The 112779-nt window shown below is 37.8% G+C and overlaps 4 protein-coding genes and 1 long non-coding RNA gene across 10 annotated transcripts in view; 1 reads left to right on the top strand and 4 right to left on the bottom strand.

The window, feature by feature from the left end:
• The window catches only part of LOC115423024 (low-density lipoprotein receptor-related protein 1-like), a 137234-nt gene extending 129748 nt beyond the window's left edge, over nt 1–7486 (top strand). The window contains exons 78-90 of one of the 2 annotated variants that reach the window (XM_030139712.1): nt 267–373; nt 492–611; nt 699–875; nt 972–1112; nt 2197–2370; nt 2504–2665; nt 2852–3023; nt 4023–4124; nt 4246–4319; nt 4403–4496; nt 4636–4674; nt 5337–5481; nt 7349–7486. In XM_030139712.1, the coding sequence (XP_029995572.1) occupies nt 267–373; nt 492–611; nt 699–875; nt 972–1112; nt 2197–2370; nt 2504–2665; nt 2852–3023; nt 4023–4124; nt 4246–4319; nt 4403–4496; nt 4636–4674; nt 5337–5481; nt 7349–7486 (1645 nt within the window). The remainder of the gene's footprint in view (nt 1–266; nt 374–491; nt 612–698; nt 876–971; nt 1113–2196; nt 2371–2503; nt 2666–2851; nt 3024–4022; nt 4125–4245; nt 4320–4402; nt 4497–4635; nt 4675–5336; nt 5482–7348) is intronic. The other variant, XM_030139713.1, reaches the window with a different exon arrangement.
• A 798-nt stretch (nt 7487–8284) lies between these two features.
• Nucleotides 8285–48640, bottom strand: fmnl3 (formin-like 3). Of its 5 annotated transcripts, none has more exons than XM_030139714.1 (26): nt 48118–48640; nt 28158–28241; nt 27933–28013; nt 27072–27148; nt 24531–24614; nt 23930–24076; nt 22955–23063; nt 22734–22810; nt 22162–22255; nt 21195–21269; nt 21000–21110; nt 19794–19943; nt 19104–19205; nt 18546–18891; nt 18134–18226; nt 17451–17575; nt 17170–17372; nt 16794–17097; nt 16632–16712; nt 16384–16513; nt 15468–15628; nt 15177–15278; nt 14467–14559; nt 14216–14339; nt 12957–13069; nt 8285–10915 (listed from the first exon to the last, which is right to left on the bottom strand). In XM_030139714.1, exons 1-25 carry the CDS (start codon nt 48229–48231, stop codon nt 12978–12980), a joined length of 3159 nt encoding a protein of 1052 aa, XP_029995574.1. In that variant the 5' UTR covers nt 48232–48640; the 3' UTR covers nt 8285–10915; nt 12957–12977. The 5 variants fall into 5 exon arrangements, with proteins under 5 accessions (XP_029995574.1, XP_029995577.1, XP_029995575.1 ...); XM_030139717.1 differs by lacking the exon at nt 12957–13069 and adding an exon at nt 12416–12459 and having other exon boundaries at nt 48118–48231; XM_030139715.1 differs by having other exon boundaries at nt 12948–13069; nt 48118–48231.
• Nucleotides 48641–52328: 3688 nt separating this feature from the next.
• On the bottom strand, nt 52329–78921 carry esyt1a (extended synaptotagmin-like protein 1a). Its single transcript, XM_030139320.1, has 31 exons — nt 78114–78921; nt 76423–76464; nt 73757–73891; nt 73470–73543; nt 73215–73287; nt 73033–73122; nt 71661–71716; nt 69820–69940; nt 69445–69621; nt 68863–68945; nt 68639–68687; nt 68232–68321; nt 65198–65293; nt 65054–65125; nt 64882–64968; nt 61928–62077; nt 60580–60762; nt 60296–60472; nt 60124–60206; nt 59990–60038; nt 59810–59899; nt 57960–58055; nt 57651–57722; nt 57481–57567; nt 57173–57319; nt 55727–55839; nt 55458–55553; nt 55230–55361; nt 54352–54457; nt 53486–53535; nt 52329–53374 (listed from the first exon to the last, which is right to left on the bottom strand). The coding sequence occupies exons 1-31, from the start codon at nt 78411–78413 to the stop codon at nt 53347–53349; spliced, it is 3204 nt and encodes a 1067-aa protein (XP_029995180.1). The 5' UTR covers nt 78414–78921; the 3' UTR covers nt 52329–53346.
• Nucleotides 78922–87519: 8598 nt separating this feature from the next.
• On the bottom strand, nt 87520–89525 carry LOC115423196 (uncharacterized). The gene is made up of 4 exons (XR_003935924.1): nt 89466–89525; nt 89340–89366; nt 89079–89101; nt 87520–87840 (listed from the first exon to the last, which is right to left on the bottom strand). It is a non-coding gene; the product is annotated as an uncharacterized LOC115423196 (long non-coding RNA).
• A 3205-nt stretch (nt 89526–92730) lies between these two features.
• Nucleotides 92731–98996, bottom strand: pa2g4b (proliferation-associated 2G4, b). Its single transcript, XM_030139489.1, has 13 exons — nt 98783–98996; nt 97350–97478; nt 97169–97274; nt 96985–97054; nt 96740–96832; nt 96591–96654; nt 96403–96481; nt 96243–96321; nt 96013–96146; nt 95811–95905; nt 94038–94165; nt 93802–93855; nt 92731–93717 (listed from the first exon to the last, which is right to left on the bottom strand). The coding sequence occupies exons 1-13, from the start codon at nt 98868–98870 to the stop codon at nt 93658–93660; spliced, it is 1179 nt and encodes a 392-aa protein (XP_029995349.1). The 5' UTR covers nt 98871–98996; the 3' UTR covers nt 92731–93657.
• Between the last annotated feature and the right edge of the window lie 13783 nt (nt 98997–112779).

The raw sequence follows: 112779 nt of genomic DNA on the forward strand, positions 1-112779 counted from the left end.
TAGATTTTTGCAGCAAAGACACCATGAAAAATGTCTTAATATGTCATAAATTCAGCTCTCCTCAAACCTGCAGATACCCTGTGAATAGCACTAAGGCTTTTGCTGAAAGGAATATAGTTCAGGGTTCATCAATAGGTCAGCAAGACGTGAAATGGGTTTTCACTGCATAACAAAACACCTTAAATTTAACTTTTTTTTCTCCACGTATATATACATATAATGTTATTATGTCTAATGATTATTTCACCTTCTTTATTCCTTTTCAGTACCATGTATTGGGCAGACTGGGGAAACCACCCCAAAATTGAGACCGCTGCCATGGACGGTACTCTGAGACAAACACTGATTCATGACAACATCCAGTGGCCCACAGGTCAGGACTGTATTAGTGCTGTTAATCCAGAGCAGGATCTTCAATTTGCTACGCCTGTCTGTTTCATATTCTGCAGTAATAACAGGGCAGTCTGCCCTCTTCTGTCGTCCTTATACAGGTTTGGCTGTGGATTACTTCAATGAGCGTCTTTACTGGGCCGATGCTAAACTCTCAGTCATTGGTAGCGTTCGTCTGGACGGCTCTGATCCTGTTATTGCCGTGTCTGGCATCAAAAACAGTTGAGTTCTCATCACACATCTCATGTCAGATTTGTCTTGTAAACATCATTTTGGAAGCTAACATGTCTCTGGTGTCTTTCTTCCAGACTTGCTCCATCCTTTCAGCATTGATATATTTGAGGACTACATATACGGGGTCACGTACATCAATAACTTTGTCTTCCGGGTCAACAAGTTTGGCAAAGGCCCCATGGAGAATCTCACCACCGGCATCAACCACGCTACCGACATAGTCCTGTACCACCGCTACAAGCAGCCAGAGAGTGAGTGTCAAACATCCAACAACACTGTCCTAGTTTCTGTGTCAACACAATGAAGCGGTTATGTGACTGGATGTCTGGTCTCTGTCTCTGCACCAGTGACCAACCCCTGTGACAGGAAGAAGTGTGGCTGGCTGTGTCTGCTCAGTCCCAGTGGACCGGTGTGTACCTGTCCTAATAACTATGTGGCCAACAATGGCACATGTGTGGAGAGACCCAGTCCCACCCAGTCGCCATTCTGTAAGTATACACACACTAAAACACATCAGTTTAGTGTAGATCTAGGTACTTTATTTCAGGTTTGTCAGTTTTTGTATTCCATTCATTCATCTTGAAGTTAATTTCCATGTTATGTTACAATAATTGTATCCCTGATTTATATTCCTTCTATGTCTACTAGTAGTATTAGTAGCGGTAGTCATCATCATCATTATTATTATTATTATTATTATTATTATTATTATTATTATTATTATTATTATTATTATTATTATTATTATTATTACCCCACCCTCTGAAGGGGAGGCAAGGGGGATTGTTTTTGGTTTGTTTGTTTCTTTGTTTGTTTGTTAACACTAGCAGCAAAACTATTGGTTGAATTCATACCAGATTTGGTTTATAGATTGCCAGTGATGAGATGATGTCATTACATTTTGGGAAAGTAGGTCAAAGTAAAAAAAATTAGGAATTTTTAAGTCTTTTTTTCTTTTCCCATTTACTTATAACCTATAAAAACATCAATTTTGTTTCAATTTACTTCAAACTTGGCACATATATAGAGGCAATTGATTTGCTGACATCATCACACGCATAGACATGATGACATCAGCTGGATCGATGCCAAAATAAGTTACAATATGTGTGAGAGGTGGGGTTTGTTGTGCCTGGCTCTTCTTCTTCTTCTTCTTCTTCTTCTTCTTCTTCTTCTTCTTCTTCTTCTTCTTCTTCTTCTTCTTCTTCTTCTTCTTCTCTTCTTCTTCTTCTTCTTCTTCTTCTTCTTCTTCTTCTTCTTCTTCTTCTTCTTCTTCTTCTTCTTCTTCTTCTTCTTCTTCTTCTTCTTCTTCTTCTTCTCCTCCTCCTTCTCCTCCTCCTCCTCCTCCTTCTTCTTCTTCTCCTTCTCCTCCTCCTTCTTCTTCTTCTCCTTCTCCTCCTTCTTCTTCTTCTTCTTCTTAGTAGTAGTAGTAGTAGTAGTAGTAGGTTAGTCTGCCAAACTGATTTTCATTGTTCCTGTAACAGTGACAATAATGATATATTCTATTCTACATTATTCTACTGTACATTATTCTACACATTATGACATTTGTTGTTTGTCTTCTTTCTGCAGCTCCTCCCTCAGGTACCTGTGACATTCAGTGTCAGAACGGTGGCAGCTGCTTCCTCAACGCCCGTCAAGTGGCCAAGTGTCGCTGCCAGCCCAGTTACACTGGTGAGAGATGTGAAATCAACCAGTGCAGGGACTACTGCAAGAACGGAGGCACTTGTACTGCGTCTCACACAGGTATGAACAGGAGGAACATCGTTTGATCTGCCCTAGTATTTAGTGTTAAATTGAGCAGAATTCTGTGATGGTCTTTCTTACATTACACCGAAGCAGTTGGGTTGAATTGTGCTTCCTCGTCCCTGTGCTATAGGCGCTCCAACCTGCAGATGCCAGAAGGGTTTCACAGGCCCGACCTGCAGCCGTCACACCTGTCAGGACTACTGTCTCAACGGAGGGAACTGTTCAGTCAACATGGGTAACCAGCCAACCTGCAGCTGCCCGCCAGATTACCAGGGAGACCAGTGCCAGTACAGTAAGGACCAGCATGATTTATTACCATTTATCGAAGTCCAAATGAGTACACCCTGTATGGTAGTCTGAAGGCTTCTATTTTATCTTACATATAGATCTTCTAAATTCTCAAACTTTATCCTTTTTAAAACTATAGTTAAGGAAACACTATGGAACACTGACTGTATCTCTTCTTTCACCTTCTCAGTTAAATGTGAAGGGTACTGTCAGAACAGTGGAACTTGCCTGCAAACTTCCAACGGCACAAAACTGTGTCGCTGCTCCAGTCAGTACATTGGACACCAGTGTGAGCTGGACAAATGTCTGTTCTGTGGAACTGGGAAATGTTTGACATCCCCCTCAGGAGAGGTTTCCTGCAGGTATGTACAATAAATGCATTTTGTTTTAGCACTGGTCTGTTTGGCAGCGAGCAGAAAGAGTTGGAAAGGATTGTGCTTTTAACACTTTGTTTAATGGAAGTATTTGGCAGCACTAAAAATAGTAGTAAAAGAGCAATCAGTAAAGCGGCTTATACTGAAGTACAAACCAAATCAATAAATGCACACCTAAAACTGATACGTTACAAATGCAGATGTATGTTACACCCGTAGAACTAAATAAATATAATAAAAACATACCAGACATATGCACAAAATGTATGGAAAGTAAAAGAATGGTTTTTCATTGCTAATGGCAATGTAGGAGAGGTGGGAGTAACAATTGAAAAAATTCATTTCAAAACAAATTATAGTGAATCCTCAGCTCTTCTTGTTGGGTTTGTATCCAGAAAAACATAACTTCAACAAACCTTGGCTTGCTTAATGCCAAAAAATGTATTGCACTAATGTGGAAAAGGACTCACAGACCAGATGTGACTCAGTGGATGAGACAAATGTTAATAAACCTTCCACTTCAATGAATCACATACGTTTTGAAATCTAAAAAACATATGTTTGAGAATATATGGGAACCTTTTATTAAATATGTTGAGAATGCAAATATATCACCCAAAGAAGAAGATTAATAACATGGGTGGACCATGTAGTTTTCATCTCTATCGAATTTTTTGTTGCTATGATCTGATATGATTTTTTTTTTTTTTTTTTTTACATTAGGTGTTATGCTTCTTTTTCCTTTTGTATATAATGAACATAATATGCTGTACCATGTGTAGATTACCCAGTTTAAACAGAGGAGCACTGGTATTTGTTTTATCCTCTTGCTAGCTGTGAGGATTGTTTGTCCCTGTGTTTTGTTCAAAATTTGAATAAAATCATTTGGGGAAAAAAAAAACAGCAATCAGTAGGTTCAGAATGTGATTATATGGGATTTAGGATTATGTAGGGGAAGATAATTAATATGTTTATCTATGTGTGTAGCTGTCCCAATGGTCAGATCCAGCCCAGCTGCTACTCCTGTTTGGACTACTGTGCAAATGGACAGTGTTCAGTCGACGCTCGCACACTTCTGCCTCAGTGCAGGTGAGATTTGACACCTAACTGATCACACAACCACACACACACACACACACACACACACACACACACATATATATATATATATATATATACGCTGTTTAACTGTGGCTCGTTGTGTGTCCAGGTGTCCTGTAGGATGGAAGGGATATAGATGTGAAGTTATAGCCGCTCCTGTAGATTCTTCTCCTTCTAGTGGAAGTAAGTCACACATTTCCTAACAGACTATGGTCAGAAAACTTAGACTCTGGTTCTGTTTGTTAAAGTTATTCGCTCTGCTGCAGGTACTACCTCCATCGTCATCCCAGTGCTCCTTCTGCTAGTACTGGCAATGCTGGTTGTTGGTGCCATCTTGTGGTACAAACGGAGAATGCGAGGGTGAGTCCTGTCGCTGGAGGCCTCCTTCTCTTCGCTCAAACTCCATTTTTCATCAGTTCCTCACACCTTTTCTACCAAGCTTCTCTTTCTCTCTTACCTTTAATCTCCAGTGGATAACCATCTATTTCCTGTCTCCCAGGTCTCTATGGCCGGGCAAATCTCGTTCTCAGTGCTCGCGGTAACTTCATAGGGTTACATAATTCACCTGTTGGGTCACAAATCCTGTCCCCCTCCCCTCCCTAAAATATCCGATGCTGTATGTCAGTCCATTTGTCCACCCTGTTGGTCAGTGTATACAGCTGTACGTCTGTCGTTGCCTGCCATCTCCTGTTTGCCTCCAAATGGGGTTTCCCACCTAGCAACACAGGGACCTATCTTATCTGAACTAGCTTTGCTGGTGGTGCACAAACAACCAAAGTGTTTCGTCCGTTTCACGTCTCCATACCTTCCTGTGTTTACATGTGTAAATGTTAGGCTTATGCAATGTGCTTGCATAATCTCTGAATTATCCTGATGTGCTTGCAAACAGCCAGATATTTGCAATGTGGAAAATTGCATTCTCAACAATGTGCCGCAGTGTATTTGCTGGGTTTGATCAAATGGCCTTTGGAGAAAAGCTCATTTGACAACCACATTACATGTCGTCTTGGTTGTGTGGATTATATGTTACTGAATGAGGGCCTGGTTGATGCCAGGTTTTGATAATAATCTTATGATTTAGCTCCTCTGATTTGTTTGAATCATGGTTTCTCCTGATTTTTAAAAAAAATACCTTTAGTCTATTAACTCAGATCCATTACAGAGATGGTAAATCATTGCGTTTATATCATCTGTCTACAGTGCAAAGGGCTTCCAGCACCACAGAATGACCAACGGAGCCATGAATGTTGAGATTGGGAACCCTGCTTATAAAATCTACGAGGGAGACCCTGATGATGATGCAGGGGAGCTCCTGGATTCAGACTTTGCTTTGGACCCAGACAAGGTAACCTGACACAAAGTTCAGTTCAGAATGCCTCTACTGGTGTCTGTGTTGGCAGTATTAATTTTATCAGCTCATAATTCATCAGTTATTTTTGCTGCAAAATATGTGATAATAGGTAAGTGAGGGGTAAAACGTCTGTTCAAATGCAAACACAGTTGATTATCCATAGTAAGTAAAGAAGACAGTGACTAATCTGTGGCTCGGAGACGGTGGTGAGAAAGAAAAGGTTCTGTTAGGATTTAGTTTAGGTGAAACTGGTATCGAGAAGAAAATAATGATATTCGCCCAGTTTGGCAAGTTGTCACTTGTTACGGTAAAATGATCACATACTTTTACTGAATTAAACCTTTAAAATTATGTCATATTTTCATCTTAACATATCTGAAATAACAAGTTTTTATATATTTGTTCAACTGAGAGAGATCAATTTAGCTGCTTGTTAATAATGTGTTATTCTTCCTAATATTAAATTTGGCTGTTTCTTTACAATAATTTACATAACATGAATATACACTCACCGGCCACTTTATTAGGTACACCTTACCTCATACCTTCAACACTGTATAAAATGTAATAAATGAAGGACTGCTTCATACACCTTACCTCATGCCTAATAAAGTGATCAGTGAGTGTATATGCTGCTGCTGTGGCTCATGTCCTTTAAGTGCAACTTATTGTTCATTCAGACACAACTATCTGCATACTTCTGTTGTAACCAGAGGTTATTTGAGTTACTGTTGCCTTTCCATCAACTCCAACCAGTCAGAGCATTCTCCTCTGACCTCTGGCACCAACAGGACATGTTCACTGTGCCGAGAACTGCCAACCACTGGTTATTTTCTCTTTTTAGGACCAAACCCTATATATGGTTGTTAGTGGAAACCCCAGTGGAACAGCAGTTTCTAAAATACTCAGACCATCCTCTCTGGTGCCAACAGTCAAGCAACATTCAAAGTCACTTAAATCACCTTTCTTCCTCATTTTAATGCTTGGTTTAACTCATAAAGACCCAAATATCGACCGTCGACCGAAAGTATCTACTGATCTAAACTGTTGATCCTCTAATCCTATCAATACACGTAAATAATTGGTGTGAAATGCAGTTTGTCATCTTTTCATGGGCATCAGATACGACCCATTTGGATGTTCAGAGGCTCTGTAGTTACTGTGGAAACACTGTCATCTTCTACAACATTGATTCACCAGTAAAACAACAGTGGATGGAGACACTTGGTTTATGTTCAGTTAATGATAGATTTTACTGAAAAACTGACTTTTTCATCAGTTTTTTCTGTTTTGATATAATAACCTTTCAATTAACTCCGAGCTTTTATGAACATCTACACAATCAGTCAATTAAACATAGGAAAATAGATGGTTTTCAATGATAAAAATGCAAAATTCAGAGGATAATATTAGAATAAATGGTGATAAATCACTTGGGAAATGTTAAATAGAGAGAAAAATTGCTACAAAACTGCCACAGAAGTCATGCTGGGTCCTTATGGGTTAAGTGAACCAACTTAACCATGTCTACTTACTTTAATGCATTGAGTTACTGCCATGTGATTGGTCTATCTGTATTAACATGCAGTTGGCTAGAAGTACCTAATATAATGGCCAGTGAAAGTACATAACTATAAGTGGAATGTAAATATAGTTAGATACATATAGTTTCTGCCTGACTCATGTCTGATACAGTAGACAGTGGTGAAAATGGCCGCCATGATATTTCAGACATCTTATTTTATTGTTCCATACTGTTAATTTAAGTCACAAAATACAGTATAAGCTGCTTCATAATTAAAAAGCTCATCTGACTTTCACGTGCCCTTTGACTCACAATATAATTTTCTTTGCACCACAGCCCACCAACTTCACCAACCCGGTGTATGCCACCCTGTACATGGGAGCCCACAACAGCCGCAACTCTCTGGCCAGCACAGATGAAAAGAAGGAGCTTCTCTCCCAAGGCGACGAGGACATGAGTGACCCGCTAGCATAGAGCTCGGCCCGGATTGAACTCTGCCGACATTTGCCCTGCCCAGCCCAACCCAGTGCTGAGCCAACAAGCCCTCTCATCTTATGCCTTTTACCAACTGAAAAGAAAAGCAACAAAAAAAAAGCGAGAACACTGTATAAAATGTATAAAATGAAGGACTACTTTTTTAAGTAACTGCAGTATTATATTTTGTTCTTTGACAAAAAAAGTCCTCTGGTGACGAAAAGGAACCATTTTATAGACATTTATTCAGTTCTTTTTAAATTTTGCTCACTCTCCTCCTCACAGCTCTCCCTCCCTTCTCACGCATATAGCCACTACCTCTGTGCAAATGTAAAAGATAGAGAGATACCAATGGCAGTGGAACAATTTTAATTTTTTATTTTTGTATGAATTGTATAGGGAAAAAAAGAATATTGTTCCATCCTAGAAAACATTGCCAAGTCTTTGTTGTTCATGAAAGAGAGAAGTGTCAGTGCTCACTATGAATGCTTCCTGGATACTGATTGGGCGCAGTCTTTTACTTGGTGTGTATATGTTTGTTTGCTGCTGGAGGTCTGAAAGGAGGCAATGAGGAGAGTTGTTTAACTGCACATGTACACATGGAGGACTCCGCATCGCAGGCAGTGTCTGTTCTGTTGTCTCGAAGAACTACATTCAAGTGATTGTCTTTTACCTCCTTGCACAGACTAAAGTTATATATATATATTTGCATATATATAAACCTATTAACAAAGTGTCTTGAAAATATACCCAGGAATACAAACATCAGTAACAAATAGCAGTCTGTACTTTTTAACATTTTTTTTTTTTTAGTCATTGTATAATTGACATACTTTGCGTCAGCAATGAATGAGTCAATGGCGGTGTGTGTGCGTGCTGGATGAAGATGATTGTAATAAAGTCCACATTCCAGGATGAAAAGTCTGGGATGGATATCTGTGGCCTTGGTTTAGCCTACTGCAGGACACTCTCGACAGAGCCGGATTCTGCTCTGAAACTGATCTAGAAAGTTTTATTTGGGAGTGGAAACAAGCTTCTGTGAATTTCCGGTCATCACTGAAAAGCAATCTGTGGCAAATAATTAGCTGAGAATGGTTGCATTTAGCTTTTGTTCCTTGTCTTTGATTGTAAATGTACTTTCAGGAAAGGCCAGGGAGACCGTTTGATGGTACGTACTTCTGTGGGAGATTGAACATTTTTCTTTTCTTAAATTGTATGTAATTACATGGACATGTAATTTAGGTTAAAGCTCATTGTTAAGCCAAGTCCCCAGGAAGGGGACTGATCAGCTTCCTGATAAGCATTCCTTTGTTAATTCCTTTGCCTTGCTGCTAATGCTAACCATCTGTCTTTCTGTCGGCCTGGATTTTAGTCTTTTAAGTGTTGCTCTCTGTGGCACCACGCAGCTTTTAACACTGCTTTTAACCTTGGTTATCAGCCATACCTACCATATCACTCTGCATGGTGCTTACACACACCCATCCTAGAGGAAACACTCTTGCTTTTCCCTACACTTGTTAACAGTATTCATCAATTTATTGGGATTTTTTTTTTTTTTTTGTTTTGTGTTTTTTTTTTGTTTTTTACATCTTGCTCTGTTGATTTTCACCAGAACATGGGAACTAGAACAATCATTTTTCAGTTGGAGAAATTCTTTTGGTGGCGAAAAACCCACATGGATACTTGTGGTTCTGATTGTTTTGTTATGATTATATTTCTTTTTGATATAAGAAATTAAATGGATTTTTATAGTAGAAATGTGCAGTGGCTCTGTCAGTCATTTGGAGAGATGGTGAGGAAAGGTAAGCGCTCATTACTTCGTGCTGGAGATCATCAGTAATTAACATAAACTATCCACAAAAGTGCAAAATAAAACATGAACATGTAGAAATTGCTTGTTTGGATGTTGCTTCATCAAGGAAAGACCACTTTTACCCATAGAGGAATAACAGGCTTGTAGTTACATAATTCATCTTATTTATTAAACAAAGTGTCATCTCCGAGTCAATAGAATCATATGAATCAGTTTTCTAAAAAGTAAATTTCTTGCTTGGAATGTACATTAATATAAATGTCCGCATTAACAATAGTGTCTCATACAATGTTAAGCCAAATGAAGTAGTGTAAAGTCGCTCCCTTTGTGTCTTCGGGCACAGTCTGTAAGTCTCAACACATGTTAGGAGGGAAAAGATCGCCTGTACTAGGACAGAGGCTAAAAAGCTTAAAACAAAAGGAAACATCCTTCATCCACCACCAGACCTATTGTATGGAAGTTTAACCCAACATTATCTGAGCCCTTCAACAGCAGTCCATATGGATTCTTCTTCATACATACATTTGTCACTTCCAAAGTGCCACTGAAGACGTGACAGAAAGTGTTGTCATGGTTTATCACATTCATTCTTCAACAACTTCTTGGACAAGGCACAAAGACGTAAAGACTCATGTCAGTTACGAGCTTAGAAACACCAAAAGGAAAAGTCATCTTACACATTTTCCTTTTTGCTTCAGTCCCCTAACCCTGTAGCTGCTGTGTGCCTTTAAAAGCTTGAAAATGAATTTTCAGTCTTTGCATATTTTCAGAACAGTAAAGATAATGTTATAGTACAAGGCAATAAAAATACAATCTTTTAACAAATGAAGGATTATGGCTGACTCACATGAAATAACACTGTTTACACACAAGGCACTTTTGACACAAAACATGAGACATTTGAGATATTTTGGTTTGTCTAGCTCGTCCAAAAGATGAACAGAAGGGTCCGCTCGAAGCAAAGTTTGAATTGTCATAAAGTCTTGATTCAATGCGGCTTCATGTTACGAAACAGTCCCCGAATGTCTCTTTATAATCTTGAAGCTTCTCTGTTATTTAGATGAAGTTTTCTGAGTGTTTTCAAGACAAACATCCCAGCAGCAGAGTTGGCATCTTCCCTTGGCTGCCTCCCAGCTGAAGTCCTGCAATGAACTGCATAATCTGAGGAAATTAATGGTGTTGGGAATGAGATCCACATGTTGGCAGGCCTTTGTCAGTGGAAGTGGCTTCCTGCTGCTTCATGGTCCAAAAAGCCATCCCTCATCTCGGCTCACCTGTATGAAGTCGTCCTCTGACTCCAGTTTAGCTCTCAACAGAGCAGGGAGTAAGAGACGAGTAACCCCATTGTGCTTGATGCCTTCTCGCTTAAAGTGGCTTTAAAGGGCCTCCATAAATAAATAAATTACCCGGCTAAAACAAGGGCTCTGTCCTGTCCCCTTTTTCAGTCCCCCTTTGTGATCTGCAGCCTCAGGGTTGAGATGGACCATCAGGACACAGGGAGGAGGGTTATAATCGGGGGGGAGGGGGGAGTATAAGTGACGAATAAGTGGTTTAGGGTCTCTTCCAACCGCTCCGGATCAACGCGTCAGCTCGCAGGAAAGGCTGGTTTCGGAGATCTGTGAGTAGGCATGGAGACAGGGGGACACACATGTTAGATGACCCAGAGGACAAACGTTCTCACTGTTTTTCTTCTTTTACAGAGCTAAGTATTTTAGGCCTCACTATATGTACTGAAAAATACGTTCTATATCTTTATTTTAACTATAAAGGTTAGAAAATCTGCAAGTAAACTTTGTTAATTCTGTATTAGAAATATAACACTATATTGAGGCACTCATATTGCATTGACTAGTTGCTTATTTGCATACACATTAGAGGTGTATTGGCTCTTTTTGTCAGTATAATTAACATTTTCCCCTCAATAACATCCTAAATACTGCTTATGGATAGTAAGGAATTAGAATTATTAACATGCTTTGTTCAGTACAAGCCATAGAAAGTGGAGAATAATCAATCTGTCCTAATAGTACTTAATAAATATGGTCTATTTTTTATAAAACTATCCATTTTAAAGTGAGCTCATAACTAACTCAATAGTAGTGAGAGTTATATGGACACTATAACTCTTGTATTTTTGTTACATAAGGAAAGTCCACATATATTAGGTGCTATTAAGGGAGAGATTATTCTCCAAATTATGAGGCTCATACAAAAATAAATATTAAGTAATTATTAAGATATTGAGGGAACAATTAATGACCCTGTAGTTGTTGAAGATAGCCGTGCAGAATAAAGCTTTCTAATTCCCAATAAAGAGTCAATAGGCTACTAATATGTATGCTAATAAGTAACAAGTCATAGGTAAATATGTGTACCTTAATATAAAGAGTTACCAAAATAAAGAGACACTGACACCTTCCCATAACCTTGTATTTCCACCTACAGTGCTGATGCTCAAAACTGTGAAATACAAGATTTTGGGAATTTAAAAAAATAAAAATAAAAAAAGCATCATTATTACAGTTACAAAATGGTCAACAAGCTCTAATATAGAAAGAATCGGAGGAACCTTTCAGCTCTGGAACTATATGAAAAGACACACTGTGCAATAATTCTACATATGTCTGATTGAGTGTTTCTTTTAGAGCCTGTTGACCACACAGCTGTTCAGCACACTGCAGACAACAGTTAGCAGAGACAGCACATGGCAGACACTGTTGACAGGTGAGAGGTAAATAAACAATGGACAACATGCAACATATAGGACGGGGTGGGGATGATGATGATGATGATGATGAACATAAAAGTTGCACCCTAAAACCAACGAAACCAGGTGAGTTTTTTTTTCTTAAGCAAAGGTTTTATGGAAATTTACATAAAATACATCATGTTCTGATAAAACCATCCATATAAATTATTTCTTCTTAAATAAACTGCAGTAAATTCTTTAATAATCTCTCTTTCTTATATATAGTGAAGCAGCCCTATCTTATTGCTTTTTTGTGGTTGCTTTTGTTGCATCCCAAGCGCTAGCTGAAGCAGCTGACATCACTGTAGCAGCACACAGGAGCTGGAGGGCCAAGCGGGCCGGGTTTGAGCCAGGCTACCTTCCTTACCCTGTCTTAGGAGTGGGAAATACTGTCATTAATCTTCTTTTCAGCTGGAGGGTAGAATAAACAGTGGTGGGTGAGGAAAGAACAGTCACATGTTAGCAGGAAAACCAACACCAAACAAGTTAGTCTCATGGAACAAGGCACTGCTGATGAAACTAGTAAATTAGCCAAACCTCTTCATGTTATGACTGTGGAACAAAAAGACAAGGCTGTCAAGAATTCTGCCTTTAAAATGAGTCATGCATGATGTTTCCACTTCATAATTTGATCACAGTCATGTTTGGTCATACTCTACATATTTTCCACACGTAAAAATATGTTGAGATTCCGAACATCTTTCTTGTTTTTCAGGCAAAAGAGGTTTGGCTGACTCCTATCTCCAGATGTCTGATAGGAGGATTCTGAAGTAAAAACACAAATAACCAATGACGGCCCAAGTTAGTTCAGAGTAAGTTGTTGGATGAGGGTGGGGTAAGGTGGGGTGACAGGGATCATGCTGCATGCACAGTGGGGTCAGGAAGCATACGGGTGACACCTGGACAACCTTGGCATTAAGGGGGGAGGGCTAGCAGTTGGCGTCGTCACAGAGGTTGGCTTCACAGAAGAACCGTGAGCCGCGTTTAGCAGTGCGGGCTGTGAAGGGCACGCTCTTCAGTACTGGGGGAGGAGGGGGAGGGAGAGAAAACATGTCACACTGGAAACACTGCATTTATGGGGGGATGAGGGGGGACACTGCTCCACCTTCATATTTCACTCACAAGACTGAGATGAACCTGAGAAAACTGTTCCAACTACCTGAATAACCTGTTAAATACGCTGTGTTGGGAAGGTAACTTATGCTATGTAATAGGTTACCCTATTAAATACATAACAAATAACTATTTAAATTAATGTAAGTCTTTACCTACTGAACATTTTACTATCAAAGGGACTAAACTGGTCAGTTCAGCTGAAATCACCTAAAAAGATCCATTTAAACCAGGCAATGACATTGTTGATTCATGTTGTAACATGACTAAAGAAGCTAAAGATACAATGCAACACAGTGAACATTTACAGCTGTTATACGTAACTATAACTCCCCAACACTGTAAATCCATCAGAGTAACTTTTTTTGCTCTAATGTCTAAATCTACACAAGAGCTGAATTAAATTCTAACTCAACTCTCTGCAGAAATAGTATTTTGTGTAAATCAACCCCGTAGTACACATGAGCCTTGCTCTTAATGCAGTCTGTTAATTAGATGTTACAACACTGTCAACGGATGCACAGAAGCATTATTAACATTTCTATAAATGACACTGATGCAACATTTAGATTATTGACATTTGAAGCACTAAGTCAGAACCATTAATAACACCAGTTAGACTGTGTGTTATCCTGAGACTGGAGATACCTCTTCATCTCCCATTAAAGCCCCTTCATGCAAGAATTTCAGTATTTTTACCTGTTTAGCTGTGGATAAAAAAAAGACTAAAAATTCCCATTCTGTTGTTTTTTCTTCAAGTGAACAGGTTTTCAACAGAAAGTGGCTTTAAATAATCTAAACCTTCTGAATTACAGTGAGATCAAACTGTTTAGCTGTTTGAGACGGTACAGCTGTAGTTGCGTACTTTAACCAGACAGCACGTCATGGAATAACTAATGACTGCTGTGCTCCAGATGTGCTGGTGTCTGGACCACATAGCACAAGGTGCACTTCAGTGGAGCCGAGCAGTGAATGACTACAGTCATCCTCGGCCGGCGGCGACCAGGGCTGGTGGGACCCCCGCGGGGTCTGTGTACGGCGCTGTCCAGCCCACCTGTGATGATGTCCTCAATTGTGCCGTCTTTTCCCTCGTACACGGGCCGGTGGTCCTTGGCTTGCCGCCTGCGCAGCTCTGCGATCAGCTCCTGTTGCTGCTGCCTCTTCTTCTGAGCCTGGACCTGAACCAACAGACGAGACATTTGTACTGTTTATTGCACTTTTGGCACAGTAGAGAGTACTTTATTTAGCACCGAGTAAACATGTGATAAATTTCATTCAGCTCAGTTGCTTGCTCTTGGCTTGTACCTTGGGGTCATGTTGTTTAGCCTCCTGAGCCAGTAACTTTTCTCTCATTGCTTCTTCCTGCTTTTTCCTCTGTTCATTTTCTTCCACTGCATCCTGTTGAGAAGAGAAAAGGTGAAGAGTCAGCAACGAGAAACTGCAACACATGTAAATCATAGATAGTGTCATTTTAAGGTTAAAGAAAACAACTCAGAAGGTGAGCTCAGACATACTTTGATTGTCATAACCTTTATTAGAAACCATTTATCCTCCTGTGTACCCCTTTCACCCTCACACACAATACCTCTGTAATAGACTAGTTTTTTAAATCACACATACACACTCAAATAGACAGACACAGAAATCCTTGTTCTGCACATTTCCTTGAGCAGATCCCATAAATCCAGTCTGAGAACAATCTCAGGAAGTGTGCTGTGTGGTGGGGCAGGGCGAGGCTGTCCGAGGGTAACGGAGAGGAGGGGAGGAGTGGGGTTGAAACCAGTCTAAACACCACAGCTGCTCCTCTAGAGTCAGACCCAGCTGGCCTTTCCTGTTATTTGGCCTCGGACTACACGCCACGTCCTGTGGCACGGAGGCAGCCAAAGCTCTGCCCCGGCTCTGCTCTGAGCAAATGACAACATCCACGTCTCAAACCCAGAGAACTTCCCCATGGAGCAGGGGAGAAAAAGAAGAGGAAAACAGACACATACTAGTTCAACCCAGGGTGTCCTCACCTTGTAAGCCTTGATAAAGCGCACAAACACTGGGAAAAACACAGAGGGTGGAGTCGTCTTGGCACTCTCTCCGAAGTAGTTCACCACATTGTTGAAGGCTTCCTAGAATTGGAAAGAAGACAGTGCCAGAGTGGAAGCAATGTTTGTAAACACTGTCAGGTTTGAAGCCATGAATGGTTCAATATTAGAGCACAGTGAGCTGCAGCTGGGGTCAAGGTTTTGATTCATGTCTATTTTCACTTTTTCCAGCGGGTTCTTTGAGGTTTCAGAGGTGAGGACAGTGTTGGATACCTCTGCTGTCTTGGCGTCCTTCTGCAGCTTGTCCAACTGTGTGTCACTCGCTTGGACGAAACCTTTGAGGACTGAATGATCATGCAGACTGCACTCTCTCCGTATCAGGTCCATGCCTTTTCCCAACTCCCGCACATCCAGCAGCACATTTTCCAAAGACACTGTGAACATAATATTATATCATATTCATGGAATTGCTAACTATAAATTACATATATCTAACAAATCATTGGGGCAGACATGGCCTAGACGGTTGGAGAGTCAGCTTGTGACTGAAAGAAGAAAGAAATTGTTGGCTTATGTGCCCATGAGCAAGGCATTTAACCCTCAATTTGCTCCCCGGGTGTCTGACGTGGCAGCCCACCACTCCTAGTCTGCAGTGGGTGGTGTGTTCCTTTATGTTCAGCTAGTGATGGCTTAAAGTTAATTTGAGTGTGTGTTGCATGTAAAATATATACAAGATGTATAAGATTCTTAATTCTCTTTAAACATATGTTTTAAGTTTCCCTTTTTTTTTTTAGAAAAAAGAGAAAAGGACCCTCCCTCAATCTCCTTGATGATAAAAACTGTCAATCATATCTATTTAATGGAAATGATGACCTACAATCTCTGCTTACAACAACACAATGGTGTAAAGTATTGGAAAAAATGGGACTTTTTCATTCAATCTGTGAACAGCAAACAGTAAGTGTGTAAATGTCTGAATGTGCCTATGATCATTTCTGTTTGTTTTGTACCTTATACTAATTTTTTTTTTTTTTTTTTTTAAAGTACACACAAAAAAAAAAGAGAGAACAGAGTACTTTGTATCCATGATGTCCTGTGTAATATGTTGTGAGACTGTTCTGAATAAAAATTTTAATAAACCCCTCCCCCCAAAAAAACATATGTTTTAAGACACTTTATCCATGCTCACCTGCTGCAGCTTTATCCACAAAGTGCAGTTCATTGTAAAAATTGGCCAGCTCTGGGTACTTCTCCTTCACAATGAGGGCTATGTAGTGGAGCAGGGTCATCTTCCTGTCTGTAGACTTCGTGTCCAGCAGCTGCAGCACAAAAACAATCAGATGCAATATCCATGAAAGTACTGCAAAGATGAAGTGTGGAGCGTATTTTTGTACTGAGTCATTAAAAGTCATGAAAAATGACCAAGCAATTACTCACCAGATCAAGACTTTGTAACTTGAAACCATACACACAGCCTCTTTTGCTGCTGTTCATGTAGTTTCCCAAGGCTAGAATTATCTAAAATAAACAGGAAGGTTTAATGAATATGCACAAAGGACACTGATAATATTAGCATCCTGTGGAATAAACATCTCTTACCTCAAGCATTCTTTTCAGCTTTGGGGATGATTTCACCGAGCCAGAGGCGGCGATGATTGCATTCAACTGTGGCGTGAGCATGTTGACATTGTCTGCGAAGTTCCCAACAAAGGTGATAATGTTCATCCTCTGAGTGAGCCTCTCAATCTTGCTGAATAAAAGCATAAAACGGTCCTCCTCTGCTAGTTGGTCCAGTGGACGCCGCTCGCGCTCGTACTGACGCAGCACTTTGACTTCTGCCTCCGTGGGCAGGAAGCGCATCAGACACTCCACGAAGTCCACTGGTAAAGCCTTTAGGTCAAACCTAAGCAGACACAACCAATGTTAGGAATCTGCTCCCAGAATATGATAGGTCTGGGCTTCACAATGCACATACTTCTCTATCGCTTTGCAGATCTCTTCTGTGGTCTTGTTTGCCTTTCGTAAGGTGATGGCCAGGTTTTTGGAGCGGTTTGCATCCAGCAGAGTGACTTTGTTTACTGCCTTCTGGGCGACTTTGCTCTTTGTGCAGGAAAGATCCACAACTGGACCCTGAGCTCTGGTCTTAAACATGTCCTCAAACTTCTCCAGATCCAGCTCCTGCACAGAAATGATGACTTGGTATGAATTTTTTTGGTGAATACATTAGAAATAGGAAGATTTATGTGCTGGATGTACCTCTAGGATGCGTTCATCATCTATCTCATTGAAGACTGTGCCGTTGATCTGGTTGGGCTTCAACGCCGTCCAGTTAAACACAGGCAGACGGAACTTAGTCTTGATGGGCTTCTTTATCCTGATAGCTGTTGAACACAAAATAAATACATATTTGTTGAGTTTTTCTCTACATTAGCATCTGACTATGTGCAGAAAGATGCTTATGAGACATTTACATCTACTCTGACAGAATAGCTTTTCATATTATCATCTATTTATCACTTGAATAATTTAAACTACTACAAAAAATATGGGAGATTTGTACTTTGGCTAATTAAAGCTACTTACAGAAACTACTTTTATGGTTAGAGAATTGTATGGTTATGGTTCTCCCTCAGGCTTTATATGAACACACTGAGCAGTACTTTCCCTTTTGCACATGAGGTTAACTGAGTGGTGGCTGCTTGACGCTCAAGATAAAATACAGTAGAGAAGTGACAGTTAAAAATAAATATGCACATACAAAATGCAGCACTGTTTTTGACAGTTTTGTGTTGTAAACTACTTGAATCACTTTGCAAAAACAGCATGAATGTGGTTGAACTAGAAACACACTACAGCAAAATGTAGTTAAACTACATTTTACCCACATATATCCCCTTACTCCCTAACACTGGATGCTTGTTAAACTTGTAACTTCTTACCTGACAGACCCAGACTCAGGATAACTGAGGGAGAGGCTTCTGGTAGAGGTGGAGCGAGAGGCGGGGGTGGAGGTGGGACTGGTGCACTTGGCCCTGTAATTAAATTAAAAGGCAGCCTTGAAACATTTCTGACTGAGATACAAAAACAGCAGAGCTCTGAAAGTTGTCACTTTTTTCTCCTATGCTACAGTCTATGTGCATGCAAAGATGCACACACATAGGAAACACGCTTTGCGTTTCCTTTTCCTGTCTGGGTAGGAGAACGCTGCTGTGACCTGTCACCTGGCTTGACACGAATGAACAAAGAAGAGGAACTGAAAATAGAAGTCCAGTGAGGGTCTGTTGTTGTGTATGCTCAACTTTCACATATATGCGTCACCAGACATAATCACTCTGAGTCATGGTCTTTCACCTGCAGCAGAGGGGAGAGGAGGTGGAGGCGGCGGCGGTGGAGGAGGTGGGGGGGGTGCTTCACTGGCTGGTGGTAGACTGGTGTCTGGACCTCCTATTTCTGTTAGTGCGGCTGTAGAACCTAAAGACAGTTGTCCGATGTCTCCCAGAGGGATTCCGACAGCACCTACACCCAAAGGCTCAATGGAAATGTCTCCATCAGGCTTTTTGTGCAAACGGATCGTTCCTTGCTGTTCAAGCTCCAGCAGCCGCCTCTCAATGTTGAAGTGTCTCTGGAAGGCGGCATCCTTCTCCTTGATCATCCTCCTCAGGGTGTTGACCTGGGTGTTGGTCGACTCGTACGTCTCCTGGACAGTCACCAGGGGGTGATAAAGAGCACAACACAATGACTACACAAGCTAAAGAAACATCCTGTTTCCTGCTGACCTAATTTGCCATCACAGCAATTTAGCTAAGCATCTGAAACTGATCTTTGCTAACAACCAGGGTAAGTGAAGCCTTTCTTATGCAAGCCAGACAGGCAATATGACTCCAACACTCAACAGGATTGCCAGCTTACCCGTATTGCGTGTAGGTCCTTATCTTTCTGAAGGACCACCTTCTCCAAATCTGCTACCTTCATCATTGTTTCATTTTCGACCTCCAGCAGCTTCTCCGTCACCTGGAAGAGGAGTCAGAGAAAATAAGATGAGAGGATTGATCCACAGCATGGGCATCTTTCCTAGGTCCACTCCCTCTCTCCTATACACTGCATCATCAAAAAGAAATATGATCTTCTCGTCAGCATGACACAGCATCAGGATGATACAGCTTTTACTTTTGCATTTGGATTTTTACACAGATGGCACATGCTGCATAGGAATTCACTTGGAATTCCAAACCTCCTCCTCCTCCATCATTCCCGAACCCTGAGAGAAAAGTTTGTTATGAAATTCCTCAAATGATGTCAGGGCTGCCTACGACCTTTCCATGTGAAGAAGGCCTTTGCAAAGCAGCGTGGGATACAAAGGCAACTGCCCAGAAAGAATGAGGCAACATGAGAACAATATTAAGATTGTAACACACACATTATTTTCCAACAGTTCCCACCCTGTTATTATCCCATACCACTTGTGAAATGCAAACAGAGAGTAGAATTTAACTACCACTTTGAAACAGCTATGTAAAGCACATAGCTGGTGAACCAAAACAATCTCATCATTAAGCTCCATGAGCAGCGCAGGTGGTCCAGACAGGGTGGTGCACTTACATGAGACAGGTGCTCCTCTAGTTCCTCCACCTTCTCCAGCGCTGCATTCTTTGTCTCTGCATCCTCCAACAGACCACCCACGTCAAATACATTATCCAGGTAGGCCTGGATCTGCACTGACAGCTTGTCACTCTCCGTATGTTTAGATTTCTATAACAAAAGAATCAGAATTAGTGATACTGTACTCTTAGAGAAAATCTGCACTTGAGGATGATTTTTGAATTTGTTAAAATTGTCCTCCACTCAGAACACTTAGTGGGCTCTCATCTTTTTATTCTTCTAATCTAATCTGAGCTTCACTGTGAATAGATGCAGAATGAATTTGATGCTCCTTTCACATGTAGAGAAGGTTTAAGGCATTTACTTAGAGGCAGGAGACATCATAGTTAGGGGTGTAAGAAAATATCGGTTGTGCAATATATCGCGATATTTCATTTCACAATACAGTATCGATATTTAAAAGTACTGTATCAATATTTTTAGGTATTTATTCAAATACAGATATTGCGGAGGTTCATTTTTGTTTTTTGTTTTTCTTTATTGTTTATATTTCATTTATTATTATTTAACACTGTTTTATTAAATAATGGTTATTTGAAGCATCCTAAAAACACTTTTTACTGTCTGAGAGGCAGATGTTAGTTCCTTTGTTGGGATTGCACAAAAACAATGTTATGATGTTAGTTACGAACTAATAGAATATGAACATTTGAACAGGATTTTAAACTGTAATGTCTGTGAAACATAATTTAAGTTTTAACAAAGGAAAATTTTGTGATGTAGCATCAGATCCTGTTGTGATCAAATAAAAATAAAGAAGTATTTGTGCATATTTCGGGTGTAATTCAATTCTTGAAGGAAATTATCATTTTAAAAAAAGAAACAAACAAAAAAATTGCCTTTTTAATAATATCATGATATATCGTGATATATCGTATCGTGATCCTAGAATTGTGATTTGTATCGTATCACCAGATTCTTGCCAATACACACCCCTAATCATAGTACTTAACTTCTAACTTCTACAAATGGATTGTGGAAACCCAAAGAAAAACAAAAAGATCCTGTCATTTTATTGAACTCATTTGCTTTAAAATCAACATATCAGAATCATATTATGGTTTTATGAAGAGCATTTGTAGGACCTCTGATGACAATGACTGGAGAGGATCTTTAACTTTCACTTTTACCACGTTGCTCCCATACCTCCAGATAGTCATCCAGCCCCAGCTTGGTGAATTCATACTGCAGATGGACTCTGAAGTTCATGTCCTCAACTGAGTGAACCACAATGTTGATGAACTGCATGCAAGCCACCTGAGCCACAGACGCAGAGAAGTATGCATGAAATACATAGCACAACAAATACCAAGACGCAGCCAGACCTCGCACGTCTCTTACCATGAAGTCAATGTTCCCCTCTTCACCACGGAAGTACTCCATCAGTCTCTCAAAACGATGCTTCTCCTTACACACCTACAATGTAGAAGATTCATATACACACAGGATCTTAACCAAATAATACAGTGTAATTACAAAGTTAGTTACAAATCCTACAGCTTACCCTGATATTGTATTTTGTTATGATCAAATACATTCAAAGGTCAAGTATTATCCACATGAGTTAGAATTAGACCCAAACAGAACATTTTACGTACAATATTTCAACCACTTCTTTCTATGGTTATTCATGGGAAAAGAAACCAGACGAATACTAAGATAAAATATGGGGCAACAGAGGGAAAACAAAACAAATACTGTTTGTATACTACATTCTCAACATTTTTCAGCACTGTTAAAAAAAAAACATCTCCTCTAATCTTAACTGTAGATGGAAATGTGAACCTTAATTCATGGCATTAAATACAGCCGGCAGCCTTCTTTAACATTCCAGAAAACTGTCATTGTGTATTAAATACAGTTTTAAGGAATACCACAACAGAAACACCATCTTATTTTGACTAGTGGGTTGATTAGCTCTGTGTCTCTGGAGCTTTAGACTGCTGGGTAATTGTCTTGTTCCGGTGTTTAGATGACTGTGTCGGCAGAAACAGAGAGGCTAAGCAAATCTTTGTGGTCCACTGGTTCCCATCAGGGAGTTGATCCTTATCATTGTTCAAGGTTGGCTCACATCTGGTGTCTTAATGAGACTAATAACCTCAGACAGGCCACCGTAGAGTTTCACTTACACCCCCAGTGGACATGAAAAGGTCCAGATCTCCTCAACTTTCATCTCTATGCATGGGCTTTACTTTTACACATCCCACTGATGAAGGGAGTGATTGTAATATTGTAATATATATGAGTGTCTGAGTTGGGGGATTGCCTTTTTGATGGAGATTGTGAATGAAAAAGTTGCTTAAAGCACCTCTTTGAAATTGTCAAATGCTGAAAGGATGATTTCGTGACCTCCTCGGACCAGACAGACGGCAGCCAACAGTTCTAGGACCAAAGCTTTTGTCCTGGAAGTACAGGAAACCCTCATCAGAACAACACACATGGATAAAGTTCAACTGTTAAAACTAAATTTCTTGGAAAATCACTACAATTACACAAAATGTAGGTATCATGTTTCTCTCCTTTTACTGGGAATAAGTATGATTACACAGGCAATGCTTAAAAAACTAGCACAAATATCAACAATCAGGAGATGAAATCTTTAATCCAAGGTGAAATCTAAAGCATGGGCAGGTTTTTACAGCTTTTGAGGTGCTTACACTCCTAGCATTCATTATGAAGTGATCAGCCCCTGCGGTTTACCACTAATCTCCCTTTAGTAAACATTCCTTTAACAGCCTGTATATACGCCTCTGATCCCCAACTTCAGAGAGAGGCACAGCCCCATGGAGAATGGAAAGCATATCATATGAACTGGCTGCAGGGTTTCTCCTATTGTTTAACCCGGCCTAGCGTCGATGGAGAGGGGGCCTCAGTTCTTACCGTGAGTTCTTATTGTTCAAGCTGAGAGCAATTTCATTGACTGCATGTGCGTGAGACATGACCATATTGAAGCCATACTGCACAGGACAGGAGAGAGAGAACAGGATGTGGTTATAAAGACCTGTATGTAGAACCAGTAGAAAATGTATAATCCCCACATTTATAACTATGTCAAATCGTGCATTATAGAGTGTGATACTGTTGGTGTTACTGTTTGATACCTGGTAGTTCATGATGGCTCTCAGACACATGATGCACACGTGCACATCATCTTTTTGGCTCACGAGGCGGGAATTCTTGATGGTTTTGCTGTTTGTAACTGAGCCATAGCTGCAGCAGATGGAAAAGATTAATATCTGGTCGAGATGCAGTAACTACATTTAGTCTTTTATTTCCAATTAGCTACTTAATCACTGCTAATTCACTGCTTTCTGTAATTCTCTTTTCCAGCGTTCTCAGTCTAGCTGCCATTTATTTGACAGTCACACAGAAGAGCAAGAGAAAATGAGAGCACATGAGGTCTGACAGAAAAAACTCTGATGGCTTTTGAGGTTACAGATGCATCATGGGAGATGCCTGGTTTCCTTGCTGCTGTCAACAGACCGAGGCTGCTATTGTGTAACAGTATTGCAGTCATCATGTGCTTATAATGCTACAGTTTAAAAGGGTTTTAGAGTGCCCGAATTTCTGATTTGCACACATATTTCTTTTGATACCCAGTACATTACAATAAACTCATTTAGACTCAAACTCAAAACTAAGCACCTCTATTTTTCCTGCTATTCCATTCTATTTAATTTGCTCATATGAGACTTCATATCTGGTGTCTCTTGTCTGTGTGTGTCTGTGATGAAGAGAATCACAATAGCTCTGCATATGCTGCTGGTCACAGCTGGCTCTCATCTTGCACATCTGGAGGAGTATTTACCATAAGAGACACATTGTGTAAAAGGTCAAAGACTTCAGTTTCTATCTGTGATGCAGTTCAACATCTGATTGAATTTGTAAAGAGCCAAGGCTTGAGGTCAGGGGAGAGGTCATCACTGCCATCATTTATAAATTATTCCTGAAGCAAAACAGCACCAAGACAGTTGGCTTGCATGCTAGTACATGTTTGTAGCGCTCAAGCTTAGCAGAGCTAGGCGATAACGGGAAAGGACAGGTAATGGCAGCAAAGCTTGTTTAGCAATACATACCGGAGGACAGACTGGCGAGCAGAACGCACCAGTGTGTTGCAGAAGGGTTGGGTGCCCATACTGTGCAGATCCTCTATTGACCTGCTCCAAGATTTAGCCTTGTCCAAGTAGCCATCATCCCCATTCTCCAGCCCCTCAAAATCCAACCTGGACCGCAGACATAGAAGCCAACACAGAGGCAAAGGGGTACAGATGAGAGGCAAGGGGGGGGGGGGGGGGGGGGGGGGGTTAGACCAGCGAGGCAGCTTGGTAGAGAGCCAGGGGTTATCACAAGAAATATCCTTGAGCTGCATGATGAAGCTCAGCACCACTTAAAAGCACAGAGAACCAGTCTCATTCAGGAAACATATGGATCAGCACTACACCACACACTGTAGCATCTGTCTTGAACCACATTCAGTTTGCCACATATGCAGCGGGCCATACAAACACATCCAAAATGCCAGGAGCACATTTTTAGATGCACAAGCAGCCCATTAGCCTCCACAGGACACAATGTGTTAACTCAGCAGCTGGATACACTGCACAACCCAGTTCCCTAGGAAAGGTTTTGGCTGCAGTCATGAGGTGTGTGTGTGTGTATTTGTGCAGGAGTACTCACATGACAGCACACTGGGCAAAGGAGAGGTACTCCACCAGAACGTCAAGGCCTCTGTTCTCATCATTGAGGAACTCCCTGACCCACCTGTGACGCACGAGAACAGGGAGAGGAGTTAGCAGGTTACCACATCCACAACACACCCACATCCTTTAGGCCTGGACTGAACATATCACAGAAAACTGAGAGAAAATAGAATAAACAAGAATTATAAGGCAAGATTGGAGATCCCCATGCAAACAAGATGCCTTTTTATTATAATTATCATTTTAAAGGGAAAAGAAAGGGGAACTGTAAAGATCGTATCTAATGTAATGAAGCAAGAGACACGTGTAGTAAGGGATTATTATTTATATTTATCTCAACAGTTTCACTTTTAGTTTAAGAAAAACAGCCTATAGGGAACTGTTCTGTTGTTTACAATCCATCTGAATGTCTTGTCACCTCTGAGATTGTTACAGTGCTGTTTTGGTCAGGAAGTATTAATTATATGTTAAAAAAAAATAAATAAATTAAATTATAGTTCCTCCACTGACACTTAAAAGGTGTATATGTGGCATGAGGTTATGCTTTAATACCAATGTGAGAACATAAATTGCAGTAAAAAGCATGGGCTTTTGAATTGTCTTTATTATATAATTAACTATACACTTTACTAATTTATCTATGTCTATGTATTTATTTTTTGTTTTATTTTTCTTTTTATATGTATTGTTAATTTTACCCCCTTTTTATTGTTTTAATTTTTTTTTTTTTTTACTTTGTTTTGTTTATGTTGAAAACTCAATAAACATGCTGTTGGAAAACAAATTAAAAACTAGCTTGTATGTATAATATATCATCTGCCCATATGAAGGCAGGCCACCATGCTGCTTAATAAGAATGCTTTTCAGGGCTACAAATTCAATAGTATTTTCCATGTGAAGTCAGAAACAGCTCTGACATTAGTGTAACGGCTTGGTTCCGTCTTTATTGCCTGGTTTCAAGCATTTGTTAGAAATGCAATAAAAAAAACTATATATAATAACTCTCACTTTTTTGATTAAGTAATTAAAGTGCATTAATTATTACATTTCTACCAAGCTAATCATGGTGACTTGTAATCTTTCATGCATTATATTTTTAAAGTAAACTTTCCAATACTATTACAGTGTTTCTAAAGTTTCACTTTTGTGAGATTATTTTCAGAATCACACATGATCACAGCCACAAAAATAGAACGGTAATAAGCTGAAATTATCTTTCACTGCACAGATGGGGGTCTGAGGAAAGAAACTTGGCAAAGCTGCAGTGGAAAGTAAACTAGAGCAAAGCTTCAGATCCTATCCCTGTTTAACTCGATTTCTTTGGTGAGAGAAACATCTCCAAACAAAGGAATTCCCATTGTGATGAGAGAAAGAATGCAGAGGGCATATGGTTAGGAGAGCAGGGCTCAGGTTGAAGCCCCTGATGGTCGACAGTATTTAGTCTGCCTCCCCCACAGAGCCCCTTCACCTCCTCCCTCCCCCCGTTTTCTGGAGATCTTGGGGAAGAACAGGATCGGGGTAAAAGGTTCTTAAAATAGTCTTTTAGTGACAGACTGCATGTTAGCAAATCGGGCAGGAAAGCAATCAAGGGCCTCAAAGTGGCGGAGGGAAGAAGGGGCGGAGAGGTGAGCAGAGGAAAGCGAACAAAGCACTGGAGTTTAGTGCAGAAGGAAAGGGGGGGGTGAGGAGGCGGGCTTGATCATCAGTTTCCTGTCTACCAGCTCCCCTCCCCTCTCCTTTCTCCCTCCTTGCCTGTGACCCCTCACTCCTTCTCCTTCCCTCTGCTTCTCTCCAACCAGTTGCTATTTCAGATTTCTTGGCAATCTCAGGAATAACACATCAGAAAGGACCCAGGATTCAGATGCATACAATAAACCAGCATCTGCTCCACTTAATCCCACCCCAAAGACGCCCTCTGAAAATAGCGATCCTTTTTACTGTGGCAATGCATTGAAACCAGTCTTTATTGATGAGCCCTGTGAGTTATTTTTGGAGCTCCATGAACAGTATAGAGTCGTTTTAGATGGGATTTTGGTGACCTGCCTCATTTTTTGTGTTAGAGTATCTGTAAAGAATCAAATGTGGCAAAGTGTACAATGTGTCAAGCCAAAACAAAATGCTACAAAAACTTTTTATACTTCAGAAATGTGTAAACATAAAAGTGTCCTTGTGTGTGCTTTTCTCTGGGTTCAGCACTGGTCAGCCAGGCTTCCTGTCCCTCTGGCATACACAACAAAGCTTCCTGCTCAACACTATGGGGGAGTGGACGAGGCAGCACAATGGCTACCATCTGGGCATTATGAGGACCAGCCCTGTGAAGGGGAGCTGCAGAGCCTGGCAAGTTAGGACAATGGGAAGAGATCTGGGCACCCAAAAACTCTTTGGGTCCCTGCAGCAGTGAGAGCAGCAGCAGAAAAGACTATTCTTTTACATGTGAAAACAATCATGTGGTTTCCTTTAGATTCGTGCTCCAATCAAAAGATCTGCAGGAAAAATGGGAGAGATAAGAATTGAATACCCGATGTGGTTTGTCCTCAGTGAGATCTCCAGCTCCCTTAAGACCTTTGTAGACTCCTGCACTCGCCTACGAAATTTCTGGAAAATAAAAACGAGGAAAGTCAGACTGCAGAGTTCCTCTGAGTCATGAGTGTCAAACATAAGGCCCGTGGGCCAAAACCAGCCCACCAAAGTGTCCAATCCGGCCCCCGGGGTGAAGTTGAGAAACGCAAAAATTACACTGAAATATTAACATTTTAGTTCAGGTTCCTCATTCAGACCAATTCAATCTCAAGAGGGTCAGACCAGTAAAATATGATCATAATAACCTATATATACTGACAACTACACATTTTTCTCTTTCTTTAGTGTAAAAAAAGTTGCATTAAAACTTTTACAAATTATCCTTTCACAAAAAATGTGAATAACTTGAACAAATACAAACAACCTGAAACGTCTTAAGAGAAGTAAGTGCAATTTTACCAATACTCTACCTGTCACTAAATGTTTTGTGTATTTGCAGTTTCACTGGGATCTGTAAGTTGTGATGTACATGTGTAAATGAGAAGCAGAGGTATAAAATTGTTAAAATTGCCCTTATTTTTCTTAATACATTTCAGTTTGTTCATAGTTGTTCATATTATTCACATTTTTAAAGGATAATTTCTAGATGTAAATATTTTCATCATGTAATTTTACTTTTTTCACTCTAAAACATAGAGAAAAGTTTGGAGTTAGCATTATTTATATATTATATGTTATTACTTTACTAGTGTGGCCTGCTTCATATCATATTAGGATGAATGTGGCCCCTGAACTAAAATGAATTTGACACCCCTGGTCTAAGTGAAGGTTACGTCTGTAAATAAATGCACTGTCCCACCTTTCGCGTGACTCCAGGATCCAAGTATCCCCGCAGCTTTTGGATGTAAGTGTGAGGAGGATTCTTCACCTGAAACCTCTCCTAAAACCAGGAAAAGATATAAAACACTTTAATTTCACTTCACCTTGTGCAGTTTTTTTTATATGGCAGGTAATGATGAAGGCAGATGAGTGCATGCTCTCAGTACAGCTTCTGTAATTTATTAGTAAGGGACTCTGAACGCACCTGGTCACAGATGAGGTCCCACTTTTTCTCATTATCGTACTGTCGGAGGAGCCGGGCTTTGTCTGGAGGCAGGTTCATAGAATTCTGGAAATGTGAAACAGATACATTAGTTTCAATTACAGCCATATAATAACCTCTGCCTTCGAGACCTGTTAGAGTTATTACATAATCGCCTTATCACAGTCATTCAAGCTTACCACAATTATTTTGCATAATTGTCATAATCCTCTCTTTCAGTTGCATGAAAACAGGTGATGAAACCACATGAAATGCCATCCTGCATCCCTGTTCCCACATCATTTCCTACCATTTGAGATATTACTGGGATTCTTTTCATGGCATATAATTTCAATTTCACTTCAGTTGTCACTTCTTTGTATATTTCAGTTCAAAGTTCAATGTTAAATCAATGGCTTTTCTTCTTCATTACATTTTCTGTAGCTGTAAAATTAAACTATTATTAGGCTTATCCTGTTCTAGCGGTATTAAAATGAACAGAAAAAGAAAATTAATTAGCATAGAGAAAAAAATTAATATTAATATTTTCATTAAACTTGCTATAAAGGTACAATTTAGAGCAGATACACAAAAGGGGGCAGATGATGGAATTATTTTTGTCTGTGTGGAGACACTGAGAAGACCCAGGTTAACTTATTTTGTCACTGAAGTTTTTATTCATTTCCATTAAATATTGTCCACATGTAGAGTGACACAACAAGAACACAAACCCACACAATAATTAATTAACCAGACAAACATAAATAAAAGGCAATGAGGGAAAAAGATTCAAAAACAAGTGGTGCCAGGCACAACAAACTCCACCCCTCGCACGTACTGTAGCTTATTTTGGCATCGATCCAGCTGATGTCATCATGTATATGTGTGTGGTGATGTCACCATATCAATTGCCTCTATATATGTGGCAAGTTTGAAGTAAATTGAAAAAAAGTTGAAAAGTTTTTATAGACGTGAAATTTCACCCATTATAAGTAAATGGGGAAAAAAAAGGATTTAAGAAATTTAGAAAAATTTTTAACTTTGACTCACTTTTCCCAAAATGTAATGACATCTCTTCTGGGTCACTGGCAATCTGTAAACCCAATTTGGTATGAATTCAACCAATAGTTCTGCCGCTACAGACATGTGAAATTTCGCCCATTAAAAGTAAATGGGAAAAAAGTAAAGAAATTCATAAAAACTTTGAACTTTGTCCTATTGTTCCCAAAATGTACTCAGATCTATTCTGGGTCAGTAGCAATTTATAAACAGAATTTGGTGTGAACTGAACCAATAGTTTTGCTACTGGAGTGTTAACAAACAAACAAACAAACCGAACCAAATGCAATACCCCTTGCCTCCCCTTTGAGGGGCAGGTAAAAATTGAAAAATAAATAAAAAATGAAGATAAAAATAAAAGTTCTTAATCCAGGCTACCTTAGAATTAAGGATGTTAATGGTTATGCAAAAAAGAAAAAATCCCTAACTGACAAAAAGAAGGAGACCATAGGTCAGAATTTGTGATTAATCATTATCATTTGACTATTCTTGTAAATGACTAAGTATCTGTAACTGGTCCCTTTCAGTCCTCTGGCGCCAACCACATAGCACAGACCAAATTTTGGGGACTTACAGTATGACCTCATTTCCTGTGTTGACTTTCAACATCCTGCTGCAGGACATGATCCGCATCTCCTTTCAAGTCTCACTATCATTTCAGTAACAGTTTGCTTTTAACCACAAAAGTCAGTATCAGAGTACAGACCTATTATCAGACCTGTCATCTAACTCAACCATAAAAACACTTGAACACCACACGAGATGTCCTGAGGCAGTCGGTTTACTGTGGCTCAAATTAAACCCTAAATGCTCTAATTTGTGTTTAGAGACCGAATCACTTAAGGGTTTTATGTCCTCATGACGACCATAAAACATAACACAAACTATATGACACAAGCTTTGACTAATTACTTCCTTGTCTGAGCTGAGAGCGTGTAAACAGAGGCGGACGTGGAAATCTGTAAAAATGAGGAAGCATAATAATGTGAGGAGCTCCCTGAAACTGATCACCCCAACGTTTGTCTTTGAAGAGACATGAGGGATTGTTTGCAGCGGGAGCCCTCATTTACACCCGAATCAACAGCACCTCAGCCCGGCCACGAACGGCCCGTCAGCTTGACTTTTAACCTGCAGCTATAACTCAGCCTTCAGTCTAAAACATTACACCATTACCCTGTTAACCCCTCGCAGCCCAGACATGATCTGCGTACCGGCTGGCATTTTGCCCCTGGTGGAGTCGATATGGGTGTGATGGATGGACATCTGTTCCCATGACAACCACAAAGTGATTTGTAAGGGAGGAATTGCACATGTGAGTGTGTTTTTAAAGTTTTCCATACTGAAGCCACATTTCTCACTCCGTCAGCACATCGTGAATCATGTTTGTCTGGAGAGGATAGAGGCGATGGCATAGCGCTTCTGTACTTTTTCAACACACACTGTACAGAGTCAAATACTTTCACACACATTTTTATTTATCAAAAATCAACATTAAGATCAAGTGTCAGCGAGAGAACGAACAGTTCTTGGAGAATACAGCCACTTCATTTGTCATTTCCTAGTTTTCTTTTTTCACTGTTTACATTCTCATGTCTCAAATTAAAGATTCGTACACTGTCCACTTCTAATGAGAACGTGTCATCAGTGATTGTCAACCATGGTTCCATTGTCCTGCAGCAATAGAACAACGTTTCATTGATTAGTTACAACTCAAGTAATGGGTTTGGGTCTTTTTTCCATCAGAAAAAAACACTCTGATTTCAGCCTCTGTGTTCTGCTTTGTTTCCTCCTCTGACAGTTAACTGGATATTTTAAGGCTGTGGACCAAACAAGACACTTGAGGATATTATAATGCACTTTGGGAAACACTGATTTTTCACCATTTTCTAACACTTTATCAACTACTTTACCAGCAAACAGCCCACAATGAAAATATTTGCTAGTTTCTTCCTTGTAACAAATTTTTACTTATAACCAATGGTGTTTTAACCAGATAACTGTTCTAATGCTGTGTTCTTTCTTGCATGAACTGATTATACAGTTTTATTCATTTTATTCTTACTGTAGAAAAAAACAGTGTCAAAACACTGACAGTGGAGCCTTTGGTATAAGTTGCTGTATAAACCTCCCACAAGGGGAGAACAGAGAAGCAACATGCATACCAGATGTCCAGAATTAGAGGAGGAATGTGTCCTGTTTAAAGTAGTGGTTTATAGTAATAAATTTTCTCTGGTTTGACCTGAGCTGCTCCTCCTCAGTATCTCCTCCTCAGGGAGAACTTTTACCTTCAACATAGACTTTGGAAAGGTCAAACTAGGAAGTGGGTTAAAGAGAAACATCTCCCATCTATATCTGTCTCTAATATATTAACCTCTGAGTCTGAGAATTTTAAGGATGATTTAAAACTAGCTCCCAAATAGGAAACATCCCATTAATAATCCAGAGTTAAGCTATTCATCAATGAACCAAGTAAGAGATTCAGTTGTTGATTATGAAAAAAAAATAGATGTTGGTTTAAAATGATTATCTATGGTTGAATCAAGACAAATATTCAGAAATCTAAAACATTTAAAACATTTACAATGACTTAAAAAAAACTTAAACACTGAGTAAAATAAAGTAAAAATAAACTGAACCATTATATGAGCATTTTAGTTACTATTATTGTTATTATTATTATTATTATTATTGTTATTAATATAATGCTTGAGATCTACACAATTAATGGATTACTGCATTAATGTAACACTTAATGTGCATTTCAATTTATTCACTGCATTTTTAATTGAAATAGTCGCTCACAAATCAGTGTTAAACTGGTGGATCAACCCTTTACATTCACCCTCAGAAATGTAAACAGCTACTGTCGACCAAAAGCATCTACTGACGTAAAATGTTTAATACCTATTAATCCTCTAATCCTATCAATACATGTAAACAATTCAAGTAAAATACAGTTTTTCAGCTTTTCAGCTGCATCAGATGCGTCTCATTTGGATGTTCAGAGACTTAATAGTGAACATAGAAACACTGTCATCTTCTGCAACATTGATGCACCCATAAAACACATGTAGTTTGATAAACTAACACTTGTTTTTATCTTCAGTTAATGGAAAGCGGCTGAAAAAAATCTCATTTGTTTCAGTTTTCTCTCTTGATATAATAATCTTTGAGTTTACGCTGAGCTTTAATGAACAATTGGGATTGAATATAGGAAAATACATGATTTTCAGTGAAGAATGCAAAGGATAATAATAAAATAAATGATGCTAAATAGATTTGTAAAGGTTAAATGCAGAGAAAAATTAATTTTGAAGTAAAGTAAATCACAAAAATAGGTTTAGGACTTAAAAATTTTATGATGATAATTTCATAAAATATAAATACCAAATGCACAAAGTTGAAGACTTTAATGCAGTCTAGTGTTACAGGCAGTTTTCTAGACAAACACCAAGAGAGTACAAGAAATACGGTCCACTGATCTGCTGCAGCATGTGGTCAGGCCCAAACCCCAGTCTCCTTTGTTTTCTTATTCACTCATGCATACTAAAGTACAACTGTGGAACAAATAGGCTTTCAGCAAAGTCCCTTTTGTTAGTAATTTAATTCTGAATTATTGGGAAACATGCAGACCAGACATTAACACAGATGTTCATTGATTTAGGAAAGCCAAAAGAGCTACACAAAGTAAAAACCTGTCTGCTGTAATCAGATTTTTATATGATTTCAGTTTTAAAAGCATTCATTAGAGCTAAAATAAAGTAAAGAAAAATCTAGTCCTGCCTCATAACGGTGTCATTGTGGAGACTGAAAACACACTTTGATGTTTGATGCTCTCTCTGCTCTTTGTCAGTTACCGCCTCAGGTTTTGTAAATAAATATAGGAGTGTCTGTTTGCAGATGTGTGTGAGGCTATAACCCCTAAATGTATTGGTATAAATAGGACAAAGAATAGGGCTTTACTGCAGTAACGCATAAAGCAGAGGGGATGTTTTCTTTCTGACTAGATTTGGGTAATTTGAGCCAAGTAACCCAATTTAGCTAATTTCATTTCACTTTCTCCCACAGTGATATAATCTTGCACTTCCTGTGTTTATAGGAAGCCCATAAGATGGTGTTTTATGGAGGAGAAGGAGCAGAGAGATTTTGTAGATTCAGCTCCAGTGGCTGATTTTAGGGGTGACAAACTACAGAAATGCCGAAAATGATTACTGCTTTGTTGTGTAGCCCACGTTCTGTCTCCTCGGTGAGGCCTCTTCTTGTCTGACCTGAGACTGGTTCCACAAAGGATTCAATGTGCAGCTTTGTTTTGATCTGGTACTGTGCCATTCCCATCCTTTGACATTTGAGCTATTTTTTTTCCTCATAGAAAATCGCTAACAATGGCTGGTGGGCAGGGTCACTGTGTATGCCTCCTGGTGCTGCGAAGAGCGAACTCCGGCTAAAACACAACACCAGTACACGCTCAACCAGACAAACTGGTTCTACTATCGCCACCATCTCTGTAATCATTAGCCCCCTGCCGTCAACCAGACAGTCGAGAGAGTCAGTTTCCAAGTTTCACTGAAGGGACACTGTGACAAATCCAGTGTTTTTAAAGCCTAAACCTTTCTTAAGCACAGATCTCTTAACTCTTAAACCCTTAAACCTATTTTTGTGGCGACTTCAAAAAGAATTTGACTTTTGCTAAGTGATTTATGACCATTTATTCTAATACTATCCTCTGCATTTTGTATTTTTCCAGTAAAAATCAGGTGTTTTCCTGTATTTAATTTACTGATCGTGTAGATGTTTATAGAAGCTCGGCGTAAATTCAAAGGTTATTGTATCAAAACAGTAAAAAACTGAGGAAAATTTAGATTTTTTCAGCAAAATACATCATCATAAAAGTCTACAAGGGTTTTACTTGTGAATCAATGTTGCAGAAGATGATGGTGGTTTCACTTTCAATACAGAGCCTATGAATGTCCAAAAAAGATGTATCTAATGCCCCTAAAAAGCTGACAAACTGCATTTTACCTGAAATATTACAATTTTATGTTCTCTCTGTAGCACTTTGAGATTCTGCTGAATGAAAAGTATTTTATAAATGTAATTTATTATTATTATTATTATTATTATTATTATTATTATTATTATTATTATTATACCAATCCAATAGTGGTTCAGAAGTTTTTAAACATCTTAGATCAGTTGATGCTTTTGTTCCCTGGAAGCTGCTCATGTCTTCAAAGGTTAAAGCAGGAAATCAATCAATCAACCAATCAATCAATCAATCAAATCAATCAAATCAATTAATCAATCCACTGAAAAGCACAAGAAGTCATGTACTTTAACAGCTGTTCAAAGACAAATGGCAAAATGTTGATAATCACTTGTCTGTTCAGGTCGTCAGTCAAGAAAAAAAACACTGAAATGCCTGCTAGTTTCACCTTCTAAAATCTTTTCAGCCGTCTAAATTGTTTATTTTTTGCACTGTTGCTTTCTTGGACAGACAAATGGTTGTATAAATTTACCTCTAAGAAACTATAATCAAACTTTTTCAACTATTTCCTGCCAAGATTTGATTGAAATTTATGCTAAAATAACCTTCAGGATACAAAAAAAATTCTGTACGTAAATAAGCTTTTAGACTAAAAATGACATTTCTGGGCCAAACTAAGCATAGATGGTACAGACGCTAAAGCAGACAGAGTCATCTGAGCCTGACAAAGGAACATGGATGTTTTTAAATACTCAACAGTTAAAGTACTTGAGGGGGTCAGGTTGCCGGTTAAGGAGGCCAGGGAAGTCCAGGGAAGCAATCAAGGACTGCAGAAAGCACTCAAGTCACGCACAGACCCCCACAACCAGAGGTGGATACCGAAGACCCCATGGTCACTTCAGGCATCAGGGTGAACGGGGCAACTCCATCTGCCCTCAACCCGACAGCTTCCTAATCCGACCTGATTTACAATTAGCCCTGAGCCGAATTTATGACCTGTAACTCTGCGGCTTGAGGTTCCCAGAGAGACAAATGGAAAAGAGCGACAGGATGTTTCCCCCTGATCTTTCTTACAGCTTCGCACTTTCAGTCAGGATAAGATATCACACCACCACACACTAAACTTTGGCTGTTAGTTTTTATAGAGGCCGCCCTGGCTGAGGTGTTAGTTTATTCAGATATGAATATTTCTGCTAAATCTCATCACTTGGTCATTTTGTGGAATCAAATCTTAGTGGATGAAAAGAAACTAAATCCTGTTTCCTGTTGGATTCAACTTTTGCTTTCTTTATATTTACAAGAGTTTCAACAACGACTAGTGAATAAACAAACTCAATGATAAAGCTCTGACATTTTTGACTAATTCGTGAAGCTTAAATGCCAAATATTTGCGAGACCAAATGTCAAGTTCTGTGCTTTTGGATTGGAAAATTACCAGGGCTGTAGAAGCACCAACTCAACCCTATTTCATTACTCACCAGCACATGAAAATATTGTTTTATAAGGAAAATACAAAGATCGATTTAACAGCTCAGGTTGTAATCATCAATCACATGTTCAGACCTGAGATGAGTCTCCCAGCTTCACTAAATGAATGTCTGTTCTGTGCTCTATCAGTGAGTCAGAACAGCCAGACTATGGACTTTATCTGCTTTGATATGTTTACGCAGGCCAGACTTGGTTGTCATCAGCTCACGGTTAGAAAAGGGAAAGGAGTGGGTGTCTGAAGAGTTTAACATGCTGGTCAGAGCCTGCTGCAGTGCAGACGTGGGGCCCCAGACAGCCCTTTACACCCCCGAAAACTGGGACTGTCTGCTCATCAGGGTGTGGCCCAGTTAGGAAAGACCTACTACACAACATAGACTGGAAGGTGTTCATTGGCAGAGCTTCACAACAATACACAAAACGTATGCACATTACATATAAATAGAACAAATATAACTGCAGCTATTTATTATTTTTGGGATTGACTGATCTGTCAATTATTTTCTTTGATTCAATTTGATAAACGATTACTTGAATAGGTGAAAAAAAAAAAATTGAAAATGACAAAAAACTTGTCTTTTTATTCCAGAGCCAGCTGAAACAACCAAAAACTATGAAAGTAAAAGGATATATAAAAATATCAATACAGAAATAACAACATACATATAAACAGCAAGTCAAATGACTATAAACTATATGTGCACAGCAGTCTTAAACAAATTTGTATTCAACTTACTAACTAGCGAACAATTTAAGATAACTAACAAACATACGTCTTATAAAAATAAAGCCACATTTTTAAAATGTTTTTGTGAAAGCTTAGAAGTTTAAAGAAGTAAGTCATGGTTACAATGAATAAATGTGAGCATATACACATATTTGCCTTTTTTGTTGTTGTTTCTTCTGAGCTACGCTCCATGTTGTTTGCAGTGATCTTGGCATCATGTGAAACACAACAGTGGAACCAATGTTTAGCAGCAGCGAAATGAAGCTTCGATTCTAGAAAATTGTAATTTAATATGTTTTTTTTTTTTTAATTCAAGTTGATTAATCAATTTCAGGTCTAATTCCAATACAACATGATTTGTCACAAATAGTCATTTAAGGTGCTTTATAGATGACGAAAAGGTGTAAATCTGAGTAACACAGACACAATATAAAAACCAACACTAGAATACAACAGTTCAGTTGGAATATTAAAATATTAGTACTATAAGTAATAGAACAAAACACTAAAACACACAATAATAGTATGACAACCTGTGTTTTTAGGTGGTGTAAAATAAACTCCCTGCCTTATCATCAACTGTCTCAATAGTTTAGATCTATAAAAAACTGTTACAACCTGTTGGATCACTTTTGCAGATCCTGTTTCCTTTAGCGTTCAACTCTCACTACTCTCTTCACACGATAAAATACAGCTACAGATACAGATACAGATAAACTTTATTGATCCCCAGGGGGAAATTCACTGAAATGTTACCTCTTTGGGATTTTTTAATGCTAAAATTTCAATCTTAAGAACAGGAAACACAATGGTTCTGCTATGGTTGCAGCTGATAGTGCTTAGAGCTGTCTTTTATTCATGTAAAATAAATAAAATCCTCTGTATTGTTGCAAGGGAACTAAGAAAAAGAACAACCAAAAAATGTTAAATCATCTGGTAAGAAAGGACAACACTTGGCCGACCAGTGAAGCTGTATATAAAAGCTGTAGGTGCTGTCTTAAGCGTGGAGAAGAAGCCAGATCACTGATCCCCATCATGAAGCAGAGCCAGAAAGGAGGCAAAGAAAACAAAATGAATATGGGACCTGGAATCACCATGTTTTCTTTAAGCATATTAACTGAGCATAGTTTAGGTTCTTACAATGACAACAGAACAGGATGCTCCAGTGCCCAAGCCAACAGTGTCTGGATACAGCTCAATATAAATGTTAACATAAGAAAATAGGAAAAAGGAGGAATAAATAGCTAACTGTACTATGGTAAATTCTATGACAGATCAGGCAATGTGACTTCTGGGCGTCTGTGTGCATATGAGGATATGAGGTGGGGTTGACAAAGCCAGATGACCTGATGAAATGACTTAATTCGGGTGTCCGTCAACGTGAATCACATTGTGACGGCATCTGTGATATGTTTATCCCACTAGCTTTTTATTAATGAAATGTCAGCGAGCGCTATTGTTTGGTTTTCTCCTGTTCCGATGTATTGAAACACAATAGAAGGAGACAGGATGAGAGGCTGCCGTTGTCGTCACAGAGCTGCAGGGACTTCCTCGACTCTTCAGGAAATCAAAGAGCGCCAGAGCAATGTCAGGTTTGTTATACAGCGATATCAGCGTGTGTTACTGCACATCCACCCCGACAATGCCTGTTCTGCATGAATGAAAACTAGGTGTTTTTCCAGCTTGCAGGTAAGCCCCACAGAATTGAAAGTGTGAGAGCAGAGTGTGAGAAAACACTGCCCTTCTTTCTCCAAGCAGACATCTGATCAGCCTATCACTCTTTTGCGAGGTAACCCAAACCTGGCAATCACAACAAAGCATGAGTCCTGCACAAAGATGCTAGGGGGGGCAACAAAGCAGATGCTACCACCTCTCCCAAACACAGAAAGCAGAGGAGTTGTTTTTCTAGCAGGCAGAGAAGTAAAGGGTTCATGTAGCTTTATACCCCACCCTCTACACCCACTGATGCAGGACCTTGTTTACAAAGCAGATAAAACTACCTCTGTGAACCATCTGTTTATTGAGATATTAACATAACAGGTAAGAGCATGCAGCTCTTTTATATGTAAACCACTTATCAGACACCAAACAACATTCTCATCATGTTTACAGTCAAGATATGTATTAAGTAAAACCAGTGGGACACAGTTGATTCTTAAAGGTTAAACTAAAATTCTGTTATCTATTAGAAAGTTTTGCAAACTATTGAATAGGGCTGGGCAACTTATCAAATTAAAGTTGTGCTCTCTTAAAGTTCTGCAAAATGCTCAAATTACTAAAGTGACGTGAAGTTATATATATGAATTATTAGTGTGTTTCTCCAGTCATATATGGTAGATAGTTGTAGTGAGGACAGAGTATTGTTGAATCATGTTTTGTTTTCAGTTCATGTAGCCAGTAAATCATCCATAAAATATATATAGATTTTTTTTTTTTTTTTTAAATTTGCATTACTATTAATCTACTATAAATTCACCATTAACAACCATCTTATAACAGCTTGTTTTGTCTAAGTCTATCAAAATGAGATGAAAGAATGACTAATGTTATATTTTAAAGAATGGCTCAGAATTAATGATTTTAACACATAGTGTTGATTTTTCACCATTTATTTGATCACTTGCTTAATTCATCAGTTGTTTTAGCATTAAGATAAATAACACAGAACAAAAGTCAAAACTAAAAGCTATTTCTGTGATAGATGAAGCAGTTTAAAACTCAATAATGAAGCATTAAATCCACAACATTGCTGTGGTGTGAAGTTCTCAGCCATCTTAAGCAGTTTTCATCCTAATCGAAAGTGAAAGAAACAAATATACACAGAGCGGCTACTCTGGTCTAAATGGGTGTTGAAACCTTTTCTCTTCTCCCATGAACTCAAATTTTGTAATTTTTGACCTCTGAGTCACTTTGTTGACAGAAGAAACTTTCCCTCCAATCTATGTTTGGCAACGCAAAACCAAATGAGCGTTCTACTTCCACTTAAAGCGCCATCCTAGGAGAAATGGGATTTTGGGTCAATAAATCAAGAAGCACCTCCCACAACCTATTTGCTAATCCAGCACTGAGAGACAGCAGTGATAGCAGCAGCCGTGGTGCGTTTAAGGTACAGACCATTATCTTCACAGGCGTCTTTGAAGCCTAACTAACAGTCACAGCTTGAGATAAAGAGGAAAACATCTCCAACTCAAGGTCTTTCCAAAGCCCGATGTTGAAGCTTCAAAAGTTAGCAACACTGAACTTGTTTATATTACATTTTTTGAACTGATACAGACAACTACAACAGTGACGTAAAACCTTTTGTAGCCTTTAGGAGTCTGAATGTATATTGGCCATTTTTGAATACTTTTGATTTTGCCTTTTACATTTCTCATTAAAAAACTGTTTACCTCGCCTTGTTTGGTATCATTTTTTCAGCACAATATCCTGTGTGACTTGTTACATTCTTCACTGTTTTTCACCAAAAACATGTAGAATTAACCATTTTTATAACTTAGAATGAACATATAAATTGCAAACATCAAAAAAAATTTAAAAATTTTGTAAATAACACAGTTATATACAACTATTTAAATGAAAATGCAGGCAATACCTCAGGCATTTTCTAGGAAAACAATATACAGCTATTTACAAAACAATCTGGTGTCACTTGATGCCATCCAAATGTTCAATTAACTATTTCTACAACACAAAAAACTTTTCCAATTGTTCATAAAAATGATCAGATGTCACAAGATGCCACACATCTGATTAGTTGATGGCGTGCACTTTTCCAAACTTTTTTTTTTTTCACAAAAATACTTCCCCTAGGGTTAAAAAAATCAAACCTAAACCAACCAAACAAAGATATAGGAAAAGGCCTGGGGTGAGTTATAAATAAATACTACAATTGGTCATGAATCATAGTATTCATTCCAATGTGACGAACATCCTGTTTGTTCTCCTCTTTGCGTCCATGCAGGGCCGAGGGAAGCCCCAGCCAACAGACGATATTCACAGGGAATGTCAGGAATGCAGGTACATGAATGCCTCAGTAACTCATGCTGGCCAGGCCTTTTGACACACTGCCCAGTTAAAAAGATGAAGGTCAAGTAAGAGTAATGGCAACAATTTGGGCTGGAGCGGTGCAGAAATAAATGTTTTGAGGAGTTTTTCTCATAAGACACAGCTGCTAGTATTGAAATGACAAAAAAAATTGAGGAAGAAGAATCAAAACCAAAAGGTCAAGATGTAGAGCACACATGTGAACCACGGTCATATTACTAGTCATATGGTTCCAAAAGTTTCCCTTTGCTTCATTATGTGTCAGTCATCTGAGGTGTGAGGCAGAAGCAGAAGCTGTTGTAGCGTTTAAATGTGAAGACATTTGAGAAAAACCTAAGAAATAATTACATCACACCACTATATCAGAAATGAGAATGAGCATCAAGTCATAATCTGCTGGCTCTTTAAACAGCAGTTCCTCTGAGCATCCACGTAAAAGGAATGGAGCTGCACAAAAGGCACCAGGGGATGAGGCCCCCTTTCTAAAACAACACTGACTGACAGAGTCCCCATTGTATTGGGGAGGAAACCACTTCTCCAACCTACAGCCTTGCTGCAGCTGCATTAGTGCAGCACGCAAGCCCCCACTGAGACGCACAAATGCACACAGATACTAAAAACACTTACATATGTATAAATAAAAATGACTAACATATGCAATTCATTCATATAAAGGCATGCTAACACATAAACACTGAGGTCAAATCACAAAAAAATAATATATTTAACTACTTACATGGGCTACTTGATAGGTTTTTTGGATTTTAAGATTGATAAAACATTTGTGAATGAATGTTATCTAAATATACTGTCATCTTTGGTTAGCTTAACTTAACTTTTAATGTTAAGTTCTGCTGTAATACTTTCAATTTTGTAGCCTGTGTTATGACAACAAGATACATAATTAAAATTAGTTAACTTTTACAGAGGCAGATGGGACTTTTTTTCAGTGAAGGTGATTTAGGTAGTTTAAACTTTTAGTGCTATGTTAGCTTAGCCTAGCTTAAAAAATGTAACCAGCTTGCGTCGCTTCAAACAACTTCTCATCTTTACACTTTGCTTTTTATATTAAAAGCCACATGAAATACTGAGTGGTTGAATTTTTATAGAAATATTTTGATGAATATTTTTGTTTTCTTTTTTAGTTTTTACTTTCAGAGTGAAGTTGACTTAAGCTGCTTCACTCTCATCAAAGTGTTTATGCTAACATATGCTGGATAGCCGCTTCTTATTCAACATTCATGTCTGAAAGAACCATAACATCTCATTTAACTTGTAGTAAGAAAATAAATGGGTATATTTCTCAAAATACTCAGGAATACATCAGGAAAAAGTCTCAAATACAATAAGTGAGCATGACACATCTGCTCAGTCATGGTGTTTAACTTGACCTTTGCTTTCCAAAATAACTGCATGCAGGGAAAGAGACAGGCACTAAAACTCTCCATAAAGCCAGGTCCAGATTGTAGCCCGAGGGTGGAGAGAGCCAGGTGGACAGCCTTGTGCTGAACTGCCTCAGCCTGCACACTGCCCTGCTGCTTTAAAACCAAGTTAACTGTGTGCACTCAACTCCCATAATCCCCTTCTTCCTGGGACATGATGGTGGGTGGCTGAGCCAGATGTACACTCTCTGCCAACTTAAGTGACGTAACAAACACATTTTCTCTTTTTAGCAGAAAGGGAATGGGGAGATGATGTGTGTGTGGGAAAGGGAGGGGTAGACAAGCTCATAAATAAAGTGCAACCATTAAACAAATAAAAATGATTTAAGTTCATGTCCAATATATAAACAAATCTCCCAGCTTGACTCCATTAGTTCCACTTGACTGGCATCTATCAGACTCTGCAGCTTTCTTTAGACCTCAGCCATCAAGGAACAGTGATGTCAGACCTGCCGATAGAGCTCTTTGTCAGCATGTCTGATTAACTAACTTAATGCTAACTCCTCCGTCTGCAATTTTCCCAACATTTGCAGAGACTTGATAGTGAGACTTTGTTCTTGAACAATTAAACCTCAAAAGAAAAGCTCATGATGCAACAAAATGTCAGAGCATAAAAGATGTGGTGAGCTGAGTAGAGCCGGACAAATTGGTTAGGATGGTTTCCAGCGCAATCAAGTGGTGAAAAATAATCCCATGCTGCTCCTGTAACAGCTCTTAAATATGTGTGCACTGTTTAAAAATGTTGGTAAAGTCATTACAACCAAGAACAGTGGCAGGCAGCCAGTTCAAAGGGAATTTTCCTTCTCTGAGTTCTCATGTGGCCTCAGCCTAGACCAGACCGCAGGAATCCAGCGGTGGATTGGTTGGATCGGGCACTTTGAAAGAAGATCCCGGGCCAGACGTACACCTTTGAAAGTGCCACTAGCATCTCACATCATTTTCATAAAGGCAGAGTCATATGGAGAAGGTTAGCTCGTAGGCCACATCCACACTGAGCCCGATTTCAGGGAATAGAGGAAACACTGACTGTGTGACTGAATTAGAGGTTCCATCTGGAGTTGCACAGAAGCATATGGTCCAAAGGATAAGTAAGAGTTACCACAGACATGGAGGCAAAAGGAGTCAAAACTATGAATGCTTTTCAGTGGTGCCAACATATGTATATATTTAGGCTTCTCCTTGCATCTGCATCTGCCTAAATGTGAGGTCTAGGTAGATCTATATCACACGCTGAACTAATGACATGGCATGCATTGGTAACATCTTGCAGAAACACAGTTCTTATTGTAAGGGGAACCAACCACAGCAAGCGTTGGCTACAATGCAATTTCCCCTGTAAAACGAAGAAAGGAAAATGCCAGGCAGCTGTTTCCAGCCACAAAAGACAGAGCTGAAGCTGTGTCTGAGGACGCTGGACAAAGGAATCGAGAAAGAAGACGATGCCTTTAGCACATGCTGCCGGTTAGACCTGACACAGGCATTTTATTAGCAAACCGCATGAAGTAGCCTAAGCCCCTGGGGTCTCACCCCCTCCTCCACTGCCCTCGACCATCTACAGTAGAGCGATGCTGTTAAAGTCATTAGCCCTAGGATATTACTACACTGGCGAAGCCTGCTGCTGCACCCATGACATCATTATGGGCTGCTGTCAGTCCACGGGGACGTCTGGGCAGTCCCACCACGCAGATGCAGACACGTCCATTTACACCAGCATGCCATCATGGAACAGGAAACACAGTTGTCCAGAAAAGGGGAAACTACCCATCTCAAAATGTCCATTTATGGAAACTATTTTATTTGTTGAGGCTGCTACAATGCCAGTTATGCCTCATTAGACACTGAGGAAAGATTTAGCGATGAAAAATGCGGTCTAACATCTCTGCGTCAACGGTTGAATATAACTATGTACTCTGACTTAAATTCTGCTCTTGAGTACAAATTTGAGGTGCTTACTCTTTATGTAATTGCACTTTTCACTTTTTTAATACTTGCAGTCAACTACAAATACAATATAGTTTTTCAGATTACAGTCCTTCTTACTCTTCCTGCCCAGTGACACCAATATATCTCCAAATGTGTTAACTGTGAATGTTTGTGGCCAACTGAAGGATTAAGTGTTTTTCAACGGGCTCAGAAAATTATGCTACTTCTTACGCATGAGAGCATAAGCTACAGGAACCCTTTAAAACCCTATTTGTTCATTAAACTTTTGACTTTTTACAAATGTTTCACATATGTGATGATCCGACAGAAGACAATGCATCACTGTGGATTGAACGACCCGACAGTGTACACTAGAGCTGAAACAATTAATCAATTCAAATCGATTAAAAAAAATTACAAGTTATCTGAATCGAAGCTGTTTCCTTAACTTTGCTGCCTCTAAACATTGGTGCCACTGTTGTGTTTCAGACAGACGCTTTCTGTGATGCACATGATTCCAGGATCACCACAAAGTTTGTATATTAGTTACATCTTATGTTGTTAGTAAATTAGTAAGCTGGACAAATTTGCAACAATGTAATTTGTTGTTTACATGTATAGAGATATTTTTATATATATTTTTATACTGTTATAGTTATTTCTATTTATAATCTTTTACTTTTATCATTTTTGTGGTTGTTGATTCAGCTGGTTCTTGAATAAAAGAATAAATGTTTGTCATTTTCAGACATTTTTACTATTTTTTCCACCTATTCAAATTTTTGTTTAATCAGATCGAAGAAAATAATCAATAGTTTAATCAATTACAAAAATAATCAATAGCTGCAGCTCTAGTATACAGTAGTTAAAATGAGCTCAGCAGTAAATATATGTATATTTTGATCATATGTTTACTTAAGTAAGGTTTGGAATGAGAAATCTTACAATTAGTAGTGTGCTTCAGTATCTGAATACCTCTTTTACTCTGTCTGATATTTTGCAGGAACATCACATCTACAGACAACTAAGTCACGGCCTTTGCTTCCTGAAGAGCTCCAATCACAAATACAGATGCTTTTGATGTACTTTTATCTCACCAGAAGAGCCAAAAGGGGCAAAGTGACGACCATTGTCTGATAAGAAGACTAAAATATACAAGCATGTTGTTCTTTCCCACAAAGTAAAGGAAATCTGGAGCTACCATGGGGTAGGGCTGGGTGGGGTAAGTGAGCTTGAAAAACTTTTCCCAGTAAGAAACACAAATGAAATGTTGAGTCTATGGCCTCTTGCATAGAAGTCATCTGCTCTGCACGGCTGAACATAATAACAGGGATTGACTTTGTGTTGCAGGCCAGTCAAACAAATGCAAACTGTTTTAGTCTCTAGGCAGCATGTACAGTACGTTGACGTGAAATATTTCCACTTTTAAATCATTCTGAGATGGCGTACTCATCTGTCATGTGGAAAAACCTTAGATTCAGCTAAAATGTCTTTTTTTACAATCGCCCACTTATCCAAGCAATGAGTCATCTGCATGAAAAAGACACAACTTGAGCTGTCATAGGAGGGCTTACAGTGTAGTGCACTGTATAATTGTCATAATAGCAGCGACTTAGCGCAGCAGTCAACAAGCAGACCATGAATGGCCTCTTGCTGTGCTAGTCTCTTCATATGAGGGTTTTACTCTGGAGTTGCTGATAGTTCTGGCAAGTAAGTAATGGCTTCATTCCAGAAACATGGAGGGTCCATAAGTATTTAAGAATGAGTCTAAGTAAAGCTGTGGAGATCCCAGCTCCTTGGTGCTTGATACTGTAATTAAGATCTTAAACAGCTGAGAATCTAAGCTGGGTGTGGTTATGCTTGAAATTTTGGAGTGAGGAGCACAAAATAAGGGCCTGTGAATAAGCCTCATAACCATCCAGGTATCTGAGTCGTATGTATTATGACACTGTGACATCAGAGGCTGAATTAACTACAAACAAGGAGCAATGAAGTTATTAATCCAAGTCTGGAAGGTGAGCAGAGTACACAAATATGTCACATAAATACAATGAGAGAGGCAGAATTTCTCTTCAAAAGGACAAATACAATGGACCATATCAATTAAATACACTTTAGCGATAAATTCTCCCCTTCAGTGCAGTATTCCCTTTATCTATTAGTGATGGAACAACGTATTTTTGTACAATTACTGTTTTAATCAGTCCACTACATTTGTCTGACAACTTTAGCTCAGAATACAGTTTTTCAAGGATGAAAACCATGCATATAAAACTGAGGGAAGGAGGGAGGGATGATGTAAAAGTTATTCTCTTTCTTAAGGTAAATAACCTGTTAAAAATTTGGATTAAATTAAGTAAGGGAAAAGCAGGTAAATGCATTAGTCCTAAAACAGGTTTTTCATGAGCTCAGAGATGTTATTAACATATGATGATCTTATTGAATATTATGCACCGCTGCAGATTAAACAATAGTATGTTGAGTGGTTAAAATGACCTCAACCTTCAACATCTGCAACGGTCAAATGCAGCATATGAGGGATGGATGTTTGAATTTCTTTATGAAGTTGAATAATCTGTCCAATATAAGTCACCTAGTCATAACATGTACCCTTATAATAGCCTACTACTACTATTACTACTACTACTACTAATAATAATAATAATGATAATAACAATAAACTGACCATTCACTGAGGACGGTAAATGGCTTTTTCAAACTTCTCTTAACGTAGGCAGCCGTCAGTCAAAAACACTACCATTGCCTAAATAAAAATGAAGAAAAGCTGACTATACTTGACATTTAAATTATACTCTACTTGACATTCCTTAAAACATATACGTGAATGCAGCAGTAAAGTAAACAGAAAAAAAAAATAACTGTACATATACAATAAATAACTGTACATATACTTTTACTACAGGATATGAGTTCATCCATCACTGTGGTCTGATTCTATGGTTTTGACTGATGAGAAGTAAAAACAGAGAATCTACATTGACCTCCTACGACTTCAGTGTTGTAAGTTTTCTTTCTGTTTGTTCATACTTGTTTGAGGCAACAATTGCAACAGGTCGAGAACTCAACCAGCACGTCACATAGAGTTCATTTATAGAGTTAGACCATGATGAAGGCCAACCTTAGAGTTAAATCAACTTTAAAACAACTTTATTTAAAATTAGACCTTGATGAAGGCCAATTTCAGAGTTAAACCAACTTTATTTAGCTCTACAGTTAGACCCTGGTGAAGCCCCACTTAAGAGTTAAAATAACTTCAGAACAATTTTATTTAACTCTTGAGTTAGATCCTGATAACGTCCAATTTTAGAGTTAAACCAAGTTGTTTTATCAGACCAGTGCTGGAGTTCTTGACCTGTTGCAAGTTATTCTTCATCTCCATGCGCCTTGGAAGAAGGTGAAGTTGTGCTAGATCTGTCTATTTTGAGGAAACAACACCAAAAAAATACATATTAGTTCATCCCTACTAATTCTAAATCACCCACGTCTTTCTCAGCACTGTTTCATACTGTTCCTAAAAAAGAACATTTGTATTTTCCCTTCTTGTGGTGCACCGAAAATGAAATGTCTCCATGATGTAGGATGACAGCTAGAGTCACTTCTCTGAGTTGATAGATGGTAGAAGTGGGTGTTGACTGTGTGCTCATTATTACAAAGAGCTCAGACAGCTCAGCTCCTGCCTGATGTGGAGTGTACAGGAGGAGGGGGGTTGGACTTTACGGGTGTGGGAGTTTTGGGGGAATTCAGAAAATGTTGTTTTCAGATGGTTCGCCTGCAGCAAGAAAACTTTAAATAAACCCAGACGGAGAATGTAGTGATGTGCTCTGTCATGGATTTACAGTAATGTCTCCTGTAGAAGAAAAAAAAAAAAAAAAAAATCATGCCCCCCCCCCCTCCTCTTCTTCTTCCTCTGTCTCTCTTTCACCATGCTGCGCTTGTAGCCTTTACCACCTCAGCCAAACGCTGAGTTGTCTGACTTTTCACAGAGACAAAAGAACCACAGGAGAGGGGGAACAGCAGGCAAAATGAGCCGCAAACACAGATGCGCACAAAAACAAACACACAGATCAGTTACCACACAATAAATGGGCAAAAACAAACAATCTAACTCACTTTAATTGGTGTAAATGATTAGTTTGGGAAGCATTTTAGCTGGGGAACTCAAAAGAACTACAGAAAAATCAGAATTAAACACAACATGAGGTTTTTTTTTTTTTTTTTTTAAACACTTAACTCATCTAAACAGTGATGTGATATCTATGTGAGTTCATTCCCACTTACCAAAACTATTGCGAATTTCTCCTCCAGCTCCGTGGGGTCAGGCATGGGCACCTTCAGAGGCATGATGTGATGCTTCATCTCCGACTGGCCGTCCACACTTTCAATATTACCCATTTTAACCCAGTAGTGCCTCTAGTAGTTCACTTTGAAACGCTTACTTTTACTGGTTATCCAAGTTATAATACGAATAAAAGAACTCCTGTGTAATTCCAACCACTTCATCCAAATAATCCACTTCTTCTCCACAGTGGGACACAGAGCTGACAGCGCAGGAGTGTTGTGTTACTGTCCCAAAATGCCATTCACGCCTGGGTTTACAGTGTTTTCCACTGTAGCTTCCATCCAAACTTCACTTTCAGAAGAAACAATAAAAGCGCAGATGAGTTCTCTTCCATAAAGCACTTCCTGATCTGCCCGGCCAATCCATTACTTTTCAGAAAAATTCCTTTTACAGATACCTTCAAATGCCCACGGTCACTGCTGAACTTTCTTGGCTACGACGTGTTTCCATTCATTATTGTTGTGTGATCCTGATTAAGCCTTTTGCTGATGCCTCCACTCAGAGGGCAGGGTTTTCCCCAGTGGCCCCGCCCTCAGATAGCAAAACTAAAGTTCTATTGGATAATAAATGTGTCAATCATTAAGTTAACGTTCATCCCCGCCCCAAACATCTGTAGGCAGAGAGCCCACATTCAGATGGACGGGCCAGGGTCTGTCATCGCCACCTGGTGGTCAGGTGGGAACACGACATTTGATCCAAATACTCAGACTTCACCCGTTCTGCTGCAAAGTTATTGATAAAAACCTCCTGTTTCATAAAAAGAAAAAAGAAAAAACAAAACAAAACAAAACAAAGCAAAACAAAAAACCCTGTTTCTATTAATAAAGATAAGGGATTGTAATTAAAAATGTTTTATTGTCTTTAACCTATAAAGACCCAGTGCTGCTTTTATGACACTTCCCAAATGAATTTTTCTCCAGATTTAACCTTTTTTAAGTGATTTATCTCCATTTATTATAATATAATCAAGGTCAAGGTAAATTTTATTATCCCCGAGGGGCAATTTGTTTTACAGCCAGCAGTTTCACACGGACAACAAACCAACAATAAATACAATAAATAAATAATAATCCATTAAAAACAATAGCACTAACATTACAAAGAATTATTCAGCAGAACAATGGCTGCCGGAACCAAAGAATTCCTCATCCTATTGGTCCTACATTTAGGAATACTGTATCTGCGACCTGATGGAAGACACCTGAACACATCATAAAGGGGATGACTGGGATCATCCAGGACTGACTGAGCCTTCTTCAGAGTCCGCCTCTGGTACAACACAGTCAGGTCAGTGAGTGTGGTGCCAGCAATTTTGCTGCACACTTTGGTGATGCCCTGCAACCTGTTCCTATTTTTAAGGGTAAGTAGCCCATACCAGCTGATAAAAGAAAAGGTCAACACAGACTCAATAAAACAAGAATAAAACATTTTCATAAAAGTGTTATCCACTTTGAAACTGCAAAGTTTACGGTAAAAATACATCCTCTGATGAGCCTTTTTACATACAGCATCCACCTGAGATTCAAAAGTTAGCCTGTGGTTCAGCACCATTCCGAGATATTTATACTGCTGAACCACCTCAACAGCCTGTCCATTATCCTCTGTATTTTGTGTTTTGTCAGTGAAAATAATGTATTTTCCTGTATTTAATTCACTGATCATGTAGATGTTCACAAGGGAGTAGGTTTGATTCTGACATTGGTGTGGACACAAAAGTGCTCCAAGGCAGCACTCCTGAAAGCTGATGTTTTTTACATTTGTAGTCATAATTTCATGTCATGTAGAGCTGATTAAATGAGCAAGCAATCATAGTCAGAAAAAACAATTAGGTAATTTACATGTTTAGAATGCATGTCTGAATATCTAAGGACAATACAAGAATTGAATGCATTCTGCAGTGTTGTTTTCATGACTAACATATCCAATATTATTTCACCTCACCTGTGAATTTCCAGCTTCTCCTCCTCTACCTCCTCCCTCCTCTCTACTGTCTGTCACCTGATAAAAATATGTTGATGCATGACATACAAACAGATTAGGGATACAGTGATCATAGAGTTTGATGGTACAGTTATTGCCCTAAGCAAAAAAGGCTTTTAGTTTCAATTATTATATGTAATTTATTCCCCAAAAATATGGATAAAATCACACGTAGAGTCACATTTAGAATCTGAGGTTTTATTGTATTTTCCCAACAAATTTTCTTTCTGTGTTTTTAACCAGTTGCTCTCTTCCATAGAAATACATGAAAATAATGAGTAAAAATAACTTTAAAAAAGTGTATCTGTTTGGCATTAAATAATGTTTTTTATTGTATTGATAGTGAGTACACAGTAGTAGCTGAATATTGGTAGGGATGTGTCCCTAGCGTCCCTATCCAATTCTACGCCCCTGGATGTTCATAAAAACTCAGATTACAGCTGAGAGTTATTTTATCAGAAACAGAGAAAACTGAAGAAAAAGTGACTTTTTCAGCAAAGATATCAATAATGGAACATAAAAACAAGTGTGTCCATCCTCTGTCATTGATCCAACTCCATGGGTTTTACTGATGAATCAGTGTTGTAGAAGATGACAGTGTTTCCACAGTAACTACCAAGCCTCTGAACGTCCAAATGGGTCATATCTGATGCCCATGAAAAGATGACAAACTGTATTTTACACCAATTATTTACATGTATTAATAGGATTAGTGGATCAACAGGTATTTAACAGTTTAGATCAGTAGATGGTTTAGGTCAACAGTGGCTGTTTGGGTCTTTATGGGTTAAAACATGAAAAATGAGAATAAACACACACAAAAAAAATAATGTGTTTCAGCTGTTGGAGTCAAACTGTACAATAATAAGAGATGCAAAAGCTTAAAAAACAACAAGTAAAATGCCTCCTGAATAAAGGTAGTGAAACTTGACTAAATTGACTCACTATTTAAGAAATATTTAGTTAAAAATACTGGTTGGCTGTAGTTTCCAAGATAAAGTCTCGGGATAAAATGTAAAATTGTGGGAATTAATGAGCTACCAGATCTACTTCAAAACAGTCTACACATTACAATAAATGTGATAAATCTTTCTGCAAATGAAAAACTTTACAGGTTCTTTTCTCTCTGATGGAAGATTTATAAATGTATTGTATAAATGTACATTAACCTACATAATAAGGTATGTAACATTAAGCACATGTAATCTGTCTTGTGAGCCAGTGTAAGATATTTATTTACTTACTTACTCACCTACCTGCCTACCTTAGCAGCCATACAAAATCAACACCAAAAATGTTTAATATAAAACAATAAAAAAACTTAATTAAAAACACTACATACATACAGATATTTACAGAGCAATAAAGGAAATGTACAGTGAAAACAACTGCACATGACCTTGATTCTTTGGTGAAAAGTAGCTCACTGTAGAGATGTGTTGTAAAGTGTTAAATACTTAAGAATTCTCATACAAAATTATTTCTAATTTAATATCGTGTCCTTTATATACTTGTATTTCTTTGTCATTGTTGATATATAGATGATATATAGATATATAGATTATGTTCGCCCTGGTGAACCCCTAGGCCGTAACACTGAGTAATAGGAACAGAAAAAGCAGACATGAGTTTTCAGTTTACTCATTTTTTGTTTGTGATTTTGAGGAAAAAATGTTTGTGAAATAATCTTTGTTCTGTATGTTACCAAAATAAATTATTTATTTAAAAAAAAAAAGTCAAACTATTACAGTTGGCCTCATCTATAACATGTAAGAAAAGTGGTTTTAAACATGAATTGAGTTTTCCTGTCATTTCCATCTCTTATCCTGAAGATGTCAGTTATTTGGTGACACATCAACCAAATAACTGTTTTTTCATGCACTTATTGAAAGCATAGGTACTGACATCAAATAAATGCATTCAGTAAGAGGCTCTCATTTGTTACTTATCAGTAAAACATTACATGCACAAACCTTTCATATAAGATTCAGCGTCACCAGTACAATTCCAATTACAACAATACAAAACAAAATATCAAAAACATGTGTCAGCTGAAAGCTTTTGGAAATGCTTAAAATAATTTTTTATGACCCAGATTAAACCTCCTGTGACCCAGGCTGTGGGAGTGGACGTTTTAGAGAGAATGTGAAAAACACACAAAAGACTCTCATTCATTCAAGTGTAAACTTTAATCATCAACTTCAAAGCAGATGCATGATGACATGTTCTGGTTATGGCAAAGCACAGCAGTTTTTATCTTCATGTTTTGACACTATTTTCTTTTTGCACTTCTACACATCGGCGTCTAAGCCTTTGTGGTGAGTTCACAATGAAGCTGTCGGAGTACAATATATTTCTTGCCTTTCATAAGGTCAAACTGTTTTCCTTTAGAAACAAAGTATAAACATGGCTGACAGCATCAACCTGCGTTTAGCTCTATAAACACTAAGAAGCGTGGGCGTGTCGCTCTAGCCATGTGGATTCAGCATTTACAAAGTTGTTTTTCTTCATAAAAGCACAGTGATTTAGACTCTGCTTACACCTCTGTTTTCAGTGGTAAATGTGAGGGTCTAGGTTTATAATACTTCAATTTATAAAACCAACATTATTTCATAAAGCTCTGGTTAAAACATATAAAACTTCATTTGGATCATAATTAATAAACACTGACAAACTGTGCACAGTTTCTTAATACTTAAGGCAATAATAGAGACATATAGAAACACAAGAAAATTGGGAATTGTTTGAAATAGTAAAAAATAAAAATCCGTGGAATCACCTGTAAATCCATTAAACATTGTCACACATTTAGACGTGAACCACAACATAAGCCCTTCTGTAAATACATTTCTAACAACATATATACGTGCATTTAAACATATATAATCTCGGTAGATCTTGCAACACAGTTGCATTATCAAATTTCTATTCAGCCAAAGTATTCTACTGAAGAATCTAAGACAGCATGAATTCAACACAGTTAAAGCTGTATGGATGATAAGCTCCATGGAAAGTGACTTTTTTCATAAACACTGATGGATTGTTTTCGTGGAGAAGATACTGTAATTCATCTTTTCTTCAGTGATGGTGGAAATTTTCATATAAGCTGAATATTCAAACACACGAATCACAGGTCACAAAAACGACACTAAATGTTATATAGTACCGAAGATCAAGCAGCGATTCTTCTAGTTGGCCTCTGCTACCAAATCATACCTGCAAAAACATGAAGGATACAGGCTGTAGTTTGTATAATCTGTGCAAAATAACAATAACTCCAGAATATTATAAATGATTATGGAACATTTATTTCAATAAAATAAATACCATTGTGTAACACCAGTCTTGAGGTCAATTTGGTCCAAGTCTAGCTGCAACTGAGAGCAAAGAAAAACAAGCAGGAGATTCATTCCTCATAGAATTTGACTTTGAAGTTGATCAGAGAAGATACTTGAATCTTAAAGCACCAGGGGCTTCACATCGCCCACTCAGAAACCTCTAGATTTTCCTTTTGATAATTGCACCCACTGTCGAGTTACTGTAAAGTGAAATTATTTTAGGATGTGCTTTCACAACATAAAACCAAACTGAACTAGAAGCACTCGGAGAGCGCAGACCTCCGCCAAGGCTGATCAGTGGCCCCCCCCCGTGGGCCCCCCCACCCCCGATCACCACCAAAATTTAATCATTTCTTCCTTATCCCATTTCCAACAAACCCTGAAAATTTCATCCAAATCTGTCCATAACTTTTTGAGTTATGTTGCACACTAACTGACAGACAAACAAACAAACAGACAGACAAACAAACAAACCCTGGCAAAAACATAACCTCCTTGGCGGAGGTAATAAGTGCAATATGAGTTTGCTGTCAACTTTGGTATTTTCAGTTTCCATACCAGTTTTAAAATATACATCTCTTGTGCAAATAAAATGTGCAAATGCCAAGCAGTGTGAAGAAGATCTACATGAATGACACAAAAGACCCCAAAAATTCCATTTCTGATATGAGCTAAGGGCTTTATCCTTGACAGATGAATACATGAATAGAGGCCGATTCTTTATCATTCTCATCTTTATAAAAGAAACATTTTTTGGATATTAGTGGTTCTTCATAAAACTGTAGCCCTGGGCCTACAGCACCTATATTTTTGTCAATAAGTGACTGAATTTGAGATGCAAATGATCATATCTACCTTTCCAATGAGCTCCTTCTCTCTGCTCATGAAGGAGACGCTGTGCTTCACAGAAAGGTCCAGTCTTCTCTGTGTGGACTCCTCGAGTGAGAAGTCAAAGTCAAACCTACAAAAACAGACAAAATGCAGAGTGAGTTCATGATATCATTAGCCTCAGAGCATAATTGCCCAAGTCATATTTTTTCAGGACATAGCCAACTAGAAGCACTCAGAGAGCGCAGACCTCCGCCAAGGCTGATCAGTGGCCCCCCCCGTGGGCCCCCCCACCCCCGATCACCACCAAAATTTAATAATTTCTTCCTTATCCCACTTCCAACAAACCCTGAAAATTTCATCCAAATCTGTCCATAACTTTTTGAGTTATGTTGTACACTAACGATCAGTGCCGCCCCCCCACCCCACCCCCGTGGGCCCCCCCACCCCCGATCACCACCAAAATTTAATCATTTCTTCCTTATCCCATTTCCAACAAACCCTGAAAATTTCATCCAAATCTGTCCATAACTTTTTGAGTTATGTTGCACACTAACGATCAGTGCCCCCCCCCCCGATCACCACCAAAATTTAATCATTTCTTCCTTATCCCATTTCCAATAAACCCTGAAAATTTCATCCAAATTTGTCCATAACTTTTTGAGTTATGTTGCACACTAACGGACAGACAAACAAACAAACAAACAGACAAACAAACAAACCCTGGCAAAAACATAACCTCCTTGGCGGAGGTAATTATGCACAATGAATCAGCAGTGTTACAAGGGTAAAGTTACGCAGATATCACAATTTGGATAAAAATATGACTCAGACAATTATACTATGAGGCCGATAATATGCAGGTTAATCAACACTTCACATTAGCGAGGGTCCCACTCACACACCTCTCATTGAATTCTGGGTTGAGGTCTCTCTTCTTGGTGGCAGTTCTCCTTTTGGTTGTAGCTTTCTTATCCGGCAGCAGGATGAAGGTAACATAAGGGTCTGCACCGTCCTTAGAGCAGGCTGTCAGACCTCTGTGGGTACAGAGATCAGACACATAGTTTATGATGATGACATTTGATAGTTTGCATTAATAAAATGAGGATAAAAGTGGTATTTAATATAAACACCTGCAGGCGTGAACAGTGATGAAAAGCCTGCTCTCCTCCATGGAATATCCGATTGTGAGCTTCACCTGACCCTGTGCACCAGCATTATCAGCAGTGCTAAAAACAAAAGGTAAAAATGTTATTGTGGTGTTGAAATCCAGAAGTAGCTGTTACATAATGATGATTTTATGGCAGGAAACATAGTGGAAAACACCCCACTAAGTAAACATCACTCATTCATGCAGTCATTGCAGTAACCTCACAATGAACCACTGACAAGTGCGACTCACATGGAGAATCCACTTCTGTTTCTGATGTCAAGATGGGAAGGAACCCATCTGGGGATGACTTCATCATCGTCCCCTTGAGGCCTACGACACACTGCCAGCTGAGTGTCCAAGATCTGAAGGACAAGCAGAGATAGAACTCACTTCATTTAAGAAATAAGACTAAACTAAACTAACTTATTTAATAACTGACTTACTAAACTCTAAGACTAAAACTATTCATTCATTCATTCATTCATTTTCTGAACTGCTTAACCCTTTAACCCTTGACTTGTCTGTGGTGAGTGTTCTGAATGTATGATTTATTTTAAATATTCAAAAAATTCAACTGTTTGCTCAATAGGAAAAATTATAAAAACACACTAAGAGAATAGACATTGTTCTTTCCATAGACATCTGAGCATGCTCAGTGCACCCCCTGCCGCCTGTGGAATGGGGGGCAAACACAGAGCAGTGAGTGAGACCAACTTACTATACAAATAGACGGTTTGGGATGTTTTTTTTTTTTTTTTTTTTACACAATTTTCCTCATTGTTTTTTGTTTTAACTGTTGTTTGAATTGTTTTGGTGATTTTCCTTTAATTTTTTAACTGTTTTGATGGTGTTTTTTTTAACTGCTTTTTGGAGTTCAACCAGGTGCCAAAAAAAAAAACAGCTGGACTTTAGAAAAAAAGAGCCCCCAAACAAATGCTACTGGGCCAAAATTCAAATACTTGTTGTTCAGTGTGTTCCAGTTCAGAGTTCATGTTCAACATCCTAAATCTCTTATTGATGTACATTCTGAATACCATATTTAGTAAAACCTGTAAAACTTCAATTCCTCTCTTTGTCTTTTTCTGTTATTCCACCCTGTTTTGACCCTAAAACACACAGTAAAGCAAAACCAGTGAAGAAAAGGAACACAATCACGGTGGAAGCCAGACTACCTGGAGAAAACCACTACACTATTGTACTGCTCAAGACTAAAAACTAAAACAGTGAAAAACGGCAGTGAAAAATACATTTTCAACACATGAAAACCAGAATGAATGATGTAACAAACTAAATTAAAATACATTTGCAGGTAAAATCAGCTTTGTTTCTGTCCTTTTCCCATTGCTAATCAGTCATGGTGCACAAGCATAAAATGACTTTACATAAAACAGCACATGTAATAATCATATTTGATGTCATGTATATTTGAGCTTATTTATCTTCCAGTTAATGTTTTCCTTATCATACCTGAAAAACTAAAACTGATGCTAAAACTGAATAAAAAAAGGCAAAAATTATCCAGTTAATGCACCCACCCAAACTAAAAGACCAGCTAAAAATGAACAGAATTTATAAGTACAAGGCATTGTGTGGCAGTTCTGTAAAAGCCTTCTTCCCTGTATTTGTGCTGAAATTCAGGAAACAGTACTGTATGTACTAAGCAAACAGAAAATAAGCACAAAGAGTTGTCAGCACCTTGAGTGTGACCCTCAGTAGTATCTGACTCTCTGGCAGAGCTCCATCCAGACTGAACCAGTGATCCAGGACCAACCCTGGGTCAGCCAGCACCTCTCTGAGTGGGAGTGTCACGGACCCCAGAGCCTGGCCCCAGCTGTGAGAAAGCTTCACACAAAAACACACACACACATTCACAAAAACATTGAGATTACAGGCACTCATTGTGGTCAAACTCCAACCTAAACATCGAGTGTTATCAGTTTTGCTGTTCACGCAGGTCAGAGAGTGCATCCATTCGATCAGCACGTATTGATTTGGACTCTGACCTTGACTATAAGTGTCTCATCTCTGGGATCCCGGACCAAAAAGTGAAAGGCTTCATCCCATCGAGGTGAAGTGGAACGTTCACAAATCTAAGTGAAGCAGAGAAGGCATTTGTAACTTTACAAAGATGAAGTTATATTGCAAACACAAAGTCATCTGAATGTGATCGTACCTTGGTTCGATGCGAGACATTTTTAAGGGCAATCTCAACCCCGACTTTTGGCTCTTTTCCACTTTTCTTCAGCTAAAATTACACACACAGAATATTTGAACACAACAATGTAATCAAGTAAAAAGCACATTAAATCACTGGTGACGTCACATGTAAAAGAACATGCAGCTGTATTGGCTCAAAGTAGCGCTGCATGCAACACAATGTTAATAAAAGCAACTATTGTACTTCACTATTCCTTAGGGGAAAGAACACACATCAGCATAAACAATAAATAAAACCCCAAAGGACTCATAGACATGATCTCACCGGCAGGCCGTGGGCACGCTCCACATACACAAAGAGCACAGCTGATGATGGCACCACCTTGTTCTGGTAGGTTTGCTGGACCTGGTACTGCAGGATCTGTAAGAACAGAAAGAGAAAAAAAGAAAGGTTTTCACAAAGGCTTGTTATGAAACAAAAACAATGTGCAATAAGAATGTTATTATTATAATTTCCTGCCTGTTTGAAATTTCACAACACCAGATGCAGAGATAAATACAGTATATACTTATCTACAACAGAACATCTGCACAATTGTAATCTAATCTATAGTTAGAAAACAAACTTCTCCATAATGATACAAAAAAGAGTGAAGCGCACAAGAATACAGAACAGAGCCATAACTGTGGTCTGAGTGATCCTCCAGCAGAGGAACCAGTCTGTTTTCCTAATGCCTTATGTCTCAGTCCAACAATGTTGTCTTTTGTTATTAAATGTGTTTTTGTTGCTTATAGTATGTACAACTTTCACAACTATTTTTTTTCCAGCAGCTAGATTTGGATAGCTCAACATATCAAACTTTACTGTCAATGTCAAATTTAAACATACAAAAATAATAATTAAAAAGTACACTAACTTATTGAGGACTCTTTTGCTATAATTCTTATACTTACCCTTCTTACTCCTTATATTTGCAAAAATATTTGCAATAATTTCTCCTAATTTGCCATTTTTGACCTTGTTATAGCACTACAACACCAAATTTCTACAAGGATTGTCTGGTTAATGAATATTTTTCTACATTCGTCAAATAATAACTTATTATCAGATTATTGATATTACCACTCATGTGTAACATCTACTACAATTATCATTTAGATTAAGTTTTCCTAAATAAATCATGTGTTATCTTTATGGAAAGAGGCTTTTGGATACTATGCTAAGTCCATAAAATTTTGATAAAATATTTTTAACCTTTTCTCATGAAATGATTGTGATGTGACTTACTCTTGGTAGATAAAGTGTAACTGGGACTCAGTATGTAATCATTGTGCCCGGTCAAAGGTGATTACTGATGTGTAGAAATGGGAAAAAACAGATGTGTCTGAAAACAAAATGATCCCAGCAGAGAATATTTACGAATAGAGTTGACTTTAAGTTGTAAAATAATTATCTCACTCAATATGATACAATTGGACAAATTTGGGTATTGTTTGGGAGTAACAATCCCACTTGGTTTTATAATAAAGAGTTAAACCAAGAAAAATGTGTTTATATTTAGGCAATGGCTACTGTGGCATGAAATATCAGTTTGTCTATTGCCAATGAGCCAATCATATGTTTGCACTTGTACTAGAGTCAATCATGGATACTGTTCATTGAACTCATTCTCTTGTTGCCTCAGTACTGTGGTGAAATATGGTGTATACTTCAGTGCATTCTTTTGTGCATTTTGCTTCCACAGTACTGTGGCAATTGATGGAAGAAATGATAAATTAGTGATAGTATATAGTACAGAGTAGGAATTATCGTTCTAAATGATCTATATGTTGTTTTATGGTGTTCTTTGCTCTGAGCAGTCAGTGAGATTGGGGCTGGAGAAAGTGGGCGGAGCTACATGTTAGATGTGGCAGTGGGATGTGTGACTTCTCAGTTCTGTGTCAGTTCAGTGTATTGAGTGCTGTGGTCCAAATTCTGCACTCTGAATGTTGTCCCAGTGGCTGATTTAGATCAATGTTGGATTTTACCTACTGGCACTCTTGGCACCATTGGCTCTGGGGAAATAGACAAACCGATATTTCGTGCCACAGTACTGTGTCAGTAGCCACTTCGTTATATTTAAGAATACTTGGTTTCATTGTAGTGGGGCTGTTTTGTGGTGTTATAGTACTAACCTGTTCCAGTCTGGGAAGGTCAGAGACTCTAGGCAGCCATTCCAACACCAGGTGAACTCGGCCTGATTTCACATCATTCAGAGTGTACCACTGAAAAAAAACAAACAAAATACATGGGTTACACAAGTATAAATATAAACCTTTGAACTACTGATATAATTTCAGTAAAATATCACACACCGTATCAATACATTGTGCACTGATGATGTCCCGGAGGCTTAATTTGAACCTGCAAACACAAAAAGTCCTTCAGTGTTTTAACTTCACTGTCAGTCACATATTTTCCCACCAAATATGTGGAATTTTTATTTCACCTTCCAAGGAAGTCGTCCTGATCTATGTCCTTGTCAAACAGCTCAAACTGAATCTCCTGACCGGGAAGCTGAGTCAGTATCACCTACAATCAAAGGAGAAAATATTTTTTAAAAAATCAGTAAATTTGCAAACCAAAAAAGCCAAATATTCAGGGATGGAAGGTGTTTGTACCTCATAGAGTTCATTCCAGACGGGATTGAGGTTTTCTTTGATGGTGTGGCTGCGGAAGGTGATACCAGCCACGCGGATCTTAACATAGGGGTCGCTCTTCCCCTTTACCATGCCCCCCATGAAGTTGTCTTTGGCGATCAGGTTTTGTGCCTCTATCAGATGGATACGCAGAACTCCCTTTAAAGCAGAACATTACAAAAAAAATTACATCAGAAAAATGTGTTAGAAAGAGGCTTTTTTCTGCTTTAGCCCAGGCAGCAGTGCTTCATTTTTAATATATATACCTCAGTTGCGAACTCTGGGTCAGGTGTGGTGTGTTGTGGTCGTGCTGGTTGAGGTTTAGCTAACCCTCCCGGTCCCATTGGGTTCAGTTCTGACGTGATTCCCCCGTGACCCGGCCCAGACCCAGAGGACGAGGGACGAGGAGATGGAGTCGTAGGAGTGGCTTCATCATTCAACCACAAAACCTAAACCAACAGAAAATGAACCGGAGGTCATGTTAAGCAAATATCAATCCTTAGATTGCTTAGTGTTGGTTTTTTCTCTGTAAAGTCTCATCTATTATAAAGTGAAAAAGCTCATGATAAAATCAGAGCATCAGCATGAGATATAAAGAACAGAATAAATGATTTTTTAACAAATATCTCTGTATGTCTGCAACACTCTTGCACATCCTATCACAAAAAATTCAAATAAATTTCAATGTAGTTTAGGAGCAATAACACTACTACTACTGCCACTACTATGATTATAAAAAGAAGATAGACAATATTAATAATAATAATAAGAAGAAGAATGAATAAACACTGACATACTGTGCACAGTTTCTTAATACTTAGAATAATAGAGACATATATAAACAAAAGAAAATCTGGATAATTCTAACAAAATTCCAAGGAATCATGTGTAAAATAATAGATCAAACTAACAAATCAGTGAAGAGTACTGTAAAAAAAAAAAAAAAAATGGAACAATAAAATCAAATAAAACATCTGCATGTAATAATAAAGTAGACAGAAGAGTCAAACATATATTAGGATAAATCAGGTCAATTCAAGTAAATATGGGACATCAGTTTAAGTTTTTTGATAAAAGTACTTTTTAAAAAGGTTTTAAAGGCCATTTCCACAATTTTAGGGCTCTGACTGAACAGAGGTATTTAACAGGAGTTTAAATATTAGGAATTCATGTAGTAACCTGCTCCAAGAGCTCCTGGTCAAGAGTCTGTATACAACTGTGTGACATTCATGAGGTCACATATATAACCATAGTGTTGGGTAAGAGGGTCTTTTTGTGGGTCGTCTGATGGTAACTCCTCCAAAGCAGTTTATTTTAACTCTTCAGTTCTTAAATACTTATAACCAGTTAAATTCAAGTCATTCGTCTGAATTATATACCCAACATTTTACGCACTTTATGCTTTTAATGCACATTTAGAGGAAAGCATTGTGCTTCTTACACCATCACATTCATTTCCTTCGTCTTATATGAGGAGTTACGATGCAAGTTTTGGGAATATACAATATATACAAGAATCAAAACAACTAATAAATTCTGAACGCAGGACTTTTTTTTTTTAAATAACAAATAAATTATATGAATATGTCTTGCATCACATGCACTTGTACTGACCCTTAGCACTATTTTGATGAAGATGCGGCTGGCAGAACCTGAGTTCTCCAGCTGAAACCACTGGTCCATAGTGAGTTCAGGGGTGGACAGAAGACGGCTCAGAGGGATGGTCAGACTGCCCAAGGAGAAGGCCCGGTCATCATCCTTCACCTGATGGAAAAATACAGCAACACATGATGCACAATGAAAGAAATAACATCTCACAAGAATGCATTTAGAGGAGAACGATTTAGTATAAAGACATAAATATACAGGGTGTCCGCAAAGTCTCTTTACAATTTAAAACATTTATTACAAAAGCAACTGATGAGATATGTTAATCAGATTTGTTCTACGTACTCAGTGGTTATCGAAGTGTTTAATCACATTGTGGGATCGTGTGCGACTGAATCACTGGAACATTTGTCTTCAACGAGAGAATAACTTCAAATGTTGACCTTGACCTTCAGACTGAATATGTGTCAACACAACTGGATGACCTTCAACCAACCATCATTTTCCAGTTAGATGGTGCACCACCACATTAGGGACTGCATGTTGGTGGGTTCCTAAATCAAACCTTTCCAGACCGGTGGATTGAATGGGATGGCCCAATTCCCTGGACACCTAGGTCACCAGATATCACTCCCCTGGATTTATTTCTATGGGGTTGTGTTAAAGATATCATGTATCAAACAAAGATACGGGACATCAATGACCTGAAGGAAAAGATCACTGATGCTATTCACATCATTGATGCACTGCAAAAAATGGGCATGTAAAAACAAGGTAAAAACACTGAATCTGAGGAAAAAGGTACTGAAAACAAGTGAAATATCTGTCCATGCAGCAAGATAATTTCACTTGGCAAGATTTTTTGAATTAAGGTTGTTAAATCTAGAAGTAAGCATGTCTACGGATGTATGAACACTTAAAATAAGAAGTTAACTCTTGAATGAATGAATAAATGAATGAATAAATCAATTTTTGGTTTGTACACTAATCATTGCACTTAGTTCAATAATTGTAATAAGCATTGTTATGGAAAAAATATTACTCTACTAATTCGTCTTCAATAAAGAAGGATAAGTTCAAACGTTCAGTGTCAAAGAAATCCCTTCATTTGGAGCTCCATAGAAAGAGATATGACTGAGACAAAAGACTGAGACGGTCTGAACCCAAAAATACAAATCACACTGTAGTCTTCTGTCTCCCATGAGAAAATGATGATGTGTCGAAAGTGTTTTGGTTAGTGTCAGGAACTTAGAGATAAGACCCCTGTGAGAAATGCTGGTTTGACCCTCTACTCTGGACAAAACACAAAAGAGGTCAAAACTGCTCTATAATACACAGTGACATGAATATATCTGAAATAGAGTTAGAAGCATATATGATATATGAAATATATGAAAATATATATGAATATATATAGATATTGTCATATCAGTACTTGGACTCTTGTATGTTTTGTCTGTCTTGTGTGTCATTTCCTGTTTTATTTTGTTAATCCTCCTCTTGTGTCATGTCTGGTGTCTTTGCTTCCTCTCCCTGATTGTTTCACCTGTGTTGATTACCTGTCTCCGCCCTGATTTGTTCCACCTGTGTCTCATTGTCTTCCCTCCCTTCTGTGTATATAAGCCCTCTGTTTTCCTCTGTCCTGTGCCAGTTTGTGTTCCTTCCTTGTGTTGTGTCTACTTACCAGCGTTTCTCTGAACCTGTTCGTCTGCCTGTCTGTTCGTTCCTGACCCGGATTGTTTCTCGTTGTTCTGAGCCTGCCTGATCCCCTCATCGGTACTTCTGCCTGATTCAGCCACACTGGTTTTCGACCTTTTGCCTGGACTCACGGTTAGTGCTTTTTGCTTTTCCCCCATGTACCGTTGCCTGTTTTTTGGACTTCCCGTGTATGACCTGGTCTGTCCCCTGACACTTCTCTGCTTGTTTCTAGTCGGGTTCCCCTCGTGTGCTCCTGACCCGGGCAGAGAGCTCCCTTTACTGGATTCGGACGTCGTGACGAATCTACACAGACTAACCAGCGAGGATTCATTCAAAAAGCCTTTTTGTGAACTGTTTTTCCTGTCCGTGTTTAATAAACACATTAACTGTATTCCTGTCTGTGGGTTGTGCATTTGGGTCCAAGTCTTGTGTCTCTGGTTCTAACAGATATAAGTAATTTTGCCATTACAGCACAAAAACCAAAAAAAGGAATAGGCTAGAAGCAGAGGCTTATTTTTTTTTCCCTATCCTATTCACCTGATACACTGTTTACTGTTTAATGTGTACAGCATTTAGCATTCACACCATAGAAAAAAAAAAAAAAAGATCAAAAACATATCTACCATCTCAGTTCAATATTCCTAAATCATCGTAAACTTAAGGCATTTTTTAAAACTTTATCAAAGGAGTGCACAATATAAATTCATCATCAGGTCTATTCCATAATTTCACACCCGCAACCCAAGTCCATCTAGACTTCACATTTGTCCTCACTTTAGTCCATTCACACATATAAAGATCTCTGAAATTATAATTACTCTCTTAATTCAAAGAAATCACGAATGGTATTTGGGACAAATACTATTTGTATCCCTCATCTTCCATATACCTATTTAGAAATAATTTTTTATACCTCTTTTTAAATAGATTTATGTTTGTACTTCTTATTTTAAAACAAGATACATTATCTAACTCTTCTAAATCTAAGTTGTTTGTTTTTTTTAATTTCAATAAGAATCAGATCATTTACAGTGTGAGTCTATGCTACAGCCAACATGGCAGCAAACCCAGTACTGTCTTGATGTGCTTCATGCATCTAATGGTGCTCATATAAAGACGTATTAATGAGGCAAAAATCTACTTTTCATTTTGTAATCATTTCCACAGATTTGTCTATTCATTTGTTTTGTAATAAATTTGTTAAATTGTAAAGAGACTTTGTGGACACCCTGTATTTACAGCTAGCATGTGTCTTTTCTCACTTGAATGTCAATCTCTTGTTTACGAGGATCCTGGATAAAGAAGGTGAAGGCGTCCTCCCATACAGGGCTGTTGGTGCCGTAGCAGGTCTGCAGAGAAGAAAGAGAACAAAACATGAATTATACATAGCAGCTGGCGAAATGCGCTAAAAAATTCAGACACATTTCTTCATACCTTGCTCTCTTTAGTTGCATCCTGAACAGAAATCTGCACCACAGGACTCGGGTCCTTGTTGCCTTTTCTCATCTGAAACAAATGAAGCATGAGACACTGATAGAAATTCAGAGCCTACAGCGTGTTGAGTGACGTTAATCTTACCGGCAGTGCGTGAGCCTGATCCAGATAGACGGCGAGGATGGCGGCAGATGGGGGATCAGCTGTCTTATTGGTCAGGTTCTGGTTCTTCTGGATGACCTGGTGGAGCAGCGACAACCAGAAGCAAAGGCATGTGAAGAAAAAGATCCTGGATTACAACTCAATTTCTTAAGTAGTGGGTTGTGGATTTGTGGGGTGTGTGGCTTAAAAACAAGCATCTTATTTTTCATTGCTTTAAATGTGATCTGATGTCAGATTTTTTAGCCCAATTGATGTTATAGTTTTACAGTTGATTGGGAAAACAAACATTTGAAGTTAGATTTACAGTCATTACATGCATGACACTGTATATGACCCTGAATTAATTAATACAGGTTTATAAACACTGACAATAAAACTGAAAACCTTGATGTATCATAGCTTAGAAGTAATATTCTTAATATTCTTTAATAATTTAGAACCAAAACCCACACTACTTCCATTGAAGAGGGTGTATTTGAACAAAGAAGCACTGAAAATGGACAGTTTTATGCCCTGTTACGACTTGCACTCAGTTTGTCATTAGTGTAATGTCGACCAATCAGCTGCCTCATATATCCCACCCACTGACAGCTCCCCTTATAATGAGATAATCAATATTATTACTACTTTGCTTGTCAGTGGTCAGAATGTCAAGGCTGATGTGTGTAAGTTACACAAGTTCACGATGACAGGGAACGTGTGTTTACAAGCCTGTTTTTGAAAAATATATCTACTCAGTTTAAAAAAAAACAAAAAAAAAATCATGACTTGATGATGGGAACATATTAGTCCCTGGAAAAGAAATTTTTGCTATTTACTATTTTTCTCTGAGATTTATTTAGCCGTGATGTGAAACAAAAAACATCGCTGATTCTTTACTATCATTAAACAAGGAAATGTGTTGCCACATATGTGAACAGTAGCAACATAAGGTCAATTAAACACTATGAGAAACATGTATGTTAGATGTATATTCTTATACAAGAGCAGAGTGAAGACCAGTTAAGAGATTTCGCCTGCTGTCTTGTGCTTTGTAACAACTTGTGCTTTGCAAGTAATGGCTTTCTTGATGAGGTGTAAAGAGGTTGGGGGTGTGAAGGCCAATAATTTTGAAGGTGTGATGTGGTTTGTTCCTGCTGGAGGTGATTAAGATGTTAAAGAAACAGATGAACAGTAAACAAGAGGCAGACGAGTGGAAAAATAAAGTCATAGAACACAATGGTTTAAGGCCCCCATTGTAAATCCCTTAAATAAATGTCCTGGTTAATTATCTAATAAAGTTCAAATATGTCAAAATCTGTCATAATTTAAGAAGAAGAAGAAGAAGGAGAAGAAGACAGTTTTCTGTTTTTCATTATCAATATCAAATTGTATTTTTTATTAAACTCCAAAACAACTGTGTTACAGTAAACTGTAATTTCAATATTTTAAGACCCAGCATTTTTTTCCACTGTGGGGGACGTGAGTTTGAGACCTCTAGCACAAGCGACATTCAGGCCATGTAACTGAATCCTCCTGTATTGTCAAGAGGACATTCTGGGCTTTGTAGTGAACAGAGCAAATGGAAAATAGCACGGATGACTGCACATTTTTTTGCCATTAGGGCATCACATGATCTCTTTTTTGCAGATATTACATTTCTATTACTGTTTCTTCAATATCATGGTCTTAACTTGAATTTGTAAGGTCTCAGGAAGGTATATTAATCGTAACACCACTTTATTATATACTTTACTGGTATCTAAGCATCCTGATCAGGGATGTCAACACCATCATTGACCCTGTTCATTTATGTAATCACTTTTCTTAAAATGTGAATACTATGCTTTGAGATCATTGTTTAACTGTTTTAATATAGAATAGAATAGAATAGAATAGAATAGAATAGAATAGAATAGAATAGAATAAGCTTTACTGACATTGCAAAATACCATTTTACAGTGCAACATTAACATTAAAACATAAAGTAAGTGTTTCTAAAATTTAATATATTTGGGTGCTTCAATGAAACTGGTCCTTAAAAACAGGACACAGGGGCTAAAAATTCAAACGAGATGTAGACTAATGTTATGAAGCAAGTTTGGAAGCACTTTGGGTCTATTTTAAAAATAAATACTTACTGAGATAAAAGAGAAACTGTTTTTTGGATAAAACACATTTTTATATTATTTTACATTATACTTAATGCAAATATCTGTATGTAACATGGTCAAAAGGACACAAAAATTATGTGGTACTATATTTTTTAATATCTCTTTATTCTCTCACAGGTACATTTTGCTAATTGAACTAATTATGCAAGGCAGAGTGTTTCACAAAAATAGCCACTGTTGCAAAATCATTAGCGATTTATACTTGTTTAACTGGGCAGGTTCTGCATGTAACGCAAGTGGACACAATGGGTTACATACAAAACCTGGAATGAGAATGCCGATTTGTGAAAAACCCACATGTCTGGACAAGAAAAACCACTAGGATCATCACATTTAACACAGTGTCTTTATTTATAGTGGTATATAAGACCATTTCAAGCCATGCTTTCCAGATCAAATGCATTGACACCTAGGCAGCTTTTAATGTCCCAATTTTGGTCCTATTTTTGTCCCCAATATTTTATTAAAAAATTCATTAATTTTGGGTTGGCTCAGAGCAAGAGTATAATTTTTTTGCATTTATCTGAGGTCATCATTAAGTACATCCTGGAGGGATATATGTCTACATTTCTCTTTTATTATTGGGTCTAAAAAGCTGGCAAAAATTGACAGATACTAAAAAGAACCCAGTTTCATAGAAGCACCCAATTAATTCAAAATCAGTTCAATCTGTGATCAAGCAAAACCTGTCGACCACTAAAATGATAAATAGCATCAGTGAACAAACAAAACTGCTCCTTTCATCCTTACCATGTAAATTATCTAAAGAAAACTTCCAAATATCAGAACTCTTCTGGTTCTTGGGAGGATATGTTTGGTTATAAGCGATGCTGACTGTTCATGCGTCTGATTGGTCGACTCACCTCACTGAGTCTGTCAGCAGAGGACAGCAGAGACAGCCACTCCAGCCGGAGGTGAACGCTGCCGGATGGGACATCCCTCAGATTGAACCACTGTTTACATAAACAGAGAGCACATTAAACACACATTTTTTTTTTCCTTGTCTGCCTGATTTCTTGGAGCCAGAACACGATGGCAGAACAGAGGATGGCATGATCAGAGCAGATCACGAGGAGGCCCGTGGGTCATATGTTAAGGATTACTGCAGTCTTACTTTGATCATTACCAGGGTGAGTAAATGTAATAAGAATATTTTCCTGTGGGCTATTTTTAATCAGAGCTGAGTCAAAAAGTACATAGACGTAAAAAGTCAAATCTAATTGATTTTATATTCAATTGGCAATGATTAAACTTAAGCTTTACAACTTACATCATCCACAACTCTGGCCTTCTTCACAATGTCAAGATCCACTTTGACCCTTGAATGAAAGACAAGTAAAGAGACACAGAGAGAAAATCAGAAAGAACCATTAATCGAGGAGATAAGGACTCTAAAACTTCTACAAATCATGACCCAACTTGGCAATAGCAGTGATGGAAATGACATGAGAAGCACATACAGACAGAATTAGTGAATGAGAATGGATAAGCTACCTCCCCAGGAAGTCATCCTGGTCTGGGTCTTTGTCAAACACTTCCACTTCCAACTCCTGACCAGGTACTTCATGGACAATCACCTGACATACACATAAATGGACAAGTACACAATACACATAACAAATATACAAGTCAAGAAACAACCACCCATGACACAAGCACGAGAACATGCAAACAGAATCACAATGGATTAGTATTTGACTACTACGTAAAACAGATTTGGATAATTCAGTGTGTATTTAATGTTTGGGTCAAGTTTTATTTAACACCAATGTGCATCTCAAACCACAAGAGCAGAGAAATGTGGCTCTGTGCAAGACGTTGTTCACAAGTTTTGCTTATCTCAGAAATAGCAGCTTCCTGCTACCAGAGAAACAGATAACATCTCCCAAAAACTGTTGATGACAAAGGATCCGGTGACTGTTTTACTTCCAAAGACTAAAAACAGTCTCTACAAAGCAAGGACACAACATCAAGCCGGTACTATCAGCACATAAATTGGTGGAAAGTACAGCACTTGAATATCAAGACAAAGTCATTTATCTAAGGTTTATTTTGGCTTGTTCGTGTCACACTCACCTCATACATCTCTCTCCACTGTGGGTTCAGGTTGCTGTCCACATGATGAGACGTAAAAATCTGGGTTCCTACTCTCAGCACAGCATATGGGTCAGACTTTCCATCGATTAACCCCTTGATCACCGTGTCCTTGGCAGTCAGGTTTTCTGCCTCCAGCAGATGGATACGTACAACTCCCTTACACGTGAATACAAAAACAGGAGGGAAAAAGGTTGCACACAGAAAATGGAAATGTTAAATAATTGTTTTTCATCCACCAAGTGAATCTGCTGTGGTTGAGGCGGTTTTTAGCTTGGAAATAATAAAACTAATACGGTCAGACAGATGTTCTCCAGTCTGCGTGGGTCCATGTTTTATTCAGAACATGACAGTTACCCTTGGGAGAGGGGAGCGGAGCTGCGCTACGTGCAGGTTGGCCACCAGGGGAACAGTGAGACGGTTGGGGAGCACCAGGTGGGTGGCTATTGCATCCATTATCATAGTGTCCGACATGGCACTGTAAATGAATGCAGGGGGGACAGTGGGGGAAACAAAGGGGACATAGACAGGCAGAGGCTACAGTGTATGATACTGCTGATCATATTGACGTGCATACATAGCATGATATTATAGATGTTAGCAACAGGAACAACAGGAAACAACAAACGGATAAAGATCTGGTCCGTTTCCTGTTCAATCTTGTTGCTAATGTTATCTACAGTAATATGACAAAATATCACTGAAAGTGTTGGCCAAGAGAACTGGTCAACCTTGGATATGTTATTATAATATTACTATATTATAATATTACACAAAAAAAACCAGATACTCATAGAATAAAGGTTCCAGTGTTCAAGACTGTTCTAAACAAATCACACAAAAACCAACAATGCATCAGTCCTTGTTCATTCATTCAGTTTGTGTAACTGTTTAATCCTTTGCTCTCACACTCACCACCAAGACCAATTAACTTATTTTATTATGAATCTACTAATGCATTAGTCCATCTATGAATAATTTATTATATCACCATGCAGCCTCTATACCTCAAGCCTCTTGGTTTCTTGTTTGATGTAAATCTATACTGTCCTGCATGTATACTACAAAAATAATAATAAAAAGTCTGGAATATTAGTTAACCCTTTCATGCATAGTGGTCACTACAGTGGACAGTTATTCTACAGCTGTTCTCTTGTATATTCATGGATTTTGTGGTTTTAGTTGCATATCAGCCAACACAGTGGACACTCATGCTTTGCTGTTCTTGATAAACCTGATCTGCAGTAACATGTTTGAGTGTAAGTCGATTGCTAGTTGATATTAGACTGTAATTAACAGTTTTCTTCAACAAAAAGTTTTTTTTTTTGCATATTATCTCCATGAAGTTAGTAATAACTAGTATTAGAGTATGTTAAAATGTGAGAAAACATCAGATTAGCTGCATTAAAAAAATTATTCTGTAGGTTTCACACAGTTTATCACTTTCTGATATTACATTTTAAATACATGTTTCTTTGCTTCAAAAATTAAATGCATGGTGTCCAGCTGAGTGGACATTTTTGTAACTCCATTAAAAATAGGCTCATTAAAAAATTTCATTCACATTGGTTTTTTCATGCCTAAAGAATAATAAAAACACTCAGGAAAATAATCTTGACTAAGGTCCTCATAATTCATGCATCAAAGGATTAAACAGGAGAAAACTATACATTGGATAGATATAGTTTGATGCGTGCTTGTCTTACTTAGCTTCTGTTCATAGCATTAAAGGAACATGTCACCTCGTCTAACAGTGTGATGTCTTTCATTGTTTTTAAGGTGTAAACTGAGGAATCTAGCAAAGTAGGAGCCGGATCCTAAGAGCAAAACTCATTCTTAGGATCAATTCTTTGTTGGTTTTAGTCTCTGTATGTGTAAACCATAACAGAAATAGGATCTCTCCTTTAAGGGTGTAACCACACAGGATCAAACGCTGAACAGACATTTTACAAACAACGCTACTGTGTCTGTTTCAGTTTGTGCTGGAACTCCTCTCAGTTAACAGGGAAAAAGCCTTTAATACTTTGAATGGTTTAATCTCTGAAACAAATCCTTCAGAGACAAAAGCAGACAAAGTGGGGCGAGGTGGGCACTTCATTAGTCCTTCACAAACAGGCACATCCCACTAAAAGACAACACAAACAAAAACATGACAAATGAGTAAGTCGGTTACGAAGAACTGGACAATATGAACTCACTTCAACCCAGGGATGTCCAACAGGTTGGTCAGTCCAGTCCAGTTAATGTCCAGTTTCTATCACAGAGGTAATGACATTTAGCATTAAGAAGTGCAGGCGTCAGATAATGATGTGATGAAAACTGGAGTATGGGTGCTTCTATGAAACTGGGTTCATTTTAGTATCTGTCCATTTTTGCCAGCTTTTTAGACCCAATAATAAAAGAGAAATGTAGACATATTTCCCCCCAGGATGTACCTAATGATGACCTCAGATAAATGCAAAAAAAATTATACTCTTGCTCTGAACCATCCCAAAATTAATGAATTTTTAGTAAAATATTGGGGCCAAAAATAGGACCAAAATTGGGACAGGAAAAACTACCTAGGTGTCAGTGCATTTGATCTGGAAAACATGGCTTGAAATGGTCTTATATTCCGCTATACATAAAGACATTGTGTTAAATGTGATGATCCTAGTGGTTTTTCTAATCCAGACGTGGGTTTTTCATGAATTGGCATTCTCATTCCAGGTTTTGTATGTAACCCATTGTGTCCACTTGCATTACATGCAGAACCTGCCCAGTTAAACAAGTATAAATCACGAATGATTTTGTAACTGCATTCATTTTTGTGAAACACTCTACCTTGTATAATTAGTTCAATTCCCAAAATGTACCTATGAGAGAATAAAGAGATATTGAACAAAATAGTAGCACGTAATTTTCGTGTCCTTTTGACCGTGTTACATACAGATTTTTGTATTAAATATAATATAAAATAAAATAAAATTGTGTTTTTCATTCATTCATTTTCTGAACCCGCTTTATCCTCACTAGGGTCACGGGGGTCGCTTGGAGCCTATCCCAGCTACATAGGGGCGAAGGCGGGGTACACCCTGGACAAGTCGCCAGTTCATCGCAGGGCTGACATATAGAGACAAACAATCACTCTCACATTCACACCTATGGGCAATTTAGATTAACCTATTAACCTATTAGTGCATGTTTTTGGATTGTGGGAGGAAGCTGGAGTACCCGGAGAGAACCCACGCAGACACGGGGAGAACATGCAAACTCCACACAGAAAGGTCCCACCCCCCGTCGACTGGTGTTGGAATCGAACCCAGGACCTTCTTGCTGTGAGGCACGAGTGCTAACCACTGCACCACCGTGTCGCCTAAAATTGCAAAAAATTGCAAAAAATTGTGTTTTATCTGAAAAATTGTTTCTCTTTTATCTCAGTAAGAATTTATTTTTAAAATAGACTCAAAGTGCTTCCAAACTTGCTTCATAACATTAGTCTACATCTAGTTTGAATTTTTAGCCCCCATGTCCTGTTTTTAGGGACCAGTTTCATAGAAGCATCCAAATATTCGTATGTTGTTCACTGACAGGTCTGCGGATGAAGAACATAGTGATGGCTCCAACTAGTGGAACATCTCCGATTAGTGGCTCCAGGATCACACGCAGTTTCCCATGTAGCTAAAAGATAAAAACGCACAACTGAAAATATGCTTTAATGGTATTTAACTACAGCTGATAATGCAGCAGTATCTCAGCATTTACTCCTTTACCTGTACTCCTTTCACTCCAGCTTTGCAGAAGTACTTCTTGATTTCTACATTGATCTCAACATCACCGGCATAGCTGCAAGTACAAGATCAGAGAAAAAACCTGTTTAACCCAACAGAAGCAGCTGGCACAAGTTAAGACAAAGCAGTTTACATTTCATAGTTAAGTAAATACTGATCTGTATTAGACAAGGACGTAAGTATTTCTTAGTGACTGACGAGACAGACTGGTCGGTAGCACAATTTGTGATACGTTACCTCACGTACAAATCCAACATAACTTGTCTCTTATCATGTTCTGTGTGAGCTTTTACACCCACCACCTTCAAAGCCTGTGAACAACAACAGCTGCTGTTAATAACAAAACAAATGGGACTCACAGAGACTTCATCAAGTCTCATTAGTAACGTGAAATCCATTATAGGCTGTAATTTAATATTTTTCTGTAATGAAAACAAATGTGAGCACATACCAATTCATCGCATCACATTCAATGCATTTTCATCAGTAAACGTACAGGCTTGTACGACAGAATGTATACATACTTTGTCCCCTATATTGACTTTGGTGAAGCTGAGCGTCTGCAGATGAATGCTGGATGCACGGATGGCAGGAGCGATGGTTTCCACCAGCAGCTTCTCCAGATACTGGCCAATGAAGGGCCAAGCCTGCTGCAGGATCTACACAACAAAACACAGAGCTGCTCTGTCATTTTGTGGCACATTTGGCAGGAATAGGTCGTTAGAGTCATCCCAGCCATGCTTTATCTAGATCTGCCTTGAAATAATACTGTCTGACCTTCCTGCATGTTCAGACAATGAAGGGTTAAATGCAGAGGTTCAGTTTTGGTTTGTCTTTTGCACGTCCACATGTAAAAATATACTAACATATTCATAATTAATAGTATTCAAGTGACTTCTACAATACGCACATAGTTTAGACAACCTATTTAGAGCCGCAAGAGCTGAAATCGGGGAGAAAAAAAAGCCAAATCTACACAACCTTTCTTCAGCTCTCTCTTCTCAGTCCAAATCAAAAGAGTAGATATAAATATAGAATAGAATAGAATAGAATAGAATAGAATAGAATAGAATAGAATAGAAAAGGCTTTATTGTCATTACACCAGTTGTACAACGAAATTGCTGGTGGTCTCTGCCAGCAACAGTGCACTAACATCTAAATAACAGCACAATAAGATACAGACATATATTAGAAAAAAGTGAGATGTAAAGTAGCGTACAATCAAAATATGTGCAAATTAGAGATGTACTGTCTGACAGGGTGGAGGTAAGAATGTAAAACTGGTATAAAAATGTGCAAATGTGAGATGTAATGTGTGAACGTAATAGTAATTAGCAATTACAGTTGTCAATCACCCGTTTAACCGCCTCTACCTGTCTGAAATTGCCTGTGATCGGACAACAGCTTAGCTTAGCTTTTAAAGCTAAACTGAAAATGTATCAATTTAAGAAAGCTTATAACTGCTGATGTTACGATATTTTTTAATCTGTCCTTTTCTGCTGTAACACTCTGAGATTCTCTCAATGAAAAGTGCGTTATAAATAAAATCTATTATTATTATTATTATTATTATTATTATTATTATTATTATTATTATTATTATTATTATTAATAATAATAAGAGTAAATGCTGATATCTGAATTCATCTCAGACCACTTGAATATAATATACTAAGGGGTGATATTGTAATTTTTTCCCAGTCACACCAAAAAACTATAAAGCATTGCAGCTTCAAATTCTACAGAGATCCTTCCTGAGTGTGGCAGAATGTTAAACCAGCACCCTTAATGTTTTATACATGTCAATCTGTCTGTGAGATATAATTTAATATGTGATATCTGCTGTATCTATATGGGTAGAGAGAAGGATTGTGCAAATACAGGTTCAGACATTTAGATTCCCTTAAAAAACTTAAAAACAAAATACCTCCAACAGTGAGTCAGCAATCAAACACAAAGAAAGTATTAATACACTTCACATAGCACTGACTACATGTGGCCAGAGGGGATTTCAGAGTAGATTATGCAAAAACCCATCTGACAGAATCTAATTGTGAACAATTCAGCGAGGATTATGTAATAAAATTCATACTCCAATGACCTTTCATCATCAGCTGTTAAACACAATGTTATAAACAAGCATATTTGAGAAGTCTCATGCATGAAAATCCCTAAAAATAAGAAGACAGTTGAACATTAGGCTGTCTGACTATGTTAAAACATGTCTGTGTGGTGATGTGTATCAGTGTTATCGCCTCACACACTTCAGTTTGGTGTTAGCTTTTACATTTCAGTGTTAAGTGTAAGAGTGTGGTGCTAAGTCGCATAAACTGTTGAACCTGGTGATGCTACAGTGACAACCTGCAGCTATAGGGAAGGTAAACAATGCCTTATACATTATTAACAATGCAGCGATTGATTCAACAAGGCACAACGTGGTGCATAACTCCTCCCGTTTTGTTTTTTTTTTCCATGTCCTTTGAACGGATGAACTTTCTCTGTAGGCACTCATGTCCACAAGTCGTCAGATGTGACAAAAAGTGACAACGTTTCAAGGCTGATTCATTTGTTTACACCTCTAAGTGTGATCACATGTCATGATGCCTGAACACGAGAGAGAGAGAGAGAGAGAGAGAGAGAGAGAGAGAGAGAGAGAGAGAGGAGAGAGAGAGAGAGAGAGAGAGAGAGAGAGAGAGAGAGAGAGAGAGAGAGAGAGAGAGATGGGGGCTGGTGAAAGATGACTCCAGCAAATTGTCATCCTACAAACAGCACTTCTGTCGCCCAGTTCATTACATTTTTCCCTTTCAGAAGGGCGCCCTGTTTTTTAGTATTCATCTCCACGCTTGCCCTACACAGACACTAAGTTAGTGTACTGACAGAGATGGAGAGGCTGAGATATGATCTGAGCCGCTCCCCCTACCTCTTAATTACAGCACTAGATTATCTGCTCTGATGAGGAGGCTGCAACGGGATCCTGATCACTTAAAGTGCACACAAGAGCTCTTTATTGTACTATTAAATGCGAAGTAACAGCGCCGCTGGTGAAGTTACCCAAGTGAATTGTGAGCACCTTATCTGAAAATCAATAATTGTTTCCTGTCGGTTGCTTTACTTTGACTACAGCTGGATAGAGCAGAGCGATTTACCTTTATGCAGTAATAATATTTTAAAGTAAAGAACTATCTGTACCTTATTCAGCCACTCCACTTTCTCCACATCTGGAAAGTTGACCTGTGGATGAGTAAAAATGGACAGGAATGAACACATTAGACTCTTTGATAATGTTACTAATTTCAAGATTATTATTTTCTGAGATTAATGAACATATCTCAGAACAGTTCTCATATAAAGCTTTTATTTTGTAATACCATTTTCAAACCATCTGCTTCAATAGCCTCATTTTAATCCAAGTCAAAGCAAACCAGTACTTCTACTTGATTCATCAATTTTCAGTTTAATACCCATTTACTATTTTTACTGTAGACTATATATGTTTAGTTTTGGCCAATACAACGCTTCAGGAAACCACATGCTATACACCACCCATTCCAAAAAAACCCACAAAGACATGAGATCTTGTGATTAAAGCAGTCATAAACACACAGTTTCTCTTTTCACCATGTTTATCCAGATATGGTGGCCTTTTAGTAACTGCTTCTGCTTTGAGGGATGTTTATGAGTCATCAAAGGTCAACAGCAGCTCCATGGTAGGAAATATACCCTGGAAATGTAGTAACACATCTCATCCATCTGGATAAATGAATCTGTTGACTATAAACATTTGTTTCAGAGCTCTGTGTGCTCCCGGTTAACATACACTAATAGTAGATATCATCAGTTACAGCAGATGTGTCTTTTTCACTGGAAAAAATCAAAACCTTACCAAGTGTATTTTTCTCATTTCTAGTCAAAATATCTCATCATACTTAAAATAAGACATAATCACCTTAAGAGTAACATTTCAGTGAGATATAAGAACTTGTTTTTAGGCAATAGATCTTGAAAATCTTATTTCAAGAAATCTTACCGAGATAATTTTCACTTGTTCCACTGGCAGATTTTTTTTGTTGCTTGAATTAAGCAAAAAAAAAATAAAAATAAAATCTTGAATTAAGCAAAAAAAAAAAACAACAACTGAGAAATGACAAAAATACACTTGGTAAAATTTCGATTTTTTCCAGTGTTGGGACACCTCATGGTACCTTTACATAAAAACAATTCCCTAGTAAAACTGTAATATACATAAATAAATAAATAAATACTGTATATAAATTTCCATTAGATTTAATCATATTGCAAATGAGATCAGTTTTTATGAAGAACTGAGTGCAGGAATCCTCCTTTTCTGAATCAGATGAGGTAATCCCACACTTTGCACTACTACTACTACTACTACTTATCATTTAAACTTGCATGCACCGAACAGTTAGTTTTGTGATTCTATGAATGTGAAAAGGCTGAGATAGTCTGAATGCGTGTGTTAGTGTCTCCCTCAGTGAACAGTGGTAGCAGCTTAATGAAGATCTTTGTAGTACAAATAATAGACACGAGTTTCATAATGTAATGCATATGGTAATAGGGCTATTTACTACAAAGATCGCATTTGATGTGTCCATTTACATTCCTCGGTGGCAGCAGATCATTCCCCACGGGCCCTGCAAATGAGAAATGTCTAAATATGGGACTGGGACAGGAGGGAATCTCAGGGAGCAGAAAGGACAGCCCTGAATATTCCCAAGGGTTTGCAAGCGTGGATCTGTATGCATGTGTTAAAAAATAAAAACAAATGCAGGCACGATTATCTATGACAGTAAACTTCAACTTGACAGATATGACAGGTGACATACAACATGTATGAGATAATAGAGTATAATCCTCACCCAGGGAGGCAGGTCCCTTTTGCTTCTGAAAACCTTTGCAGTGGTGAATTCCTGCTCATTCTCCAGGAGGTACATTGCAGATTTGAGCTTCATCACTTTTTCCAGTCGACTGTGTTTCCATCCCATGTAGATCATCAGACCGAACAGGACCACGCTGATGCTGAAGCCGTAGTACCCGGCCAGGTAGACGGGCAGAAGCGCACCCAGGCATTTCCCGAAGGACCACAGCACCCCGGCCGCACGCTCCCCGGGGGGGTGTCGAGCCACGGCCGGGTCCGCAGTGGCATCCACGGATGGCATCGCAACAACAACAAAAAAAACCTCTCAGTGGCTCAACCTGGCCTTGTGCTTCTCTGCGACTGCGACCGAGTGCCAAGTGAATCCTCCCACCGAGCAGCGGCACAAACCACGGAGGGGTCACCGATTACCGCAGCTCCTCTGGCGCTTCAATCATCATCGGTGGCTGCGCTCCCCCCACGGTCCCGCGGGGCACTAAAATGAGCTATTCCGTGTTTCATTTACGTGGACAGCCTCTCTCACTGAGCAGAGCAAGAACGAACAGAGACCCATGAGGGCGGGCACTGCTCGAAACCCTCCTTCAGATGAAATCCAGTAGAAAACTAAACCCTAGAATTAACTTGTAGCGTCACGCACCGACCCGGGCGGAGCGTGTCACAGGCAGCCCACTGCAAGACCATCCAAGCACAACACACCAAATGTCCCTCAGTGCATTTATTAGGAGTATGCATTTAGAGGAAATAAAGGAACTGTTACGCGTTTTGTAAATGTTGCACGAGCCGTTATCCTCTTTACATAACCGGAATGAGCCCCTGCATGCGCAAGCGCTCAGCTGCTCTGCACCAGCTTTAGAGCAAACATGACACTACCAACCAACAGGTTCATGAACGGAAGCGTGCATTGGGTTTACTGTCCATCATCAAACTGCAAAAGAAGAAAAAAATCACCTACAAGTGTGCACCCCTGCTGCAGCGTGACACCACTTCTGCATGCACTGATGCTGTGTTTACGCACCAATAAATAAAAAGGTGAAGTGTGATCAGCCCACTGTAATGGACACTTTGAAAGACTGTGTATTTTTCCACGCTTGAAGGCTAATCTGTGGTTGGTTTCTGCCCGGCAACCAAACCAGGGGAGGTTTAAGTTGCTTCCTGGTTGCCAGGGTGCACACAGTTATTAGTGTTTGCTTGGAGGGAGAAAAGCTTGATGATCTTTAATGCAAACAGCAAGTCTCACTACCATGATATGTCTTCAAATGGCCTGAGAGTTAGAAAAGCACTGTGAAGAAATATGGAGTAGCTAAAAATACTACAGAGACTGTATATCACCTCTAGGAAAGCAAATAATAATATGATGAATATGATGAAGCTGCTCCCAGAGCCTTTATGGAGTCTTCAGCAGAATTTGATCTGGGGAACCACCAGGATCATGATGACACCAAAACTATTAGAGATAAAAGTGATAGGATTTGATGCTGAGGAGCACTTACAAACAGGATGGAAACTAGAGAGAGTAAGATGTAAAGGATGTTGAGCAAAATAACAAACTATACTCAGACATGGATTTTTATTTATTTATTTTTTGAAACCATCTTGCCTCTGCAGCAGTAAAGAACCCCTGCTGTTTCCTGCAAACCTACCTCTCATGGCTCCTGGGCCAAATTTAGCTTAGTGTTTTTCAAACTTGGGGTCAGGACCCCATGTGGGGTCAGCTGGAATTCAAATGGGGTCACCTGAAATTTCTAGTAATTCTAAAAATTAAAAACAAAAAACAAAACGTACTAATAAAAAATATATGGTGAGTTGACAGAGACAATCACAATCCATAAAAGACATGACAAACTCTGAGGCTGAAACTGAAGCACTGTGGTACTGTTTATCTTTCGAATGTACATTGTGGTTGGTTTAAGATGCTGCAGCTCTTTCATAGTTTGAGTTATTGTTTGTTCAGTATTAATTGTCAGCCTTGTAAATACAAGCTGGACTGACTGTACATATCCTGACCAAGGAAAATAAAATTCCCACTTTATGCAGTAATCTGAACTTGGCTTTTCTGTCTCCGTCCATAAAAATATACATTATATAACCTAAATATCATCTAAAATTAACATTTACTTGAAACATAGTATAGCAAACTATTACATTCATTCATTCATTTTCTGAACTCGCTTTATCCTCACTAGGGTCACGGGGGTCGCTTGGAGCCTATCCCAGCTACATAGGGGTGAAGGCGGTGTACACCCTGGACAAGTCGCCAGTTCATCACAGGGCTGAACATATAGAGACAAACAATCACTCTCACATTCACACCTATGGGCAACTTAGATTAACCAATTAACCTATCAGTGCATGTCTTTGGATGTTGGGAGGAAGCCGGAGTCCCGGAGAGAACCCACGCAGACACGGGGAGAACATACAAACTCCACACAGAAAGGTCCCATCCCCATCGACTGGTGTTGGAATCGAACCCAGGACCTTCTTGCTGTGAGGCACGAGTGCTAACCACTGCACCACTGTGTCGCCCACACAGGTATAAAGACAGACATAAAATTAAATTCATTATTAATAGTAGTAAAAAATGGGTTTTTTCTCATTACACAGTGTAATTTTGTTTTGGAAATAACGCACCCCAATAATGATAGCTGAGATCTTGACTGTTTTCTTAAATGCACTTGCATAATTTCATAACTGCATCAAACATTGCATTATTGTGAACTAAATGTAAAGTTAAAATAACAAACTATTCACAAATAGGCTCCCACAGTGCAGCCACCTCATGGTAAAACGTAGATGGGTTTCAGTATTTTTTTCATGGCTTCAGACTGATTTCTTTCTTCTGTTTCAGGCCAAAAATGGCTCCTGGTCCATACTAAAGTCTAAACATGGAAGAAACAAAAATCCCTGCCATTTAAAAGCATATATTTACACATTAACTTTAAAAGCACCTCTATATACAACATATGACTTGTGACTAATCCAGATCAAATAATGTACTGATAAACTACAATGATAAACCCAAACTGATCCAATATCCATCCAACCACTCCCTTCTCTCCCTAAACTTTTATTTAATTAGATATATCAGGCTCACATTAAAGGTCTCCAGGTTCACTTCAACGGAACAGACCATCGCAAAGATCATCAAAAATATTTGATCTTGGCCTGCTTTTACAAACCAAAACATCTGCTGGGAAAAACTGTGTGCTGTGTGTGTGTGTGTGTGTGTGTGTGTGTGTGTACTTCCTGTAGTGATTGATTTTCACAATTATACAATGTTTTCATCTGTTGTTTTTTCTTATTAATGAGCGCGTTCCTGGCCCGAACTCCCATCGATATCCTTTTTCTGATGTTACTTTTTTGCTGCTCTTTCAATCGACAAAGAAAAATGTGACGAAACATTTGTCTCATGCACATGAACAAGGCGCCAACTCTCACAGAGGCACCAGGATTTATTCAGCCAGCAGGTTAGTATAATATTACACTGATTACCATGGGCACAAATGCAAAAGTCTTCTGGGGACCTTCATGATTCCACTAAGAACAAATACAGTATGAAGGTTGAGTTGAACAGGTTGACTTAAATCCATTCTGTCACTTCTAGCCTTCATTAGTTAATTAATTTTGTACATATAACCATATATAGTTACTACTGGTAAATGTCCATATGACTGGGCAATTCATTGAAGATGAAACTGCAGTTTTATTGACAGAGACCAGAGTCCATCCTCCACATTTACATTTACATTAACATTTTTACAATCAGTGCTGCAAATAAAACTGTGAATTGCGATTCTTTCAGACCTCAGTTTTTTCTATAGCAGCCATAAGCAGATCAGGTTTCCAAAGAATTCCCAAAAGCAGTTTAATCCAGTAATATGGGATCAAAAAGATTCCTGTCACAAATTTAGATTTAGCAAAGATTTGTAAACTTGTGATAATGTTCTACTTCCTGTTTTAATGGGTATGACATGCTTCTATACTACAGTTACAGTGTTTGGACTTTCTGTGTTCATTAAAAAAGGATTTAAAAAAAGAGGAAGTATTGTCCCAATGTTAGATGCTACATTACAGATCAATCTCTCTGACGTTACAGTAGTATTGTTTACAGCTGTCGTGAATTTTACTCAGATGGGTTTGTCAATATAAAGACTAAAAACAGTGATTATAAATTCTTCTACAATTGTTAAAGTTTGTTTCTATTCCACATCTGCATTACGAAATTCAACTTCATTCTATTACATTCATTCACAGCAATGAGGAACAATATATTGATAAACAGCCACATCATTATGAAATGTGACTAACGCATGCTCTCCAGCATGCAGAAGCAGAAGTGGGAGTCATAGGAGGATGACTCTGTACTGATGAATGTTGAAATGATACCGGCAGAAGAATGTAAGAGAGGTCAGAAGTTACACACAATAACACTGGCCTTGTAACAGTCAAACCTACTGGATGTGAAAATGAAGGTGCATAACAGATGACCATCTTTTCCCAGCAGCTATGAGGTTTTCTTTTTTTAATAATATCGTCATGATAAAATGTGAAGCTTTCCATACACTGACCAATCACACGCTCTAACCACTGACAGGTAAAGTGGTTATAATGGTGATTATTTCATTACAACGGTACCTTTCAGTAGATGGGATGTATTAAGCAGCAAGGGGACATTTAGTTCATGAAGTAAATGTGTTGGAAGCAGTAAAATGGGCAGTGTAATAATCTGAGCGACCTTGATGAAGGCCACTTTGTGATTGTCAAATGACTCCAAACCTGCAGGTCTTTATCAGTGTTCTCGTTCTTCAGTGGTTTGTACCGTAACAAAAATGGTGAAAGGAAACAACTGGATCTCAACCCAGTGGATCATCTTCGACACTGTATGTGCAGTTGCTGCCTAATATTATACATGAGGTTTGTTGGTTTTTTAACCCTGTGAAGCCTGAACCATTAAATCAGTGACAGAAAATTCCAGTTCTTTGAAAATGGAGCCTTTATTGGTCCTTCTGAACAACTAAAAATTATTTTTTTAAATATCAATTTCCATGTACGAGTTTCAGTTTTGTATCATATTTGATACATTGGGTCTAAAATATTATTATTTTTGAACAAACAAAAACACAATATAACACAAACATGTCTAACAAATTGGTAATTCCTTTTCAAAATTGCCAAAGTTCTGCCTCCTTCCTCATTAATGGCAATCTTATAGTGTCACTGTAAAGGCCTCTGGTGAATGAATTCCTCCCCCCTGGTGGATTATCCATGTGTTGCATGTATCTAATTGTATACATCAGGTTTTTCAAGGAAAAAGAATATCACACTGATCATGCAGAGGACTTCAAAACTCATGTATCAAATTTGGCATGTTTGGCATTATAGGGTTAAAGTTCTAATGTTTAAATTAAGTTTTAACTTCATTGCACTTGTTACAATGACAATAAAGATATTCTATTCTATTCTATTCTATTCTATTCTATTCTATTCTAATAACCACATATATGCATTTCTCAGTCTCTGTATTAACCCTTTCTTGGGCAAATGACTATTTTTGCTCATTTCCACACACATTCCAAGACAGTGACAGTAACAGTTACAGTGAGGACAGTGGGTCCACAATCTCAGGTCCAATGTGGTCTACAGGGTCTGTAAAGTCCACCTCTGCATGAACAGTGTACCTGCTTTGTTAGGTACCATGAAGTAATGGTACTAATGTAAGGAATGATGTTCAAAGGGATAATGTGGATGTGCACAGGGGTCTGGATCAGCACTTATGTTGGTCTAATGTTAGAAAAGTCATGTTCTAATGTTATCAAATACATGTTCCTTTCACAATACATGTGTTTTTGTTGTATTTTCCATATTTACTTCTTGGATTGTTTTTTTGTTTTGTTTTGTTTTGTTTTACACTTGAGGGTAAGGAACCAAATATAGTAACTTCATTGACCTTGATTTTCTACATGACAATGCAATTTTTCAAATAATTTCACAAAAGCAATAAAGTCTTGTTATGTCCTCCAATAACACACTAAGGTTGAAATGTTGAGTTTTACAGTATTTCTATGAGTGAATTATAAAGGATTAACATCCAGTCTGAGTATATATGAAATATGTACAGCAGTAAAAACAAAAGTTTCAGAGGAAAAAACAGCTTCTATAAACCAAAGTGGTCATATTTAGTGTAACCTCCCTTTGTACTTAACATATCTTTAACCCCTTTGTTCAGACCATGTGAGATTTATTGCATTCATTTTCTAATGTTTTATACCTGGTTTCATTCAACACATGTCAGATGTGTCTAACTGTTTATGCTGTTTCTTGTCATGGGGTCAGAGATCACACTAAATAGTGACTTTAACCTTTAGAAAACATTTAGTGCAGTTTTATTGTATGTCTTCTGAGGCTGTGCATATATTTCCTGTATTTCCTTACTGTATGTGAAGAAATGAGAAATAAATATGTATGCTTTTTAACCCTGCAAAAACACCAAGCAGTAGTGTATGTTTCCCACAAAAAGGTGATTTTTGGTGAAATAATCAACATTATTACCACTTCATGCTTTCAAAATTTTGATTCTTTAGGAATTTACTCCCACCCTTTTTTAAATGAACTTGCTGTATCAATTCTATTTATTCTATTTATTGTATCTTGGAGGTAAGGGTGCAATGTGTGGACTGGGTGTAGCACATGGTTGTGATTATGCTGACTTCAAGATTTTGTGACTGAGTTGTTTTGTGATTGTATGTGTTCAAATGGGAATGCAGCAATGTGAAGCACTGTTGTCCAAAACAAATTTCTCGTATGGGACAATAAAGTTTATCCTGATCCTGATGTACCAGTGGGCTTAATGTTACAGCTGTATTCACACTATTTTGTTAGCATCATTGGCTAATTTTATTATGGTAACCCACACTTTCACAGCTGCAACAGATGTAGACAATATCTCAAGACAGAGAGCATAAATACAGTATTTAGTAAGGTCACTATGGACACAGTTAAAACATCATTATATTTCATTCCTGTAAAGGCTGTGAACTATGCCCTCTGCTGAATGTTTTCTGTACCTGCAACTGTAGTTTGCTTATTTTCCTCAGTTTCACCAAAACTAAACACTGGGCAAAGGAAGACAAACATTGAAACCTCATGCCATAGTACTAAATAAATAGTATTTTAACCATAGAAGCAGATCATGTAGTTTATAAGCGTCAAAATGTTTAGTGGGCCATGTTGTACTAAAGCCAATAGTCTCCTGTTTGTCTTTTCCATTACATTAATTCTCTCAGACTCATTCATCTTTATGCTGTGTCTGTTTCACCCTCCTAAAATCAGTGTCCCCTCTTTGTCCTAAACTTTATTCCACATTCACATTCAGACAGTGGCAGTTGGCAGTGTTTGGTGAATAACATCATTTATATGAATGACGATAACTTTGTCATGGTCAGTACAAGGAGGTCAAATTAAAGAGTCATAACTCGAAGTACAGTTACAGCATGAGATTATGTATCACAGGTTTCTCCTTCCTGCACCTGTCAGGCTCCACAACAGAAACTGCTCCAAATAATTCTGTGCAATAAACCAGATATAGCATGATCAGAATGTGCACAGCAGTAAATAGTACATAAAGGGCTTTTTGGATTTGTCGTTATTTTTGATTTTGCACTTTCTTTTGCTCTTGTGCTTTGCTGCTGTAAATCTGGAATTTCCTCTTACGGGACTAATAAAGGCTTATCTTATCTTATCTTATCTTATCTTATCTTATCTTATCTTATCTTACCTTATCTTAGCTTATCTTAACTTTTAGTGTACATGCGCATCTCAGACAAAAAAAACAAAACCCAGAACACCTGAGACCTGACACTACTGTACTTTCTTTTGCACTTATCTCCATGGTCAGACAGTACAACTCTAATACCTGCCTTGCAGGGAAAGTATTTCTTGTAATTTCACTTACTGTCATGAACTGAATGTGGGCTGAGAGCAGAACTCTCTACTCAGTTCTTGAATATAATTGCAGAAGGAAAAGAACACGACAGGGACACTAATTTTGTTAATAGTGTTTTTCAGGGAGCAGCCTTATTACAATTCACCTTTATTCCAATCCTGAGGACAGAATGAATTATTGGACTGCATTCAAGCATAAAAACAGGGTATCTTTGTGAGCTGCTTGTCTGAATGTGCTCTGTATAAAGGTTACAGTATTCACACACCCACTCAAGTCATGGGATGTGGATGGAATCTTAAATGTTTTCAGAAAAAATTGTCCATTATTTCCTTCAATAGACATGACTGTAACACAGACTCGTTTCCCATTCATCAGGGGCAAACTGACATGTCAGAAACCTTTTATGCAAATGTCAGAATTAATTACGTTATAAACCTCAGCAGCTTCAACAAGGTGGAACATTTAATGCACTACCTGACCTAAACAGCTGGTGAATGATTTATTCCATTATATACAGTGTAATTAGTTACAGCAGTACAAACACTGAATGTAATCTTTTGAACCTTTTTTTTTTTTTTTTGTCTGTTTCAAAGGAGAAAAATGCTATTTAGCGTTTGTGACAAATCTTTATGTTTTGGGAATTCCAGGGGGAAATTTTGGTTTTCTGGACTCTAAGAGTTGAAATTCCCCTTAGAATTTGACAGGTCAAAATGACTGTTAAAGATGAAATAACTGAAAGAATGTGGCTTTCATTACTATGTCACACTTAAGGTCTAGTGCTGTGTTTTTCAACCTTGGGGTCGGGACTCCTCATGAGGTTGCCTGAAATTTCTAGTAATTGATAAAATTAAAAAATAAACATACTAATAAAAAATATATGGTGAGTTATAACACAAAAAAAGCCATGACAAACTCAAGTTGGGGCACTGTGGTACTGCTCATCTTTCATTCAGTGTGGCTAGTGTAAGATGTGGCAGCTTTCATAATTCAGTGTGAGTTATTGTTTGTTCAGTATCAATTTGCAGCCTTGTAATACTAGCTGGACTGACTGCACATATCATGATCAAGGAAAATAAAATTGTCACTTTGTGCAGTAATCTTTACCTGGCTTTTCTGCCTCTGTCCATAGTCATATAAATTATATAGTGTAAATGTCACCTAAAATTAACTTTTATTTGCAACATAGTATCGTTAACTATTGCATGATCAAAAACATTTTTAGCCAAAAAAAGTCTCCATTCTGAATGTCTGTAAATTTGTGGTGTTGCCATGGGGTCATGAGCCAAAAAAGGTTGGGAACCTCTGGTCTAGTGACTGTAAAACACTATCAGCAATTAAAGCATGTTGTAGCAGATTATCTAAAAAATTGCAATTTATTACCAAAGCCCCAGATATACTTTGTATTATAAAAAGGCAAAATGATGTAGAGCTTTAAAAATGACATGACAAGTATTTAAAACCAAAAACTTTAATCACAGTATAAACAAAAACGAATGACAAAAGTTGAGGAATTAAGTACAAACAGTCCAGAAAATCCCAGAGAACATGGCCATCATCCAGCAGGTCTTCAATCAGCCCCTGGGCATCACAAAGCTGCCACGCCGCTGTCTCTGGTTGATTTGGACGCCACTGGTCTCAGACTCAACACCGGGAGAGTCCTGGGTCTCCGGCTGTGCTCACTGGTCTGTCGTTGACAAAATGTGACATCACAGCCATGACGGAGATAGTTTACTTGGACCTCTGCCTCATCTTTCTCCTTTTACGCTTCAGCCTGTAGAAAGACCAACAACACAGCCGTTAAACAAGTCTGTAGCAGATCATATAACATGGGGTTTGTATTCTATCACTGTATTCATATGGGACATTTCCTGATCCTTTTAGATGTATTTTCTTATGGCAGAAATAGGAGACACTAACAATTAATTAAGTCATATATAACTTTCAGTTTTGACAGGCTGAGCAGTCAAACCAAGTTGTTATCTTTCCAATATTACTAGTACTGTAGTAAAACACAAAATGTCATCTCTAAACAGTATTTGTACACTGAATTGGTGTGGATGGACACCTGGGTTTTAGATCAATTAACGCAACATTTTGAGACACCTTTTTTCATTCCACTGAGTTTATGGGAAGTCTGCTTTTTTAACTATGAGTTAAATCAGTTTGATGTGAGGATAGTGTTTACTTTATTCTTCATCAATTGCATATTAATGGCCCATTATAATAAAACAGACATGAGGAGTGAGTTTAGCAAGACCCCATGACAATGGCAACATTCTTTGAGTTGGAAAGTTATTCGTATGTTATGGAGTTCCATATTGGCCTTGATCACAGGTGTCAAACATGCAGACTGGGGGCCAAAACCGGCCTGTGAGATGAATTTACAAAGTGCAAAATGCAAAAATTACCCTGATGATACTAACAGTCAAGGGCATTAAACTCAAAAATAACAGCATATTCACCCAGAAAAAAATGACTCCAAATTTTCTTCTTGGTTTAATATGAGAAAAATAATATGACATTATGCCTATAAAAAATGGCAACACCAATTTTTTCTCTTTGATTTATTGCAAAAAACATCAAATTGTGATATCTTTAAATAATACAATGTCAATAACCTGAACAAATATGAACAACCTGGAATGTCTAAAGAAAAATACATGCAATTTTAACAATATTCTGCCTGTTTATTGCCTTGGTAGATCTGATCTGTAATGCACATGTATAAATCATAAGTTGAGGCATAATATTGATAAAATTGTACTATTTTCTTCAGAAATTTCAGCTTTTTCCAGTTATTCACATCTTTTTTGTTTTGGATAGAAATAGTTTCATCATTTAATGCTATTTTTTGCACTAAAAAGCTGGAGTTGTCATTATTTATGGGCTATTATTTTACTGGTCCGGCCCGCTGGAGATCAAATTGGGCTGAATCTGGCCCCTGAAAGAAAATGAGTTCGACACCCCTGGTCTAGATACAAATAAATGAACCTTTCATGACAATCTTACCTGCGCATGCGCTTCTTCCTCCACTGCAATAAAAAAGACGACGTTAACTTGGATATTACATTATTTCAATAATAAAACACCAACAGTACGTCTGTCGCTGATGGTCAAACACACACATGAAGTTAACAGAGTTCATTTTACAGTTGAATGCTATTTGACGTGCAAGTGAGCCAGTCTTCCTGCTCATGCCTGTTAGCTCGCTAGCAAAAGTTAGCACCTCTATACAAGTGTTATTTAGTCATACCAACAAGATAAACTGACCTTAGCCCTCATTTCGAAGAGAGTAATCTGTAAAAAGAAGGAAAAAATAAGAGGATTAGTTGGATGGTTTTAAAAAGGTGACGATAACACTTGGATTGCAGTACAATAAGGTAGGTTCTAACGTACCACTCACTACGGAATCGCCTTCACGGAGGACGTCATAGAGCAGCGACGCAAAATATATAGCATCTATTACGTCATAAGAATTGGACAGTGTTGAAATATGGGAAATGAAGTCATGTCGAAGATCTTTACAGAAACTGAATTACTGTTACTGCAGACTCCACTTGCACCCCCTGCTGACACTAAATAATTTAATACACCGTCTACAAACTGGACTATGGTTCATACTAATATCAAAATAACACCAGATTCCACAATATTTTAAGCAGGATCAAGAGAAAGCAAATTAAATATTTTATTGTAAAGGTAATTTGCTGCTGCATACAGCAATAAACCGATTATTTTTGTAACATAATGGAGAGATTATTCTATATTCAGAAATTTTAAAATAACAAGTCCCTATCTATCAGCCATTTTTATGTGTATAACCAAAATAAATACTGTAAATATGATGTATGACAGATGCCTACCACTTAAATTGAATAGATTTAAAACCTTTCAGAAATAATTTTAACCAAATCAAGACTGGGTTTTAGAGAAAAAGTTGTCTAGTTACTCATACATTGCAGGTAAAGTAACAGATCTAGAAGATTTTACATGAGGTGGTAAAGTGGTGGCAAGTCTTTTCAGGGTGGTAAACAAAGATAGTACAAAGGAAACCCCATCAGAGGTTGATCTTGAGAAATATTTACATGGTGGTAAGAGGATGCCATGGAGATTAAAAAGGGTGGCTGGAGGCAGCAAAGCTATACAGACAGACAGACAGACAGACAGACAGACAGATAAATTCTCTCCAATTATCAGATGTATCTGAATATCCTGCTTATAGAACCAGTTATAAGGTGCTTTAAACAGTGTCACCTCCAGCAGAAACAGCAGTAACTAGAAGCACTCGGAGAGCGCAGACCTTCGCCAAGGCTGATCAGTGGGTCCCCCGTGGGCCCCCCCGCCCCCGAATACCACCAAAATTTAATCATTTCTTCCTTATCCCATTTCCAACAAACCCTGAAAATTTCATCCAAATCTGTCCATAACTTTTTGAGTTATGTTGCACACTAACGGACAGACAAACAAACAGACAGACAAACAAACAAACAAACAAACCCTGGCAAAAACATAACCTCCTTGGCGGAGGTAATTACATGACAACACTAACGATGAACATATTGATAATTATTAGAATGATGTCGTATATACACCAGTACCTTTTGGTAAATGCTTTTGCATTTTTCTGCTAATTCTTCTGTTCCTTAATGACCTCTTACTAATTATAACATGATGTAACACAAATGAAAAGCTCTGAATAATCTAATGATGGTCCTTAGAACCATTAATCAGTCAGAAGGCCCAGAGCAACGACTGAAAATACAATCTCTACATTCTCCTGCCGACACTTAAATACTTCAAGTGGGAATCAAGTAGGAACACCCCCCTTTTTCAGAATAGACCATCAGTAGATCACAATCCAAAACTCAAAATCAACACCTGAAGATATTTTCTATTATTCATGATTTACAACATGTGACAACAATGATATCAGCATATCCAGTTTGATGATTCATATTCTTCTGTTGATCACAAACACATATAATGACTGACATGGCCTGTATTGGTAAATATACATTCTTTATATCATGGCCAAACATCTCCACTTTTCCATTTAATAGTCCAAAGTACATTGCTCCAGAAATCTTTTGGTTTGTTCAGATCCGACTTAACAAACCTAAGATGTGCTGACATGTCTTTTGTCCTGGAAAATCTTCCAAACAAGACAGTAATTGAAGACTGAAGATTCTTGATCCGTGTTTTTCTAATTATACTGTCAATATTTAACACTTACTGAGACCTGTAGCATCTGAGATACAGCTTTTGGGTTTTTTGGAATTTCTCTGAACAGTCTGACATGGGGGTGAATTTCCTGGTACGTCCACACCTGAGAAGATTGGGAACTGTTTTAAATGTTTTCTACTTATGACTGATCTTCCTCACGGTCATACACACTTAAAACTGCATGAAAATGGACTCCTATCCGTTCCCAGATTAATGGGCAGTAACAGTTGCTTCTCTAAACTCAATGCATATGTCTTTCCTCCTTGGTTTTGTGTTGACACACACCTGAATGCTCCAGACAAGTAAACTGCCAAAACGTCTGCTTTTATAAAGGTGATTACACTGATAATCATTAAATCACAGGCATTTCATCAGCAGAACTTGGCTCCTGCTCACCCTCATAATTCCTATGAGAGTGAATTAAATTTATCATGCACGACTTGTGCATTTTGGGGCCTCATTTACATAAATAAAATAATTACATTGAATGTGTCATGCATTTCTGTTCATCTAGGGTTGTATTTACCTGATGAGGACTTGATAATACAATCCTGATTCATATAACTAGAGATGGTAGAATTGTTTTTCTATGACTGTATGTGGTTCAGTCCAGAAGCAGGTTTTATGTAGGAAAATTAATTAATACTTTATATTAACCCATAAAGACCCATGCATCCAACATCGACCAAAACCATCCACTAATGTAACTGTTTAATCTCTGATGATCCACTAATCCTATCAATGCATGTAAATGATTGGTGTAAAATAGTTATTCATCTTTTCATGGTCATCAGATATGACCCATGTGGACATTCAGAGGCTCCATAGTTACCATGGAAACACCGTCATCTTCTACAACATTGATTCACCAGTAAAACCCATGGAGTTGGATCAATGGCAGTGGATGGAAACACTGGGGTTATGTTCAGTAAAGGAGAGATTTGTTGAAAAAGTCACTTTTTTTTTTTTTTTTTTACAGTTTTCTCTGTTGTTGATATAATAAACCTTAACTTTACTCAGAACTTTTATGAACATCTACATGATTAGTAAATTAAGTGCAGGAAAATACCAAATTTTCACTGAAGACACAAAATACAGAAGATAATATTACAAGAAATGGTGATAAATCACTTAAGGAAGGTTAAATATAGAGAAAAATTCATTTGGGAACTGCCATAAATTTAACACTGGGTCCTTATGGGTTAACAAATTTGAGTGAGTTAGGTTAATGTGTTTTCTCACTAAGTACCATTTGAGACATTCATAACTTTTTACAGACCCTGTTTCATTACTACATCTCCAAGTGCCATATTATTTATGTATATATTATTCATCTGCATAATATACAAATGCATCAGTTATAAATGCACTTCAAATCTTTAAAACAATCTTGTTCAGCAACACGGCCGACGGCCTTAATAAAGTCCAAACACTCAAATGATGTCAGGTGGCTTTTTAATGTTTCCAAAAATAGTCTCTGAAACTGGGATTTGTTTTACAAAAGCATCCATTATATTTTCCAGGTATGGAGATCTTATGTAAACAAAGACTGTCTGACTCAGTGGTGGCACCAGAGGTCTGAACCAGGAGTTAGGACCATCCACAACTGAGAAAAAGAAACCCTTTTTCCTACCTGTTAAAATCACTAACTTTAAGGTCTTCAGATGTCAGTTTCACAAATTTTAAGCTGAGTAACCTAGATTCCTACACATATACACAATGTGCTAGTACAGACAGGAAGCAAGAGCAGTATAAATGCAGTAATTGCGCTCAACTCAAGAGTCATGAGAACTGATGATGTCTTTCTAAGTTGTGAAGAGGCTATGACATGGTTTAAAAAATAAGCGTTATGCATTTCTGCCCACAACAGGTTAACACTCACTTCAAAGACATGGTGTGATGTTTATGAATAATGTATGTCCCACACAATTACAATGACACATTATTGTGCATTCATCATCCTTGGCTGCTCTGTGAAACTCATTTATTTTCTATTATCTTTCACTACAGTTACTGTGGAAAGAAAGGTAGAGGCTCAAGGTCAGTTGGAAACGGTCTAGTTGAGGATAAGTCCTTGTACAAAATATCCTCCTTTGTAGTGGAATCGTGCCCACTATTGCAGGGAAACGGCTGTCTGAAGGACAATGAGATTTACTAAGGGCATGTGTGTGAGTTCATTGTGTATTTTATTTTAGCCGGAGCGACACAATTTAGGAGCAGCATCATCCCAGGCTGACATCAGTTGAATTCGGTGATTTTCACAGCGGCTTCGCCCGCAGATGCCCCAGACAGCTGGGACAGAAGGATTTATGACGTCTGTTCTTTGGGTCATCAGATGTCTGTTAGAAATTCCTGGCGAGATCTTCTATTCTGCTTCTTCAGTCTCCATTGGCTGTCCTGTTGCACTCTCCACAGTCTTTGAGGCCTTTATAACAAAGACAATTGGGATTTTAGAAACATTTTGTAAATATATTCTTAAATTACAGCATCAGACAATCCTCTAACTCACCTTCTTTTTCTTTTTCTTTTGTGTCTTCCGGCTTGCCGAGCTTTGCAGCAAAGCCTTTGTAGAAAAAAAAAGGACAATCATTGACTTTCATAACCTCACAAGGTTTAGCGCACAATACATCAACACATAATAGCTGGAAAATGCCAAGTCAGCTGCCAGCGCTCCGTAGCAGTTCCATTATCCTCATTTTCTTTCACAGAAGGACAATGCAATATACCATCCATCATATGTTTTACCTTCAGATCAGGGTCCTCCACTTCATGCTCAGACTTGTACAGCTCTGGCTCAAAGAGGCTGTTGGTGATTCTTAGTGGTCCATTTGCCATGAGCAGAACGGTGAATTTGAACTGGGCAACGAATTCACCTGAGAAACAATACCATAAAAATAAAAAAAGTTTAACAGTCTGTTGTGGTACAAAACTTATCTGTGTAGATGTATCCAGGATTATATAATAACCTTAAGCACTGTTTAAGATACAAAAAACTACATGACTAAACTATACACAAACATAACGTGCCGTGCACTTTTAATAACCCTTGGCCAAATATGGTGGAAGGTTCTGTTGAAAGTTACTGCCCTGTAATTTAGATGAGATTGTCTTTGTGTAAAACTTATTACATACATATTTATATTTGAAATTATTCAGATATTATAACTGCACAAGGCCATTTGACCTTGAAAAAGCATGTCAAGGTGACCTATTTTCAATAGGCTTCAGCTCCATGCGAAGATGCCTCCACAGTATTAATTTGGTGCAGATATCTCAATGCATTCTTCAGATAATGTGATTATGTCATTGAATGGACAGACAGATGGACAGACAACAAAACGATTACAATACCCCTTCGGTCAGAAGTTGGCCGAGGGGTAAAAACTATGAGAGCATTTCATTAGAAATGACTTAAGGAAAAAGCATAGGCTACTGAGAAAGACAGATTTGTTCTACACCTTGATGTATGTGATTCTCAGAGTTTTTTGTCATTACCAAATTAAGAATTCCAAATTTTGTTACTTCATTTCAATAACTCAGGAGTCATTCCCTGCCTTCTTTTGCAGATAATCTGCTTTATAACTAATCAACTGCAAAAAAAATATTGACAAGTCTCATCAGTCTCAGCTGGGCTTTTTGGCAGGTGCTAATTAACACAAAAGCATATCAATATGATAAACGTTAAACCAGCTGTTTAATGTGTAACTTCACTCCAAGCTCTGAGCCTCGCTCCATCCACTGCACAATTCTGAAATCTGATAAAAGGTAGACAGCAGACTGTGGGAAATGGATGCTTGAGCCAGCGGCAGCTCTGCAATATTTCCATGCCAGAGAAAAATAGAGTGGTAGAGAATCACAAGGCACTTAGAGAGAGGCTACAGATAGTCAAGGGGGTCAAGGACAGCGGAGCTCCTTAGTCAGAGATTCCAGCTACAGTGTCTTCCAAAGCCAGAACCCTTGGAGCCGAGGTAATGCAAGACAGTCTCAGAAAATATGAGACACTATTTAAGAGGCTGGTGTGAACGAATGTACGCTCAATAAATAGCTTCATCTTATGTTTTAAAATAAGCACAATATACCCCTCAAGTGCATGAGCTGCTTACCTGTAATGAGAGGGCTCTGATATACTATTTTAAATCAATTTCATGAAACAAATAAGTCCTAAACCTCTGATTGTTTCAGCATGGCCTTATAAGGAACAGGATAACCCATTTTGTCCCATGAAATACCAGTTTTTGTACATTTTCTATGTAATGTCATATCATTTAGTGTACAGCTGAAAAACACATCTTGACGGGACATCCAGGAATATAACCATAGTCACTGATCACACTTAAATAGCAAAATAACCCAGGCGTCCACCGTGGTGTCAGTGTTTTGCTACAGGGACTGGTGATACTCTTAAAACTCCAAGTAGCACTGCACACAAGTTAATTTTCTGAGAAAGTTTACCAACTCTCTTGAGCTATTTCAGTGAATGTGTCTACACTGAGAAATGTAAATATATGTTTGCCTCACCCTCTCTCTCATGCAGTACACTGAATGGCTGCAGCAGCTCATGTTTGGCACACTCCAGCACACCCAATCTGGCCTTTCCTTCATCCTCAAACGCTCTAAAAAGACAAGAAATTATATGAAGACAAACTTCACACATTAGCTTATTAGATAATTCATTAAAAACCTAAATGCTTCAGACAGTGCCCATGATGATGGATACTACCTCAGAGTGAAAGGCATCGTATCAAAGCGTCTCTCCATCTCACTGAAGAAGGTCCGGGACGTCTTCATCTTCAAACCGTAGACCTTGTTGGGATCTCTTTTGTAAACGGTGGTCCTTTGGCCTGCATCCTTTGCCTTAAGTGCAATATAAAACAAGTTTTTCATGTTCTGCTTTTGTCAAATTTCCTAAATCAAGTGGAAAATTTGGGTTAATACTCATTTTCCTCTTACCTTCCCTTCTCCGGTGCTGATAAGAACATCCACTGCGTATACCTCATGCACTTCAAACTCAGCCTTCTCATGGTCCTTTCTACAAATATGAAGTGAAATGGTTACCTGCTGATGAACGAGAACATGCACAAAACTACAAGTAGCTACTGTGTTTACTCACTTTTGCTGGTCCGTTGGGTTTTGGATAATAGTTTTCTCCCCATCAATCACATGTTGTTTGAGCTGATGGGATAACATACCTGAGGGGATACACATAAGCAGAATACACTGAGTCAAGAATGTCAAAGCACAGTGAACTGAAATCTGTACCATCTGAGATCAAAGAGCCTGAAAGTGTCCAATACTCACCCTCTATAGGGGAGCACTTGAAGGACTTTGCGATCTTGTTCCAGGCTTCTGTGACCTGTGTGTTCTGATGGGAGAGGTGTTATTTTAAAGGTGAGGTAAATGCACTGATGATGAACTTCAGATCAGTGGTCACGGCGACTGATTTTTACCTGGTTTCCTGGTTTGACAAGACGCAGAGCTGCCTCAGCGCAGAGGTGAGCTGCTTTGAGGACGTCAGCTTTCCTCCCCGTTAGTGGGTTTTCCTGAAGGAAGACCGCAAAAGAACTATGAGAAGAGGACTAACAATAATACTGGAGAACATAGTTGATGTTGTGAGAAAAGCAGGAATTCAAAAAGAAACAGGTACCAAAACAACTGTGGAAAAGTGTCATTTATCGCTGCAGTGATTACCTACCTTGGTCACTCCAATAACAAAGGTGTGAGCCACATTTGAGATGAAGCCGTCGACATGCACACCCAGATCACTGCATACAAACATGACAGGAATAGACGAGGCAAAGAAGGTATAAATAGCACATAAAATATGCACTGTAACTTGTAATAGCACAAGACAGACAAGTATAAATTTTGTGGCTTACATTTTTACAACGTCACCATCCTTCAATATGATGTCAGGGTCGCTCTTCAGAGGGGAGTGATGGCATACACAGTTGTTAACTGACACACAAGTAGGAAAAGCGATACCTGTGAAAGACAGAGCGTGAATGAGGGTGAACTACTCCAAGACAATGATGTATTAATATTAAAGCAATGACTTACCTTTCTTCATCTCTTTTTCCTTCTTGAAAATTTTCCCTGTTTCTGCCATGATGAAGGCATCTCCCTTTTCACAGAGGCTGAGGACAGCCACTCCTGCAGTAGCTGCCGCAACTACATTCTTCAGAGCCTCTGCAGGACCGCAAATAGAAAGAATGAGAGCATCCCAAATACAGGTACAGACTGCAGACCACTCCAAACCTTTCAACTGATACATGTTCAGATTTAGTGGAGCTGAAAACTGGTCATCCCAGAGCAAAATGTTAGACATTTGGAGGTCAGTGTTCAGCCTTTTGTTTAGCAGTTTGACCAACAAACAAGTAAGATGCAATATAAATTTACAGACCTGAACCCAATTGAAAACCTCTTGAATATAAATTCCTACATATTTATACTTCTTCTTAAATTGTGTGTCTGTTGTTTTCTAGTGTCATGAAGAGCAAGTTTATTGGTTTATCCTGACCATTACATTTCATTGCATTGCTGACTGTGTGCTAACCTGCATATGACAAATAAACAAATCTGAATCTTAAGTAATTAAACAAAGTTTCCATTATAGTACCAAAAACTATGCCAGAGTACACAATGAGGGTTTTCCACTAAATATAGTTTTCTAATTTGCTCTTAAGCTAAAACATTATTACTATGTTATAGAAATGATTTTGATTTATTTCTATTTTTCTAGTCTAGTAATATTTTCTGCAACTAAATGCATAGAAAGACAACAGTTATATTTGGAATTTGGGAGAAGTGTGGCCAGAAAATCCTAAGGCAAACATCTACAGGCAGAATTACACGTATGCTTAAATCATAGTAACAGTATTTGAAGTGTATAACTGCTGATGGTGATGACATGAAGCTGCTTTTAAATGTGACTGAACACTGAAAAATGCCGGGTGTGTTGACTCAGTCTTAAGCCAATTATTATCTCAAGTTTCACCTTTAAGAATCAGACACATCATCCATAAGGTCTTCAGTGGATTACATGGCAATTCTTAAGAAGTTCTGGTTTTATTTCTATATGGTTTTGTACACTTAAATGTTGGCCTCTCATTTACTGGTACAACCCAGCATGTTGCCGTTCACTGCTGCCGTTTTCACTTGTCATTGTTATTTGTTAGCAGTTACAGCTAGCTAACGTCTGCTAATGGGATAGCTCAGCCTCAGAACTAGCCACCTAGCACCGTGGGCTAACATGACAGCAACGTGCACAGCCACACACAAAGAAGACACCTGCCCACATTTTTTATCATGGTCCAAGTTTAATTTTTATAAAATACATCTGAGCTTCCTCGTGGAAGGTGCCGTCGTGTCCTGCTACGGCACATGGCACAGCTGCTGCCCGGGTAGCTGACAGTGCTAGCTAACATGAGACGGATCCTGGTACTTGGAGACTGTTCAGTCCAAACGGCACGTTGACGCTGCGCTTCACTTACGGTTTGCTATCTCGGCCCCCATCTTGTACTTGGTGACCACCAAGTCATCAGCGATGGTCTGCTCCTGTGTCTCGTCATCTCCAGACATGTTGGCAGTGTGTCCGCGAACTCAGAGTAACTTTTTCTCCGGTGGGTGTCTGTCAGTCAGTCACTGGATGGACCACGCTGCTCCGCACCGGGCCGCCCGACTCCAGCCGGCAGCCCACGATCAGCAGATCCCGCCCACCACCGAAGACACATTGTACCGACAAGATAGTACCCCGCCACTTCCCGGTTCCCCCAAAACGTTCAAGTGAAGAGTAAGACATATAGCTAATTCCCTTCTAAGGGATCCATTAAAATAATAAGATGTAAAAAATCAAGGTAAATTCGTTTTGAGGCTTTCTAGTTTACAAAAAATAATTGAACGAAGGTGACTATGGCCGACTCTGAACAGGACTTTCTGTAAACCGGAAACACATGTCAATTAATATTTCCCCTCTTCTATCATCTCTGGTCCGCCTCTGCCACTAGTGATGTGACGTTCATGAATTAAGCGAATCTTTTGAACGGCTCTTAGAAATGAACGATGGGAACCGGGTCTTTGTAAAGAGCCGTTCATTTTTTTATTATTTTATTTTTTTATTTTTTAAGGAGGGAGGTCCGATTGCCTGTCAATTTACCAACATACTGTTCTTGTTCTGAGAATTGCACTACAGTTCAGGTATTTAAGTAATTGCAGTGATTAATCACTGTTGGTGCAATTTTTTCCGTATGTTTACACACATTTATTTTTCTAATTTTGAGGAGAGTAAAATGTTATTTCATAAGAAAATGTTTTATTTTCTTCTACAGTTTTAGGGTACAGACTAGTCCACATAATGTATTGTGATATTTTTGGTCAAATTCCAGCATTTGCCTAATGTCACCTCTCATGTCACGGATTTAGCCCACACATTTGAACTAACTATTCTTTTTGACAGTAAGATAATATTTACTGCCGCGCCAATTAAACACCTTTAAAATGTAATGTCAATCATCACATGTAGCCTATTTAGTCATTAAGACATTGGTGTTACAAAATAATGTAAAAAACATAAAAGAGCCAGTCTTTTGAACAACTATTTTCAATGAACGGTTCCTGATTGAATGACTCCCTTCAAAGAGCCAAAAGTCCCATCACTATCTGCCACATCTGAGTGCCAGTGCATCAAAGTTGCGTTTAAATAGAGGGTGTGCACATACCAGGCCACGCCCCTCTAAGTCAGACTGAGTGGCAAAAACCAACCTGCTCAACATGACGGAGTATAGAAGTAAACACAGCAAGACCGTGAAAATGTGACATATGAAATTAAATTAAGGACAACTGGACTGGACATGGATCAGTATGAGCTACCAAAGAACAAGTGGTCCACGAACATTGACATGTGGCTCGAAATCGTGTATCTGGACATCCAGGGTAAGTATCATTGCTATTTTTACCTGAAGCAAATGTACATGGTTTCATCATTACTGACAACCAGGGGCTAAAACAGTGGTTCCCAACCATTTTAACATCACAAATTTCTGGTGACCCCAGACATTCAAAACAGACACTTTTTTTTTTTTTTTTTTTGCTAAAATTCATTTGTTTTTGATCATGTAATAGTTTGCTATACTGTGTTGGAAATAAACGTTAATTTTAGACGACATTTAGTCTACATAATATATATTATTATGAATGGAGGCAGAAAAGCCAGGTGTAGATTACAGCACAAAGTGAGAATTTTATTTTCCTTGGTCAGGGTATGTACAGTCAGTCCAGCTTGGATTTACAAGAAGGACAATTAATACTGAACAAACAAGAACTGAACTATGAATTATGAAAGAGCTGCAGCATCTGAAACTGACCACAATGATCATTTGTTCAAAGTGTTTTTATTACATATCGAGTCATTCAGAAAAGCATAATACAGTCATTGTTTTTTATACCCAACCCATGAACATTCCCACCCTGTTGCACCAGAAAAAAAAATGAATGAATGAATGAATAAATAAATAAATACATAAATAAATAAGGAACACAGATAATACCACAATGAACATTTGACAGATAAACAGTACCCCAGTGCTTCAGTTTCAGCTTCATAGTTTGTCATGTCTTTTATGAATTGTGATTGTCTCTCTCAACTCGCCATATATTTTTTTTATTAGTAAGGTTTTATTTTTACTTTTATCAATTACTAGAAATTTCAGGCGACCCCATTTGAATTCCAAGTGACCCCACGTGGGGTCCCGACCCCAAGGTTGAAAAACACTGGGCTAAAACAAGACAGAGAACCAACTGATCCAAAGTCCATTTAAAGTGCCACACTCATTGATAATATTTACACTAATGTGCATGGCCCAGCAACAAGTGGTATAGTCTTAAATAATATTAGTGATCATTTTCCCATATTTGTTATACTGCATAGTTTAAAGGTTAAATCTTCTGTTGGAGTGAGTCTACTTGTAAATTGGTAAGAATAAAGACTCAAGAAAGAATTGAGGCTTTAAAGATGGATTTAACATACTGCAACTGGAATGAGGTGTATGTTGAGGATCCTACTCAAACCTATGATGTATTTTTGTTTATATTTACAGAGTTATACAATAAACATAGTCCTATTAGAAAGTGTTGGGTGAAGGGAAAATACAAAGGAAAACCTTGGATGACTAAGAGCCTACAAAAGGTGTGTAAAAAGAAAAACTCTTTATATAAGAAATTTTTACATCTAAGAACCAGCGAAAATGAGAAAAAGTATAAGTTGTTCAAGAATATACTGACTTCCATTATAAGAAAACAGAAAATGGAATATTACAACAAACTGTTAGAGGACAGTAAAAACAACATTAAAATGACTTGGAAAGTAATTAATCATATCATTTGAAATACACACAACAAATCAGAATACCCCAGTTCTTTCTTCAACGGCTCAGGTGATAAAGTCGACACTTTAAAAAGCATTGCTGAAAAGTTCAACAATTACTTTGTAGGGGTTGGTTGTAATTTGGCCTGTAAAATTACTGTGTCTGAGGATAAAAAAAAATAATTATTCGATAATCTCATTAAAGGTAACACCAATACCATGTTCCTTCATGGAATTGATGAAATTGATGTAATTGAGATAGTAAGAAAATTCAAAAACAAAGCATCAACTGGTATGCATTCAAGTGATATGGCAATTGCTAAAGAAGTCATTGGCCAAATTGTAAGCCCTCTGACCTATATATGTAGTCTGTCCTTTAGTAAAAGGTGTTTTTCCAAATAACATGAAAACAGCAAAGGTTATACCAATATTCAAACATGGAGATAAGCATTGCATTGACAACTACAGACCAGTATCCCTTCTTCCCCAGTTCTCAAAAATATTAGAGAAATTATTTGCTAAACAACTGGATCTTTTTACTGAAAAATAGAAAATATTGAGCGAACATCAGTATGGCTTCAGGGAGAATAGAACTACTGACTATGCAGTAATAGAGATGGTAGAAGAAATAGCAAAGGCAAATGAAAATGAGGCATATTCAGCTGGTATTTATATTGATTTACAGAAGGCATTTGATACTATAGATCACAGCATATTACTGAGAAAACTGGGGAAGTATGGGATAAGAGGTGTGGCTTATTCTTGGCTGAAAAGTTACTTGGAAAATAGACAACACTAGAAGCACTCGGAGAGCGCAGACCTCCGCCAAGGCTGATCAGTGGGCCCCCCCATGGGCCCCCCCACCCCCGATCACCACCAAAATTTAATCATTTCTTCCTTATCCCATTTCCAACAAACCCTGAAAATTTCATCCAAATCTGTCCATAACTTTTTGAGTTATGTTGCACACTAACGGACAGACAAACAAACAGACAAACAAACAAACAAACAAACAAACAAACAAACAAACAAACCCTGGCAAAAACATAACCTCCTTGGCGGAGGTAAAAATATGTACAAATTAACAATACTATATCACAATACAGGAAGGTCACCTGTGGCATACCCCAAGGATCGATGATTGGTCCAAAACTTTTTCTGCTCCATATTAATGATATTTGTAATGTCACTGAATTATTAAAATTTATTATTTTTATGGATGTTACAAATATGTACTGTTCTGGGAAAAATCTAAAGGAACTTTTGTCCACGGTTGAAAGGGATTTAGAAATTCTTAAAACTTGGTTTGATGTCAATAGATTGTCACTTAACATTAAAAAAACTAAATATATGGTTTTTGGAAATCAAAAAGAAATTGATGGGGACATTACATTAAAAATATGTCATGCTGAAATTGAAACCGTGTTTGATATAAAATTTTTAGGGGTTGTTATTGATCACAAATTAACATGGAAACCATACATTAGATATATAAAAGGAAAGATTGCAAAGTCAATGGCAATCTTGTATAGGTCCAGAAATCTACTCAACCATAAGGCACTACATATAATTTACTGTTCACTTATACTTCCTTATATGTCATATTGTTTGGGAGTGTGGGGCTCGACATACAGTACAGGCCAAAAGTTTGGACACACCTTCTCATTCTTCGCATTTTCTTTATTTTCATGACTATTTACATTGTAGATTCTCACTGAAGGCATCAAAACTATGAATGAACACATGTGGAATTATGTACTTAACAAAAAAGTGTGAAATAACTGAAAACATATCTTATATTCTAGTTTCTTCAAAGTAGCCACCCTTAGCTCTGATGGCTGCCTTGCACACCCTTGGCATTCTCTTGATGAGCATCAAGAGGTAGTCACCTGAAATGGTTTTCACTTCATAGCTGTGCCTTGTCAGGGTTACTTAGTGTAATTTCTTGCCTTATTGATGGGGTTGGGACCATCAGTTGTGTTGTGCAGAAGTCAGGTTGATGCACAGCTGACAGCTCTACTGGACAACTGTTAGAATGCATATTATGGTGAGAACCAATCAGCTAAGTAAAGACAAACGAGTAGCCATCATTACTTTAAGAAATGAAGGTCAGTCAGTCTAGAAAATTTCAAAAACTTTGAATGTGTCCCCAAGTGCAGTCGCAAAAACCATCAAGCGCTCCAACGAAACTGGCTCACATGAGGACCGCCCCAGGAAAGGAAGACCAAGAGTCACCTCTGATGCTGAAGATAAGTTCATCTGAGTCATCAGCCTCAGAAATCGCAAATTAACAGCAGCTCAGATTAGAGACCAGATGAATACCACACAGAGCTCTAGCAGCAGACACATCTCTACAACAACTGTTAAGAGGAGACTGCATGAATCAGGCCTTCATGGTCAAATAGCTGCTAGGAAACCACTGCTCAGGAGAGGCAACAAACAGAAGAGATTTATTTGGGCCAAGAAACCCAAGGAATGGACATTAGACCAGTGGAAATCTGTGCTTTGGTCTGATGAGTCCAAATTTGAGATCTTTGGATCCAACCGCCGTGTCTTTGTGCGACGCAGAAAAGGTGAACGGATGGATGCTACATGCCTGGTTCCCACCGTGAAGCATGGAGGGGGAGGTGTGATGGTGTGGGGGTGCTTTGCTGGTGACGCTGTTGGGGATTTATTCAAGATTGAAGGCAACCTGAATCAGCATGGCTACCACAGCATCCTGAAGTGACATGCCATTCCATCCGGTTTGCGTTTAGTTGGACCATCATTTATGTTTCAACAGGACAATGACCCCAAACACACCTCCAGGCTGTGTGAGGGATATTTGACCAAGAAGGAGAGTGATGGAGTGCTGCGCCAGATGACCTGGCCTCCACAGTCACTGGACCTGAACCCAATCGAGATGGTTTGGGGTGAGCTGGACCGCAGAGTGAAGGCAAAAGGGCCAACAAGTGCTAAGCATCTCTGGGAACTTCTTCAAGACTGTTAGGAAACCATTTCAGGTGACTACCTCTTGAAGCTCATCAAGAGAATGCCAAGAGTGTGCAAAGCAGTCATCAGAGCTAAGGGTGGCTACTTTGAAGAAACTAGAATATAAGAGATGTTTTCAGTTATTTCACACTTTTTTGTTAAGTACATAATTCCACATGTGTTCATTCATAGTTTTGATGCCTTCAGTGAGAATCTACAATGTAAATAGTCATGAAAATAAAGAAAATGCAAAGAATGAGAAGGTGTGTCCAAACTTTTGGCCTGTACTGTATAAAATAACTGTAAATACTATAGTCCTCCTACAAAAATGAGCCATATGTATTATTAATAAGGCCACTTACTATGAACATACTAATGAATTGTTTATGAAATCCCATATTATGAAATTTAATGTTTTGGTTTAAAATAAAATAATGCAAATAATGTATAAAGCCAAATTAAAGTTATTCTCTGTCTGTGTACAAAGGTTCTTCTCAACACGAGTCTAAATATGATTTGTGAGATGTTTGTAAATTTGTTGTACAAAAAGCTAAAAAAGAGACAAAAAGAAGATGTATATCTGTTAAACTATGGAATGAGGCCAGCATGGATTTAAGAATGTGTAGCCCATTTTTGATATTTTAAAAAAATGGTACGTAAGGCAGTTTTTGAAGGATACAACTGTTAAGCTCTAATAAGTAATAGGTAAATAATTTCTTTTTGATTCTACATTAAATTGAAATATGAAATATGAGAATGTGTGAATACACTGAATTTAAGTCTTTTGACTTTCAAGATCACAAACCCTATGTTTTAGAGAATGATATTGACCCAGAGACCCACTTCTACCACAGCATTAAAACAACATGTGAATATTATTCAGAAGACAAGTATAAGTCTAAAATTAAGGGTTTTTTCGGTGATTCACTTTAATAGCAGGAGTCTCTATAGCAATCTTGATAAAATTAAAGATTATTTGCAAAAATTACAGCATAAATTTAGTGTAATAGCAATTTCAGAGACTTGGCTGAGTGATGAGAAAGAGTTACAAGATGAGTTAGAAGGATATGAGATGTTTTGGCAAAACAGAGCCAATAAAAGAGGAGGGGGCGTGGCCCTATTTGTGTTAAATGATTTGAAATGTAAGATAAATGGTGATTTGACAATTGCTATAGACAATCTGATGGAATGTGTAACGGTTGAAATTAAGATGGAAAAACACAAAAACATATTTCTTAGTTGTATTTACAGGACACCAGGGTCATGTATTGAGAAATTCAATAAGGAGATTACTAATTTATATGAAAAAAAATGTGATAAGGTGATTTTGGTTTGTGGTGACTTTAACATTGATCTATTGAAATGGAATGAACATGCAAAAACAGCAGAATTTGTAAACACTATGTTTAGTTTGAGTTTTCACCCTGTAATTACAAAACCAAGTAGAATCACATTGGAAAGCGCAACATTGATTGATAATATTTTTACAAACATTATTGATGGTGAAATAACGAGTGGTCTATTTCTGACTGACATAAGTGATCATTTGCCAGTTTTTATAGAACTGGAAATGAACAACAAATTATCTTTAACCAACTATAAGCAAAAACCTTGTTTGGTAAGAACAAAGTCACCAGAAGCAATTATGGCCTTAAAGGAGGAATTAATAAATTATGACTGGCATGAAGTTTATGTAGATGATGTTAATGAATCATATAATGCTTTCCTAGACATATTTCTGACATTGTACAATAGACATTGTCCTGTGAAAGAATATAGACAAGATCTTAAAAAGAATAAGAAACCATGGTTAACTAAAGGATTGGAAAGGGCTTGTAAGAAGAAAAACAGTCTTTATAGGGAATTCCTGAAGCACAGAACGAAAGAAAAAGAGAATAAATATAAAAGATACAAAAATAGATTGACAGCAATTATAAGAACACATAAAAAAGCCTATTATGATAAGTTGTTAGAAATACACAAAAATGATATTAAAGGTACTTGGAGAGTGTTAAATGATATGATTAAAAAAAGTAATAAAAAGAATTTTGCTACATATGTTGTTAAAACTGGTGACACTGTGGTGGAAAATACAGAGGACATCGTGAATATATTTAATGATTTTTTTGTTAATGTCGGTCCTAATTTGGCAAAAGATATTACCAAGTGGGAAAAGGATGATAAAACCTTTAATTTTGCTATTGAAAACAATAATTCAATGTTTCTTGGTGGAGTTTGTGAAAGTGAAGTGTTGGAAGTGGTCAGGAAATCTAAAAATAAAAAATCTACTGATAGAAATTCCATTGATATGTCACTCATAAAACAAGTGATAAACAGTATCCTTCAACCATTCACGTATATATGTAACAAATCATTTCAAACAGGTACTTTTCCAGAAAATATGAAAATAGCTAAAGTGATTCCGATTTATAAAAATGGTGATAAGCACATGGTGTCAAATTATAGACCGGTGTCACTGTTACCACAGTTTTCTAAAATTCTTGAGAAACTGTTTGTAAAGAGGTTAGATGACTACATAGACAAATATAGGATATTAAATGATCATCAGTATGGATTTAGGAAAAACCGATCAACATCTTTAGCAGTAATGGAATTTGCAGAAAATATAGCAACAGCGGTGGATCAGAAACAACATACTGTTGGTGTTTTTATTGATTTAAGGAAAGCATTTGACACAATTGATCACTCAATATTACTCCGGAAATGTGAAATGTATGGTATAAGAGGTGTGACGCAAAACTGGTTAAAAAGTTATTTACAAAATAGGTCTCAGTATGTATCAATTGGAAATACAAATTCACAACTTAGAAACGTAACATGTGGGGTCCCACAAGGTTCAGTTCTGGGACCCAAGTTATTTATACTTTATCTAAATGATATCTTTATGGCATCTAGTGAGTTAAAATTTACAATATTTGCAGATGATACTAATTTGCTTTATTCGGGAGTAAATATGAAACAAATATTAGAAACTGTGGAAAAGGAATTGAGCAAGTTAAAAAAATGGTTTGATGTAAATAAGTTATCACTTAATGAAGATAAAACAAAATTTATGGTTTTTGGTGGTGCTAGGGGAAGTGATGATATAAAACTGAAAATTAATGAAATTGAAATTGAAAGGGTGTATGAAACAAAATTTTTGGGAGTGATTATTGACCATAAACTCTGTTGGAAACCACAAATAGAATATATCAAACGCAAAATGTCCAAAGCTGTTGCGATTCTTTATAAAACTCGAGACTTGTTAAGCAAAAAATGTTTGCATATGTTGTATTGTTCACTTGTAATGCCATATATGTCATATTGTGTGGAAATATGGGGCAATGTGTATAAGACTAATTTAGACCCAATAATTAAACTCCAAAAAAAAGCTATTAGAGTCATAAGCAAAGCTGGTTATCTCCAATCAAGTAATCCACTTTTTGTAGAATCTGGTTTGCTAAAATTTCTTGACATTGTATATTTAAAAACAATGGAATTTATGTTTCACGTTAAAAGTAAAAACCTTCCTTTTTGTATTCAGAAAATCTTTAAGTTAAGAGAAGGACATTATAATTTAAGAGGGATGTTTGTGTTTGAAAAGTGTAAAGTAAGAACAAACGTTAAATATCACAGTGTTTCAGTTATTGGTGTCAAGCTATGGAACGAATTGAAGGATGAAGTGAAATTGTGTAGCTCACTGTTGAGTTTCAAAAAGAATTTAATTGGTCAAATTATGAAGGGCTATGAGAGTAATATGTTTACAAAATAACTTATTACACTGAATGTAGTATAATTTAAGTTTAAGTATTTATCTGCTGCAACTTAAGGTGTGGACATGGACTAAGGATGTAAATAGGAGAAGCAGAAATAAGCCTCCGGCTTCAGCTTCTTCCTTTTTCCGTTACAAAATGTGTTAATTTTATGCTTGTTTGTTTCTTTTTTAATATGTAGGTGTTTTGTTTTGTTGTCTTTTTTATATGTGTGTGTTTTGTATCTTGTATTTAACTGAAATAAACATTCATTCATTCATTCATTCATTCAAATTACCATTAATTTGGTTGGTTAAGTTTTCTATTTTTCTGGTTTAGTTTCACTTTTTTATGTTTTTGATTGTTTGTTCGGTTGTATGCATTGTTGGTTTTTCTTTTTCCTATGCTGAATGCTGGGTAGCTGAATTTGTTATGTAGGACAGGCATTAATATAAGCATTCTGCTTCTGCCTGTGCCTTTTCAGTCATTAACCTGTTGGTAATGTTTGTAGTGTTGACACTGGCTGTATTATTATGTGATGACTGAATAAAGAATTTCATCATCATCATCAAAGTAGACCGTGTACTGACCCCACTGAATATATGCATAATCTACTGGTACTGAGGATATTTAGGTCTAGTTATTATCGAGTACTTTATACAACACAGATACTACTGCTGTGGACGAGCAGGGTACGACTGTATTCTTGTAAATTATGATATTTTTCCCACCTGTTTTTAAATTACGACATTATTCTTGTAATATTATGGTTTTATTGTCGGAATATGACAACTTTAATCTCAGTCGAGATTTTTTTTTATAACTACAACTTTATTCTCATAATATTGTGATTCTTTTTGTATTCGACTTTATTATCATAAAATTCCGAGTTTTATATTGATATTTTATGACTTTATACTCGCAGTGACAAGTGTTTTTGTTTTCTCACGTGGCCCTAATACGCTGTCGTAGCTTTGTGCTCCAGTTCCCCCGTATTTGAAAAGCTATGTTAGCCTCAGTTTAAGTTAGTTTACTAATCATGTAGGAGCACAAGGTTCAGAATCACAAAATGAAGACAAAAACCATGAAAGATCTGATCATGAAACCAAGAGCTTTACTAAGAAGTAATGTTAGCCAAAACAATACGTAATTTAAGGTATGATTTTACCCAAAAATACAGCATAAATTAATGTTACCTGACACGAAATGGGATCCACAAACCTAGGTTTAGTTTCCTGGATTTGTGGATTCATCTACCTCTCTTTACTTTGTCTTTCGGTGCCTGTAAAATGATAGCTCCGACTGCTTTTCAAACCTGTTCATACAATCAATCACACAACAGCTCTTCCCCATTTTTTTTTTTTTTTTAAATTAAATATTGTTCTTAAGTTTAGACAGTATTGAAGCCAACGCTGCTACTCTACTCCCTCTTTCTGCCACTCAGTGGGCGTAACCGCGGTGACTTTTGCTAGCAGTGACGTAGCCTCTATAGGTACTTTTCACACACAATGGCACCACGGGTACAATGCCACTAGCATCATATAAACACCAAAGAAGAACTTGACCCTTTCTCTGTGGGAATTGAAAGTCCAAATTAATCCACATATACAGGATTTCTTTACATGTGACCGATAAAAGGTAACCTGACAGATTCAGTTCATTTATTTTAAGAGGCTCCACTGTGTTATGTGAATGAAATGCATGTAAGCATAACTCCATCTCTAGAAGGGAATGAAACTCGTCAGTACACCAGAACCTTAGAGATACAGCAGAGCCATGGTTAGCCTGGACATAGTGTTCATCCGTAGAATATTCCATGTTTATAGCACATGTTACAGTCTGATGTTCAGAGATGTGAGTCTGGAGAGATCTATTGGTTTAACAAGTCACAAGGGATTTCATCATATATACAACATGTGTGCTACTCATCGTAAGTATTCTTGTTTCCTCTTAATCTAAAACTGTCATCGTAACATCATCATCACATTTTATGCATTTATACACAACTAGCGGCATTGTACCCGTGGTGCCATTGTACGCTAGCATGAGAGGCTAACATCACCCAGCATACCTCACATCATTTGAATACAGACATAAAATTGTGCCTATATAGTCCGGTAAGGTTTCTATTCATTTGGTGAGTTTGGCAGCGATCGGGTCTGTGACGGCTGAGGAAAATCCGTACAAACGCCCCCCTGTGCTGCAACATCGATCGGACAGACACTGGACACAGAACATGCATTATATAGTAGGATATATAAACTATATAATTTGTACTATAATATTTGTAGTATAATTTTATAGATGGATGTTATTTTTTGAAAAGTGTGGCAAACATCAAGTCCACTATATATGTAAATGTACAGTAAACACACACACACACACACACACACACACACATACACACACACACACTGTGTACATTTGTTTTTCTAGCCTCTTCTTAACAGTTCCTGTGAATGTTATGAAATCTTTTATCAGTTTGATTTCATTTCCCTTGGCATTGGGCTCCAGGTGGTTGGTGAATAAAACTGTTTCAGATTCTATATTTGCAAATATGAATGGACCAAAACAAAAAACACTTGAAAACAGAAACTGGGCTCAACATTGTATGTCCAGCTGACATGGGTAAAAAACAATGTACAGCAGTGAAAACATAAAAAAAATTTGTACAAATTGGAATTATTTTGCTCATTTGTCCAGGATTTTTTTTTTAAACAAATCAATTGTACACTTGAGGATGATTCATTCAACTAAGAGAAAAAAAGGGGAAAAATATAATAGAATATCATTGTTTGTTATACTGTCTATTCAGAAATCCAATTTGTACAAAAGTACATTTGTGATCATTTATACACCAGTATAATTCTAAATGTACCAAGTACAATAAGCAGTATTTAATTTGTTTTGCTTAATAATACCTACAACAGAAACATAAAAATTCACAAGGACATAACTGAATAAGTATTTGGAAAACAAAATGTTTTTATTGATACATTTAATAAAATGCGTTATATATAAATTGAACAAAACAGCTGCTCTACAGAAATGGCTTATTGTTGCAATTCACAAAGTCGCACTAATGGTGCATTTAAAAGGCTGGTCATATTCATATAGTGAACATTGTAAACCTTTGATACTCGTATTCATCCAGGATCTGCTCTCTGTACAACATGCTCTAAAACATTCATTTGTAAATACAGGAAGTGGGTCACAGATTTTATTTGGGTTAGAAAAATAATTTTACATTTCAAGTTTTTCAAAAACCTCTTAACAAGAAGCATAGCTTTGGTGAATGTTCATATTGTGCTGATAACACTGGTGTACAAGTAAAATGTCTCCAGAATAAAGGGGATGACACTTTATCAAGTTTGAGTCACTAATAAAGAAAAATTAAGTTGGCTGTAGTTCCCAAGATACGATCTTGGGCCAAAGATTTATAGATCTATTGTATAAATTTACACAAACCAATATGTACAGTTGCGGCAAAAATTATTAGACCATCAAAAGTCATCAAAAACAATGGTTATGCAATCAAGCACTACCTCCAGTGTGTATCATGTGACTAAAACAGACATAAAAGAAAACATGGGATGCCTAAAAGCACTGTTTTTGTCAGTACAATGCCATAGGTATTGATGTAAGAGCTTAAGTGATTTTGGTTATTATCAAGAAAACATGGACAATGGTCAGATATCAGCTCTGAAATGAAACTCTTATGAGCTATTTTTGTTGTTATCATTATATTTGTCCAAACAAATGTACCTTTAGTTGTACCAGGCATTAAAATGATGAAAAAGAAGAAATTTAAGAGAACAAGGGTGGTCTAATAATTTTTTCCACGACTGTATGTTTAATAACACTTTATCACATACATTGAAAACATCAACTAATCAGCACTTTTGCCATTTATTTTCCAATTTTTTTTCTTGAAATATGCAAGATTTAGCACATTTCTTTTCTGAGGCAGATAATTAAAAAAAAAAAAAAATGCGGGCTCTATCTTTTCATAATGTTATATTAATGAAAGGGGATGAATAATGAAATAGCCTATTGCCACCAAAAAACATGTATTTGTTCATTTATTTAACAGGCGTATGTGTTGCACGATGTTGTGATTTATTAAAACTTACTCTTTCTCTCTGCAGTGTATGCTTTATGTCTATTGATGATGATGATGTGAAAATGAGTTGCAGAAATGGCATTACAAATGGTGAAGATAATTAATTTATGCACAAATATACTCATTGCTGTGATTTGTGGTTTTACAAAGTAGGTCCTCTGACAAAATGTACCTCAAAGTAGATTTTTAGTCCTGATTCATGATCTCGTGTATTTACTGAACTTTAAAATCTAGGGGCTCTTCAAGGTGAGTGTACAGGGTGTCCATAAAGTCTCTTTACAATTT

This window comes from Sphaeramia orbicularis, chromosome 7 (assembly GCF_902148855.1).
Source record: "Sphaeramia orbicularis chromosome 7, fSphaOr1.1, whole genome shotgun sequence".
NCBI classification, from domain to species: domain Eukaryota; kingdom Metazoa; phylum Chordata; class Actinopteri; order Kurtiformes; family Apogonidae; genus Sphaeramia; species Sphaeramia orbicularis.

Bases quoted from the DNA above. Each gene is read 5' to 3' on its own strand.
- pa2g4b (XM_030139489.1), bottom strand. From the start codon at position 98,870: ATGTCTGGAGATGACGAGACACAGGAGCAGACCATCGCTGATGACTTG. The intron at 97,055-97,168 runs GTAAGCCACAAA...GTTTGTATGCAG, and splicing joins GATGGTGACGTTGTAAAAAT to TGATCTGGGTGTGCATGTCG. The intron at 96,482-96,590 runs GTGAGTATTGGA...GTATCCCCTCAG, and splicing joins CAAGTGCTCCCCTATAGAGG to GTATGTTATCCCATCAGCTC.
- esyt1a (XM_030139320.1), bottom strand. From the start codon at position 78,413: ATGCCATCCGTGGATGCCACTGCGGACCCGGCCGTGGCTCGACACCCC. The intron at 76,465-78,113 runs GTGAGGATTATA...ACTCATCCACAG, and splicing joins AAAGGGACCTGCCTCCCTGG to GTCAACTTTCCAGATGTGGA. The intron at 68,322-68,638 runs GTAAGTTGTAAA...TTATGTAAACAG, and splicing joins AGGCCAGAGTTGTGGATGAT to TGGTTCAATCTGAGGGATGT.
- fmnl3 (XM_030139714.1), bottom strand. From the start codon at position 48,231: ATGGGTAATATTGAAAGTGTGGACGGCCAGTCGGAGATGAAGCATCAC. The intron at 27,149-27,932 runs GTGGGACAGTGC...TTTATTTTCCAG, and splicing joins ATCCTGGAGTCACGCGAAAG to AAATTTCGTAGGCGAGTGCA. The intron at 22,811-22,954 runs GTATCAAACAGT...TGTCCTGTGCAG, and splicing joins GAGCCATCATGAACTACCAG to TATGGCTTCAATATGGTCAT.